The 144,179-nt window shown below is 37.7% G+C and overlaps 1 protein-coding gene and 1 pseudogene across 4 annotated transcripts; both read left to right on the top strand.

The window, feature by feature from the left end:
* Window positions 1–11,396: 11,396 nt before the first annotated feature.
* On the top strand, window positions 11,397–12,780 carry LOC109271162 (dnaJ homolog subfamily A member 1-like; annotated as a pseudogene).
* Window positions 12,781–66,221: 53,441 nt separating this feature from the next.
* Window positions 66,222–143,922, top strand: FAR1 (fatty acyl-CoA reductase 1). Of its 4 annotated transcripts, none has more exons than XM_053899962.1 (13): window positions 66,224–66,459; window positions 79,387–79,582; window positions 106,324–106,519; window positions 110,353–110,528; window positions 117,243–117,422; window positions 119,625–119,802; window positions 120,835–120,879; window positions 120,994–121,112; window positions 122,230–122,297; window positions 123,788–123,959; window positions 131,650–131,779; window positions 137,880–138,007; window positions 140,777–143,922. In XM_053899962.1, exons 3-13 carry the CDS (start codon window positions 106,331–106,333, stop codon window positions 140,937–140,939), a joined length of 1,548 nt encoding a protein of 515 aa, XP_053755937.1. In that variant the 5' UTR covers window positions 66,224–66,459; window positions 79,387–79,582; window positions 106,324–106,330; the 3' UTR covers window positions 140,940–143,922. The 4 variants fall into 4 exon arrangements, with proteins under 4 accessions (XP_019311930.1, XP_053755937.1, XP_019311928.1 ...); XM_019456383.2 differs by lacking the exon at window positions 79,387–79,582 and adding an exon at window positions 68,240–68,337; XM_019456385.2 differs by lacking the exons at window positions 79,387–79,582; window positions 123,788–123,959 and adding an exon at window positions 124,269–124,440 and having other exon boundaries at window positions 66,222–66,459.
* The last annotated feature ends 257 nt before the right edge of the window (window positions 143,923–144,179 follow it).

Below are 144,179 nucleotides of genomic sequence, written 5' to 3'. Positions count from 1 at the left end.
GCTGTAGGAATCCAAAAGAAGTTTCTATTTTCTCAATTCTAAGATGTACTTCTTTCCCCACAGCTTGACAGGTCTGAAGTTTGGGAATCTTCTTAAAACCAGTGTCAAAAGTTACTTGCCAAGGTGCCAAGAAAATCCAGTGTAGAACGGGAAGGTTGTTGTTTTTGTTTTCAACAAATAATGTCAGAATAACTGGATATCCAACTGAAAAATATGAACCTTGACCTGTACCTCATACCACACATTAAAACTAGTTTGAGGTGTATCATAGACTTAAATGTAGAAGCCAAAAAAAAGTTTTTTAATTTATTTTTAATTTTTTAATTTTATTAATTTTATTTTTTTTAAAGTTCTTTATTGGCTTTTTTTTTAACGTTTTTATTTTTATTTTTGAGACACAGAGAGACAGAGCATGAACAGGGAGGGTCAGAGAGAGAGGTCAGAGGGAGACACAGAATCTGAAACAGGCTCCAGGCTCCGAGCTGTCAGCACAGAGCCTGACATGGAGCTCGAACTCATGGACCGCGAGATCATGACTTGAGCCGGTCAGACACTTAACAGACTGAGCCACCCAGGCGCCCCATTTAATTTTATTTTTAAATTTACATCCAAATTAGTTAGCGGATAGTGCAAGAATGATTTCAGGAGTAGATTCCTTAATGCTTCTTACCCGTTTAGTCCATCCCCATCCCCAACCCCTCCAGTAACCCTCTGTTTGTTCTCCATATCTAAGAGTCTCTTATGTTTTGTCCTCCTCCCTGTTTTTATATTATTTTTGCTTCCCTTCCCTTATGTTCATCTGTTCTGTGTCTTAAAGTCCTCGTATGAGTGAAGTCATATGATATTTGTCTTTCTTTGACCGAGTAATTTCATTTAGCATAATACCCTCTAGTTCTATCCACATAGTGCAAATGGCAAGATTTCATTCTTTTTCATTGCCAAGTAATACTCCATTGTATATATATACCACATCTTCTTTATCTATTCACCCATCGATGGACATTTGGGCTTTCCATACTTTGGCTATTGTTGATAGTGTTGCTTGCTATAAAAATTGGGGTGCATGTGTCCCTTCGAAACAGCATAGCTGTATCCCTTGGATAAATACCTTGTAGTGCAATCCCTGGGTCGTAGGGTAGTTCTATTTTTTATTTTTGGAGAAACCTCCATGCTTTTTTCCAGAGTGGCTGCACTAGCTTGCATTCCCACCAGCATTGCAGAAGAGATCCTCTTTCTCTGCATCCTCATCAACATCTGTTGTTGCCTGAGTTGTTAATGTTAGCCATTCTGACAGGTGTGAGGTGGTATCTCATTGTGGTTTTGATTTGTAGTTCCCTAATGAAAAGTTATGTTGAGCATTTTTTCATGTGTCGGTTGGCCATCTGGATGTCTTTGGAGAAGTGTCTATTCATGTCTTTTGCCCATTTCTTCACTGGATTATTTGTTTTCTGGGTGTTGAGTTTGTAAGTTCTTTATAGATTTTGGATACTAACCCTTTATCTGATATGTTGTTTGCAAATATCTTCTCCCATTCTGTCAGTTGCCTTATAGTTTTGCTGATTGTTTCCTTTGCTGTGCAAAAGCTTTTTATTTTGATGAGGTCCCAATAGTTCACTTTTGCTTTTGTTTCCCTTGCCTCTGGAGACGTGTTGAGTAAGAAGTTGCTGCAGCCAAGATCAAAGAGGTTTTAAGCCAAAAAAATTTTTAATGTTTATTTATTTGTGACAGAGTGTGAGAGAGAGAAGGGCAGACAAAGAGGGAAACACAGAATCCAAAGCAGGTTCCAGGCTCTGAGCTGTCAACACAGAGCCCAAAGAGGGGTTTAAACCCACGGACTGTGAGATCACGACCTGAGCCGAAGTCAGACGCTTAACTGACTGAGCCACCCAGGTGCCCCTAAAAGTCAAAATTTTAAACATGGAAGAATATATCTGCAACCTTGGGATAGGTAAATATTTCTTAAAGAAGACATGAAAAGCACTAAATAATCTCATACCCATTAGGGTGGTTGCTATAAAAAAATAACAGAAAATAACATGAGAGGGAGAGGATATGGAAAAACTGGAACCTTTACACACCATTGGTGGGACTGTAAAATAGTTCAACCACTGTGGAAAACAATATGGAGTTTCCTCAAGAAATTTAAAACAGAACTACCATATGATCCAGCACTCCCACTTCTGGTTATATATATCCATAAAAATGGAAAGCAGAGTCTCGAAGAAATATTACACACTCATGTTCATAGCAGCACTAGTCACAATAGACAAGAAGTGAAACAATCTAAATGTCCACTGACAGATGAATGGATAAAGTGTGGTATATACACACAATGGAATATTACTCAGCCTTAAACAGGAAGGAAATCTTATCACAGGCTAAAACATGGATGGACTTGAGGGCATTATACTGGGATAACCAAGTCATCAAAAGACAAATGTTGTATGATGCCATTTATACACGCTATATAAAGTAGTCAATATCACAGAGACAGAAAGTAAAATTGAGGTTGCCAGGGACTGGGGAGGAGGAATAGGGAGATATTGTTTGGGTAGAGGGCTTTAGATGTACAAGATGAAAAAGTTCTGGAGATATGTTTCATAACAGTGTGAATTAATTAGCACTATTGAAATGTACACTTTAAAGTGGTTAAGATGGTAAATTAAAAAAAAATTTTGGTAATCTTTATTTTTGAGGGAGAGACAGTGCGGATGGGGGAGGAACAGAGAGAGGGGGAGATACAGAATCCGAAGCGGGCTCCAGGCTCTGAGCTGTCAGCACAAAGCCGGATGTGAGGCTTGAACTCACGAACGGTAAGATCATGACTTGAGCTGAAGTCGGATGCTTAACCGACTGAGCCATCCAGGCACCCAAGATGGTAAATTTTATATCATATGCTTAAAAATTTTTTTTTTAATGTTTTGTTTATTTTTGAGAGAGAGAGAGAGAGAGAGTGAGCATGAGTGAGGGGCAGAGAGAGAGAGGGAGACACAGAACCTGAAGCAGGCTACAGGCTCTGAGCTGATGTGGGGCTCGAACTCACAAACCGTGAAATCATGATCTGAGCCAAAGTCAGTCACTTAAGCGACTGAGCCACCCGAGTGCCCCTATATCATATGCTTTTTACCACAGTAAAAAACTTAAAGTCTCTATGGAAAAAAAGAATTTAACATAAAAGAAAAAAAATTATGCTTCATAAAATTAAAAAAAAAATTAATCTTTATTTTTGAGAGAGAGAGACAGACAGAGTGTGAGCAGGGGAGGGGCAGAGAGAGAGGGAGACACAGAATCAGAAGCAGGGTCCAGGTTCTGAGCTGTCAGCACAGAGCCTGTCTCAGGGCTTGAATTCTCAAGCCGTGAGTGAGATCAAGACATGAGCTGAAGCTGGACACTTAACTGACTGAGCCACCCAGAAACCCCAATACTTTGTAAAAATTTAAACTAGCCATTCCTTAAGACAATGAAAAGAAAATGAAAAGGCAAATCACATACTGGTAGAAAATATTCATAGTACATCTATCTGCATTAAATGCTATGGTGCTCCCTCCAAATTTCCCTTCCACAACTGCTGGAAGTTTTAGCAGCTAGAGCAACAGGTAATTCTGCCTCTAGACATTTCCATTGGCCAGAGTGAGCTGCCAATAACAGAATGTCCCAGTCCTGAAAGAGTTTGGAGATATGAATGTGGAGGTCACTGTTATCAACTCAATTTATAGTTCTGAGTGAAATCCCTTAGTAATAGAGAAGATATTTACAACAGAGTTTTGAAGAAATACAATGTTTAATGTTTGGGTAAAGGAGGGAGAAGAGAAGGGAAAAAAAGAAGAAGGTGAGGGAGAAAGGGAGAAGAGAGGTAAGGGTATCCAGAGAGATGGGAGGAAAACTAGAATTGCGTGGAGACGTTAAAGTCAAGAGAAGAGGATGTGTCTGAAGGGAGGTAGTTTATCAAATGCTGCCAGAAGATTATGTGAGAGAAAGACTAAACAATGTTTATGAGATTTAGCAATATGGAGGTCACTGGAGACAAGAGGTCAGAGCAATTTATTTGCATAATGGGGCAGAAACCAGATTGATGAGTGAGAGGTAAGGAAATAAACACAGCAATGAAACAACTCTGAAATATTTTTGAATGAGAAGAAAAGAGAGAACTAGGTTAGCATTGGGAGCAACTACCTGAATCAGATGGCAAAATGTTTAAAAACTCAATTTAATTATTTTTAAGTAAGTGCTACATTCACTTGGTTCAGAGGTTTTTAAAAATTATACATTGAGGGGGGCCTGGGTGACTCAGTTGGTTAAGCGTCCAACTTCGGCTCAGGTCATGATCTCATGGTTTGTGAGTTCAAGCCCCACATCAGGCTCTGTGCTGACAGCTCAGAGCCTGGAGCCTGCGTTAGATTCTGTGTCTCCCTCTCTCTCTGCCCCTTCCTTGCTCACATTCTCTCTCTCTCTCTCAAAAATAAACATTAAAAAAATTTTTTTAATTATACATTGAGAAGTTTTACTTTCATATTCTTTATAATCCACATCCCCTACCTCATCCTCTACATGTAACCACTGGCCATTAGTTTTAGGAAAACTAGTGAAAAAAATTTTTTTTCAACTTTTTAAATTCCAGCTCATCAACATACAGTGTAATATTAGTTTCAAGTGTAGAATTTAGTGATTCAACACTTCCATACATCACAACAGGTGCACTACTTAATCCCCATCACCTATTTAGTCCACCCCTAACCCACCTCCCTTCTAGTAACCATCAGTTTGTTCTCTATCGTTAGGACTCTTTCTTGGTTTGCCTCTCTTTTTTTCTCCCACGTTTATTTGTTTTGTTTCTTAAATTCCACATGTGAGTGAAATCATATGGTATTTATCTTTTTTGATTGGTTTATTTTGCTTAGCATTATAGTCTCTAGTTCTATCCACATTGTTGCAAATGGCAAGACTTCATTCCTTTTTATGGCTGAGTAATATTCCACTGTGTGTGTGTATATATGTGTGTGTGTGTGTGTGTGTGTGTGTGTGTGTGTGTATAATCTTTACCCATTCACCAGTAGATGGAAACTTGGGCTCTTTCCATAGTTTGGCTACCTTAGATCATGCTGCTATAAACATTGTAGGTGCACGTATCCCTCTGAATTAGTATTTTTGTATTCTTTGGGTAAATACCTAGGAGTGCAATTGCTGAATCATAGGGTAGTCCTATTTTTAACTTTTTGAGGAAACTTCATACTGTTTTTCAGAGTGGCTACACCAGTTTTCATTCCCAAAAAGTGTAGGAGGTTTCCCCTTTCCCCACATCCTTGCCAACACCTGTTTCTGTGTTGTTGATTTTAGCCGTTCTACAGGTGTGAGGTGATATCTTATTGTAGTTTTGATTTGTATTTCCCTGATGATGAGTGATGTTGAGCATTTTTTCATGTGTCTGTTGGCTATCTGTAGGTCTTCTTTGGAGAAATGTCTCTTGATATCCTCTGCCCATTTTTAAATTGGATTATTTGTTTTTTGGGTGTTGAGTTGCACACATTCTTTGTATGTTTTGGATACTAACCCTTTATCAGATATGTCATTTGCAAATATCTTCTCCCATTCTGTAGGTTGCCTTTCAGTTTTGTCGATTGTTCCCTTCACTGTGCAGAAGCTTTTTATTTTGATGAAGTCCCCATAGTTTCTTCTTGGTTTTGTTTCCCTTGCCTCAGGAGACATATCTAGAAAAATGTTGTTATGGCTGATGTCAGGCAAATTACTGCCTGTGCTCCCCTCTAGGTCTTTAATAGTTTCCTGTCCCACATTTAGGTCTTTCATCAATTTTGAATTTATTTTTGTGTATGGTGTAAGAAAGTGGTCCAGTTTCATTCTTTTGCCTGCTGCTGTCCACTTTTCCAATACCATTTGTTGAAGAGACTGCCTTTTTCCCATTAGATATTCTTTCCTACTTTGTTGAAGATTAGTTGACCATACAGTTGTGGCTTCATTTTTTTTATATTCTGTTGTGTTGATTTCTATGTCTTTGTTTTGTGACAGTACCATATTGGTTTTTTTTTTAAGTTTATTTATTTATTTTGAGAGAGAAAGACAGAGAAGGGGAGGGGCAGAGAGAGAGGGAGAGAGAGAATCCCCAGCAGGCTCCACACTCAGGGTAGGGCCCGCAGCAGGGTTTGATCTCATGACCACAAGATCAGGACCTGAACCAGTATCAAGAGTCGGACATTTAACCAACTGAGCCACCCAGGCGCCCCAGTACCATTCTGTATTGATGACTACAACTTTGTACTATAGCTTGAAGTCTGGGATTGTGATGCCTCCAGCTTTGCTTTTGTTTTTCAAGATTGCTTTGGCTATTTGGCTATTTTGTGTTCCATACAAATTTTAGCATTGTTTCTCCTAGCTCTGTGAAAAATGCTATTGGTATTTTGGCAGGGATTGCATTAAATGTATAGATATTTTTGGATATTATAGACATTTTAACAATATTTGTTCTTCCAATCCATGAGCATGGAAGGTCTTTCCATTTCTTTGTGTCCTCTTCAGTTTCTTTCATTAGTGTTTTATAGTTTTCAGAGTACAGGTTTTTCACCTCTTTGGTTAGGTTTATTCCTAAATATCTTAAAAAATTTTTTTTTACATTTATTTATTTTTGAAAGACAGAGAAAGACAGAATACAAGTGGGGGAGGGGCAGAGAGAGAATCTGAAGCAGGTTCCGGGCTCTGAGCTGTCAGCACAGAGCCCAACACGGGGCTCGAACCCACAAACCGTAAGATCATGACCTGAGCTGAAGTCGGACGCTCAGTCCACTGAGCCACTCAGGTGCCCCTTATTTCTAGATATCTTAAGGTTTGGGGTTGGCAGATAAGAGCAAATACTAATGTAAATTAATGTTCCTCCCCTCTTTCTTACACAAAGACAGCATACTAGCTTTGATTTTTTTCACTTAACAATAGATCTTGTACATCTTCCCAGATCAGTACCTACAGAGGGACACAAGTTGTTTCCTTTTGCTGTCCCTGCTGAGTGGATAGAGCATTTTCTCACTGATTCCCATCCTCCACTGATGCTTGCTCCCAGAAATGTTTCCAGACTACCGGTGTGAAGGGATGGTAGACCTCCCTTGGCTTCAGGGAAAGCATTAGGCTGAGAAAACTTGTGTAGGGGAATTGCGCACCAGAGCTGCTCCAGAAATGCAAGCTGAACCGAGGGGATGTGGCTTAGGGCACAAAAAACACTACATAAACCCATACCAGGAAAGTGAATGGAAGATGTTTAATCTTTTAGAGAAGAACCTTTCCCCCAAGCCCCTCCCCATCCCACGTTGTTGGGGAGGAAAGTGGTTATTAGGTGACCTGTTGCCTTTGCACATGTGTTTAAGCCTCAAATGAATTTCCTGTCCTTAGCAGAATTCTCATTCCTGCCCTCAGTCATAGGACGCAGGCTCTAAAGCCTTTCTGGGGTTGCCGGGCAGATCTGCCTCTGTGCTATATAGCAGCCCCCTTGGAACTTATTCTGGGCTGTGGATTCCTTTGTTATGTCACCTAGTAACACTTTCTTGTTCCCTTTCCATCTTCTAGAATTTTGCTGAAATTTTCATCTCCCAATGGAGAAATGTCTATTCAGATTCTTTGCCCATATTTTAGTTGGGTTATTTGTCTCTTTATGTTTGGGTTGAAAATGTTCTTTATATATTCTGGATTCTAGTCTCTTATCCAACATATGATTTACAAATATTGTCTCCTATTAGGTGAATTGTCTTTTCACTTTCTTAGTGGTGTCCTTTGAAGCACATTTTTTAATTTTGGTAAAATCTTACTTTTTCTTTGGCTGCTTCTGCTTTTGGTTTCATATTTCAGAAACAATTGCCCAATCCAAGGTTATGATTTACACCTATGCTTTCTTCAAAGACTTTTATAGTTTTAGTGCTTAGATTTAGGCCTTTGACTAGTTTTTAGTTAATTTTTGTATATGATGTGAGAAAGGGTGCAAAATCACTCTTTTGCATATGGATATCCAGTTGTCCCAGAACTATTTGTTGAAAAACTATTATTTCCAATTGAATGGTCTTGGCATCTTTGTTGAAAATCAACTGACCATAAAGTGAGAGAGTTTATTTCTAGATCTCAATTCTATTCCATTGATGTGTATTCAATTCTATTCCATTGTGTCTCTCCTTACCCCACTACCACACTGTCTTGATTAGTGTAACTTTGTAGTAAGTTTTGAAAGTCAGAAGCTTGAGTGCTCCAAATTTATTCTTCTTTTTCAAGATTGTTTTGAATTATTTGGCTATTCTGAGATCTTTGAATTTCTCTATTAATTTTAGGGTCAGCTTGTCAATGTCTGTGAAGAAGTCAGCTATGATTAAAAATTGGCACTTTAACTTTTCTTAATATCAAAGTACTTGTAATATACCTCAGCAATGTTCATAAACAACATCTCAACATGAATATTGAGAATTATACACATATTTATTATTTATGTTTATTTGCTCAATAAAATTCCTTGAAGCTTCTGTTCAGAGGGTGGCAGTTGAAAATCATAGCAGAGGGGAGCCTGGGTGGTTCAGTTGGTTGAGCATCTGACTCTTGATTTTGGCTCAGGTCATGATCCCAAAGTCATGGGATGGAACCCTGCATCAGGCTCTGCACTGATGCTCCATCAAGCATGCAGCCTGCCTGAGACTCTCTCTCTCCCTCTGCCCTTCTCCCCTACTTGTGCTCTCTCTCTAAAATAAAAAAAAAGAAAGAAAATCATAGTAGAACTTTCTAACTTTGTGAAAGTCTATATATTTTTATGTTATCCCCGTGAAGCATAATAATATACACACCAGACTAACACAACATAGGATTCTTTTTATCTTTCCTATGTGATATTTTTGTTGCAGAGGATAAATGTTCACAAGATAGCAGACAGATTCCTCTTTTTTTGCTTAAACACAGAGTTCCAAATAAGACTGTTCAATAAAAATATTCTCTAAAGTCACTGTATTTCTCAACTACTTTGACATGAACCTTAAAATTCAATTCAAGAACTCTCACATTAGTACAGACTTTCTCTTTCCCAAAAGAGAATATCTGTGAATCACATCAAATCAAATGTAACACTTTTAAATTTATTATTATTATTTTATTTTATTTTATTTTAAATTTACATCCAAGTTAGTTAGCATTAGTGCAACAATGATTTCAGGGGTAGATTCCTTAATGCTCCTTACCCATTTAGCCCATCCCCCATCCCACAAACCCTCCAGTAACCCTCTGTTCTCCATATTTAAGAGTCTCTTCTGTTTTGTCCCCCTCCCTGTTTTTATATTATTTTTGCTTCCCTTCCCTTGTGTTCATCTGTTCTGTGTCTTAAAGTCCTCATATGAGTGAAGTCATATGATATTTGTTTTTCTCTAATTTTGCTTAGCATAATACCCTCTAGTTCCATCCATGTAGTTGCAAATGGCAAGATTTCATTCTTTTTGATTGCTAAGTAATACTCCATTGTATATATACACCACATCTTCGTTATCCATTTGTCTGTCGATGGACATTTGGGCTCTTTCCATACTTTGGCTATTGTTGATAGTGCTGCTATAAACATTGGGGTGCATATGCCCCTTCAAAACAGCATACCTGTATCCCTTGGGTAAATACCTAGTAGTGCAATTGCTGGCTCATAGAGTAGTTCTATTTTTAATTTTTTGAGGAACCTCCATACTGTTTTCCAGAGTGGCTGTACCAGCTTGCATTCCCACCAGCAATGAAAGAGATCCTCTTTCTCCGTATCCTCGCCAACATCTGTCGTTGCCTGAGTTGTTAACATTAGCCATTCTGACAGGTGTAAGGTGGTATCTCATGGTGGTTTTGATTTGTATTTCCCTGAGGATGAGGGATGTTGAGCATTTTTTCATGTGTTGGTTGGCCATCTGGATGTCTTCTTTGGAGAAGTGTCTATTCATGTCTTTTGCCCATTTCTTCACTGGATTATTTGTTTTTTGGGTGTTGAGTTTGATAAGTTCTTTATAGATTTTGGACACTCACCCTTTATCTGATATGTCATTTGCAAATATCTTCTCCCATCTATTGGTTGCCTTTTAGTTTTGCTGATTGTTTCCTTTGTGTGCAAAAGCTTTTTATTTTGATGAGGTCCCAATAGTTCACTTTTGCTTTTGTTTTCCTTGCCTCTGGAGATGTGTTGAGTAAAAAGTTGCCGTGGCCAACTTCTGATGGAGAATGGCACTACTGAGTAACTTCTGTGGGTTCAGCCCATCTCTTCCTTGTGAAACTTCTTCAGTGATTTATACTAATCACTTTGATCTGACCCAGATAAAGTGCTTAATTGTTGACCCATGGCATTCTTCCCTCACTACTCACCCTGTTATTGCCCAAGACTCCTGTGTTGCCACATCCAATGATTCACTTTCCTCTCACGTAACCTTTAGACACTGTTGCCTGCTCTCTGCCTTATGAACTTTGTTCTGTGAATTCTTTCAAGATATTATACCACCCTGGATCTCCCACTTCTAAACATATGGTCTCTCTTTTCTCCAGAATTCTCTCCTGTCTTCCCACCGCACCCAAAAGATATGTCTCAGCCACCCTTGTCTTGCTCATGGTTTTCATAATCATTCCTATCCTGATATCTTCTTCTCATCTAGTCTTGTTCCCCCTCTTGCCTACTGGGCCTATCTAGTTGGATATCATATCATTTCAAATAAAGTATATCTGGATACGGACTTACTTTATTCTCCAAGTCAACTTCCTTTCAACTTCATTTCTTAGTGGTAACAACCATTTCCCAAGGTCAGTTCCCTGCCCTTTCATTCCTTATATCTAATCAGTTGCCGTGAAGTTCTGTAGGTATTTTCTGGAAGAATTCTCAAACCAATTGATTCATCTCCATTTCTCTTCTTTCTACAACTTGTTCAATTACTTTTGTAACATCTTCATGAAGTCAAGAGAAATCTAGTAAGAGCTTTAATCTGCAAGGCAAGTACACACCTGGAGAGCAAGTTAGGCCCTAAAGCCTGGGCCAGATAAAAATAAGCCATTGATCAAGATTGAGGGCTATTTTCAGATGGTATCAGGAAGGACTGATATAGCCATTACCTCAATATTGTATTGCCATAACTCCCTAACATGTCTCCTGGATACTGTATGAGACTAATGTATTTTGCTCTTAGGCACTTCTGTACTTTTATTTATTTGGTTAGTCCGGGTTGGTGGTAATAGCTTAGTATTATCTCACTTAAAATTACTGATTTTTTGTCAGAAAGGCTTCAGTACCATGGTTAAACCAAGAATGGTCAAGTACAGGGAACTTTCCAGAACACTCGCTGAAAAGCGGAGGAGCGGCGGCTGCCCGAGCTGCGCCCAGAAATGCGCTCCTTCCCGCTCCCCCACACCGGCCTTGGCCCCCTCGCCGGCTGTAGAAAATGGTGAAAGAAACTAGTTACTATGATGTTTTGGGGGTCAAACCCAATGCCACCCAGGAAGAATTGAAAAAGGCTTACAGGAAATTGGCTTTGAAGTACCACCTGCCAAGAATCCAAATGAGGGAGAGAAGTTTAAACAGATTTCTCAAGCTTATGAAGTGCTCTCTGATGCGAAGAAAAGGGAATTATACGACAAAGGAGGAGAACAGGCAATTAAAGAAGGTGGAGCAGGTGGTGGTTTTGGCTCCCCCATGGACATCTTTGATATGTTTTTTGGAGGAGGAGGAAGGATGCAGAGAGAGAGGAGAGGTAAAAATGTTGTGCATCAGCTCTCTGTAACCTTAGAAGATTTATATAATGGTGCAACAAGAAAACTAGCTCTGCAAAAGAATGTGATTTGTGACAAATGTGAAGGCTGAGGTGGTAAGAAAGGAGCGGTAGAATGTTGTCCCAATTGCCGAGGTACTGGAATGCAAATAAGAATTCATCAGATAGGACCTGGGGTGGTTCAACAAATTCAGTCTGTGTGCATGGAGTGCCAGGGCCATGGGGAACGGATCAGTCCTAAAGATAGATGTACAAGCTGCAATGGAAGGAAGATAGTTCGAGAAAAGAAGATTCTAGAAGTTCATATTGACAAAGGCATGAAAGATGGCCAGAAGATAACGTTCCATGGTGAAGGAGACCTAGAACCTGGACTGGAACCAGGAGATATTATCATTGTTTTAGATCAGAAGGACCATGCTGTTTTTACTAGGCGAGGAGGGGATCTTTTCATGTGTATGGACATACAGCTGGTTGAAGCACTGTGCGGCTTTCAAAAGCCAATATCTACTCTAGACAACAGAACCATTGTCTTTACCTCTCGTCCAGGTCAGATTGTCAAGCATGCAGATATCAAGTGTGTGCTGAATGAAGGCATGCCAATTTATCGTAGACCATATGAAAAGGGTCGCCTAATCATTGAATTTAAGGTAAACTTCCCTGAGAATCGCTTTCTCTCTCCTGATAAACTGTCTTTGCTGGAAAAACTCCTACCTGAGAGGAAGGAAGTAGAAGAGACTGATGAAATGGACCAGGTAGAACTGGTGGACTTTGATCCAAATCAGGAAAGAAGGCGCCATTACAATGGAGAAGTGTATGAGGATGATGAACATCACCCTAGGGGAGGTGTTCAGTGTCAGACCTCTTAATGGGGTCAGTGAAGAACACTGATGGCATTTTATATGCAGTAGTGAACGAATGAAGGACTATAATCATAGCTCACTACTTGCTGTTATTGTTTTTGTTTTAATATTCAACTATAGTAGTGTTTTAAAAGTTAAATGAAGAATAAAAAATATAAAAGCTCAAAAAAAAAAAAAAAGAATGGTCAAGTACATACCTAAGTTGGTTTCCATGAAAACCAAAAGATGAGCAAAGAGGTATAATCCTTAACTTAAGATATTGTTCACTAGGTCAATAGAATAGTGTCAGGAACTGGAATTGAAGTAGAGCTTTCCAGAACCAGGGGAGACACAAACCAAAAAAATTATGGGCAAAAGTTTTTCTAAGCTTCCTGAGCTTCTCTGCTACCTGGAGAACAAAAATAATTTAAACCTTCACAATGAGCCTTATCTGAACTCTAGTCTTTGACTGCCAACAAGGCTGAGTGTCTCTTTCAGAAGAGTAGCTAACACTTATACAATACTTTCTTATATATATATATATATATGTGTGTGTGTGTGTGTGTGTGTGTGTGTGTGTATACACATATATATATACATATATTTATATTTTTAATTTTTATTTATTTTTGAGAGAGAGAGAGAGAGAGAGCAGGGGAGGGGCAGAGAGAGGGAGACACAGAATCCAAAGCAGGTGCCAGGCTCTGAGTTGTTAGCACAGAGCCTGATGTGGGGCTCAGACCCATGAACTGTGAGATCATGAATGACCTGAGCTGAAGTCAGATGTTTAACCAACTGAGCCACCCAAGTGCCCCTATATAATACTTTCCATGGGCTAGTGTATTAACCATATTTTTAATATTTTATGGTGTTTGACAAGTTGTGGGGATTGACTCGCTGAGGAGAGACTGCCCCTCCCAGGGTTAGCTAATTCCCAGAGATAATAAACAATTTGCCTGAAATATTACTCAGCCATAAAAATAAAAATCTTGCCATTTGTGACAACATGTATGAACTTAGAGGGTATTATGCTGAGTGAAATAAATAAGACAGAGAAAGACAAATACTGTATGACTTCACTAACATGTACAATCCAAAAACAAAACAAATGAGCAACAACAAAAAAAGTCAGAAACAGACTCATATAGAAAATAAACTGATGGTTGCTACATAGAGGGATGGTCAAAATAAGTTAGGAGGTTAAGAAGTACAGTCTTCCATTTATAAAATTAAGACACAGGATGCAATGTACAACATAGGGAATATAGGCAATAATACTGTAGTAATCTTGTATGGTGACAGATGATGACTACTTATTGTGGTGACCATTTTGTAATGTATACAAATATCAAATCTGTGTATATATTTCATAATGTATGTAAATATCAACTATGTTGTACACCTGAAACTAAAACAATATTGTATGTCAATGATTCTTCAGTAAAAATTTAAATTAAAAAATGAGCAACAAATCTGAAAGCATGTTTTGCATATATAAACCAACTAATCCCAAGTCCATACCCCCAGTCACCTCCTTTATTTAACGCCCCCCCCCCAACTGCAAACCAATAAACCCCCTGCCCTAAATCATCCAGGACTAAGTACCAGACAACTGAGACAGCTCATCAAAATTATTCAGACTAGCCAGCCCTAAGCAGTTTCCCTTGCCCTGCCTTGCCTTTCCTATGGAAAACCATAAAGGCTCTGGGCCAGGCTTCCCCTTCACTACTTTCTGCCTCCTAATCAACACTGATGCTTCCCCAGGTGGCCCTGCATGGTATGTTGTGCCTTCTCCTCTGGGAAAACATAAGTAATAAAAGCCCTTCAGTGGCACTAGTCTTCCCGTGTTTTTACTTAGTCATCTCCATAAATTAAAATCCCATGAGTATAACAGAAATCGGAGCCATTCTAAGTATTTTGCATAAGTAAACTCACTTAGTCTTCACAAAAATTCTATAAGGTATATACCACTATTATCCCCATTCTAACAAGGAGAGCATGAGGGTAAGTAACTTGTTTACAATTCTATGAGTGAGTGACAGAGCTGAGACACCAACCCAGGCAGCTTGGTGTCAGCATTATATCGTGGAAGTCCGGGTGTTCCACGTACTCAAGACACAAATCTCTGGCTTTCTCCTCACCAGCATAGACCTCCTACAAGGCCTGCCCTCTTTGTTTGACAACTTGCCTTGAATTAGTTATCAGAATGAGGAGCAGACACATCTGGGGCCTGAAAAGCATCACTGTTCTGATCCGAGGTGATTGGCTTGGGGTGAATAGAGAAAAAAACAACTAGTTAAAGTTGTGTAAAACTCAGATGCTACAAGAATGACAATCCGTGCTCTTTGTCTCTTGGATCTATTTTTTGTGGTAAGAATACAACACAGTCCCTTCAGCAATTCTAGCAATGAACCAAATGTTTATGTGCAGCAAACTACAAGTCTTCCAGTGTTTTCAGGGCATAAAGTACAAAATGGCACCAGTAGATGAGACTAGAGAGATCCACAGGAACCAGGCCTGGAATGTCTCACGTGATTTACAAAAATGCAGGTAGGTGATGGGAAGCCAATATTTCTCCTTCCCTCATGCTTGAGAAATGGGACCCTCTGACAGATCCTCCAGAGGCTACTACATAAATGGTCTCTTAGGTTATGTGAAATATAGAGTAAAGCTTCTATTAATGGCACTATTAAAACCTAACATGAACATTTGACTTTCTTTTCAATTACTGTGTTGGGCCAATTCCCCGAAATAAAATTGAGTCAAAAAAATACCGTTGTTGGGACACCTGGGTGGCTCAGCTGGTTGAGCATCCAACTTTGGCTCAGGTCATTATCTCGTGGTTTGTGAGTTCAAGCTCCACATGGAGTTTACTGCTGTTACCCTGTCAGCACAAAGCCTGCTTTGGATCCTCTGTCCCCTTCTCTCTGCCCCTCCCCTACTCATCCTTGCTCTCTCTCTCTTTCAAAAAACAAACAAAAACATTAAAAAAAAACCCAACACGTTGTTCTTTCAAACTCCAGATTGCTTTCACTAACTTACATAGCCTCAAGCATTGTATATATTATACAAAGACTTGCCAGCATTCAGTTTTATCCTGTAAATTTATGCTACGTCATCCTACACTCTTCAGAAATCATTATTTCATTCTCTTTTCTCTTCATATTTCCATCATTCTTTTCCCTTTTCTTGCCCTCAACCAATAATCTTATTTCTTTTAAAGGAAATCAGGTATGTGCCCACCACTAATCTACCAGCCCTCCAGCATCTGTACCTGTTTATTCTGTTGACCCTCAGATTATAATGGGTGGAATTGACATGCTCTTAACTAAGGACAAACCTTCACTTGTTTATTGATCTTCTCCTTTTTACTCAGGACTTGGCTCTTCCTCTCTCTTCTGAATGCCCCATAAGTTCAGTGACTGGCAGCTCTCCTGAGCTTCAGGCTTATATTCATATATCTGATTTCTCAATTTCTCTACTTGGATGTGTATCAGGTGATCTTAAATGTAGTATATCCAGAACAGAACTCTTGATTTCCTTCATCCCCTAAATCAGTTCCTCCAGTCTTCCTTCTCTTAGTTAACGTCACGATCATTCCCTCAGTTGTTTAGACCCCAACCAGGAGTCATTTTTGATTCTTTTCTTTCTCCCACACCCTCCATCCAATCTATCTGCAAGTTCTGCTGCCTCTAACATCAAAATATATCCCAAGTCCGGTAATTTCACCTCTTCCAACACCATCATCTTTATATAATCCAGTAGTTTTAATATATTCATAAGATGTGTTCAACTATCACCACTCTCTTTTCCAGAATATTTTAATCACTCCTAAGAGAAACTCTAAATCCATTAGTAGCCATTGCGTATTCACCTCTCTCCCTCATACTCTGGCAACTACTTATCTACTTTCTGTCTCTATAGATTTGCCTACTCTGCACATTTCATATAAATGAAATCATATAATGTGTGGCCTTTTGTGACTGGCTTATTTCACTTAGCATAACATTTTCAAGGGTCAACCATGTGGTAGCAAGTATTGGTACCACCATTTATTTTTCATGGCTGAATAATATTCCATTGTGCAGCTATATACCACACTTTACTTATCTATGCATCAGTTATGGTGTTTGAGTTGTTCCTACTTTATAGCTATTACTAAGAATGCTTTGAGAAAAATTCTTTCCTAGCTGGGTCATATTGTAACTCTGTGTTTAACCTTTGAAGAACTGCCAAACTCTTTTCCAGAACGGCTGTGCCATTTTACATTCTGACCAGCAATGCATGAGTGTTCCAATTTCTCCACCTCCTTGCCAACACTTGTTAATGTTTGATTTTTAAAATTATAGCCATCCTATAATGAGTGTGAGTGGGTACCAATTTGGTTTTGGTTTGAATTTCCTTAATGGTTGATGATGTTAAGCACGTTTTCATGTGCCCATTGACAATGTATATGTCGTCTTTTGAAAAATGTCTATTAAAATTCTTTGTCCATTTAAAAAATCAAGTTGTCTGTTGATTGCTGAGTTGTAAGAGTTTTTATATATTCTAGATACTAGGTCCTTATCAAATATATGAAGTGAAAATATTTTCTTCCATTATCTGGGTTGTCTTTTCACTTTTTTGATAGTGTCCTTTGAAGTCCAAAACTTGTACACATTAATCAAGTCCAATTTATTTTTTCTTGGGTTTGTATGCTTTTGGTGTTATAGCTGAGAAACTGTTGCCTAGTCCAAGGTCATGAAGATTTATACCTATGTTTTCTTCTAAGAGTTTTATACTTCCAGTAATTAGATTTAGGTTTTCAATCCATTTACAGTTAATTTTGTATATGGTATGAGGTAGAGGTCCAAATTTATCCTTTTGTATGTGGATATCCAGTTGTCCAAATAATTCTTTATTGCAGAGGCTGTCCTGTGCATTGTAGGATGTTTAGCACATTCCTGGTTTCTACCCCTTAGATGCCAGTAGCACCCCCTCAAACTTATGACAGCCAAAAATGTCTCCAGAAATTGTCATGTCTCCTAGTAGGCAAAAACAACCCTGATTGAGAACCACTGATGTATGTAATTGGAATTATCTTGAAATGAAGTGTGCAACCTCTGGGCTTGACTGTTTTGCTTAAAAAAAAATTTTTTTTTTAAGTTTATTTACTTATTTAGAGAGAGAGAGAGAGCATACAAATGGGCGAGGACAGAGAGACAGAGAGAGAGAGAGAGGGAGAGAGAATTCCAAGCAGCCTCCACGCTGTCAGCACAGAGCCCAGTGCAGGGCTGCAACTCATGAACTGTGAGATCATGTCCTAAGCTGAAATCAAGAGTCAGACGCTTAACCGACTGAGACACACAGGCACCCTGTGGAATATTTTCTTTTTTAAAGTAAAGTTATTGTAAAAAATATTCAGGTATACATAAAGAAGTAAAGAAGAGTATAAAAGACCCCCATATACTCATCACCCAGTTTCAACAACCTCTATTATAGATCCTGCTTTTCCAGTGGCCTGATTGTTTGACTTTCCCTGGCCTCCCAAAGCACATGGAGACTTCGCACAAAGCACATCATGACTTTGTCAGTCATGATGCAACTGGAGTTTAATACAAGAATTAATTAGACAGGTGATGGAAGCACTGAGAAGCCAGGTAAGGTATGAGTTAACCCAGAGATTGCCAATGACAGGCATCTGCTACCATGTTTAGGGACCACATGACAAAGGAAGGAAGTGGTGTTACAAGAGCCTAGAACACTGCTCAGAGGGATCTGAAACCATAGAAAGAGAACCTGTCCATTAAGAACTAGACCCAGAGACATTGAACACGGTAAGACATGGAGAATTACCCAAGAGTCTTTCTACTCACCTTCTCAATTCCTATTTTCTCTTAATTCTTCCCTTTTGCTGAACCTACCTGGAAGCCAGTTGGTAAAAGAAAATAGGTCATGTAGCTCCCTACAATACAAGAGAGAATAAAAGAATGAATCTCAGAGCAAAAAGCAAAATTATGCATCATTTGAAGTAAATTGGGATAAACTGAGCCCATTTCTTAGCCCGAAAGAGTGTAACTTACAAATTTATTATCCTGGTGTTCTCTTATCACAGATAGTAAATATTTTGTTGGCTATTGTGCGCATCAACTGGAGGCAAAAGATTTGACCACACTTTAGAAAATATAAACTGACCTGGGGTGACTCAGCAGTAGATAGCCCAGGAACATAAGTATCAGTTGCTCTTTTGAGGCTAGGTGCAGGGAGCAAATCAAGATGTCATTTAGTGATTTAATTACTAACCTCCATTCTATATCCCTTCTTATCTCCACCTTAGAAGATTATTATCAGAATTGTTAAAAACTTCCGGGGTTTGGCATAGACTGAAGGATCTAAATGTGTCTGGAAAGTCATCTTCTATCGGTGGCCTCTCAGACTTGGATATTGCTTTTGAACCTGAAAGTCCCATCTTTGTGAAAACCTGAACCCCTGGAGTCAGTTTGCTAAATTAGGGATATGTGAGAGTGGCTCATTGGGTCATTTTATCACCACACTCAGGACCGATAGTCTTGGAAAAACTGTTGCTTACAGTGTTTCATTTCAAAGAGCACAGGGCTTTCCTAGTTGGGTTGCTTATAAATCTTATAAACTCCTACAAAAATTCCTATCTATACTGTTCCAAAAGGAAAGAGTCTCTGACTTTAGGTAGAGATGTTATCTTTCATGTCTTCATACATTAACCAACATTTTGTGAGTACCTACTTCATGCTAGGCCTTGAGAAGAATACAGTAAACAAGACCAACACAGTGTTATGTTTTGTTTTGTTTTACTTTGTGCTGCTTATAGGAATTTAGACCCTGAGATTACAGCCATAATCCCAGGGGAAGAGACTCCTTCATGACCAACTCTCAGGATTCTGTGAACTTTTTGCTGAATATAACCAAACATAAATAGGAAACATGCTCAGTGGGGTAGGATCAGCTGCCTGGAATGGAGTCCATGACAATTTCTCCCTGGGCTTTCTAATAGTATCTACCCTTCTTCAACATACTTAATAGATATCTGGAGGAAATATGGACAAGTGCTCAAGTGATTTTTCTGAGTGGTTTTTCATGAGAAATGTCAATAGATACAACCTTCATTGACAAAAGTTCTTTGGGGTCCTTAACAATTTTTAAGAGTATAATAGGATCCTAAGACCAAAAAATTTGAGAACTGCTACTCTAAGGATCATATCTAGAAATAACATGGAATGGTTGGGTCATAGATTATGCATTATATTCAACTTTTGTAGATAATAACAGGTTGTTTTCCTAGTAGTTATACCAATTTATAATCTCATCAGTAATGGAGTGCTCTAGTTAAAGGTCTTGGCACTTTCTGTGATTCCTGATTTTTATTTGATTTGTAAAGGACTCCACACTATTGTAAAGGTAACTTAGATTTTTGGAAGGGAGTGAGGATGAAGTAGTCCAGGCTCTACCATTTAATAGCAGGGCGGTGTTCAACAAATGATTTAACCTCACTTTCTCCATAAGATTGTTTTTATGATCACATGAAATAAGGCACTTTAAGTAATAGAAGTGGGCTTAGTACATAGTAGATACTGTGCGTGTTTGTGCTTAATAAATGTTGGGTATCATCGTAGTCGTCATTATTTTTATGGCAATATGTAGGTACATTCTGAAAATGTGTGATCAGAACTGATATTGTAGGTATGCTGATGAAATCGGTATTCCATTTAGGCTTCAACTTACTTTTGGTGAGGCTGGGGGTGCAAAGGGAGTCTAAGAACATGGAATATATGAATGTATAGAAATTGAAAAATCAGGCCTCCTGGGGTGGAGAAATGGGAGTTTGGGTTTTCTTTTTTTATTTAAGAAAATGAAAGCCCGTATGGTGTTTTCATCCAGTTGAGTAATTTCCTTAGTCTAGATCCAGAAAGGACTCATTTAGGTTCCACATGACTCAGGAAGAAAAAGAGACTGATAAATTAGTAAAGAGCTGTCATATACTGAGTGCTTAACATGTGCTAGACACTATTCTAAGAGTCTTTTACCTTTTTTCCATTTCACTGTAAAACAATTTTATATATTAGGTATCTTTCTTTCTTCCTTCATTTTTATTTTTTGAAAGAGAGAGCACAAGCAGGGAGGGGCAAAGGGAGAGGGAGAGATAATCTTAAGCAGTCTCCATGCTCTGTGTGGAGCCCCACACAGGGTTTGATCTCACAACTCTGAGATCATGACCTGAGCTGAAACCAAGAGTTGGATGCTTAACCAACAGAGCCACCCAGGCACCCCATTATGTATTATTCGTAACCCATTTCACTGAGACATAGATAAATTGAGTAACTTTTCCAAGCCCACATATTTGTTAAGGTGTGGGGCTCGGCTTTAAGCCAAGGCAATCTGACCCCAGAGCCCTCATCTTAATTACTCCAATGCTCATTTGAATACGTGATTCTCAAAAACACATAGGTTGAGTGGATAGGAGAGACTAGTATGTATTTTAGTTAAGTCAATGAGCCTGTGAGATAAAAATGATAGAAATTATTTAGCTGGTGACTCAAGAGTAGCTTTCCTGAGATGATGATAGGAAAACGCGGACATAAACGAAGGCAGGTGTATGTTACTAGGCACAGGATAAAGAGTAAAGACGTACTTGGGAAAAATGAATCTCTCTGGAGATTATGTTCCAAGTCTTTTGGCAACTCTTCATCCCCCTGAGGATTTCACATTATAGAGTTGAACTCTCACTCCTTCCTCTTTTGATCTCATTAGTAGTTTTCCTTTTACAATGCCTTTCTTGGCAACCCAGTGAGGTAAGTATGTATTCTTATTCTCTTTCTTCAAATTAGTTAAGTGGTTTGCCTATGGTCACACTAGAAAGTGGACAGAGTCAAATTAGCCACGGTTATTGTCTCCAATTCAGTACTCTTTACATTCACAACTGGCATTCTAGAATACCTCCCTCTTTTTTATGCCACTGCTCCTTTTGCTTTTTAAAAAAAAATTTTTTTTTTTAACGTTTATATACTTTTGAGACAGAGAGAGACAGAGCATGAATGGGGGAGGGTCAGAGAGAGAGAAGGAGACACAGAATCTGAAACAGGCTCCAGGCTCTGAGCTGTCAGCACAGAGCCCTACGCGGGGCTCGAACTCACGAACTGTGAGATCATGACCTGAGCTGAAGTTGGAGGCTTAACCGACTGAGCCACCCAGGCGCCCCTCCTTTTGCTTTTTAACTTGTCTTTTTCTTTCCCCCCATAGTCTATTGCATTGAATTATTACATGCAGCAACAACAGGCCGTGTTCCGTATCCATGTCTGTCTTTTTAAGAGATCTTGATGATCTAATTCAAGTGTTTCTTGAAAGATTATTTGGATGTATGTTTCCTTACAGATGAATTCTCAGGTTTTAGACGTCTGAAAAAGCTTTTTTAATGGTTTCTTTGTATGGTTAAAGAATTGATTCAAGGCATTGAAAAAACTATATCATTTAAGACTCACGTGACTTTCATTTTGGCAGAAGAAAATCAAAAAGTAGTCGAACATGTTTTCCCTGCCTTCTCCTGTTCTCCCCTAAACTTAGGAAGACAAGGATACAAATCAAAGCTTTCTTTCAACCAAGTTGATGAAATTTGAAGTGTGGTTCGTGAGCAAACGGCTAAGAAAGAATTCTTGAGACGTCTTTGGTACAAAAAGGTGATTTTATTAAAGCACGGGGACAGGACCCGTGGGCAGAAAGAGCTGCACTGACGTTGTAAGGAGCAATTGATTATACACTTTTAGGGGTAGAGATAAAGTTAGTTTTTAAGGAGTTTCTGGATGCTGAAAGCACGGTCTTACAGGACCCTGAAGATTTAGCTATTGTCAAGATAAGGTTGCTTCTAGTTTTTAAAGAAGTGTAAACATTAAGGCATTAAGGCAGCCACAAATGTCTTGGGGAGTGTTACACGCCAGGTCTCTGACATCTATCAATGGGCTGCAGTCTGTAAAGGAGTTTAAACTACATTTTTCTTGCCTTTGTTTCCCTCATCAAAGTCACATTAATGAGTTCAAAATATATTTATTCACAGGTAAAATATATTCACTATTGGAACCTTGGATTTTGAATCTACTTTTTTTCTTGTTTTGTTATTTATATCATCCCTCCATGGGAAAAAATATTTTAGAAAAGGTTAAAATCCTTTTTTATTGCCTTCAACAATCTGTCCCCTTCTACCATAGGTAACCACTGATATTACTTTTGTTTTTGTCTTTCCAAACTTTTTTCTCTGCATTTATCTACATACATACATTTCCATGGAAAACAAAGTTATTCTGTAGTTAGTTTGGTAAGATTTTGTAGATTTTACATAAATGAGGCATGTTCTGAAATTTGCTTTTTTTTCATTCAACATTCTGTCTTAGGGACCTTTCCATATTAACATTATTTGTTTTAATGATTATATGGTATTTTGTGGGATGACTTTACCACATTTTATTTCTCCCTACTCATTGGCTTCTTATTTTTTCATTTAAAACAATGCTGCAACAAATATCTTTGTACATGCTTCCTCATGCACCTGTACAGCTATTTCTTTGAGGTAAATATAGAGAGGTAGAATCGCTAAGTCACAGAGTGGGTATGTTTTAAAATTCCAACACTTTATTGTCAAATTGCCTTCCAAAAGGACTGCAATTTAAACTATTAGCAGTGCATGAGGTCTCTTTTTCCAATCCTTAACCACCCTTGATATTTTCAAGCTCTTTCAATTTTGCAAATCTATTGAGTGAAAAAGCTATCTCATTGTTGCATTGTTTTGTTTGTTTTCTAGTGAGGCTCAGTGTCTTCTCCTATCTTTATGGCTGTTTTTCTTTTGTGAGTTGTCTGTTTATATCATTTATGCTTTTACTATACCAGTGGTCTTTTTCTCACTACCAATGTCACTTTTGGTGAAAATAAGTTTTGCATGTTGATGAAGTCAATTTGTGACTTTTGATTTAAAAAAATGTTTTTTAAGTTTATTTATTTATTTTGAGGGGGGTGAGGAACAGAGAAAGAGGGAGAGAGAGAATCCCAAGCAGGCTCCGTGCTGTCAGTGCAGAGCCTGACGCAGGTCTTGGACCTACAAACCTGGAGATCATGACCTGAACCGAAATCAAGAGTCAGACGCTTAACTGACTGAGCCACCCAGCACCCTAATACATGGCCTTTTTTGTCTGTCTTCTTTCACTTAACAGAATGTTTTCATGGGTTGTAGTATGTGTCAGTACTTCATTTCTTTTTCTTGCCAAACAATATTTCATTATATGAATATATCACATTTCATTTATTCATTCATAAGTCATGGGCATTTGGGTTGTTTTCATTTTTTGGCTACTATGAATAATGCTGCTATGAACATTTCTGTACAATTTTTTGTGTCATCAACTGTTTTCAATTTTCTTGTGTATATACTGAAAGTAGCTGAGTCTTTATGGTAAGTCTATCTTTAGCATTTCAAGGAACTGCTAAACTGTTTTCCAAAACAGCTCTACCATTTTACATTCCCACCAGCAACTTGTGAGCATTCCAAATGTTCCACCCCTTGTCAACACTCGTTATTTTCCTATTTTAAAATTATAACCCCCCTAGTGGATATGAAGTGGTATCTCATTGTGGTTCTGAATTCCATTTCCCTCCTGATTAATGTTGAACAACTTTTTGTGCACTCATTCACCATGTGTGTCTTCTTTGGAGATATATCAATTCAAATCTTTTGCCCACTTTTATTTTTATTTTTATCAACAATTAAGATTTTATTTTAATAAATTATAGGTCATCTCATTTATCAGAATAACAGTGAAACTATAGATAAATACTTCATGGTATGGCAAGACGTTCACTGGTTAGAGAAAAATTGGGTTACAGAGTAATATATAATGTATTATCCTATACATAATGTTATGGACTGAACCGTATCTCTTCCACCCCCAAATTTATATATTGAAGCCCTAATCTCCAATGTGACTAAATTTTTTATTTTTAAAATTTACATCCAAATTAGTTAGCATATAGTGCAACAATGACTTCAGGGGTAGATTCCTTAATGCTCCTTACCCATTTAGCCCATCCCCCTTCCCACAACCCCTCCAGTAACCCTCAGTTTGTTCTCCATATTTATGAGTCTCTTCTGTTTTGTCCCCCTCCCTGTTTTTATATTATTTTTGCTTCCCTTCCCTTGTATTCATCTGTTCTGTGTCTTAAAGTCCTCATATGAGTGAAGTCATATGATATTTGTCTTTCTCTGACTAATTTTGCTTAGCATAATACCCTCCAGTTCCATCCACGTAGTTGCAAATGGCAAGATTTCATTCTTTTGATTGCCAAGTAATACTCCATTGTATATATATATACCACATCTTCTTTTTTTTTTAAAATGTTTATTTATTTATTTATTTAATATATGAAATTTACTGTCAAATTGGTTTCCATACAACACCCAGTGCTCATCCCAAAAGGTGCCCTCCTCAATACCCATCACCCACCCTACCCTCCCTCCCACCCCCCATCAACCCTCAGTTTGTTCTCAGTTTTTAACAGTCTCTTATGCTTTGGCTCTCTCCCACTCTAACCTCTTTGCCACATCTTCTTTATACATTCATCCATCGATGGATAGTTGGGCTCTTTCCATACTTTGGCTATTGTTGATAGTGTTGCTATAAACACCGAGGTGCACGTGTCTCTTCAATACAGCATACCTGTATCCCTTGGATAAATACCCAGTAGTGCAATTGCTGGGTCATAGGGTAGTTCTATTTTTAATTTTTTGAGGAACCTCCATACTGTTTTCCAGAGTGGCTGTACCAGCTTGCATTCCCACCAGCAATGAAAGAGATCCTCTTTCTCCGTATCCTTGCCAACATCTGTCATTGGCTGAGTTGTTAATGTTAGCCATTCTGACAGGTGTAAGGTGGTATCTCATGGTGGTTTTGATTTGTATTTCCCTGAGGATGAGGGATGTTGAGCATTTTTTCATGTGTTGGTTGGCCATCTGGATGTCTTCTTTGGAGAAGTGTCTATTCATGTCTTTTGCCCATTTCTTCACTGGACTATTTATTTTTTGGGTGTTGAGTTTGATAAGTTCTTTATAGATTTTGGACACTCACCCTTTATCTGATATGTCGTTTGCAAATATCTTCTCCCATCTATTGGTTGCCTTTTAGTTTTGCTGATTGTTTCCTTTGCTGTGCAGAAGTTTTTATTTTTATATAGTTTTACATAGTTATATATATTTTATTTTATTTTTATATAGTTTTCCCAGCACCACTTGCTGAAGAGACTGTCTTTATTCCATTGGATATTCTTTCCTGCTTTGTCAAAGATTAGTTGGCCATTTGCCCACTTTTAAATTAGGTTGTTTGTCTTTTGGTTGTTGAGTTGTAAGCTTTTTTTTTTTTTTTTTTTAAATTCTGGATACAGTATCCTTATCAGATATATGAGTTGCAAATATTTTCTCCCATTCTGTGGATTGTCTTTAAATTTCATGATAGTGTCCTTCAATGCACAAGAGTTCTTTATTTTAATGAAGTCTAACATTTATTTTTCTTTTCTATTTCTTACATACTTTTTGCTTGTGTTTTGATATAATATCTAAGACTCCATTGCCAAATCCAAGAAATGGAATTTTCTTTTATGTTTTCCTCTAATAGTTATATATTTTAGCTCTTACATTTGAATATTGATTTTTTAAAATTTTTGTATGATAGGTCCAACTTTATTCTTTTGCAAATATATAACCAGTTGCCCTAGAACCATTTGTTTAGAATACCATTCTTGTCCTATTGAATGGTGTTGGCACTTTTGTTAAAAATCAATTGACCATAAATGTGTGGGTTTCCTTCTGGACCCTCAATTCTGTTCCATAGATCTGTATGTCTATCCTTTTGTCAGTTCCAGGCTGCTTTGATTCCTGTGGCTTTGTAGTAAGTTTTGAAGTTTAGAACTATAAATCTTCCAACTTTGTTCTTTTCTGGGATTGTATTGTCTCTTCTGGGGTCCCTTGCTATTCCATATGAATTTTAGAATCATCTTTTCCATTTCTGCAAAATAGGCAGTTGAAATCTTGATATGAATGGCATTGATCTGTAAATTTGGGGTATATTGCCATCTTAACAATATTAAGTTTTCAATCCATGAACACAGGATGCTATCCATTTATTCAGGTTTCCTTTAATTTCTTTCAGTAGCTTTTTATCATTTTCAGCGTATGAGTCTTGCACTTTCTCAGTTAAGTTTATTCCTAAGTATTTTATTATTTTTAATATTATGAATAGAATTGTTTTATTAATTTCATTTTCAGATTGTTCATTGCTGGAGCATAGAAATACAACAGATTTTTCTGTGTGATCTTGCATTTTACAACTTTGCTGAATTCATTAGCTTTAATAGTTTTTTAATAGATTCTTTAGTGTTTTCTATACGTAAAATTATGTCACTTGTGAATAGAAATAGATTTACTTCTTCCTTTCCATTTTGGATAATTTTTATATATTTTTTTCTGTCAAACTTTCCTGCCTAGAATGTCTTATACAATGTCGAATAGAAGTGATAAAAGCAGATATCCTTGTCTTGACCTAATTATAGGGAGAAGCCTTAAGTATAATACTAGCTGTGGTTTTTAAAATTTGTTTGTTTTTTAATTAAAGGGTGTTGGGGGTGCCTGGGTGGCTCAGTTGGTTAAGTATCCTATTTCAGCTCAGGTCATGATCTCATAGTCCGTGAATTGGAGCCCCATGTTGGGCTCTGTGCTGACAGCTCAGAGCCTGGAGCTGGTTTCAGACTCTGTGTCTCCCTGTCTCTTTGTCTCTTCCCCACTCACACTCTATTTTTCTCTCAAAATTAAAAACATAAAAAAATATTAAAGGGTGTTGGAATTTGTCAAATGATTTTTCTGCATTTATTGAGATAATCATGTGATCTTTCCCCCCTTTCATTCTCATAATATTGTGTGTTACACTCACCAATTTTCATAAATTGAAACACCCTTACATTGCTGAAATAAATCTCACTTAGTTATGGTGAATGATCCTTTTAATGTGTTGCTGGATTTGGTTTGCTAGTATTTTGTTGAGGAATTTTACGTCTGTATTCATAAGAGACACTGGTCTGTGTTTTCTTTTATTGTGATTTCTTTGTGTGGCTTTGCTATCAAGGTAATACCAGCCTTGTGGAATGAGTTAGAAAGTTTTATCTCCTCTTCCATTTTGAGGGGAGAGTTTGAGAAGGACTGGTGTTAATTCTTCTTTAAATATTTAATAAAATTAGCCAGTGAAGCCATCTGGTTCTGGACTTTTCTTTGCTGGAAGTTTTTAGGTAATTGATTCAATTTCTTTCCTTCCTATAGGTCTATTCAATTTCTCTCTTTATTCAGTTTTAGTAGTTTGTGTATTTCTAGAAATTTGTCCATTTCATCTAGGTTATCTAATTTATTGGTGAACAATTGCTCACAATATTCTGTCACAAGCCCTTTTGTTTATGTAAGATTGAAAGTAAAGTCCCCATTTCATCTTGATTTTATTAATTTCAGTCTTCTCTCTTTTTTGCTTGGTCATTCTAATTACCAATTTTCTTGATATTCTCAAAGGACCAGCTTTTGGTGTCACTGATTCTATTTCTTTCTATTCTCTATCTTATTTATGTCTATTCTAATCTTATTTGTCTCCTTCCTTCTTTGCTTCCTCCTTTCCTCCTTGCTTTAAGTTTAGTTTGCTTCCCTCCCCTGCCCAGTTCCTTAAGGCAGAATGTTGTTGATTTGAGATCTTCCTTGTTTTTTAACATAAATATTTACAACTATAAGTTTCCCTCAGAACATGCTTTTGTGCATCTCATAAGTTTTAGCATGCTGTTTTTGTTTTAATTCATCTCAAAATATTTTCTAATTTCCCTTGTGACTTTTCTTTGACCCATTAGTTGTTTAAGAGTGTGCTGTTTAATTTCTACATATTTGTGAATATCCCAGGTTTTCTTCTTTTATTGATTTCTACTTCCACTCCATCATTGTCAGTGAAGATATTTTGTATGAGTTCAATACTTTTAACCTTATCAAGCTTTGTTTAATGGTCTAACATATGTCCTACACCAAAGAATGTTCCATACACACTTGAAAATAGCGTGTGTTCTAGTGGTTACTAGAAGGGAGGTGAGTGGGGGATGGGTTAAATAGGTGATGGAGATTAAGCAGTGCACTTGTGAGGAGCACCAGGAGTTTTATGGAAGTGTGAAATGACTATATTGCGTATCTGAAAATAATATTTCACTGTATGTTAATTAACTGGAATTTAAATAAAAAAGAAAGGGGGTGCCTGGGTGGCTCAGTTGGTTAAAGCATTGGACTTCGGCTCAGGTCATGGTTCGTGAGGTCAAGTCCCACATTGCCCTGGGTAAGCTCAAGCCCTGCTTTGGGTGAGCCCCCTTTTTTTCCCCTCTCTCCCCCTCTCTTTTTCCTCTCTCTCTCTGTCCTTTGCTTACCTGCACCCTCTCTCTCTCAAAAAAAAAAAAAAAAAAAAAAGGAAAGAAAAGAGAAAAGAATGTGTGTTTTGCCATTGTTGGCTGAAGTGTTCTATATATGTCTGTTAGGTGTAGCTGTTTTATAGTTTTATTCATGTCTTATTTCCTTGTTTATCTTATGTCTAGTTGTTCTAATTAATTATAGAAAGGGAGGTTTGGGGGCACCTGGGTGGGTTAGTTGGTTAAGTGTGGGACTCTTGATTCTGGCTCAGGTCATGATCTCATGTTTGTGAGAGGGAACCCTGTGTTTGGTTTTGCACTGACAGTGCAGAGCCTGCTTGGGATTCTGTGTCTCATCTCCCTCTGCCCCTCTCCTGCTCACTTTCTCTCCCTCTTTCTCAAAATAAATAAATAAACTTAAAAAAGAAGAAAGTGAGGGTTTGAAGTCTCTGATTATTATTATTATAATTATTATTATTATCATTATTTCTCCCTTCAATTCTGTTTTTGCTTCATACATTTTAGGGCTCTGTTAGTTGTGCACATATTTGTAATTGTTGTATCTTGATAAATTAACTATTTTATCATTATGTGATGTTCCTCTTTGTCTTATGTAACGACTTTTGTCTTAAAGTCTATTTTATCTGATATTAGAATATCCATTCCAGTTCTCTTTTGGTTATTGTTTGTTCTCTTTAGGTTCCTGAAATATCTTTTTCCATTCTTTCATTCTCAATCTATTTGTGACTTAGATCTAAGGTGTGTCTTGTAGACAGCACATGGTTAGATTAAGTTTTTTTATCCATTCTGCAATCTCTGCCTTAAAGGAGTTTAATCCATTTATATTTAATGTAATAACTGATAGTCTTTTGTGATTTGTCTATTTGTTACCTATATGTCTTTTTTTTAACAGTTTATTATGAACCATGAGATCATGATTTGAGCCAAAATTAAGAGTTGGACACTTAATTTTTTTAAGTTAGTTTCTTTAAGTTATTTTCTTAGTCGTTGCCCTGGAGATTACAATTAGCATCTTAATTTATAACAAAATAGTTCAAGGTAATAACACTTAGTTTCAATATTATGTGAAAGCTGTTTCTATATAGCTACTCCTCCACCTCTCATAGTACTATCTCAAATTACATGTTTATACATTTGTACCCATCAACATAGATTTATAATCACTGTTTTATGTAGTTGCCTTTTAAATCAAATAGATTAAAAAGAGAAGTTATAATAAAAAATACATTAAGATGGACTTTTATATTTAGCTATGTAGTTACCTTTATCAGTGTTCTTTATGTCTTTGTATGGATTTGAGTTACTGTCTAGTGTCCTTTTATTTCAGCAGGAAGGACTCCTTTTATCATTTCTTGTGAGGGATGTTCTACTTGAAATGATCTCTTAGTTTTTATCTGGGAAAGTCTTAATTTCTTCTTCTTCTTTTTTTCTTTTTGGTAGGTTTTTGTGTGTGTGTGGTTAAAAAACATATAACATAAATTTACCAACTTAACAACTTTTAAGTGAACATTATGATATTGTTAACTATATGCATATTGTTGCACGACACTCTAGAACTGTTTCATCTTGCATGACTAAAACTCTGTACTCACTGAACACCAACTCCTCATTTTCTGCTTCCCCCAGCCCCTGGCAACCACTACTCCACGTTGTTTCAATTAGTTTGATTAAATATTATGTATAAGTCGAATCATGCAGTATTTGTCCTTTTGTGCTTAGCTTATTGTAGTTTACATAATGTCTTCAAGTTCCATCCATATTGTAGTATGTAACAGAATCTCCTTCTTTTTAAAGACTGAATAATATTCCATTGTATGTATGTAATGTATTTATCTTATCCATTCATCTGTTAATGGATATTTAGGTTTCTTCCACATCTTGACTATTTTAAATAATGCTTCAATAAACATCTCTCCTTCATTTATAAAGGATTATTTTGCCAGATGTAGAATTCTTAGTTGCTAATTTGTTTTCTTTTAACATTTTTAATATGTAATCCTACACTCTGGCCTCTATGCATAGTTTCTGATAAGAAATTAGCTGTTAATCTTATTAACATAATTTATAATTTATAAACTTATAATTATAAATTATAAATCTTCCAACTTTGTTCTTTTCCAGGATTGTATTGTCTCTTCTAGGTCCCTTGCTATTCCATATGAATTTTAGAATCATCTTTTCTGTTTCTGAAAATAGGCAGTTGAAATCTTGATACGAATGGCATTGAATCTGTAAATTTGGCATTGAATCTGTAAATCTTGATACGAATGGCATTGAATCTGTAAATTTGGGCATTAAATCTTAACAATATTAAGTTTTAATCCGTGAACACAGAATGCTTTACATTTATTCAGGTTTTCTTTAATTTCTTTCAGTAGTATTTTATCATTTTCAGTATATGAGTCTTGCACTTTTTCAGTTAAGTTTATTCCTAAGTATTTGATTATTTTTAATATTATGAATAGAATTGTTTTATTAATTTCATTTTCAGATTGTTCATTGCTGGAGCATGATCTCTTGTTCATGACAAGTCACTTTTTTTGCTGTTTTCATGATTCCCGCTGTCTTTGGTTTTTGACAATTTGATGATAATGTGTCTTAATGCATATCTCTTTGAGTTTATCCTACTTGAAGTTCATTGAGCTTCTTGGATATGAAGACTCATATCTTCTATAAAATCTGGGAGGTTATATCCATTATTTCTTCAAACATTCTTTCTGTTTCTTTCTCTTCTTTTCTTTTGAGATTCCCGTTAGATGTATGTTGGTATACTCACAAGTCTCTGAGACTAATCATTTTTCTTCATTCTTTCTTTGTGCTCCTCAGAGTGGGTAATCTCAAATGACCTCAAGTTCACAGCTTCTTTCTTCTGGCTGTTTAAATATACTGTTGAACCCCTTAAGTATATATTTTTAATTTCAATTATTGCATTTTTCAAATCTAGACTTTCTATTTGGTTTCTTTTTTAAATTTTGTATCTCTTCATTGATATTATCTATTTGATGAAACTTTATTCTCCTGGTTTCCTTTACTTCCTTGTACAAAGAACATTTTGAACATTACAATGCAGGAACTCCAGAAATTACATTCTTCCCTCCCTAGGATTTGTTGTAGTTGTTTGTTTATTGAGTTTTCTCAACTAGTTTTGTAAACTCTTGTTGTTGTTTAGGGGCACTGTAGTATCTTTTCCATTAGTTTAGTGGTCAGCTAATGATTTGACAGAGATTTCTTTAATGCCTGGAACAATGATAACAGAAAACCTTCCAATTTGCCAAGAGCTCTCTGTACATGTTGTGACACATCTTCAATACTCTGTCAACAACTCTTCTTGAGCCTTCCTTACTGCTTGAGCAGAACCTGAAGGCCAGCTAGAGGTGGAAGTTCAGTGTCTTCTCAGGTCTTTTCTGAGAATACACTAGCCTTGGATATGCACCCAGCCTTTTAGAGCCTTAGGAATATGTGGAAGCTTTCCAAAGGTCTTATTCTCCAAAACATCTCATTTCTCATACTTTCATTGCAAGCTTTTATATTTTTTCTATTGCTTGCCCCAGTTGTTATCTTTTACCCCAGGCATTAGCAACAAATACATTTGCCTTTCAATATGTTTGATAAGCACTCCCCCAGGTAGCTGCTTCAGACTTTGGAGAGAGCTAAATTAAGTGAAACTAAGGCAAGTCCTTTGGTTTGGTCTTTCAGGGAACCATCAGACAAATCAAAATAAACCACCACAGTTCTTTGAGAATGAAGTTTGTTTTGCTCCCTCTAGTACTAGAAACCTATATCCAAAATGGAAGCTGTTGTCTTGAAGGGTGTTGCTAAACCAGGCAGTAGGGAATGAAGGATGGGGAGGAAGTAAGTTAAAATGCCACAGAGCTCTCTTACTAAGATTTGGCTGTTTTATTTATTTATTTATTTAGCCTTAATTAATCATTTTCCTGGTTGCTGTAAACTTTTAATTAGTTTCTGGAGTTCTGAAAAAGTTGGTTTTGATAGTTTTTGCTACTTTACTTACTGCTTTTGTGGAGGGACAGAATTTTGGATTTTTGTACTTTGCTCTTTTCACTGATTCCCTCTGATTTTGGAAACTCATTTAAAGACTTTCTATTTAAAGGGTTATAAATATATTCCCTTAAATTTTCTTTTACTATTTGAACGATAATGTGTGTTGTTTTTTTTTAAACACATGGGTCTGTAATCCATAAAAAATTATTTCTGTGAACAATGTGAGGAAAAGATTGTAGTCAGCTGAATAGTAGTCCCCCAGGAGCCAGTGAATGTTACCTTATATTGCAAAAGGAACTCAGCAGATGTGATTGGAGAGTTTGAAATGGGGAGATTACTTTGTATGATCTGAGTGGGTCTGATAGAATCATGAGATCCTTATAAAGAGGAGGCAGGAGATCAGAAAGTAGGAGGAGGAGTAGGAGGAAATATGACAGTGGAAGCAAGGTGTTAGTGTGTTGCAAGAAATGGACCAGGAGGCAAGAAATGTAGGCTGCTTCTAGAGGCTAACAAATACAAGAATACAAGAAACCTCCAGAAGGAGCACACTGATTTTAGAATTTTGACTTCCAGAACTATAAGAGAATAAATTGTTGTTTTAAGCCACTAAGTTTGTGGTAATTTGTTAAGCAGCAATAGGAAACTAATACAGGTTATTTTGGTCTGAGCAACTGACAGAATGGAGTTTCCATTTATAAGATACATGGGAAGCAGGTTTGGGAAAGAAAGACAGTATTCAAAACTAAAGTTTATACTCTCCAAGTGGAGTTACAAAGAAAGGGTTGGAAAAGTTATTGACTTGTGAGTGGGGTAGAGGTGAGGACTAGAGATAAGAATTTGGGGGGTCATCGACATATAAATGCCATTTAAAATAATGAGACTGGCTGAGATAATCTGGGGAAAGAAGGTAGATAGAAAAGAGGGCTGAGCATTAAGCCTTGGTGGACTCCAATAAATGGTGAAAAAGAAGAATCGACAAGGGAACCCCAACTCTATATGTGTTACCCTGGAAGATAACCAGATAGCAATTTTTGTAGTAGGATGTTTAACCAAAGGCATTGTAGTGCTGGAGAAATTGAGTTAAATCTCCCACTTAAATTTTTAACATGTCAAAAAATGGCATAGTGGTATCATCAAAGAAAGTCATTAAAATTTTTTTTTTAAATGTATTTATTTTTTAATTTACATCCAAGTTAGCATTTAGTGCTATAATGATTTCAGGAGTAGATTCCAGTGATTCATCCCCTATGTATAACACTCAGTGTTCATCCCAACAAGTGTCCTCCCAACGTCCCTTACCCATTTAGCCCATACCCCCACCCACAACCCCTCCAGCAACCCTCAGTTTGTTCTCCGTATTTAAGAGTCTCTTATGCTTTGTCCCTCTCCTTGTTTCTATATTGTTTTTGCTTCCCTTCCCTTATGTTCATCTGTTTTGTATCTTAAATTCCTCATATGAGTGAAGTCATATGATATTTGTCTTTCTCTGACTGGTTAATTTCACTTAGAATAATACCCTCTAGCTCCATCCACATAGTTGCAAATGGAAATATTTCATTCTTTTTGATTGCTGAGTAATACTACATTGTATATATATAGACTACATCCCAAGAAAGTAATTTCTTAAGGAAAGAAAGGCACAAATATTTGTGAAATGGCAGAAATACAAAGAGGCTTTAACATATAACTGGAGTTCTTCAAGCATTTAACAAAAAGAGTATGAACATAAGGGCAAAAAAATTTTTATAAGCAATGTACAACTATATTCTAGTCATCATCTGAAGGGATGCAAAAGAAAAATACAGTTAAGAGCAAAATGGATCAGAATTTGAATTTTACTTTGCCTCCTACCCATTGGGTGACCTCAGGTTTAGGAAATAAGTTACTCAACTTCTCTGAATTTCATTTTTTTTCTCATCTATAGAAACAATCGTATTTACTACAATGAGCTTTGTGTGGATTGGGTAACACGTGTTAGTGCCTAGAACACAGTTTATATTCAATGAATGGTGGGTTTTCTCATTCCATGCTCCCATCAGAATCCAAGTCTTAAATATAAGCAATATGATAAAATTTGACTTGTGGATCTGGTTTTCAACTTATGTTTTGAGCAGAAGTATCAGGTTTACCAAGTTCTATACTATGAAGTAAAGTGAGTTGGAGAGGAGATCCCCAGATTTTAGTAAAATCCCCAGATTTAGTAGTCTTCACAAGTCCTCACAATATCTATGGCAATATAAGGCACAAGCTCCCTCCACCCTACTCTCAAGATAAAATTAGAAAGTTTCTAAAGGTCTTTCTAAAAAGTGAAATTTGTTTCTCAAAAACGGAGTTGAAGCCAGATTAGGAAGCCACTATTTCAGAGAAGGGTACTTCAGACATATAATAATTAGACAAGGATTGAAATAGAGAAAACAAACCCCACAAACGAAAAATCTTCCTGGAGGTGGAGGTAAAAGGAAAGAATTGCAAAGTCCATCCTCTGGCTCTTGTCCGTTGTCATCTGTTCAAGCTTAAAAACAAAACAAAGTAAAATAAATTGTAAAATAAAGTCCTGCTAAACCTGGTTCTAAGCCAGATGCGTCCATAGAACAGCTTGTCCCCCTTTCTTCTTTGCAGGCACAAAGGAAACTCAAAGGACCAGATGAAGGGCTATATTGCTAGCGCTGGAGAACCAGTCACCTCACTCCTGCCAAATGACCAAACACCTCTACACTCCCTCACGATTTAGTGAACTCCCTGTTTCACCTGCTCTGTTCTGCTCTTTGGACACTCACTCCTCCTGCAGTACAGCCTATGGCACACACACGGTGCTACCCTGGAGAAGGAGAAACCCCAGTGAGGAACTTGGGTTGCTGCCTGTACTACTGTTTATGGAGGGACAGGGAGAGGTTTTACAACAACTCAGCACACTGTGTCATTCTCTGTGTCTGTTCCACCAAGCTCCTTGTTGTGGCTGTGACTTACATGTAACGATGTTGGATACGAGAGAGAGCATTTAACATATGTGCCATGTTCCCAGCCCTATCAATGGTCCATATGGATCGAGTAACCCTGTTTTGTATCATGTGACCACTTCTCCCCATATTCTCTGCTAACTGAGGCCAGTCGTGCCCCTAATTGAAAAACCACCAACACATAGGCTGGCTCATGTCCTGTGCAGTGAAATGGCATGAAATGCTTTACCTTACCTGAAGTAAGGGTTTGCTTACTGAAGATTGAATCTTATAAAAAAATGAGTGCAGTTAAATTTTTACTTTATATATTGCAAGCACTTCCTGCCATCCAGGATGGAAACACAGCTTGCTTTTGGAAGCGGACGAATGGAAATTGACGAATGGAAGCCTAGGGAGGAGAAATTTGTTCAAGCATACTCTAACAAAGAATTGGGCTGCCCTTACCTGGGGGGTAGGATAACTCACAGCTTCTAAACACTGTACCAAGGAAGTGCAGAGCCAGCACTAGGGTAAAGCAAGCAAGGCACCCAGGATGCAACATTTCAGGAGGTGCTCCCTCTCAGGGTTATGCAAGTGCATGGTTGGTACATAGAGTTGAAAATCTTCTGAAATTTTACACCCTGGGCACTTTGCTTGCTTCACCCTAGTCCTGGGTCCATGTGGCACTCTAGATTATTAGGTAATGAGCTGTGGCAAACAGATTCATAGTCACAGGAGTTTAATGGCAGAATATTTGAAAGATTCAGCAAGTTGAGGCACCTGTGTGGCTCAGTCGGTTGAGTGTCCTACTTTGGTTCAGGTCATGATCTCACAGTTTGTGAGTTTGAGCCCCATGTCGGGCTCTGTGCTGACAGCTCAGATCCTGGAGCCTGCTTCGGAATCTGTGTCTCCCTCTCTGTCTCTCTGTGCCCCTCCCCTGCACACCCCTCTCTCTCAAACTAACTAACTAACTAACTAAATAAATAAACATTTTAAAAAGAGAGAGAGAGAGATTCAGCAAGTTAAAGATGAGAGCAGATGCTCAAAATTCTGATCTCTGAGAGGATAAGAACATGCCAACCCAAAATAGGCCACTTTTGTGTACTGATGATTTTGAGCTGAAGGCAGCTGAGAAACAACAGATTAAGGAAAGGCTCTCTGATCTCCCCTTTCCTACCTAAAAGCAGATCAGAAATTTTCTCTTTAGAAAGGTACTCTACTAGGAAGAGAAGAAGAGTGTCACCATCAGACACTAGGAGTCAATGCCAAGATGGATATGTACAAACAAACCTACTGAAATAACCCTTAGCTTCTATTAGTTTCCCTGTATATCCTAGTCACTTCCTTGCAAACTACCACTCCTGAAAGAGTAAACTTTTCTTTGTCTTGTCACTTCACAAATTTATAATTCTTTGTTTGTTTTTTAAAGTATATAAGCTGTTGGTACTAAACCGCTACTTCGGTCTTTGGTTTTCCTATAAAGGCTCCAAGTGCATGTAAAAATATTAAATGAAAACTTTTTACTTCTCTCCTGTTTGATCTTATGCCAGTTAATTAATTAATTAATTAATTTTTGAGGTGTTCTAGAAAATTTTTATTTTTTATTTTTTTATACAATTTATTGTCAAATTGGCTTACATGAAACTTACCCAGTACTCATCCCTCCTCAATGCCCATCACTCATTTTCACCTCTTCCCCACCCTCTGATCCCCCCTCAGTTTGTTCTCTGTATTTAAGAGTCTCCTGTGGTTCCCTCCCTCTTATGTCAGTTTAACTCTCAGGTCCAGCTACAGAACATAAGAGGGTAGAGGAAAGATTTTCTTCTGCTATGTGGGCCAAGAATATGTTGAAGAGAACAAATGAAATTTTGAGTAATCTGAAAATGCAAGCTGGAAAAAAGATAAAGAGTGAGGAGATCAATGGATAGTAGACAGAGAAAGAGATCCACAGAGTAGCCGATAGGCAGAGAGTAGTCAGTCATGTCACATTAGACAGATAATTGTTGAATTTCTACTCCTGAAGGCCCTAGAGCTATTTTGGACCATCTGGCCCTATGGAATCCAGCCCTACCATGGCTTCTGCCACTCATGAGTGAATCTTTCTGTGGCAAGCTGCAGAAAACAGCTCCAACCTTAGCAGAAGAGAATTTATTCAAAAGGCATTGGGATTAGAATCCAACTGACTAGAGGTGGGTGAGTCATGCCTGAGAACCAAGACATCCCTGGAGACAACAGTGGTCTCAGTAGCAAGAAAGGTCTGGTCAGAATGTGTAGTACAGACAGAGTAAAACTTGATCATTGATAGCTTTAGTGTGCTTTCCCCTGTGTTAGAGATTCACATTCCAGGGTGGAGGGGAATATACAATGCCCTAGTTTAGCTTGGGTCAAAGGCCTGCCCTCCTAGCTTGTGTCACAAGCCAAGTCCCACATAATGGTTCTATCAAATTAAGTGGAAGAGGTGATAGGGGCAAAAGGTAATTGGGCCACAAAGAAGGTTGAAACGATGAATATCGGGAAGCCCAAACAAGAACTGTCCGCTGCCCAACAACATGGCTTTTTGTCCTTCCAGGGGTTCCCACAGACCTTCCCACATGTCCTAGATCCCTATCTTTTATTCCTGTGAGTACCATTACCCCAGCTACCCCATAAATGTTATTTTTGAATGATTCTCTGTTCCTTGCAACCAACACAGCTGAGGCATATTGCTGAGAAAGACAGTGCTTTTCCGTATTTTCCTTTGTCTGTATCCTACAGAAATTATCAAAACTTCTGGAAATACTCCAAACTTCCTTCTTCAGGGGGTATTTTCTTCTGGATACTTTGGTCTTTTCTGTCAGCTTTCTCTTGGAACTTTTTCCACATGGGAAGGTGTGATGAGAAAAATAAATTTTGTTTTTCTAAGTTGCTACCTAGGCATTTTACGGTACGATGACCTTACTCACACTGAGTCTGAACATTTAGATAAGGACTTGAGTTTAGGATTCCCACCATAAATTCCCATTTTGCCGTCCCCAGAGCACCTTTTAAAATAACCACCTAGTGGGGTGCCTGGGTGGCTCATTTGGTTGAGCGTCCAACTCTTGGTTTCAGCTCAGGTCATGATCCCAGGGTCGTGGGATCAAGCCCTGTGTTGGGCTCCACACTGAGTGTGAAGCCTGCTTGGGATTCTCTCTTTCCCTTTCTCTCTGCCACTCTCTCTCACTCATGCTCACTATAAATAAATAAATCATCACTTAGAAATAAACAAATAAAATAACCACAGTTATTAAGGCTGTGAAAAGTTGGTGACCTCTGCCCCAGCCACATTAGTGAGTAATAGGTGCATGCTACCCTATTCTATTTCCTGCTCGTTCATGACCTGACACAGAGGACTGCCCTTCCCCTAGCTCATTGCACACCCACTCCCATTTCTGGGATTTATAAGTAACAAATCTTAGCGCTTTACTTCTTTTGTGAGTGTACTAAACCTGCTTCTTCAGTGAAAACAACCCTGGGGTATTTTACTTGCCCAAAATTGGAACTCCAATGCTTGAGGAGCTATGTGCTGACTCCTGTGGGTGGATTGTGCCCCCTCATGCAGCAGGTCATTTTCTGAATGTTCTTAATTCAATACACCAGCTCCAGTTTTCCAAAACAAAAGGGAAAGGGTCATAATATTATAGCTATTTCCTTTCTCAGTTAATGTCTTAGCCTGGTATTGCTCAGAGATCAGCCCAAGCAGGGGCAATATACATGGGCCCTCCTGCTCCACTGCAAAGGAAACAATCAACAAAACTAAAAGGCAACTGATGGAATGGGAAAAGATATTTGCAAATGACATTCCGGATAAAGGGCTAGTATCCAAAATCTATAAAGAACTCACCAAACTCCACACCTGAAAAACAAATAATCCAGTGAAGAAATGGGCAGAAGACATGAATAGACACTTTTCCAAAGAAGACATCCAGATGGCCAACAGACAGATGAAAAGATGCTCAACATCACTCTTCATCGGGTAAATACAAATCAAAACCACAACGAGATAACACCTCACACTGGTCAGAGTGGCTAAAGTTAACAACTCAGGAAACAACAGATGCTGGAGAGGATGTGGAGATACAGGAACCCTCTTGCACTGTTGGTGGGAATGCAAACTAGTGCAGTCACTCTGGAAAACAGTGTGGTGGTTCCTCAAAAAATTAAAAATAGAAATACCCTATGACCCAGCAATAGCACTGCTAGGAATTTACCCAAGGGATATAGGAGTGCTGATGCACAGGGGCACTTGTACCCCAATGTTTATAGCAGCACTTTCAACAATAGCTAAATTATGGAAAGAGCCTAAATGTCCACCAACTGACAAATGGATAAAGAAGATGTGGTTTATATATACAATGGAATTCTACTTGGCAATGAGAAAGAATGAAATCTGGCCATTTGCAGCAACATGGATGGAACTGGAGGGTATTATGCTAAGTGAGATGAGTCAGTCACAGAAAGACAGATACCATATGTTTTCACTCATATGTGGATCTTGAGAAAATTAACAAAAGACCATGGGGGGAGGGGAGGGGGAGGAAAGTTACAGAGAGAGAGAGAGAGAGAGAGAGAGAGAGAGAGAGGCAAACCATAAGAGACTTATATACTGAGAACAAACTGAGGGTTAATGGGGGGTGGGGGAGAGGGGAAAGTGGGTGATGGGCATTGAGGAGTGCACTTGTTGGGATGAGCACTGGGTGTTGTATGGAAACCGATTTGACAATAAATTATATTTTTAAAAAAAGATATAATTCACATGCCATAAAAGTCATCCTTTTAAGGAATACAATTCAATGGTCGTTGTATAGTCACAAAATTGTACAACTATCATTACTATGAAATACAGAATATTTTCATCAGTTACTTCCCATTCTCCCCTTCTCTCAACTCTTGAAAATTACTAATTTAACTTTCAATCTCTGTGAATTTGCTTATTCTAGACATTTCACACAAATGGAATCATATAGTATGTGACATTGTGTGTCTAGCTTCTTTTACCTAGCATAATCTTTTTGAGGTCCATCCACACTGTAACATGTATCAGTACTTACTTCCTTTTATGGCTAAATAATATGCCATTGTATGGATACATCACAATTTATCTTCTCATAATTGATAGATATTTGGGTTGTTTCCACTTTTTGGCAATTATGAATATTGCTGCTATAAAAATCATGTACAAATTTTTGTATCAGCATATTTTCAATTCTATTTGGTATCTATGGTATACAATTACTGTGTCAAATGGTACTTCTATGGATAATATTTTGAGAAACTGACACACTGTTTTTCAGAGTGGCTGCACCATCTACAAAATATGAGGGTTCCATTCTACATCCTCAACAACACTTGTCCATTATTATTTATATTTCAATCATTCTAGTGAGTGTGAAATGGTATCTCATTGTGGTTTAAAATTTTTTCTTTTAACGCTTATTTTATTTTTGAGAGAGAGAGAGAGACAGACTGTGAGCAGGAGAGGAGCAGAGAGAGAGGGAAACATGGAATCTGAAGCAGGCTCCATGCTCTGAGCTGTCAGCATAGAGCCCCATGCAGGGCTTGAACCCATGAACTGTGAGATCATGACCCAAGCCGAAGTCAGACGCTTAACTGACTGAGCCACCCAGGCACCCTTCATTGTGGTTTAGATTTACATTTCCCTAATGGCTGATGATGCTGGGCATCTTTTCATGTGCTTACTGGCCATTTGTGTAACTTCTCTGGAGAAATGTCTATATGCTCATATTTTAATTGGATTATCTTTTTTTAACATTTATTTTTATTTTGAGAGAGCTCAAGAAGAGGAGGGGCAGAGAGGGAGGGAGAGGGAATCCCAACCAGTGGCAGTGCAGAGCCTGATGCGGGGCTTGAACCCACAAACCGCGAAGTCATGACCTGAGCAGAAAACCACCTGTATTCTGTATTTATGTATTCTGAATACTGGTGTCTTATCTATGAGTTGCAAATATTTCTTCCATTTGGCTTGTTATTTCACTTTCTTGACAATGAAGCACAGATGTTTTTAATTTTGATGAAGTTCAATATATCTATTTTTTATTTGTTTGCTTGTGCTTTGGGTGGTGTATCTAAGAAATCATTGGCTAATCCAAAATAATAAAACCTTACACTCATGTTGTCTTCTAAGAGTTTAATAGTTTCAGCTTTTACATTTACGTCTTTGATTCATTTTGAATTAACTTTTGTATGTGGTGTGAGGTGGGGGTCCAAATTCACTCTTTTGTGTAAGGATGTGTACACTCTTTTGCGTATATCTAGTTGTCCCAGCATCATCTGTAAAAACAGATTATTTTTTCCCCATTGACTTGTTTTGGTAGCCTTGTTGAAAATCAAATGACTGTATATATAAGGGTTTATTTCTGGACTCTCAATTCAGTTTCATTAACCCATATTGCTATCTTTATGCCAGTATCACACTGTCTTGATTACTGAAGCTTTGTAGTGTTTGTCCTCCAACTGTGACCTTTTTCAAAGTTATTTTTGCTATTCTTGGTCCCTTGCTATTCCATGTAGAATTGTAGGATTAACTTGTCAATTTCTGCAAAAGAAAAACTCCTAGGATTTTGATAGGGATTGCACTGAATCTGTAGGTCAATTTGAAGAGTATTGCCATCCTAACAATGTTAAATTTTCCAATCTGTGAACACATCTCTGCATTTATTCGGTCTTCTTTAAGTTCTTTCAAAAATTTAATAATTAAAAAAATTATTTCTAAGTATTTTTGATGCTATCACAAACAGATTTTTTTTTCTTATTTTTCTGACTGTACTCAACTGATATTTGTACATTGATTTGGCATGATGAAACTTCAGTAAATTAATTCATTTCTAGTTTTAATGGATTCCTTAGGTTTTTCTATATACAGGATTATGTTCCCTGAAAGTATAAGTAGTATTACTTCTTCCTTTCCAATTTGGATGCCATTTATTTATATTTTTTGCTTAATTGCCCTGATTAGACTCTCTAGCACTATGTTGAATAGAAGTGGCAAGAGCAAACATCTTATTATTCCTGATCTCAGGAGAAAGCTTTAAATCTTTCACCATTAAGTATGATGTTAGCTGTGGTCTTATCAAATTGAGGCAATTTCCTTTCTATCTTAGTTTGTTGTGAGTGGCTCAGTCGGTTAAGCATCTGAGTTCAGCTCAGTCATGATCTCACGGTTCGTGAGTTCAAGCCCTGAGTCGGTCTCTGTGCTGACAGCTCGGAGTCTGGAGCCTGTTTCTGATTCTGTGTCTCCCTCTCTCTCTATGCCCCTCCCCTGCTCACACTCTGTCTCTCTGTCTCTCTGTCTCTTGAAAATAAACATTAAAAAAATTTAAAAAAAAGAAATATTGAGATGATCATGTGGGTTTTTTCTTTTTAACTTTATTGTATTAATTTGGTATATTACATTGATTTGTAGATGTTAAACCAACCTTGCATTCTTGGGATAGGTCCCACTTGCTCATGGAATATAATCTTATATGCTACTGGATGTGCTTGCAAATTCACAAACATGCAGCTAGTATTTTACTGAGGATTTTTTTTTGGACTATATTCATGAGGGATATTAGTCTGTTCTTTCATTTTTTCCTTGTGATGTCTTTGGTTTTGAGATTAGGCTGATACTGGCCTCACAGAATGAGTTGGGAAGCATTCCTTCCTCTTCTCTTTCTTTAGAGAGTTTTGTAAAACCCTTAGCAATAGAACTAAGGCCAAGAAAATGAAAGACTGCTTTGTGCTAAATAATTCTACCCTTCTGGGTTATAATACAAAATACTATATACAAAGATGGATTCTAATGAATAAGGTAATAAATATTTAAGAGATAAATATCAAGCCAACACATTTTGTCCTAGATAACATTTACCCATACCTGAATTTTCTAGAGGTAATCTACTTAAGCCATATCATAAATTTATTTTTAGACTAATTTAGTGTTTGTGAAATGGAAATATAGCATATTCCTTGAAAAGCATTCAAGCAACAGAGCAACATATCAATAAATTAAAAAAATAAAATCCTATCACCTAGAAATAAACATCAAACTATTTGGTGAACACCATTTTAGATTATGTTTGATATCGCAGCTATTTATGTATTTAAATGTACTCATTGTTTATCTCCAGTCCTTTTATCTTACCTTCACTATACTTAAATTTCATGGATATATGGATTTTATTGAAAGTAATTTTTTTCTAGGACTCCTGGATACAGTGATTTCTAAGTTTCTTTATGCTTAGGAGTATAAATATGCTTCCTTATATGCAAACAACTTGCCTGTGTAGTATTCTTGTCTTCTATTTCAACTTTCTAGGCGTTGCTCTATCTTCTGGCACTGAATATTGCTGTGAAAGAATCAAAGCATAATCCAAATTTCCCATTACAGATCACCTTCTTTTTCTGTGTGGATGCCTGAAGAACACTGTTTAATCCTTGAAATTTAACTGAATTTGACATGTTTCATCTCAGTTCAATCACTCATTTCACTTTTTTTCAGAAACAAGATCGCCTTTTAGTTTGCAGATCTAGTTTCTTTTAATACTTTTTTTTCCCTCCTGCTGCACATTTTAGGCTCACTCTTTTAGGGATATTAATTGGACAAGGTTCTCTACAATGCTTTAACATTTGTTTTCTTTTCCTCTTCCATTGTAGTGATTAATTAGGCCTTCTCTTGCGTTAGAAATCTCATTTCAGTTGCGCCTGTTGTTTCTTCATATTTTATATTAATTTGTTAGGTGAAAGTTGGTGTTATTTTGGTCCTTATATTGTCTTCTTAACTCTGAAATCTCCTTTTTCTGTCTCCTATGGTCATTTTATATCGTGTTCAAGCTTTTGCTTTATTAAATTAATATTCTTAGTAAATTTTCTTTAGGTGTAAAGTATCGTGAAATTTTTATTCTGTTCCTTAGTACCTAACTTGCATAGTATTTTAAACAGTTATAGATGTTTCTTCTTAAACATTCCCCCATCCCTCTAAACTTTCACCATTCCAGTATGTCACTAGGAAGGGGAGAATGTTTAATGTGTTTTTCTATTTCTACCATATTTTAATTCTATCAGTTAGGATGCTTTTGGCCACAAATAACAAAATCTCTAAAAATGTTTCAAACAAAAACTGTAGTGAAGCCCCCTGATATCCCCCCCTTTTTTGTAATACAAGTGCCTGACTTAAGCTTTGACTGCTGAGACAACCATTACAAAGAGACACCCACTTCAAAGAGGGCTATCTCAAACACAGGTCAGACACACAAATACAGAAACCACCAGGCTCCTTCCCTGTACCAAGGCGCCTTTGTTTCAAAAATCTTGGTAGATTCCCATAACTGACCTTTTGGGCCACTTGTTTTTCCTCTTCCCGTGCTTTAAATCCCTGCTCTTATGTTTTAAATTCACCATTTAATAGTGAGCCCATGAAAGCCTAGGCCCCGGCCCTCAACTCCAATAAAGCAGAGCCCCAGGCCAGTGTGCACTCAGTCTATCTGCCTACAACCTTGCTGTGTGGTGCCATGTGTGCTATGTAATTTACAGGTCCTGTAGGTGCTCAGCCTTCATTTTTACAAAGTTTCTTGATGATTATTGCTGAAAGCCATCTTGCAATCATAAAAAGCACAAGGGCCCATTCAGCCACAACACTGATTACGGACAGTCTGGGACTGGCACAAAACAAAGACATTCTATCTAGTATCTAGAGGTAGTCAGTTCCAAGGCTGGCTCCACAGTTTATGTCATCAAGGATGCAGGCTCTTCCCATCCTTCTCTTCTGCTGTACTCAAAATCACAAGATGGCTGCCACAGCTCCAAAGTTCAAATCCATACATACCAGCATCCCAGGCTGCAAGGTGGGGGAAAGGACTCTGAGGACCTTGTTATTTTTTTAGCTCTCTCTTTTTTTTCAGAAAGGAAAATCTTCCTCAGAACTTTTCTTCTTTATGCCACAACACTTAAACAGACTTCTTCCATTTTGCCAGAAATAGATCGTGTGCCTTCCCTAAATAAGTCCCTGATAAAGAACTGGATTGTCACGATTGGTCTTAAGACATCGATTCTCAACTGAAGGTGATTTTTGCTTTCTGGCAATCTCTAGAAATAGTTTTGGCTGTTGAAACTTGTGAGAGATGTTACTGGCGTCTAGTGGGTAGAGATCAGGGATGTTGCTAACCATTCTACGAGGCACAGAACAACCCCCCACAACAAACAGGTACCTGGCCCCAAACATCAATAATGCTGAAGTTGAAAAATCCTGGTATGATTATGGTAAGTCATAATTCATCTCATTCTCTGGGGCTTGGCACATTGCCATCCAAACCAAAATCAGGGTTCTATGGGTATAGATGAAGGGGAGAATATCAGTTGAGTATACATACTACCTATCCACACACCATTATCTAGTGAGAGGAAACTGATTTTCAGTTAGAATACTAATCAATAATTTATTTTTCTTACCAAAAGAATTGTTAGACTGTCCTTCCTCTGCCATACAAAGGACAAAATAAAACTCAGAGAGAAGTAAAAGGTCTCAGCTGTATACAGAGAAATGCTTCGGAGTTATGCAGTCAGAAAAAGAGAGAACAATTGGGGTTTAACAAGTGAAAAATACTTTTACAGAGAATTAGAAGAATAAACTTATGAAAAATAAACTAATCAAAGTAGTCCTTAAAGTGAACTTTGTCAATAACTTTATGAATAAAAATAAGGAGTACATAAAATACAAAATAAATTAGGAATAAAAAAGACATTTATGGTAGAGTATCTCAAAAATATCCATTTCCTAATCCTTGGAACCTGTGAATGTTACTTATATACAAAAAGGTTTTTTTGTTTGTTTGTTTTGTTTTGCTTTTGGATATGATTAAGTTAGATTGTCATTATATGGGGAGATTATTTTGGATTATCCTGGAAAGCCCAATGTAATCACAAAGGTTCTTATAAAACGGAGGTAGGAAGGGTCAGAGTCAAAGTAAGAAATGTGATGACAGAAGCAGAAGGTGAAGTGATGTGATGGGACCATTAACCAACGAAAGCTAGTGGCCTCTCAAAACCAGAAAAGGCAAGGAAATGGATCCTCTCCCTTAAGCCTCCAAAAGCAACATATCCCTGCTGACACCCAATCTGACTCAATCTCCAGAACTGTAAAATAATAAATTTGTGTTTATTTATCATTAAAGCCACAAAGTTTGTCATTAATTGTTATAGCAGCAATGGGACATCCAAGTGCAAAATGACATAGAATAAGAACAGCATGAGACATAGCATAGAAAATCTCCAGGACTTGCAAAGACAAGAGGAACTGGAACTGGATCAAAAGAGAAGCAATATGTAAACACTAAGTAAGAGTTTTTACCATTTCTCATAGTGAGAAGGGAACTGGATATTTCTGTGGAAATTCACTGTGTATTTGTTATACTTTGATGTATATATTAACCACAGTTCTCCAGAGAACAGAACCCATTGGAGTTTTATGTCTGTCTGTTGTGTATGTGTTTGTAAGGAACTGTCTCATAAAATTGCGAGTGAGGGTAGGCTGGCAAGTCTGAAATCTGTAAGGTAGGCTGGCAGACTGGAAATTCAGGTAAGAGTTTGAGTTGCAGTTTTGAGAATTCTGTAGGGCAGCAAGCTAGAAACTCAGGCAGGGTTCCTATGTTACAGTTTTGAGGACAATTTCTTCTTCATTAGGAAACCTTAGTCTTTGCTCTTAAGACCTTGAACTGATTAGATGAGGCACACTCACATTTTAGAGGGTAATCTGTTTTGTTTTGTTTTTTTAGTTTATTCATTTATTTTGAGAGAGAGAGAGAGAAAGCTCAAGCTGGGGAGGGGCAGAGAGAGAGAGAGACAGAGAGAGAGAGAGAGAGAGAGAGAGATTGAGCCTGATGCATGATGGGCTCGATCCCATGAACTGTGTGATCATGACCTGAGCCGAAACCAAAAGTTGGATGCTTAACCTACTGAACCACCTAGGCTCCCCAATGGTAAGCTGGTTTATCCAAAGTCTACTAAGTTAAATATTAATCATATCTAAAAAATACCCTTACAGAACATCTAGACTAGTGTTTTGACCAAACAATTATGTACTACAGCCTAGCCAAGGTGACACATAAAATTAACCATCACAATGTATATGTGTACATTTAATTCTATAGTAGAATACACTCATTTATTATCAGCAAATCCTTTGTTATGTTCAACAACTTGCCTTATAGTGTTCAGATCTAGATTCTTAATCTGGAATCCATGGACCCCTGTCGGGTCCCCTATCTTCAGGTTAGGGGAGAGGGTTCATGAATTTTTCTGGGGGAGAGATCCATAGCTTCACATACTCTCAGAAGTCTAAAAGGGTCTGATGCTGGCCCAGAAAGGTACAGAGTCCTTACAGACAGATAACTAAACTGAGTGAAACATTTTTGAAATTTGAAGGCAGGATTCTCGTGTCGAACAAGCAGCACCCTTACAGACTGCTCTGGGAGTTGCTCATTACATAAATACAAAGTCCTCACCAACTGTAAGTAATAGATTAGATACATATCGTTGCTTTCCAATAAGGTTTTTCATATCTTACTCATATTACAAGAGAGATGGAACAGTCCAAAATGAGTCTCTTGGAAGCAAGTTTTTGGTCACTACAGTTTTATGAGCTATTTAGTTAATACATGGCCAGAGTGAGCAGCAGTGAGGAGCTTTCCAAATTCTTAGAGATCAGAAAGAATGCTGACCTCTGAATCCTAAACTTATCAACTCAGCACATATGAGAAGCTAGCAAAATGTCTCCAGCACTCTAAGGACAGCTGTGTCCTTTAAATGAATGAATCAATAGAAGAAACTTAGTATTTTAAAGTAGTTCAGACTGCAAAGGGGCTGCACAAGGGAGTTTCTAGGATGATGGAACTATTCTATATGATACTATGGTTGTAGACCTATGACTTAATGCATTTGTCAAAACCCACAAAATTATACATCACAAATAGTGAACTTTTTTACATGCAAATAAAAAAAAAGTCAACAGGATATCCAAGGATCTCAGGATGGAATGCAGTGACAAATGAATCTGATTGTATTACAAATATATGATATAACCTCACTGAAGGAAGTGGGGAAAACAGAAGCTGACCTAAGGAACTTTGGAAAACCATATTTGGACTGGATACTTTAAGGCTAAAGACAAAAAGGACAGATATAAACACTATAGTTGGTAAGGGTCAGCATTTCTGAAACTGCTTTATTTATCTACTAGGATAAAATAAATAAATTAAAGACAACGGGAGCCAGATTTCTCACTTTAAAGAAAGAAATTAAGAAACAATCAAGGAGAGAAGGCTAGAATGAATTCTGTAGTGCTATATTAGAATTGGAGATGTCTATATGAACTCATGTTCATTTTAATATATATTCATATAGATACAGAAACAAATATAGATATGTGTTTATATGGGTTAATATCTGTGTGTATGTAAACAAACACACACTTATTTGCTAGCTCTGTTCATTGAGTAGACCTGGAAGCAGTGGCAACTCAGTAGCAATGAGCACGTCCAGCACCCAAATCTTGGTTCCTAAATAACATTCTCCAACAAAAGGACACAGGAAGTAACCTGAAAGAGCTCTCAAATCTGGAAGAATTTGGCCAAAGTTGGAACAATTTGAACCACAAAGTAATAATAGTATTCTATTATAATCCAAAGAATAAATATCCATGAGTCCATACTAATATAAACAATTGAATAAATAAGTAGGTAGGTAAGTGCCAGAGAAGAATCAAATTTTCTTTACAGAAGAATTCAAGACAATATTTGTAGCTACTCCCCTCTCCAGGAAGTTGAGCTGATTCTCCCTTTCCTTGGGGGTGGGCTAGACTTGGTGACTTGCTTCCAAAGCACGGAATAGAGGAAAGAAAAACAGTAATTCCAAGTGGAGAAAACTGGCAAGTACCATCTTAAACAAGTGGGTAAGGTTAACATTATCAGTGATAAGTTACATTGATATCATATATCTCCTGATATGATGGGAAGAAAAAGCACTTCACCTTTGTTGTAAGCTTCCTCCAAACTTAATAATCTAGTGTGATCATAAGAGAAACCCAAACTGAAGGACATTCTACACAATATCTGACCTGTACTCCTCAAAAATGTCAATGTCACAAAGGACAAGGAAAGACTGAGAAACTGTGCAAGATTGGAGAGGATTAAGCAAAATATGGTAACTAAATGCAGTGTGGGATCCTGGATTGGATCCTTGAATAGAAAAATGACATTAATGGAAAAACTGGTAGGATTGGAATAAAGTCCATGGTTAATAGCATTATACTAATGTGAGTTTCTTAGTTTTGACAAATGTACCACGATTATGTAAGATGTTAACATTAGGGGGCACTAGATGAATGAAGGTAACCCTCAGTACTAACCTTGCAACTTTTTAGTATATCTAAAATTATTCCAAAAATATAATTAGATTCAGAAAAGCAAAATCTGACAGAGTGTCTAATATAAGGAAAATGTTCTTCCGTTGGTCAGGAATATTTCTCCAGGCCTGAGTGGGCTGAAACTCGCCTCAGGTCTGGGTAAGAATTCTCTGTTTACCCAACAACTTTTGGATTGCTGACTCAGCCTAGAGGGGACCGTGGTCCTGTGAAAAGGAAAGCTCTGAAGAGGTCAAATGAGCATACTGTGACAAGAAATATATATCCCCTAATTATAAATCAATCAACTGGCATCCAGGCCAATTGCATCAACCTCAGAAAATTTAGTTATAAATCTCTCACTGAGAACGTGCTCCTCCCAAGGTCCAAACTATACTTTCTGGACTAGCAAATCTCAAATTCGGAGCCTACGATCTGATGGGTTCCCCCTCTAACTCCTACACACCTCCGTCCTTTTATCCACATTGTTGTTCCAGTCCATTAGGCCTCCTGGCAGCCAGCTCTCCTAGCAGACCTCCAGTAACATCATGCTTGCTTTATACAATAAAACCTATTTCTGATACCTTAGCATCCCTGTTACTTTCTTGAATATTATGAATACCAGTTGCAAAAGTAAAATTCCCGGGGTGCCTGGGTGGTGCAGTAGGTTGAGTGTCTAACTCTTGATCTCAGCTCAGGAGCTCACAGTTCATGAGCTGAGCCCCGCATTGGGCTCTGGACTGATATGGAGCCTGCTTGGGATTCTGTGTCTCCTTTTCTCTGCCCCTCCCTCACTTGCGTGGGCGCTCTCACTGCTCTCTCTCGCTTTCAAAATAAATAAACTTAAAAAAAAAATCAAAAGTGAGATTCCCTCAGGCCCTTTGATGTTTTTATTAAGTAAGAGCTGTGCCTGTATTCTGGAAACATTAGGGTACAATACCATTAAACAATTACTCTAAAATCTAGCTTCCACCAGGTTTTTACTGAAACCTGAAAGAAAGAACATGATTCTCTCCCTGATAATACAACATAATACAACTAACTTCTAAGACTTCGCCTTGAACTTCAAGTTCTTCTGGCCAACATTACTCTAACCTGGTTGTCAATAAATTTTAGTAACTATTGCAATGGAGAGCTTTTTACCACTCAAAGCTCACCAAACCCTGTGTATTGAAAACTATAATGTGTTAATGAGTCAACCAAAAGAATGCAGAGCATTTTATTATGTAATAAGCCAGAATGAAAACTAAGGTTTACAAATATTTGTTTCCTCTTTGTTGTCCAAACTTTATCACCCATAGTTTTTTGTGTGATTATTACAGTCTAAACACGTGACTGTAAAGAAACGGGATGAGTAATTTTTGACTGGCAGAATTTTTGTTTTATTACTACAGACACGCCTGTATTTAGACTGTGTGCCTGACTTGTGTGTATTCTCCCCAGGACTAGGTAGAGGGTGGGATATTTCCTTCCCTTTACACTGGGGATGAGCAGTTAATCCCTCCTTACATTCCTCTTCTCTAGGGTCTGATCCTAGTCAGGGTCTCAATGCCTCGACTCAGTTTCCCTTCCATTCTGGTCCCCATTTCTGTGCTGTGCCCATGGTAGTGAGAGAACAGTCACTTGAATTTTGTCATTTACCTTAATAAACCTAAATAAAGTGCATATAATGCAATCTCTTTTTAAAAAAAGTTTTTAAAGTTTGAGAGAGAGAGCACAAGCGCGCACGCAAGAGAGTGGGGGAGAGGAAGAGAGAGAGGGAGAGAGAATCCTAAACAGGCTTCTGTACTGTCAGCACAGAGCCTGACACAGGGCTCGATTCTATGAACCGTGAGATCATGACCTGAGCCGAAATCAAGAGTTGGATGCTCAATCGACTGAGCCACCCAGGCGCCCCTTGATACATCTATTTTATTTACAAATTTATTAACTTCCTACTCTTCCCATCTTTTTCATGTAATCATATACTTTCAAGTAAAGATACATAGTAGGCAGAGTTCAGGGGAGAAGATAAGCCTGGATGTTACATTTGGGAATTGTCAGCATCCATAATCCATATGACTTCTGAAATTCACCCTGAATGAAGGCACCAGCTTCAATCCTTACACTAAATTTTAGTAAAGCTCAATTTCTTTTTCATTTTTAAATAAATACATTAAAAATATATATGCAATAAGAAGCTCTTCTATTTTCCTCCTGTACATGCCTGGGGTGCTTGAGTTTGGCTTTGCAAAGCACTGTTCGGGGACAGAGAAATCCAAAGGCTGAGTTCTATGAAATCTCCATTTTCAATTTTATTACAAACTGCCAATTGCTTTTCAAAATGCAATGTACTAATTTATAAGCAATTAATGAAAGAGTTCTTATTTCTTCACATCCTTCCCTAAACTTTATATTATCAGACTTCATACCTGTCAGTCTGTGCACTGACCTCTCCCCTCAGGGACCAGATTTCTGCTCTAACTGGCTAGATGAAGATTCTTCACTCTCACCTTAGCACAAGACTTTTTATCCTTCAAGGTTTGTGAGAGTAAGATATAGTTCTAGAAAAATAAAATTCATTAGTGGACCAATAATTAAATATGAATTTAATAATTTATTCTTTTCTCATCCCTAGCAAATATTTTAAACATAGTCACATAAATAAGTAATAAATATGTAAAAAAAAAAAAAAGCGTTACAGAGAGGACGCCTGGGTGGCCCAGTTAAAGCCTCCGACTTCAGTTCAGGTCACAATCTCGCAGTCCATGAGTTCCAGCCCCACGTCAGGCTCTGTGCTGACAGCTCAGAGCCTGGAACCTACTTATTTTTCTATTTATTTATTTATTTACATCCAAGTTAGTTAGCATATAGTGCAACAATGATTTCAGGAGTAGATTCCTTAATGCCCCTTACCCATTTAGCCCATCCCCTGCTCCCACAACCCCTCCAGCAACCCTGCTTGCCTTTCTTTTAAAAAAAAAAAATTTTTTTTTTACGTTTATTTATTTTTGAGACAGAGAGAGACAGAGCATGAATGGGGGAGGGTCAGAGAGAAGGAGACACAGAATCTGAAACAGGATCCAGGCTCCGAGCTGTCAGTACAGAGCCCGATGCGGGGCTCAAACTCACGGACTGCGAGATCATGACCTGAGCCGAAGTTGGCCGCTCAACCGACTGAGCCACCCAGGTGCCCCCCTGCTTGCCTTTCTTAAGTCACCAAGGCAGTTGCTCCTCTGAGTTCCCATTGAATATCCTTTTAGGTTTTAAAAACTTCATTTTGAGGGAGAGAGTAGGGGAGGGGCAGAGACAGAGAGAGAGAGAGAGAGAGAGAGAGAGTGTGTGAGTGCAGGGGAAGGGCAGAGAGGGAGAGAGAGAATCTCAAGGAGCCTCTGTGCTGACAGCATGGAGCCCAACACAGGGATCAATCTCACAAACTGTGAGATCATGACCTGAGTCGAAATACATGCTTAACCAACTGAACCACCCAGACACCCCCCCCATAGAATATTCTATTGACTGTTCTCATAGCACTTATATTTTATTGTGTTTATCTCTTTTTGCCATCTTGACTGATGCTGTTCAATAGAAACCTACCACAACCCACATGTAGTTTTAACTTTTCTACTAGCCACATTAAAAACAGATGAAAAGATTTTCATATTTTTATTTAACCCATTATATCCCACATATTGTCATTTCAACATGTACCTGATATAAAATTTATTAATGAAGTAGTTTAGCTTACTTTCTGGTACTATGCCTTCAGATTCCTATGTGTTTTTTGAACTAGCATATTGCATATTAGCAGATTGCAATCTGGACTGGCCACATTTCAAGTGCTCAATAGTCACATATATCTAAGTGGCTCCCAGATGGGACAGTTAGTGTGAGCTTCAAAAGGAATCCTATCTTGTTCATTGTTTTATTCCCAGGTACCTGATTTGTAAGAAATGCCTAATAAAAGCTTGTTAAATGAATGAATGAACAAATGAACAATGATAAAAATAGCTAGGGTTGATTGCTTGCAATGTGAAAAGTCACTCTGATAAGCAATGTACATAACTTTCCTTATCAGCAAATGCTTGGTTGGCATTCAATGGCTATTTAACAGTTATTAGATAATTATGTAGTCTTGGGAAAGCCACTTAACTTCTTATAATCTCAATTTACCTATTTGTGATAGGACAGAGGGTATGGCCAAAGTGACTCTGAAGACCAGTTCTAAAATAGGGTGGATATAAAAAAAAAAAACTTAAAAAAATTTTTTTTATATTTATTTTTGAGAAAGAGTGAGCCTGGAGGGGCCGAGAGAGAGGGAGACACGGAATGTGAGCTGTCAGCACAGAGCCAGACAGGGCTCGAACTCGTGAACTGTGAGATCATGACTTGAGCCAAAGTGGGATGCTTAACCAAATGAGCCAACCAGGCGCCCCCCCCAAAACAACTTTTTTTTTTTTTTTATGTTTATTTTTGAGAGAGACAGAGCGTGAGCAGGGGAGGGACAGAGAGAAAGGGAGACACAGAATCTGAGGCAGACTCTAGGTTCGGAGCTGTCTGCACAGAGCCTGACTGGGACTCTAACTCACAAAGAGCGAGATCATGACCTGAGCTGAAGTCAGACACCTAACTGACTGAGCCACCCAGGCGTCCTTAAAATAGAGTGGATTATAAATAAATGCAGGAGATGGGTAAGAAGTTTAAGGAAACAATGCTGCACAACAGAAAGGTGCATGCTTTGGAATTAGACACATGATATTAGAATTCCCAACTCTGCTACCTCGTATATGCTCTTAGGCAATTTAATTAGATCCCCTAATCTTCTATTTCCTTATCTGTTAAATGGAGACAGTAAGACCTACCTTGTTGTGAGGTTTGTAAATAATATCTTCAAAGTGTTTGGCACTTAGTAAATCTTCAAAAACTAGACGATAGGCATTATTATTGGCTCTAGGAAGTCTTTTGCACTTTTTTCAAAGATTTAACAATTTTAAAGGTAAGTGTTTAGATAGGGCTTATCATGTGTTAAGTGCTTTAAAATATTAACTCACTTAGCTTCACAACACCCCCATGAGATAGGTGCTATTATTGTCATTTCCATTTTACCCCTGGGAAACTGAGGTATAGAGGATTAACTTGCCCAAGGTCACTAGGTAAGTGGTGTTGCTAGGATTCTACACCCAGGAGTTCAGTTCTGGTGTCAGGGCTCTTAATCACTATGCCTTCTTATTCTCAAGCCAACCATTGCCTAATTCATGGGAAAAAACCCTGCAACTGGCTGCTGTAATAAATATAACATTAATGAACTGGTTTTGTTTATGGAAAACTAATCTGTGCACTCTGCTCTGGAGAATAAGAGATTAGAGACTGCAACAAAGGTAAATCTTAGTTCCTTGAAGAGTCACACCTTTGTATTTAATGACAAATTCTTATACATAGGTGTGGTTTTCTGCCTGAGGTTCTCCCAGTTTGGGGCCTTTGTTTGCAAATATTTCTGGAAGCAGACCTCTCCTTAGAAGCTCAAGGATGTGACAGCACTTATCTTTAGAGACTTAATGCAGAGTTCTCAAAAAGCACCACCCAAATCCAGGAAGTAGGTGAGTCAGAGTGTATGGCTGACACTTTGGACACATGTGATGCTGGAATACAGATGATCATCTAGTCATCCCCATTTTTGGGCATCTACAGGAGCTCTGTCCTGATTTATGTACAAAGAGAGTTAATCTCCAAGAAAGAAAGAAAGAAAAAGAAAAAAAGGAGACAGGAAAAAGAAAAGAATAGTCTCCAGGTCTCAGGGAGACCCTCATTGCCCCCAAACGAGGTCTGAACAATGACAATGCCACCCACAAAAAAGGGGAAAAACGAGGAAAGAAACTGACCAGCAAGATGGCTTTTTTTCACAATTATTCTTGCAAAAGATAACAGACAGTGTATCAAGAATATTACAAATACTGTTCCTCTTCTTTCCAACATCTGTGAGCTACCAGGACACTTTAATCAATAGAGGAGATAGTTGAGAATGTAGGGGAGGCAAAATTTTACCTCTACTTTAGCCAGGCCTGAGATTAAACTGATATAAGACAGATTAACAGGAGAAAAGTATATAAACTTAGATGTTTTATATGACATGGGACCTCTCATAAGAAAGACCCACAGAAATGGCAAACCCACACGCTTTTACATTAGCTTGAAAAAAACAAGGCAATTGTGGAAAAGTAACTACACCATACGGGGAGGCTAAAGGAAGATAAGTGTTATTTTAACATGGTCTATTTATACAGGATTCTCTTGGCTTTGATTCCCCCCATTGAAGAATGTTCCTTTTTTCCTGGTATAGGGAGCACACTTTCACACAGGAGTGTTTATCTCCTGATTTCAGGAAGAACAGGGGAGATTAGACTACCCTTCTTTGCATCTGCTGTTTTTGAAGTGCCTTCAGTTCAAAATAGTCCTTATGCCAAAGTGGCATATTCTGCCTTCTTTCCTTCTCCCCCTTTGACAATTCCCCCAAAAGATTCATGGTCCAGAATCTGAGTTTCTATTCTATTTCTCAGTGATTTAGTCTCTTAGTCTTGAGGATAGGTCCGTTCATTTAAAGAGCTGTCCATTCAGGACGCAATGGTGCAGATGAGGGTAGCTGTTCATCTCCAGCAATCTCCATACGATATGAGCAATCAGGCATTTACTGAGGGGTATTTTTCACAGAAACTAAAGAAAAACAAATATTAATGGTTAAAAACTTAGTTTCTGAGTCCAGAGGACAGCTTAAGATTTAAGCAAGAAGTTTCTTTATATGGTAGAATGAAGATGTCAGTTGTAATTTGACAAATTTCCTGGTTTGTAGTTTGAATGTCCCTTGTTACATTTACTGGGTGTTCCAGTGAATTTTCTGAGTGGCCCACATGAGTAGACATGAAGGTTGTTTATCTGTGATCTGTTGTGGTGATTTTCTGAAGTTTATATCAGGTCATCCAGCTTTAGCTTGTAGGACTAAGGGAAAAGGGAAAATCATTCTTTGTGATATCAAGTCAGAAGGGTGGGAAAAATGGTAAATGTTAGTTTGGAGAGTTGTGGCCACATACTGGAGGAAACTAGAATTTCAGGATCCAGACCAATTTGTAGTCAGATAACTAAACCTCGAAGACAATAAACAGGGCTAGAGTCTTTTTATTTATTTATTTTTTTGAGAGAGAGAGGGAATGAGTGAGTGAGGGTGAGAGAGAGAAAGACTCCCAAGAGGGGCAGAGAGAGAGAGAGGGAGAGACAGAAGCAGTGCTCACCCGAAGCAGGGCATGAGCTCACCGGATGCAGGGCTCAAACTCACCAACCGTGAGGTCATGATGGCCTGAGCCGAAGTCAGATGCTTAACGACTGAGATACCCAGGCACTCAGGGCTAGAATCTTCATTGTAAGAGTGGATAGCTTTTCACGGAAATGTAGTTTTCTCTCTAGAGTCAATCCCATTTTTATTAAATATAATTACAGTGAAACTATTTTGTTTGTAAAATAAGTTTAGTCTCATTAAACTTGGCCTGATTATTTACATAAGTGTGGCGAGAATAGTGATTTATCACATAGGTTCTTTTCAAGTCTGTTCTGTTGGAACTTTTAATAAGGAATCTTAGATTGAGCCTTTAAAAGCCATTTAAGGCTAAGATATGAAGCCAAGAATCTGCTATCACACTTTGCCTGTAGCATACATAGATTTGGGTGAATTCCTCTCTTCTCAAGCACCCAATACATGTTAAGGTTTTTGGGCCTGCCAAGAAGTAACCTTCCTTATTCACCTGTAGGGCTGGGAATCCTGTAAACAAGATATGGGGCTGGTATTTCAAGAGGCTTTATAACCATTAGCTCCCTAAAGTCAACCTTAGTTCCTTAAATCCATCTGGTCACATTTGAGTCTATGTACATCATTGTCAAATATGACATTACAGTCCAAGCCTTGATAGTGTAATCAATGTTTCCAATCATGTTCTATTATAAAGAGAACAGATTCTCATTGAACCTATGAAAACAACTATATCATCATGAATAAGAATATTTATGAAGAGCCTCTAAATTTTGGAGGGATCAGAGAGAAAAAGATAAATATTTTAAGTTTTGTTCACAAAGGCATAGACTATCAAATTGAGATAAGTTACAGATAGCTTCAGAAAAAGAGAGAAAAAGGTTTTCTTAAATCTGGAAGACAAAATATTAAAGGTCCAACAATGCTTTAAATAAGAAGTCATAAAACTGTAATCATCATCATCAGTTCATTCATGTACTTTCTTTTTTTTTTTTCAAATAAGCTCTATGCCCAAAGTGGGGCTTGAACTCCTATCCCTGAGATCAAGACCTGCATGGTTTACCAACTGAGCCTGCCAGGAGCCCCCATCTATTTACTTTCTGTTTGCTTGATCTTGGGTTAGCAGTTTTATGAACCAATCAGTTTCTCCATTAGAATTCTAGAAATTCTGGAGCCCAGATGGCTCATTGGTTTAAGTGTCTGTCTCCTGATTTCAGCTCAGGTCATGATCCCAGGGCTGTGGGATCAAGCCCTGCATTAGGCTCTGTGCCAAACATTGAGCCTGCTGAAGATTCTCCCTCTCTCTCTTCCTCTCTCCCCTTCTCTGCCCCTCTCACTTGCCCTCTCTCTCTCTCTCTCTAAAATAAAAAATAATTAAAAAAATTTTTAAAAAGAATTCTAGAAATTCATATCCCCTTTAGTGATATAATCTTAGAGTTATCAGAAACCTGTATTTTAGAGTACTTGTCAGCGTCCTTTCCATGATCTCTTTAGAGATGAAGCAGTTTTGCTTGTAGTTGACTATAAGTGTTCTCAGAGAACAATCAAGAGTAAAGCAATAATGATTTATGAATGACAAAAGACTTAAAAATAGCCATGGTTAAAGATCTGCTGAGAGTTCACTATTAAAAAACGATACAATTAACAAAGAACATTTGTTTATTTCTGTGACATGCAATGTTTTCAAGTAATAATTAGAATTATGACTGATTATACAGACAGTAAGGACACTCACAGATTCCTAGGAATTTTGTACAATTTTTGAAATATTGGTAACATACACAAATAAGATCTAAAGAAAGTTAATTATCACTTGTATTTGACAATGTTTCTCATACAATTAACATCTCAAAAAAGCTGATTAGTTTAATCTCATTTCATAAGGGTAGACAACAAATCTTTGAGATCACCTAGGGACCCTTATAGAAATTCCAAAGTTGGTTCCAGGTCAAAAGACTTCATTTTGAATTTGATTTGGGGAAATTTGTCAAAAACACTTAAACGTTTAAAATACTCCATTAAGGGGGCGCCTAGGTGGCTTGGTCGGTTAAGCATTGGACTTCAGCTCAGGTCATGATCTCACGGTCCATGAGTTCGAGCCCCGCGTCGGGCTCTGTGCTGACAGCTCAGAGCCTGGATCCTGTTTCAGATTCTGTGTCTCCTTCTCTCTCTGCCCCTCCCCTGTTCATGCTCTGTCTCTCTCTGTTTCAAAAACAAATAAAAGTTAAAAAAAAGTACTTAAAAAAAAAAATACTCCATTAAGTAGTATCCCAGGGACAAAATGCTTAGCTATTGATCTAATTAAAGTGGCAATTAAAAGATTTTAAAGGTAAATATAGAAAGTCATATAATTGTTAAAAAAACAAACAAACCCTCAGCTCCTTTCGTATCGAAGACTCAGTTTTCCTAAGTAATCAGATCTGACAAAGACAACGTGAAGTACAGGAAATTATTCCGATAAGTCATAAAATCTTTATTTCCTTGGCAGATAACACAAAAGAAAAACCTTTTATAATCTCTTATTAAAAGCAGACCAATAATCTAAGAAACTGTCATTTTAATGGGGAGAAAATTAAATTCATTTTCTATATTATTGAGGTCATTTTACAAAACTCTTATATTTGATCCATTTAATTTTGGCTAGCTTTGACCTTGTAACATAAAATTTGTTTTCCACAAAACTGCAATTTTCTACATCCATTTAGATTTTGTCTTATTCCTTTTCTCTTTCTTATTCTGGAACACTTAGTCATTTTACTTTAGACAAACTACTCCTTTTTTTTTCCAAAAACACATCCTACATTCATCATACACTCTTTATTTAAAAACACATCCCATTCTCCTCCTATACTTTGTACACAAAGGTTTTTTTCCCTTTGTTATTATTTTTAGTAGTTTTATTTTCATATATAGATTATAAATTTTAACCATTAGTAACCTTTATTTTCCAGTGAAAATCAGGAAGCAAGTAATTGTGAACTATTATATATTAACATCCTGCAATAGGTTAGTAAACTTGTGACTACATAATTATAATTATAAATTATAATTATAAAAATTTATAATTTTTAGAGACTTATGCTTTTTCATAGTACAATTTTTTAAGGTGGTAAAAGATATGTTTACTATCTTAAATATCTTTTTTCTCTCTATAAAAATTAAGAAGCCAAAAGTGTAAAAACTTTTGTTCAGCAGTTAATGTTTTAGTATATTTCCTTATTTGAAAATGATCTAGATATTCAATGAATATCCACAATTTAACTTAATATAACTTCAAGGTTTCAAGTTTCCAAAAAGATTTTGGAAACTACTTTTAAGTAGACACAATACTTTGCTTACTGAAACAAAGGTAGCATAATCTTAAGTTATTCTTCTGTAGATAAATCAGCCAAATTAAAAAAAAAAAATCATAGAAGGAAAGAACTTAAAAGTGAAAACATATGGCTCTCTCCAAGTTTTATTTTGTACTGCTGTGTTTGACATAAAGAATTTATTTTTATTGTACATCTTATTTTTAAACTGAATTTATAATTTTACAATCTTAAACATCTAGTAGAGATAAACTCATTGGATTAGTAAACCCAAGTAGAAAAAGTTGTATGTCTTCATTTATGTTTAATGTTTACAACTCTGAAGACATGATTGTTTTTATTAAACCAACTAGCTTTTATTTACCAAAAATTGTTCTAGATATTGTGAACTTGAAAAACACTTGGGTTAGTTTCTGTATTTCTGAGTTTTGGGTATACTTAATTTATACAAGTGCTTTTTTTTTTTACCTGACTAAATAGAGCTCTTTTACAGAGTAATTTTGGCAATATCATATGAAGGTAGAAAAATATCATATTACATAACATATACACCTAGACACAGACCTGCAAAAAGAGATCTTAGAGTTTTCATTTTAAATCTCAGCCATAAGTTAGGTATAAACTCAGAAACATAAAACTTACTAACTTATATGAGAGTTATCTTTGCCTTGTTAATTTTTTAATTTGCTCTTCCTATCAGTATCAAGAGAGCGTTTATTTAGGGATGAGAGCTCTGTGAAAAACCTTTTTAAAAAAGATAAAAGTCTAAATATTCAAGAGTATACTGTCTTTTTATTTAAAAAAATTTTTTTTTTAACGTTTTATTTATTTTTGAGACAGGGAGAGACAGAGCATTAACAGGGGAGGGTCAGAGAGAGGGAGACACAGAATCTGAAACAGGCTCCAGGCTCTGAGCTGTCAGCACAGAGCCCGACGCGGGGCTCGAACTCACGGACCGAGAGATCATGACCTGAGCCGAAGCCGGCCGCTTAACCGACTGAGCCACCCAGGCGCCCCTATACTGTCTTTTTAAAATGAAGTATAATTGACATACAATGTTGTGTTATATTAGTTTCAGAGGTATTTTGATTTAACAATTCTATACATTACTCAGTGCTCACCAACAGTGTAGATACCATCTATCACTATACACTATTACAATATTCCCTATGCTGTATTTTTCATCTCCATGCCTTATTATATAACTGGAAGTTTCTACCTCTTAATCCCTTTTGCCACTCCTACCCCTATCTCCCCTCTGGTAACCACCAGTTTGTTCTCTGTATTGAAGGGTCTGTTCATTTGTTTTGTTTTCTAGATTCTACATATAAGTGAAATCACATGGTACTGTCTTTCTCTGACTTAATTCAGAAAATATACCTATTTGAATCAAAAAACAGTATTCCTCTTTATGGTTTAAAATCAGTAGGCCTGGAGTGCCTGAGTGGCTCAATAGCTTAAGCATCTGACTTCAGCTCAGGTCATGATCTCATGGTGCATGAGTTCAGGCCCAGTATCAGGCTCTGTGCTGACAGCTCAGAGCCTGGAGCCTGCTTTGGATTCTACGTCTCCCTCTCTCTCTGCCCCTCCCCCACTTGCGTTGTCTCTCTCAAAAATAAACATTAAAAAAATTTTTTTTAAATCAATAAGCCTTTTATCCCTTAACCATAGACATAAGAGGAGTCCCCAAGGAGTGCAAAAGATGCAGCCCTCCCCAAATCCAGTAAGTTCATTCCCAGAGTCAGCTTAAGAACGCAGACTTTCATTGTCACAGGCTTAAGGTAAGAACAGTGTTTATGAACCTGATGTCCCTTGTTATCTGTGGGAAGATGAGATGCTTCCAACTATAGACCAGCTAATTTGTGTATTGGGTGGATGACATTAGGATGAGAGTTTCCTAACACTAATGAAGGTGAGGCAACAAGCCCCCTCATGGACAGGGACCTCTCATTAAAGACAACCTTCCTTAGGAGCTGGTAATGTTGGACAAAGAGAATGCTGCTTGTCATGTTGTATCTTGGGTTGCCAGCCTGTTTGTCTGGTTACCTGACTCAAGCCAACACTTGTACCTTCCGGCTGGTGGAGAACTAAAGCCAAATTCTGAAGACAGAACAAGATGAAAGGAATATCCCATCTTACGATTTTTCCCCCTTATGATAAATACCCCAAAAGACAGACAAGGAAAACAAAGACTAGCAACCTATGGATAATACCAATGGGTGGGGCGCCTGGGTGGCTCGGTCGGTTAAGTGTCCGACTTCGGCTCAGGTCATGATCTTGCGGTCCGTGAGTTTGAGCCCCGCATCGGGCTCTGTGCTGACAGCTCAGAGCCTGGAGCCTGTTTCAGATTCTGTGTGTCTCCCTCTCTCTCTGACCCTCCCCCATTCATGCTCTGTCTCTCTCTGTCTCAAAAATAAATAAACGTTAAAAAAAAAATTAAAAAAACAATACCAATGGGTAACCAGGACCAAACTTACAAGAGTCACAATTCAAAGAACTAATTTTTATAAATGTCTTTATCCTGTCAATCTTCCTTCCTTCCTTCCTTTCTCTTTCTTTTTTTTCTTTCTTTCTTTCTTTTTAAGTAATCTCCATATCCAACATGGGGCTTGAACTCACAACCCTGGGATTAAGAGTTGGATGTGCTACTGACTGAGCCAGCCAGGCACCCCTGCCAATCTATATTTAGAGAGAAAAAAAGATGCTTTTATTATTCTTGTTTTGGCTGGGCCTATAGGCAGAGATCTGAGATACTGGTATGTGTAGCATGTGTGTTTCTGGGTTTATTCCTACATGTTTTCTCAGTAATACATGGTATTTCTCTTTAGGTTGTAAACTATTTTTTAATAGGTTTAAATTATTTTTGTTTGGTGTAATTTACCTTTGTTTACAGAATGGTGTTTCTATAGCAAGGATCAAAAGCACATACAGTATTTTATATTTGAATAAAATTACAAGGCAGTTGATTCCAATATATATGGCAGCCCAATTCTCAGGCCTCTTGTTGAAAGATGGGGAAAGCATTTGAATGAATGATTACTTTCTTTGGTATTACTACATTTTATAGGTTAGACTCTAGGCAAAATCCTTCATCACCTTTTGTGGAGACTATTACTCACTCTTTGTAGATATATGAATTCTTTGGATCCATTTAAGAATGATGGTGCACTGAGGGACACTGGCCAATCCAACAACATGCCCTCCCCGTGAGTTTGTACCATGTTGGAGAGTGAACCATTGTTTTAATTTTAAGTCCTCCTTCAGAAAGCCCATCTTGGGGGGCCTGTGGTGGGGAGTGTCTCTGCTGGAGATGCATGTTACATACACAATGACTTTAATCAAATGAGATGCCTTGATGCTCTCAAACCTAGTTATTTTTGAATTTCATAATGTACTCATTCAGCAATTACTTAATTTCTTCATGTGTTTTCCTCAGAACTAAGTAATAGTTTGTATCTATCTATCTATTGAAAAAAATCAAGATGTTTGCACAGAAACTAAAAAATCTGCAATGAAAGTATTCTCCAGAAATAGTGTCTGAATTGCACATGCCGATAAATCTCAGCAGTGGTGGACTTAGTTCTTCTGAGAATATGCCCCTCAATTCCCTAGGCTGGGCTCGATCCTCTTTATATATATTCCCTCACCCTGAATTATATAGGAATGATCCATTTGAGGTCTTCCTCTTATACCCTATGCTCTATGGAAAAATACTGTCTTACCTGACTTTACACGCCTAGTTCGGGGGCAGGTACTTTAAACCAAGGCATTTATCTGAATTGAACCGCTTAATGACTCAAGTAGTAAATATGAATCATGTAATCTGTTTTGCTGCGGGCGCGTGCTCTTTCACAAGCTAGAATTTGGCCCACAGGTCTTATGTTTGTTCTGGAAAGGTGGTTATTGACCCATTTGTAACAAGTGTTTCACCTTGGCCCGGCGATTTCACAATTCTGCTTCTGGACTGGGTTCTAGGCACACACTATCTGGCGTCACCTATGGGAATGCCTCATCCCTGAGGGCAAGCGGCTTTGTTGGCTTTGTGGTCCTGGGCCCTCCTGCAGGAATGACTGTACCTGGCCCGCTGGGCTGGTCGGTGAGCTCCTCCAGGGCAGAAGCCATGGTATGTCAATGAAAATTTCCTGGGTTCGGAGCTCTGGTCGGCCACAAAGTAGGCAGCTCGGTAAATTATTGCAGTTTCCAACTAGGTGAGGCAGAATGGGTGCTTTGGGGCCACTAACGGGGCCAGGCACTGAAACAAGCCCTACACCCTCAAAGAAAAATCACTCGGAACCATCTTCGCGCATCCTGAAGTATCAACCCGTGCGCGCTAAGTCTCTGTGCCCAGAGCTTTCACTCATTTAAAATTCTCAACAATCCTTTTCTTTTTCCTCCTCTGATTTGCAGTTTTTGAACGATGGCTGGCTAAATCCTAGTGAGACTGTTGATACCGCGGGAGTCTCACCGTCATGGGAATGTTATTACAGTTATTCTCACAATCCTTTTATTTTTTTTTTTTATAAAAGAGGGATTATACAATATTCTATATTAAAGTGTCGTGAGTGCACTAACCTGAACTGTACGGCTGGGTACATTTTTACATACGGATACCACCCAGATCGAGAGACAGAACGTTTCCAGCTCCCCGTAGGTTCCCTTGTGGCCCTCCCATCCCCCTGAGGTAACCGTTATTCAACTTCTCTCACCAGCGGGAAGTTTTGCACTGCGGCCTGATTTGGTCCACGGGGCTGGACGAGGCGCACGCTCTGCTCGCTCCCTACAAAGCATCGCGCCGAGGTTCCGGGAGTCCACCACCGAGCGACAACTCCCCGCTCACAGACCCCGCGTAGGCGGTGCGGGAGCACGCCACAATGGCCGCCCGCGCTCTCCCGCACGGGCCTCGCCGCATTCTCCCACCCTTCCAGCGGGTACCTCTCCCGCGCCACCGCCAGCCGGGTGTGGCCCTGGGCGCGACCCGCCGGAACGCTAGCGGCCAGAGAGGCGCTCCTGAGCCCGGGATGTGGGGCGCGCGCCCATTGGCTGAACTTTCCTGCTTGGGCCGGCCGGCGGCAGAGCCCGCCTCCCGGCCCTCTTTCGGCGCTCCCATTGGCCGTTCGCGTCCCACCCGCGCCCGCTCCCGCCCCCAGCCCGCCCAGATGGAAACGGGGTTGAGGGGGTGGGAGGGCGAGGCGAGGAGGGGGGGTCGAGGTATCCTCCCGGTAAGGGGGCGCGAGAGACAAGACAGGCCAATCCGGACAAGACGTGGAAAAGAGGCTCCGCGCCAGCCAGTCACATCGCGAGGTCCGGGTCGGGGAGGCTGACGCGAGTGCGGGCCGCAGCCAATGGGCGTGCCACTACCCGTCCGCTCTTCAGCAGCCGGTCGGGGGTGGTGGAGGAGCGAGTGAGGAGAGCGCGACGGCGGCGGAGACATCGCTGGACGGCCAGGGGGAAAGCGAGGCCCGAGCCTCTGAGTCTAGGTGAGAGACAGCGACGCCGGGCGGGAGAGGCGGGCTGCGGGCCCCTCCTCGCCTGGCCCGGGCCGCGGCTGCGGGAGCCGGGGCGGCAGGCCGCCGGAGGCGACACCCGCCGCCCCGCCCCGCCCCCGCCCCCACCCTGGGCCGCCCGCAGCCGGGGGCGCCCGCCTGTCTCTGCCCGGATGGTCTGAGCGCTGCTGGGACGGGGCCGCCGCCTTCCAGACTGCCGGGCTGGCGAGCGGGGACGCAGGGAGGGGCCTGGTTTGCAGCCGCCGAGCCTTGGGGGCTCAGTCTGGTGTGGGGAGGCCGCATAGAAGTGGCGAGGGTGGGGGGGGGCGGGTAGTTAACGGAGGAGCGGGCTCTTGTGCTCCAGGGGGGCAAAAGAGGCCTGTGATTGAAGGATTTTCTGGTCCGACGAGGAAGAAAGTGATGGGGAAAGGGTGATGCTCAGAAAAGGGTGCCCGGGGAGAAGGTGCGGAACCGGGGAAAGTGACTGGCCTTTTGGAAGTAGGCATTGATAGAGGATGGGGGGAAATCAGCTGGGAGTGAAGGGAGGTAGGGTTTGTTTGTTTCTGTTTTTGTTTTTTGGAAGGTTAAGATCTCTGGACAGACCGGGACACGTGGGTTTGGAGTAAGAGGCACCTACTCCAACCGGAAGGTCCCTGAGAAAAAGGTTTTAGGTGAGGTGTGGATGGAGGCTGTTTGACTAGAAGGCGTTAGGTGGCCAGTTAGGAGAAAGTATACAAGGAGCAGATGAGGTAGGCTTATGATAGCTAAAAGGTGTGGATCTTTTATGACTAAGTGAGCAAGAATAACTGCTTTTTGGGAGAGACTGGAGAGTGTCTCAGGTAGGAGTTAGTCAAGCCAGGTTTATAGGTTCATTCACTACTCATCGTGGGCCAAGCACTCAGACTTAACTCTCACTACTGACGCTGATTGTGCCCCCCACCCCCACCATCCCGGGACAGTTCATCTGATTGTTTTGCCACAGCAGCACACAAACTCACCCTCTCAAAAGTAAAGGCACAAATATTGTTTGCTTTCGATTGGATGGCAGTGCGGAATCGTTTAATTTCATGTTTAAAAAAAATTAGACCATGTTGGTTTAAAGCATGAAGATACTTTCAGAAAATCTGCCCTGTAGGGGAATTTAACTATCTTGTTGAGCGCATGTAATACAGCATAAAAATGATGCAAGATCTCTTACAGTAACACAGTGACAATTAACACATAAGTACAATTCTGTTACTGTAGGATCAACCAGTTCCACGCAGTAGAATTTGATTACGCATCATGCTTGTTGGGGAGGTTTTTAGCCTTGGGAAGAGTTTTGTACCTAAGTAGGTTCAACGTTTTTTTTCACTTAGAGGAAAGAAACACATGGTATGTGTGTGTCACCTCTGCTGCCTTTCTGTTTGATGCCTTTGGGAATTTTTATTTGTGGGATGTGGGCAGAGGTTGGGGGCAGAGAAGAGGTAGAAGAAAAGAATGCGGCCCACTGCCACATTTCCAGAAAATTTAAACGGCCTCGAGGAGGTGATAAGCACTGAGATGTAGTTTCTGCTTGAGGATAGGTCAGAGGTTTGTGAACAGTTTAGCACTTCTTGACAGACGAGAAGTCCCGAGGACGGAAGCCAAAGAGGGCATATGTTCTATACGATAGTTCCTTCTTAGCCAGCTCAACAAAGCATCATAGCTAATGGACCGTTCTTTAGGAAGTAGAAATAATTTTGTGGAAGAAATTTCTTGGTATTGCTATTCACTGATCACATTTTACCCTTAGGATGACAGAATACCTAAGTGCTGAGGTGCTGAGGTGACTCGGGGCAAAGAAGTAATCTGAGTGGTATGGAGTTAATCAGGGAAGGTTTCCAGGAAGGGGTGAGTTTTGAGACACCTTTTGAAGAGTTTGGATATGGGTTATTGGAAGACTTGAGGATGACATTCAAGAAGTTTGGACAAGCTGTAAGCAACTGTGGATGAGAATGACACATAAAAAATGGATTTTAAGGAGGATGGAACATTTGAATGAAGATTTAAGTGTGGAGATCAATTAAGTCTGTGGTTGTAGCTTAGTTTTATAAATAATGGTTCTGTATGGTGGTTAGGAGAGAAGAATTAGAATAGTTGACGATGGGGGTGCCTGGGTGGCTGAGTCCGTTAAGCTCCTGACTCTCGATTTCGGCTCAGGTCATGATCCCAGGGCAGTGGGATCTAGCCCCGCATCAGGCTCCATGCTGAGTGTGGAGCCTGCTTGGGATTCTCTCTCTCTCTCTCTCTCTCTCTCTCTCTCTCTCTCACTATCACTCACTCCTTCCCTCCCCCGCCTCCCTCTGTCCCCCTCCCCTGCTCGCTCACTCTCTCCAAAAAAACTAAAAAAAAAAAAAGAAAAAAAAAAAAGAAAACCAATAGTTGATGATGGATTGGAGACGGGTAGTAAGGGAAAGAGCATGAAAATATTTTTTGATTTTTGTGGTAAGAGAATATGTTGAAAATAAGTTGGGTTATTGAGAAGTAGATTTGGTGTTCAACCAAAAAATAATCAGGAACATTTTTGAGTCCTATACTAGATTATGTTGATAATAATAGCAAAATTTAGTGGGTGCTACTTTGTGCCAGACGCTGTTTTGAGCTTTCCGAGTATCATCTTCCTTTGATTATCCCTGTTCTTTAGATGAGGGAACTGAGATTCAGAGAGATTTAATTTGCCTGATGCCACACAGCTAATAAGTGGCAGGTCAGTATTGACAAAGTTAATCAGTAAATTTTAACTGAGCGTATGTTTCATGCCAGGCACTGTGTTAACTGTTGGAGGTTCACAGTTGACAAGCAAATCTAAAGGTCAGGCCTGGGCCATTTTATTTTATTAAAAACAATTTTTTTTTTTTTAACATTTATTTAGTTTTGAAAGACAGAGAGAGACAGAGTGTGATTGGGGAAGGGGCAGAGAGAGGGAGACACAGAATTTGAAGCAGGCTCTAGGCTCCAAGCTGTCAGCACAGAGCCTGATGCGGGGCTCGAACTCACTGACGGCAAGATCATGACCTGTGCTGAAGTCAGCTGCTTAACCGACTGAGCCACCCAGGCACCCCTGGCCTGAGCCATTTTAAAATAAATTGTTAGGAATTAATAGAAGAGAGACAGTGAAGGGAGAGAAGAAGAGGAGTTGGAGAGACTTTTGTAGATACTGAAGAATATACTGTTTTGGAAAACTTCGGATAGAAATAGAGAAAGTAGTCAACAACAACATGTGTAGCTGAGAGACTCTGACGAACCATTGAGTTAAGTCAGGAAAACAGTTATGTGAATTTAGTCTCAAAAACCAGAATGGAGATACTAAGGTATAAGCTGGTAGTTACTCATATTTAGTGGCAAGTTACTCATATTTAGTGGCTCTGTACAAACTTAAAATATGGTGTACAGATTCATAGGAAAGATGTTGGTATGTTCCTTTCTAATATTTTAATCTTTGGCTGGTAAGATCATGGGTGGCTTAAAAATGCTCATATTCTTTGTATTTTCCCAGTTTAAGTAAATGGGCATTACTTAATATATGGGGGAAAAGTCATTCTACTGAAATGAGCTAATAGGAAATATGTGGGTGAGCTAGTCTGAACTATGTTTCGGATAGAGGAAAAGATGGCCTTATTTCAGTGTATACTGCTGCATGTGAGATACTTTGGTAGATACTTTCCTGTCTTGGAAGTGACTAGACACATCCTGAAACTGTACGTACTGAAAGATGGCATTTGTTTAATTTGAGGGATCAGGTTACTAAATCACCTTGAGGCTTGGAGATACGGTCTTGGCTCTTCTGAACTCTGAATGTTGTTCTTTTAGGGTTTAATACATGAATTTAAGGTTAAACAAAGCAAACCACTCACTTGAGTGAATCATTTCAACTGTGTCTTTTGGACTTTACACCCTTTCCTCTTCGCACACATTGGTTCTGTAGTTCCTCTCTTCTAGTGGGGTTGTAATGGGCTTAGAGTTTCAGTTCAGTAAGACAATATGAAAGTGCTGAATTTACATGTAACCAATTTAACTTAAAATTTGCCATTGTTTTCTGTTCCCAATTTAAAGAAGAAAAGAGATGAATTTCAAGACAATAAAATAAGCTTTTCTTATCAAATAATTATTCAAAAGCAAACTAGTAGGATTTGCCCCAGGATCAGTACAGGTTTATTCCGATCTCTGCAATGGAGATGGAAGAATCTTATAAGTCAAGAAGAACAGGGTCTAGTTTTTAGTTTAATTTGGCCCATAGGGATCATGGGAGGAAATATAATATTTCATTTGGGTATTGTACTGTTCCTTTACATAAATTATTACCTTTAGCTCTCATACAGTTCTCCAAAGTGGATAGCCTGTTACAGATGAGACAATGAGGCTCAGAGAAGTTAGTAAGTAACTTTCCAAAGGTTGGAGAGCTAGGAAGAGAGCTGAGATTCAAACCTTGCTTTGTGAAACTCCAAATCTCATGCATGTAAGATCAAGGGCAAGAAATACTTATTTATATTAACTACAATTGAAAAAAATGCCACATAGCCTTAGGTGTTCAGTAACTGTTATGTTAGAAGATGGGACTGTTGCTCTGTGTGTTTGTCCTGTGACACTGGCTCTTAAATGATGGTGATTATTGTGTGTCTTTTAAGGGTGCATTATATTACCTTGAGAGGTGTATGTTTTCATATTTTAGTAGTTTTTTGAAATGAAGGTGTAATTTACAGAGTTTATTTTAAAATGTTTATATGGGGCGCCTGGGTGGCTCAGTCGGTTCAGTGTCCAACTTTGGCTCAGGTCATGATCTCAACAGTTTGTGAGTTTGATATTTTTGATATCCATGTCAGGCTGTGTGCTCAGAGCCTGGATCCTGCTCCGGATTCTGTGGCTCCCTCTCTCTCTGCCTCTCCGCCACTTGTGCTCTGTCTCTCTCTGTCTCAAAAACAAATAAACGTTAAAAAAAATTAAAAAATAAAATGTTTTGGGGCGCCTGGGTGGCTCAGTCGGTTAAGCGTCTGACTTCAGCTCAGGTCACGATCTCGCGGTCCGTGAGTTCGAGCCCCGCGTCGGGCTCTGGGCTGATGGCTCAGAGCCTGGAGCCTGCTTCCGATTCTGTGTCTCCCTCTCTCTCTGCCCCTCCCCCGTTCATGCTGTGTCTCTCTCTGTCTCAAAAATAAATAAACGTTAAAAAAAAATTAAAAAAAAATAAATAAAATGTTTATGCAATGGATACTATCTTTTTTTTTTTTTTTTTAATTTGACGATCTAATTGTCTCTGTTAAATGGTTCATGGGACGCCTGGGTGGCTCAGTTGGTTAAGCATCTGACACTTGATTTTGGCTCAGGTCATGATCTCATGGTTTGTTAGTTTGAGCCCCACATAGGGCTCTGCACTGACAGCACGGAGCCTGTTTGGGATTCTCTGTCTTCTTCTCTCTGCCCCTCCTTCTCTCTCTCTCTCTCTCTCTCTCTCTCTCTCTCTCTCTCTCAAAGATTAATAAGCATTTAAAAACAAAACAAACCAAAAAAACAGAAAAATGATTCATGAATTGGACAGCACTCCATCTAATAAGTAGAGAGGGACTCCCAATGGCTACTGTGTCTTAAAGTCAAATGTGTGTCTCAGAATTAAGGAAGAGTGGTATATGCATGTAGTCTGCATGTATATTGCCTTAGCAGTTTGCTGTGTACAATTTCTTCTCATTTCCTTCCTCTACTTAGCTTATAACCTTTTTTCTTTTTAGTATGATGTAATATGTAGAACTGAAGTATATATTAATAATAAAATAGTCATTCTTTTTAGCTAATGAATATTATAGAAGAAAGTTCTTTGATGTGGAAAATTAAAATTGTACTGTGAATCAGCAGATCTGAGTTTTAATTTTGGTTTTGCTAGCAACTTGATGTGTAACTTGAGGCAAGTCATTTCCCCTCTCTGAGCTTTAATTTCCTCATCTGTAAAATGGAGTGGGGAAGGGAACCTTTAGACTTGTCCAGCCTGAACAAACTGTATGCCCTCTGTTTAATTAAAAATGTGGGTGCCTTAGATCTCTTTTTAAAAACTATAGTAGCTTTTTACTATTTTTTCTTTCACTTCATCCCTTTGCATTCTCTCCTTGCCCTTTTTTCCCATGGATCCTTGAGAGTACTATTAGCTTCTCAATGTATTAGAGAGGATGTGTTATTTTTGATATCCTACATTTACTAAGACAGGATATTTGAGAAAGTAGTAGGTACTTAGTAAATAGTTAAAAGTGAATATATGTTTTGTCTGAGTTTAATCAAAGAATTATTTAAATAAAGTATCGCACAAAAGCTGTTAAAGTTTCATTGAAAGTTCTGTGTAAATAATGAAATGTGTTTTGAAGTAAGTTTATCTACTCTCCACTGGGCAGATGTACAAAGATGAAAACTATTGGACCTGTCTTTGTCAAGTGCTGTGTTCTAGTAGAAGAAGGAATCTCCTTTAAACTTTGTATTACGGAAAGTTGCCAACATAAAATGCACATCACCAATTTTAAAAATTATAAACCGATTTTTATTTTGAAGCAAATCCCTACACAACATTTTTACCAGTTATTACTAAACAGCATGATGAGTGTAAAAATAGACATGCTAATCTAAGTGAAGTGGAAATTGTTTGTATAAATTGTTCATATTTTGAGACTTGTATATTATACTGTGCTAAGCAGGGGAAATTATATAAAATAATCTGTAATTCAGGAGTAATGACTGAGTATATGTATATAAAACAGAATGTGGCAACATGATATCATATACCAAAATTGGTGATAGAGGTTCTAAATGAGAGATGACATTATTTCTGAATGAAAGTAGGATTTAGACAAGGAGAAAGAATGTTAGGGGGTGAGATGAGGGTGATCACCTGGAGAAAGCATGTAGTTAGAAAAATCTAACTTTAGCTTCATAGAAAAAGTCCCATCTTTTAAAAAAAATGTTTATTTATTTTGAGAGAGAACGAGAGTGCACGCGTGTGCACGTGTGAGGGGGAGGGGCAGAGAGAGGGAGAGAGAGAGAATCCCAAGCAGGCCCTTCACTCTCAGTGCAGAGCCCAATGTGGGGCTCGATCTCACGACTGAGATCATGACCTAAGCTGAAATCAAGAGTTGGTTGCTTAATTGACTGAACCACCCAGGCGCCCCTAAATCTGTATCTCTTTATATCTTTTAGAACCCTACGGCATGTTATTGACATACTTAGATCTTAAATCAATATTTGAAAAAAGCCAATTTCTGTATTACAAACATGGACACACTTCTTTATGACTGTATCACTGTCTGTCTGGTGAATTATTTGACATGTTCCATTAAAAAGCCTTCTGAGTATCTTAGTACCTCATGTGTTAATGGATCCATTTTATCTAGAATGTTTGTGTGTGTGTGGCATCAGCTTTCAAATATAAATCACTTTGAGATTGTAAATGGTGGCTTGTATGTGTGTGTTTAAATGTTAATCGTTTGACAGGTTTTAGATTACTTTGAAATACCTAGTTTATATCATTCTTGTCTTTTATGGAATTTTTGCCAGAAATGTTGGCATGACAGTCATATGAGAAATCCTTGCATTTAAGGAATTTTTACCATTATATATTATTATTTTGGAGTATTGACTTAAATACTTTGAAGTATTAACTGAGAATAAAATCTTAAACTATGTTCCATAATGCGGAGATTTTTAGCCAAAGGTCATGAACCTCTTTGAGCATCTCCTCAAATCTTTGTGCTTTAGCCTCAGAAAAATAAACAGTAATCCCCCCTTGTCCATAGTTTCGCTTTACATGGTTTCAGTTACCCATGGCCAACCTCTGTCTGGAAGCAGATGATCCTCCTTCTGACATATCAGAAAGTCAGTAGCAGCCTAATACTAAGTCACGGTGCCTACACCGTTTACCTCACTGCATCTCATCATGTAGGCATTTTATCATCTCACATCATTAGAAGTATGATAAAATATTTTGAGAGAGACCACGTTCACATAACTTTTGTTACAGTATATTGTTATAATCGTTCTATTTTATCATTATTGTCAGTCTCTTATGTGTCGAATTTATAAATGAAATTTATCATAGGAATATATGTATATATAGGAAAAACCAGTATGTGTAGGGTTTGGTGCCATCTGTAGTTTCAGGCATCCACTGGGGGTCTTGGATGTATCCCCTGCAGGTAAGGGGGGATTACTATGCTATACATGCATACTTAGTTTTTCATATAATTCTAATAAGACTCTCAGAACTCATTCAAATACCCTTACAGGTTTATGGATTCAGTTTAATAAACCATTCTCTAATGTATAGGCAAAAGCATACTGCTAAAATTCAACTCAAATTTGTTTCTGTGTGTATTGCTCACCTTTTACAAGCAAATATTTTTCATATTTGAGTGATAAAAATTGTGAAACTCATTATATATATGCCTAATTAAAAAAAAATAGATCAGTCCCCTTTTTTTTTTTTTAAAGATTTTATTTTTAAGTAATCTCTTCACCCATTGTGGGGCTCAAACTCACAGCTTCGAGATCAAGGGTTGGATGCTCTACCAACTGAGCCAGCCAGGTACCCCCAAAATATACCAATTCTTAGCTGGATTCTTGGGGAAAAATAAACTATCGCCAGCATAATACATATGTTGAATGATTTTACCAAAGATTTTGGAATATGTGTTTGGTACTTCCTATAATAGCTCCTGATGAGGGAAACAAAGGCAGAGAAATGTAGCTTAAATTAAATCCCCTTACAGCTTGCAGTCCACCGATAAACACCTGAAACATGCAGAGCATGATCTTCCTCAAACAACTCATGGCTGCCTTACTTCCTTTATGTTTTTCTTTTATTAAACACTAAAAGTAACCTTGTCTTAATAGTAATTAGCCTCTTAAGATCCTGAAAGCCTTGCTTTCAAATTCCTTAGACACTTGAGCTATCCCTAAACCCCACTAACTTAAAAGTATATAATCAGTTACTCCTCACAACCCCAGTGCATATCTTTCTGCCCACGGGTCCTGTCCCTGTGCTTTCATAAAATCACCTTTTTACACCAAACACATCTCAAGAATTCTTTCTTAGCCATTTGCTCGTGAACTTCAAATTTCATCATCTGGCGCCCAGGGTGGGGCATTGAGTCTTCCCTTCTGGACTCTGAGCCTTGTTGCAAAGTTGGTGAATACTTTCTCTTTTCTTCCTTTACTCCTATTTCAGGGGCTTTTCAAGGAGTATGGTCTTATTGGAACACTTTCATGTTGATTGCTCAGGCTGTAATCCTCTAGCCTGTGGAGGAGAAATTCTGCCTTTTGGCTGGAAGTTGGTACTCTGGCCGGGATGGTAATAAGACCCAGATACTTGATGCCTTCTCTTTATTTCTGTCCTTACAAAGTTGTCTGTGCTGGGAACGAGACAGCCACCTAAGTGACTAGCACGACTGCTGATCTTAAAGACTCCTGTGTGAGGTTTCCTCTTTATTGGTCTAATGTGATCCCCTCCACATCCCTGGTCTAGCTGCTTCTGGCTGAGAAACTTCTACTGGGAGCCAGCTGAAACCCAATCGGGAACTGTTTCCTAGGGAAGTTGTCTGTAAAGACTATATGTGTTGGAATGTCACTTACATCATGATGGATTTCTGTCTTTACTATTTTCTGTCACTGTCCTCTACTAACTACAGAATGGTGAAACTTTTCTAGTGTTTTCCGTTGGTTAAAAGTGGCACAGCCTTCAAGGAAACTAAGGCATGACCTTCATGGCATGCTCCTCAAGACAAGGTAAACTAAGGCACAGCCTTTTACAGCACGGCTTTCAAGGCATGGCATGGGCACAGTATTTTGGTCCATATACCAGGCACCCATTTGTAGTATAGGATGCAGTGGGGAAGCTAAGGGACGCTAGCATCCCTTTTCTAGGGCCCCTTAGTGACTGGTTGGTGATCATAACAGTTTTGTTTGAGGGACGCCACTGGTCGCTTTGACGCCAAGAACCTGTGATGTATCCTTCGTGGTATACCCCCTGGAAGTTGAGGGCGGGGATTTTTGGTAATGGACCCTCTCTACTTTTCTAGAAACATGGGATCTTCAGTCCCCAGGGACTGTCCCTTGGGATGCCTTTTAACCCACTAGAATCAATTCAAATTGGAAAATTTAGGAAAGGACTGATCTTCCGTAACACTGACTAGCCTTAATGCAATCTATCGGTTAGATCTCTTCTGCAAGAAACAGGGCAAAATGGACTGAGGTATCCTATGTCCAGACTTTCATGGCCCTAAATCAGGATCCGGACCTGAGGGCCACTTGCAGAATGTGTTTGCCCAAATGTGTTTGGCCACTAACCAGGCCGATAAACTTCCTCCTGATAATTGGATGATTGTCTAAACAGGTCTCCTCTGAATGAACCCAGGTTGCTGGAGGAAACACAGGCCATCCCTAATGAAGGGGACACTGACACTCTCTCTTTCACTGTTCCTCCTTTGTCATAGACTCAGGTTACTCTAGCTGTATGTGGGGGCTCTTACTATTCATTTCTTGAGTTAATGACTATGATAATTGGAACCAATTGTCTCTTGTTAGTCTACCTCAGGAAGGAGACTTTTAAGGTATATTCCCAAGCAGCTGCCGTTGTTTCGGGGAAGTTCCCTGTCTCTGGCCTGACATGGACTGCCCATTTCCACTTGTTGGTGGGGAAAAAAAAAATAATCTGCATATGCTCATTTGTCCAAGCTGACGGCTTTAGGATTGGGAGACCTCTTTCTCTCTCCACTGGCTTTTATCCATCTCCAGCATTCCTGGAGGCATCTCACCTCTTCTGCATTCCACTCCCCCTTTTCCTGTTTCTGCACAACTTTGGGTGCAACCTGCATCTTCCATGCTTCTGGCACCATTAGCCCCTCCTCCTTTCCTCGCTATCAAGGAGTGAAGAGCACTCCCTTGGACTTAACGCTGCCCACTTCAGATTTCTTCACTGGGACCCCAGGTAAAAATTGACAATGGTGAACAAAGTGATAGACTTCATGAGGGGACCCAAGTGGAACATATTTGGTATTTGAACTAATTTATTAAGCTTGTTGGTTTAATTAAGATGCACATGTCTTTAGAATTATCAGCACTAAATACAAGACTTTTTCTACCTAGGTTTACTGAAGGTCAGATAAGCTCTTGAATATCTCTGTTGCAATTTGTCAGCAAAAAGATGGCTAAAAATGATGGTTAATTTTATCTGTCTCAGGGTTTTCATGGAAAATTGTTAAGTTAGCTTTCAAGGTCTTTGGTAACCCGAAACTTTTGTTTGGATGATAAACTGGATTGAATTCATTGAACATCCAGGTCTTTAACAAATATGATAAAATGCTTAAGCATTATTAAACATAGGTTTATGTTTTTGACTTATTGCAGAGAAACTAAGGATATTTGGGTCTGTTGGAAAAGCTGCTTTGTGCTTAGTTGATTTATAAATTTGCCATCTAAAAAATTCTGGTGTCACAGTTCCCAATTAGTTACCACTTAGTTTTCACTGGAGACTAAAGTTTCTAAGACTTAAAATTCTGCTAGATGTAACTAAGACTGATGGAAATAGGAAAAGGCAACTCTGTATGTAGAAAAGTAGGAGATATGTAAGAAAAATATAAGGAATGAAAATACATTTTTGTTGAAAGTAAAATAAAGTAATTTTGTCCTAAATGAGACTGGTTGTTTGCAGAGAAAGGGCTTGGGACAAAATCTGAATGCAAAGGAAAGTTGTAGAAGGTTCGTGAAGGTAAATCTTGGGAAAGGAATTTTATGTGTGGTTAGGACAGACTAAGGTTGAAATGAATGGATTTTAAAAATACACTGGTATAAGATTAAAATTCTGCTTTTCTCTCTGTTTAAAAGACAAAGTTTTCTTGGATTGTTGATCTGCTCTTGATAAAAATAAATTTGTAAACAAAGGTCTTTTCTCTTTTGTCTGCTGGGAGAACCAAAGCTTATGTTTTGTCTTTATCAGGTCTTTGATTACTTAAAACTTCAATGTTAAAGGAGCTAGGTTTTGCTAACAACTGTATAACCCTACGTATTTGCCTTTAGAATCTCTTATTGCCACCGTGGTTAAATAAGTAAGATTTGTGATGATCTGTAATCCTATTTAGGATGTGCTTTATAACTTTCTAAGGTTTTAACAAACTTTCCAGGGTTTTAAATTGTAAATGAAATCTTTTTGACCAATTGGATGTTTTTATTTGGTACGTTACTTTGGAAAGCCCTGTCAAACATGATGGTAAGCCTTTGGTTGTATTGCTTGGTAAATGCTATAACTGCTCAAATATATCCATAAAATTCTCAAAGTTTTAATATGTTTCGGCATAGGGTCATCACTTGATATTCCAGTTGTGGAAGTGTTATGTGTCACAGAAATAACGGAGTTTCCTTGTCAGTTGCATCATACTGAACTCTCCTATCAGATTGTTAACCATGTCCATTTTTGAGTCTTTTGTCATTTATAGTTATTGTTCTGATGCTCTTACAAAACGTGTTTCATCTTCAAGAATGTTTATAAAAAGGAATTTTAGGACAAATACATGTATTTGACATCTTTAAGATCATAAAACAAATGGGTAAAAATTTACAGAGCTAATAAGTTGCATTCAAATTGAGCAAGAATTGGTAACATGGGACTAAATAAATGGAGGGAGATTATAGTTTTGTGACTCTTGTTGGAAATATTGTTGGTTCTCTAATGTTTGCCCTTCCAGATTAAGTAAACTTTCTCTTAAGATATCTATGATATACAGAAAACTGATAAAGTATTCATTTGTAAACAAACTAAAGCATTTAACTTTTCTCCCTACCTCAACCCTCTGAAATTCAAAAACTCTCAGTAAGTATTCTTTCTTTCATGGCAATTACAGTTGTTTGCGTAAGTTCAATAAGAATCTGTTCTCCTTGTAACAGGTCACCATTGGAAATACTGGTTATTTTACCAAGTCTTTGACTGGAATGTCATATTTGAGAGCAACATACATACACTCAGATATGACCAAACAGTTTTAAGGAACTAAGGTTGACTTTATGAAGCACGAAGCCAGTAAAGCCCCTTGGAAATGTTGGCCTGATACCTTGCTTACAGAGTTCCCAGCAGCCTTGTTAGGTGAGTAAAGATGTCACTTCCTGGCAGGTGCAGCCACCTCAGGATACTTTGGGACCTCTTAGAAGGAATTTGCCCAAATGCAGGCATGTCTGATGGCAAGTACTTGGCATGGCTTCTGGCCTAGAGAGGCTACTGAAAGTTCAATCTAGAGAGAGATTCCTTATAAAAAGTTCCAGCAAAGCTAAATTTGAAAGATCTATATGACCAATCTCTGTTCTTGCTGAGCTTATGTAAATAATTAGGCCTAGTTTGTTAAAACTGGACTTGTTCTACAAATGAATTAGTCTTGATTTGGCTATCACTAGGAATGAAGGTTGTTAGAAAAAATTATGTTTCATGGCAATGCTCCTTAAGACAAGGTAAACTTTATGGATGTTAAATTCGAGTTCTGATTGTCTTTAAATGTTTGCTGTTTTCCTGGACTAGGCAACTTGAGGTAAACTTCAAAGGAATTGTCACAAAACTCAAGTATAGACAATCTTTTTGCCTGTTGCTCTATGGGCCATTCAGAGGGATCACCACAAACATTTGAGTTACAAACCAGCAAAACCCATCTGATTCCCACCGCCTATTCTCACTCCATCTGAGGATGCTTCAGGCCTGACATCTAAGAATCTTTTCCCTGGCAGCCCTCGAGACTCAGACACTCGGTTTTATAATTTTGCTCTAACCATTAACCTGTATTTTTTTTCTTGTTTCTCTTAGAGTGCCTCCAATTGTTTACTAAACAAAACAGAGTCTGTATGTTGGTTCATACCACCTATTACACAATCAAAGCCTTAAATGGCTCAAAATAACATTATTAAACACTAAAATAACTCAAATGCATTAAACAGTTCTACAAAATAAAAAATGGCATTAGCTGTTTTAACTGCTGCACAAAGTGGAACTTGCACTCTCATAAAAACAGAATGCTGTGTATACTTTCCAGATACCACAAAAATATTTCTGAATATCCAACTGACAGATACTCAAATTGGCTCTTTAAATGATCCCTCTCTTTCCTTTAATAATTGTTTAAACTCCTGGACTGAAGAAAGATTTTTGTCAACTATCAAAGGACTCTTATTTGGGCCTCTTTTCCTTCTTGTTATTTTAATCATGTTTTGTTGTTTTCTCCCATGTCTCTCCACCTGGTGCCAAGACGCCTTCACTGCCACAACTTCAAGCCAGCAGATGATCCTTTCTGTTCAAGGACACTCCCATATGTTATCAACTCTAGATATAGCCACCTTAGCCTTTCCTAACTCCTATTAAATTTTCAACTGACCAACCTTGACCCATAGATAGGTACATCTCTACGACTCTATTCAGCAGGAAGAAGCTATGGAAGATGAGACCTTCTACCTTCAGCAACCTTAAAGATTTAAAAGGGTCACAGTTGTTCAGGGAGGAAAATGATGAGGGAAACAAAGGCAAGAGAAACGTAGCTTAAATTAAATCTTACAGCTTGCAGCCCACTGATACACCCCTGAAAACATGCAGAGAGTGACCTTCCTCAAGCAACTCATGGCTGCCTTACTTCCTTAATGTTTTTCTTTTATTAAACACTAAAAGTAACCTTATCTTATAGCCCCTCAAGGTCCTGAAAGCCTTGCTTTCAAATTCCTTAGAGACTTACGCTATTCCTAACCCCCATTAACTTAAAAGTATATAATCAGGGGCGCCTGGCTGGCTCAGTTGGTTAAGTGTCTGACTTCAGTTCAGGTCACGATCTCATGGTTTGTGAGTTCGAGCCCTGCATCTGGCTCTGTGCTGACAGCTCAGAGCCTAGAGCCTGCTTCGGATTCTGTGTCTCCTTCTCTCTCTGCCCCCTCCCCCACTTGTGCTGTCTCTCTTGATCTTTCAAAAATAAATGTGTAAAAAAAAAAAAAAAAAAGGTATATAATCAGTCACTCTTCACAATCCCAGTGCAGCTTTTTCTGCCCACGGGTCCTATCCCTGTGTTTTAATAAAATCACCTTTTTGCACCAAAGACGTCTCAAGAATTCTTTCTTAACTGTTTCCTCAAGAACTCCACCAAGTACTGTCCATCCTGAATTAATAGGAGGTAGAATATATGACTTTTAAGTCATATATTGAGTCATATTTATTTATAAATATATAAATACCATTTTTTCAAGGTAAAAGGAGAAACTACTTTGGCCTAACTTGCCCTTATATAGTTGAGATCTGTGGAGGAAAGGGTTTGTTAAAGTATTTTGAGTTGTACATTTTTTAAAAAGTTTATATATTTTTGAGAGATGGGGGAGAGAATTCCAAGCAGGCTCCGTGCTGTCAGCGTGCATCCCGTCATGGGGTTTGATCCCACGACTTGTGAGATCATGACCTGAGCCAAAATCAAGAGTTGGACAGTTAATCAACTGAGCCATCCAGGTGCCCCTTTATGTATATGTTTGTGTTAAAATTAGTCCTACATGTGATAATGGGGTTTAGAATTGTGTTTTGGTCTGAAGGGATTGATTCTCTATTAAGTCCTGAGATTGTGTTTATCATCTATCTAGTTTGAATGATGATCCTAAATAAAGTTCTTAGAAATACATGGTTTTAAAAACTTGTAGGTTGCACCTAAAATAAAATCATAATAATGGTTTTTACATTAGGCAGAAGCCTCAGGAGATAGGAACAGTTGAATTAGCTGCTAATGAGACATTGGACTGTTTGAGGATCTAGTGAATTTTAGGCGTATTGCTTTAAAGTGATAACCTTTGTGACCTGTTAGAGTTAATAATTCTCTGAGGATCTAATGTACTACTGGGAAACAAGTTAACTCTAATACATAGACTTTGAGAGCTAGAAGAGGAAGCATTTAATCATTTGTGATTTGGCCTCCTTTTCAATGAATTTTATGAAGGATGAGAGCAGTTAATTGACTGGCACAAGGTCAGGTGGTTAGTGGCATTCCCAACAGAGTAGTTACTCATTACTGAGTTTTGGTAGGTCTGTTGTGCTTATTTTGGCTGTTTTCATTCTGGATCTCAGTTTCTAGAAAAGAAAGTATCTTTACAGTAGGGTTTTTAGCATTGTGGCTTTAAGTCTCAGTTGATAAATTGACTAAGAATTACCTGAGTTTTTATACTCTTGGTGTTTTTACTTTGCTGTACATGTTCTCACCCCATCTTTAGCACAATAACCCACGGTTGTTACAGGCTTATTGGGTAGGGTTTTTAGGAGCTTAAATCAGTTTCACAGCTGGAAACAAATACTAAGAATCCACAAAGTCATCAAACACTTCCCTCATGTTTTCTTTTTTCTTTTTCTTTTTTTCACTTGAGAGAGAGTGTGCACATGGGCGAAGAGACAGAGAGAAAGAATCTTAAGCAATCTCCACATTCAGCACAGAGCTGATGTGGGGCTTGATTCTACAGCCCTGGGATCATGACCTGAGCCGAAATGAAGAGTCAGACACTCACCCAACTGAGTCACCCAGGCGCCCCTCTCTCATATTTTTTGTACCTTTCTGGGCTGATTCCTGCCTGACATTTAGTTGCAAGCTATATCTATGAACCTGGCAAAATTTTAAAGGTAAACCAGGAAAGGATTTTTGAGAAGAGGGTTTGTTATGGGATTTAGTCCTTTTGAAGATATTTTTTGATGATTCCCAGAACTAGAGACTGGAGGGATCACTCACATCCAAGTTCAGAGAAGTTGTTCTGTAAAGGGCCTGATTCCAAGTTCTAATATTACATTTGGTTGGTGTAGATTTGATAGGCAGGGAGAGCACCTGCCCCTACATTAGTAGCCCTGTAGTCAGGGTAGGACCCTTAAAACAGTGCTTCTCAAGTTGTTTTAATCCCAGCCATTTAGCTGGGTCATTTTTTAGCTCAATAATTCCCACTTTTGGTGGAAAAAAAAATAATTGTCAATGTCCAGGCATTTTGGAGGGAGAGAGGTTTTCTTCAGCATTTAGGGATATGGATAGTTCCTAGTTGAATTATGAAAAATATATTTGTCTTAAAGTCTAGACTAGTTAGAACGCTGTAGGTCTCAAATCCTCATGATGCAATTGTTTAATACATTCTGCAGGTATAATAAAACAAATAAAATGTATGAAGCTTAACTAATGCAAATTTTTAATTAAAAAGTAAAAATAATGACTCAGACAATACAACTTCACCAACAGTGAGTGCCTCTCTTGAAATTACAGAATTTCACCTTTTGAGTGTGTGTATGTGGTAGGAGCTTTGTAGCATTGGGAGTTGCACCAGCCAGAGTTATTAACTGTATACAGATTGAAGTCTTTGGTACTTTTGAACAACCTGGTCATTTTTGCACCTCTTAATAACTGACTTGATAGTTTATTCAGAAGTAGTCTTTTAAAAAACATTAAAAAAAAATTTTTTTTAATGTTTATTTATTTTTGAGACAGAGAGAGACAGAGCATGAATGGGGGAGGGCCAGAGAGAGAGGGAGACACAGAATCTGAAGCAGGCTCCAGGCTCTGAGCTGTCAGCACAGAGCCCGACACGGGGCTCGAACTCACGGACCGTGAGATCATGACCTGAGCCAGAGTCAGACGCTTAACCGACTGAGCCACCCAGGCGCCCCTTAAAAAACTTTTTAAGTTTATTTATTTTTGGGGGGGGTTGGGGTAGAGAGAGAGGGAGAGAGAATCCCAAGCAGGCTCTGTGCTGATGTCCGCACAGAGCCTGATGTGGAGCTCAGTGTCACGAAGTGCTTGACCTGAGCCTAATCAAGAGTCAATGCTTAACGGACCGATCGTTAACTGACTGAGCCACCCAGCCACCCCAATTCATAAATAATCTTATGCATCAAAGGAATATCATGCTTAAAAAATTTTTTTTCATGTTTATTTATGAGAGAGTGAGAGAGCTTGTGGGGAAAGGGCAGGGGAGGGAGACACAGAATCCGAAACAGCCCCAGGCTCTGTCAGCACAAAGCCCAAAAACTGAGATCAAGACCTGAGCTGAAGGGATGCTCAACTGACTGAGCCACTCAGGCGCCCCGGAAGATCATGCTTTTTAAATCATTGGGATTTAAATCCATGGGACATTTGGCCTATTTTTGGATAAACATTACCTTAGAAGGTAATTTGTGAGCTTTTCAGGAGCGTTGTTTCCCTAGCTGTATTGGGAAATTTATCAAGGCTTCGGGGTCTGTGGCCTGCTTTACCTGGGGACATTTGGTAGTCTTCGATATGCTAATACACTTTATTGATTTCTAGTTGGGATAAAGTATACAGTTTCCCAGCCCCATTTACCATGGTTTGGAAAATGCTGCCTTGGAGGATGTATGTACCTGTTTTTAGGTTCAGCCTTGAGAACAGATTCAAAAGGTGCATAAGAAGGTGACACAAGAGAAACAGGAAATACAGCATAAAGCAGAAGCTTCAAAGCACTTTTCTGCTGTTCAGGTTTGCAAGGCGTTTGCTGTAATAATCAGACGGAGTCTGAACTGCTTCTAAACTGAATCTAAACTACTTTTATAACCAGTGAAATACCTGATTCTGCCAGCTTGTTCTCAAAGATCTTAATCTTCATGAACAGATTTTGGTAGTTTTAAATTACACCACACAAGATCTGCTTGAGTCCATTTTTGGGAAAATCTATAGGTGGTCAAATGTAATGTTTGTGGTAAATATGATATATTTTCCTCTTAACATTAGGAATTTGAAATATTTTTGTGTTAGTCTTTCGATATATTATGGAGTCAAATGCACAACTTCCATGAATTGCTAAGCACAATTTTAGTTGTGTTGGAAAAGTTCAAGAAGCCCGGTGTTTGGTGGTACACTTAAAGTATTAGTACGCCTATGTATATTTGAATCCTATATTTTCACTTTTCCTTTTAAAAAAAATTTTAGTATTTATTAATTTTGAGAGGGAGAGAGAGAGCACGTGCAAGTCGGGTAGGAGCAGAGAGAGGGAGAGAGAGAGAATCCCAAGCAGGCTCTGTGCAGTCAGTACAGAGCCTGATGCAGGGCTTGAACTCAGGAACCGTGAGTTCATGACCTGAGCCAGAATCAAGAGTCAGACACTTAACCATCTGACCCACTCAGGTGCCCCTGTATTTCACTTTTCTGAGTAAGTATCAGGATAAAAATTTCATGTCTTTAAATGAAAACATTTTCATTAAGGTAAGGAGAAAGCATTGCACAATAGTTTAAGAAAGAATCACGTGGCTTGTGACAACTACTTTGTAAAAATTATTTTCTCCCAGAATAGAATTGAAGATATGGATTTACTACAAGCAATTAGCAAACTGTTAATCGGAGCTCAACCCTTCTTCGTAGGCTTTACAGTAGAGAAGTTACCCCACTGGTACAGGCCTTGAGGACAGAAACAAAAACAAAGGGAAATGGATATTGCTGAAAACTTTAAATTTTCTTGTCAGCAGATAATCTTAATTCTGTAGAATTGACATTTACTTTCTAACGGAGGAGAACTTGACTTTTTAAGATGTCTTTTGTTTTTTTACATCACTCCAAGGAATTTGGAGTCTGAATTTTGTTAATGGCTAAGACTTTCCAGGATAATGAAGCCTTAGAGCACATGCTTATTGGAGTATGTGTACAAAATAGTTATGTAGTGCCCCTAAAAGAACTAATGAACCTATTGAGATTCCTTACCACCAAGAAGTATCTCAGACACTGAGGAAGATAGGATTCAGAGAGTTAAGTATTCGTATGCCAATGTCTGTGTAGGCAAACAGAGTGCCCATTATATCTCCTTCAATGGGTGCTCACAACAGGGTTGGACACTAGCATCTTTTATTGAAAAAAGAAATGTTAACCAAGATGCTACAGCCATTCTTTTGTTTGTGGAAAAATGCCTCATAAGCCTTAATTTTTGAAAAAGGAGAAAGGAACCCACTATTCTTACCAGCTTGAGTACAGTAAATAGTGTACATTTTGAGTTTGCATTTTGGCCCCTTGTTTGTTGCTTACAGCTTACTTGCAGAGGCAGTTGGTTTTTTTTTATGTTGAGTTTTGAAACAGCAAATAATGATTGCAGAGTTATTAAAATATAGCAGAAAGACACAAGACCAGTGGTTCCCAGTATGCCTCCAGATGGAAGACAATCAGAAATCTTAAAGTATATATACTCTTCATAGTCAAACTGAAATGAGTTGGCTTGCTTTTGGCCAGAAGTGTGTCAACTCCAAGTGGTAACTTACTTATTAGAAGTTGACAAGTAAACAAGCAAAAATGAAATTTTTATTCAGTAAATGAGGTTGTTTGGTAAAAGGCAAAATATTTCAAAGTATGAGGCCCATGCAGCCATTTTTTTTAGTTTTGGGTGGCTGAAAATATGTAATAAGAAACAACTCTTTGTTGTTCCCTAGGGCCATGAAATAGGTCCAACACGGATTAAATAGTTGGCAGTCTCAAAAGTAATAAATTTGTCATTATTTCACCATGTTCTTCGTGGCAGGTGGTGTTGTCTGAAGATGGTCTTACCAGTATCTCCCATTGCACATGCTCTTTCATTGTGACCTTGACTCTTCTCTCATCCTGAGGTGGGGTTTATGGCCCCTCCCCTTGAATTTGAGTGGTCTTGTGACTCACTTGTAACCAGTAGAATGCAGGAGTAGTTATACTTGTGTGACTTTCAAGGCAAAGTCAGAAGAGGTTAGAGAGCTTCTGGCCTAGCTCACCAGAATACTGGTTGTGAAGCCTGTAGCAGCTTTGTAAGCAAGCTAGCCTGAGACTGCCATGCTGCAAAGAAGCCCAAACTACTTCATGTGGAGAGATGCAAAGGATCTAAGATCCTGAGCTAGAACTTTTCAGCTAGAACTGTTTAGTTAATCCTTCCCAAATTCTTAACTCAAAAATATCGTGAGAGAGATTAAAATGGTTATTGCTGTTTTAAGGTACTGAGTTTTTTAGTGATTTTGTTACATAGCAGTAGATAATCAGAGTCCTGCTTTTCCTGAATCTGCTACTATATCTTGAGATTTGACAATGTGCCAATGCACAGTAAGGAATACACCCCAATGATTGGTTCTGGGATCTCAGCATTAACTTTATTTTGATCTTTGACTTTTGGAATATAAAACTTTTTTTTTCCTGTTTTATCCTGCGCCCATTTGGAAAAGCCATTCCATTTTTACGTATTTAGTAGAGTGTATTTTGGTAACTGAAGCTGTATCATGTGTGTTGGAAAGTGTCCATGATATTATTGCATGAGAGCACATGCATCATCTTTAGAAGATCTTTCCACTGTACCCTAATTTTAGTTGCTATGATATTTGGCTTTCTATTAGTTTCTTAGGGCTGCTGTAACAAAGTACCACAAACTGGGTGGCTTTAACCAACAGAAATTTATTGTTTCATAGTTCTGGAGGCTAGAAGTCTGAAATTGAAATCCATGCTCCCTCTGAAACCTGCAAAGGAATCCTTCCTTTCCTCTTCCTAGGTTTTTGGTAGCAATTTTGATGTTCTCTGGCTTGTAGCTGTATAACTTTAATCGCTAGTTTTGTTGTCACATGGGAGTTCTCTGGAGTTCTCCCTGTGTATCTCTGTGTCTTCACATGGCCCTCTTCTTATAAGAACACCGGTGATAATTGGATTAGTGACCCACTCTGCTTTAGTGTGACATCATTTACCTTAATTACATCTTCAAAGATCCTGTTTCCAAATAAGGTCACATGCTGAGGTACTGGGAGTTAGGAATTCAAAAGATCTCTTTTGGGGAACACAGCTCAATCCGTAACAGGCCTCAAGGGAGATTGGTTTTAACCATTTACGCATTTTTACTCCAGATTAGATGTGAAGGGGGTTTTTCACCAGTACCTATGAAGTCTGTTCTCTGCGCATTAAGTCCATCTTTTCGGCATGCACACATAATACACATAAAATTTGATTGTAGTTTTTAATGGTTTACGCTCATTGACCCTTTGAGAATCTGATAAAAGCACTGGATTCTTTCCCTAGAAAGATGTATAGATGTATGCTTGGGAGTGCGTACTTGTGCACATACACAACAACATTTTGTTTTAACGTGTTCTTGGACCTCTACCCCTATCCCTGCTCCCCAAAGCCTGTTCATGAACTTCTGGATTAGAGAGTTAACTAATTTAGGTTACTTAGAGATACCTAATCCCCATCTCTTTTAGTGGAAAAACAAAAGGAAAAACAAGAAGCTGAGGCGATCCCTCATGGTTATTGTAGCTACATGCAGTTTTCTGGAGGATTTTCATTTTTATGTGATATTTATCATGTGCTTAGTCTCTTCCTTCCCTTCCTGCTCTCCACCCCCATATAAAACCTTTAGCTAAGGAAAATTGTAAACAATGTTATACTTTTCTGTAGAGAAGAATAGTCTAGGTTCTTTTAGACGTGGATCAATATATAAACAGACTTTTATATCTTGCTACAGTGTTGGCTTAGCTCATGACCTCTTTAAATTCTCTGTTATTTTTTGATTATTACATCAAAATTATTTTATAAAGGATAGTAATCTAGGGTTTCTGAGTCTGCAACAAGAGTGTATCCTGTGCTCTTCTTCACTTGTAGCCTTTTCTCCAACATAATATTGCCCAAACCTCAGCCCTGAACATTTTAATAGGCTTTCCTTTTAAAAGTAACAGATTTTTTGGGGCGCCTGGGTGGCGCAGTCGGTTGAGCGTCCGACTTCAGCCAGGTCACGATCTCGCGGTCTGTGAGTTCGAGCCCCGCGTCAGGCTCTGGGCTGATGGCTCGGAGCCTGGAGCCTGTTTCCGATTCTGTGTCTCCCTCTCTCTCTGCCCCTCCCCCATTCATGCTCTGTCTCTCTCTGTCCCAAAAATAAAAATTAAAAAAAAAAAAAAAAAAAAAAAAAGTAACAGATTTTTTTACACACTTTGAAACAGACTATAGGTTATGTCTTCAGTTTGCATTTAGCCTCTGGCGTATTTCTGTTTCTGAAGCCTGGCATTCATGTATTGGCTTGTTTTTGACGATATTACATCAAACAAATATTTACTGTCTGTTTTACATGACACATATGGTAAGTATAGTAGTTGTGAAATCACAGGAGATGAATTTTCAGACCATACTGGTTTCCCTTTGATGCCTTTCTCCTTTGTATTCATTTTTCTGAATATGAAATATTGGAAATCATTGTTTAGAATAGGGGTTGGCAAACTGACTTTCACACTACCTTCCTCTTTGTGAATGAAGTTTTACTGGAACATGTCCATACTCATTCATTTACTTAATTATTCATGGTTGATTTTGTGCCCCAAATGGCAGAATTGAGTAGTTGATATTAAGATTGTATGAATGGCCCACAGAATTGAAAATATTTATTATCTAACCCTTTACAGAAATCTTTGCTAACGGTTTGTTTAGAATATTTTGTAATTCTACCTTCTAAGGATACTTAAAATTTTTTTTTCCTACTTTTTAGTTATGAAATCTAAAGGATATTAAAAGACCATTTAGCTCAACTTTTTATCTAGTGTTTGAATTTCCTTTGGTGTTGCTACCACGTGGTCATCCAGATTAAAGGTCTAGGACAGTGAGACAAAACGGGATTGGATGTGCTATGTTAAACGCAGAATAATAACCCCTGGTTGGAAGTCAGTGACTCCCATTGAAAAGATAAATGGACTATCTTATTCTTTGTCCATTGGGTCTCCCTGCTGTCTCCATTGGTAGGTTTTTATTTTGGGTTTGTTTATGTGGTGAGGGCACAGAGGAGCCAGATTTTAATAGGAGGACCGCTAAATGGACCCTTATTTCAAGATAATAGCTATTAAGTGGTAGAAATTTATAGGAAGATTGATTGAATGGTGAGACATTAACTTGAGACTTTCATATTCAGTGCTTAGTTTTCCTAAACAAATTGATAACTGCTAAAACATAGAACTAAGTCCTTACAAATATACTTTGTCAGATTTTACTGTTTGTGTTAAAAAATGCTGGTGCAGAAAGAAACATATACAGGTAGAACAAGTCCAGACTTCACTGCAGAACCGTATTTGGTAGTTCTGTGTACTTGAGAACTTAGTGAATGTGGTGAACATAGATGAGCTCTCGGGAGATGGAAGAGAGGTACATCTGATCCCAAGGTCAAGATTATCCTAAAGAGGAATGAATTTCTCACATTGCATTCAGGAAATCCAGTCTGTTAGAGTCTAGTTCTTCAACAGTTTCTTAGTTAACATCTGGTTTTTAATCTAATCTAATAATTTTCCATCTAATAAAGAGAAGGAATAAAAATGTAAGTTATAAAGATTAGCAGAAGATAATATCCCCCCCCCCCCCCGCCTTTTTTCTTTTTTTTTAACACTACCCTTTTTACTTTTACGACGATTTGTCAAGTGCAGCTCAGTCTCTCTGTCTCTGTCCCTGTTTCTTGGTCTGTCTCTCTCTTGCCCACTGTCATATCTCGAGAGTGTTCTTTTTGTTGTAATAAACTTTCCTGCTTCTGTCGCACAAGAAAAAAAGATTTGTCAAACTTTTTTCCTAACAGTGAAAATGAGTTTGTAAATAGAAGACAGAATATAGTGGAGACTGGCTAACTGAGAAGAAAATTTGTGCTTTCGTATATTTTTTGGTACCCTCTGATTTTTCTATTTTATAAAAAGTGCTTTAAAAAATATATAACACAATGCACCTAGTACATAATTTAACAATGTACAAAAGGATATGTAGTACAAAGTAAATGCTTTTCATCTCTGTTCCCCACTTACCAAGTTATCCCTCCCAGAGATAACCATTATTACCAATTTTTTGGCTTTTTTTTTTTTTTTTTTTTTGCCAGAAATAATCTATGTATTTATAAGCATGTGCATACTTTTTTTCATTCCTTTTCTGTGTCATAAAGGGTGGTGTATCATACAGGATATTACTTCTTGGCTTTTAAAATTTATCTTGAGTGCTATTTCTTATCAGTATACGTATGTTGAACCGCCTCATTACTTTTTGAGATGCAGAATATGCCATTATAGGGATATGCCACTTTGCTCATTCACCTGTTGGTGGACATTTAGGTTTTCAGTCTTTTGCTATCTATGTTGCATTAAATACATCATTGCACACACTTGTAAGAATAGCTGCAGGATGAACTTTTAGAAATAGAACTGCAAAGGTAATGAACATGTAAAATTTGATAGATATTGTCAGATTCCCTCCCATGGTTTGCACTAGTTTATATTCCTACCAGCACATAAGAGAGGCTGTTACTTGTGGGGGCACCTGGCTGGCTCAGTTGGTAGAGCATGTGACTCTTGATCTTGGGGTCATGAGTTCAAGCCCCACGTTGGACGCGGAGCATACTTAAAAAAAAAAAAGAGAAGAAAAGAGTGTTTTACTTGTGTAAAAACTCTATCAATTTTTTGGTCTTTGTGAGTCTCATAAGTAAGTGAAAAAATAAATCTTGTAGTATTCATTTGCATTTTTCAGAATGAGTAAGATTGAGCATTGGTTATAGATGGAACGTCACATTTTATGTTAAAGACCATGGATATGTAATGTAAAGGTGTGTGTGCATGTGAAAGTGGGGGAATAGTCTTGATATTTTCTTTGTTCCTTTTTGTCTTGTTAAGTAAAACAGATTATTACAGATTGTTAAATAGTCTTGGCACTCAGGATCACTGGGTCTAGTACAGTCTTATCACTCAGTGTGGTTCCTGGCATCACTTAGGAACTATTAGCAATGAGGAATCTCCGGCTCATCCTAGACCTGTTGAATCAGAATCTGTGTGTTAACAAGGTCTCCAGGTCATTTGTGTGCCCATTAAAGTTAGGGAAGCACTAATAGAGAGATTCACCTGGCCTAAAAATAAGGCTGGAGCCTCCCAAAGAGGGTATACAAATTAACCTTTTGGCTGGGCAGGGGGTGGTGGGGGGCGGGGGGGCAGTGGCTCATGAACTTGGTTCTAAATTGGACTGGTAAAAATATTTAAGGTGTGAAATTTTGTGCCTTGAGAAACGGGAGCAGGGGTCTTTGGATACAACTTTGTCACTAGAATGTTTCATTTCCACAGGGTCCAGAGGGTCCAGAATTTATTAGGATTGAAATAAAATTTTGAAATAGGGGCTCTAGGTTTAGGGCCAGGTTCTGGGGAGAGGTAACTGGTAAGAAAGAGCTAGGTCGGCTAAGAAGTTCTAAGCGTCTGACTAGATTTCAGCTCCGGTCATGTTCTTATTTATGGTTTGTGAGTTCGAGCCCCAGGTCGGGCTTTGTACTGATGGTGTGGAGAGCCTGCTTGGATTCTCTCTCTCTCTGCCCCTTCCCCATTTGCACTCTTTCCCTCTCTCAAAAATAAATAAACTTAAAAAAAAAACAACAACAACTGGGAATCGGGGGAGATTTGGCTTGGGGCAGAAGTTGCCACCCTCTGGTCTAGACTCATTCTGTGAGTGCAGCTTTTTGAGCAGGTGGATGTGTCGTCTCAGAGGCTCTTGTGGAATTATTTAAACTGATAGTGAGATCTGGGAAAAAGGCATGAAAAAATAAAGCACCTTTTAATGATGTAGGAAAAAAGCATCTGGAAAATAAACTTTTTTTGAAGTCTAATACAGAGAAATTCACAAGTACAGTTTAATCAGTGGCTAATCATAAAATGAATTCACTTATGTAATCATACTCAGGGCAAGAAATAGAATATTAGAGCCCCAGAAGACCACTGTGCCTCCTCCCTTCTCCCTAGCAGTGACCACAATAGCTTGACTTCTGACCCCTAGATTAATTTGCTTTTATTTGAATTTTGTATGAGCGGAATCACACTAGCTGTATTATTTTGGCTCTGGGTTCTTTGACTAGTATTGAGAACTCTTTCGGTTTCATTGCTATATAGAATTTTTCTGTTAGAGCATGCCAGTATTTATCTATTTTGTTAATGAGTATTTGAGTTTTTCCCACTTTTAGGATGTTGCAAGTAATACTTCTTTAATCTTCTTGTTCTTCACATCTTTTGGTGTTCGTTAGTAAATGTCACCAGTTTTCCAAAGTAATTGTATCCACTCTTGCTGTACTACTAGTGTTGGGAGTGCTCTAGTTGTTCTGTACCACCGTCTGCAAGTTTGAGACCCTCCAATGTAGAGGGATTACCTGGGTTGCTCCTAATAAAGCTGCCTTAGGACTATAGCCTGATTTCCTACCTTAGGAAGCATTTGATGGTTTGTTAACCCTGTTAGCCAGTAAGTAGGCATGTCTTGTCAGTTGTTGTCAGGCCCTCAGAGGTTTGGTTTAAGCCTGCTTCTGCTAAAATCATTCATTTCCTTCCCCAATTAAAAAAAAAAAAAATGGGTATATGTACATGTGAATATACCAGTGTCCTGTCCAGAGATAAAATAGCTGTTAGTCTTACTTTGGTAATAAAATTTTTTTCTACTCTAAAAATTAAACTCATAATTAAGTGATTTTTTTTTTTTTTTCCGGAAAAGACCCCTAACACATTTCTAGACTAAAATATTGTAGTTTGGACTGACTGCCAAGGGATCATACTGAGAATCACTGCCAAAGAATATGGGGAAGATGAATAAGAAAATGTAATTACGTTTCTCATCATTTGTGTATTACATTTAATCCTTACACAGATGCTGTGAAGTAAAGGGAGGGTTGGGTATGCTATCTGTATCTTAGAAATGAGAAAACCAAAGAACCAAATAGGTTAAGTAAGTTCACCCCCAAGATAAATGGGTGAAACTGGATTCCAACCCAGCTCTGTTAAGACTCAAAGCCCAGGGGTTCCCACCATATCAGGGTCATCTGAAAGGCGTTTCCACAAAGGGCCTACATTATTTAGCAGGAAGCAGTTGATAGCAGAGCCTGATTTCATACAGTACTGAAAATGGGTTCACTAGAGATTAGTTTCCTACTCATTGTAGGGGAGGAAAAACTTTCCTTCTCCCCTCTTGAATTCTATGGCTGGTGCCTGTTAATTAAACTGACAAGAGCCAGATTAACAGGAGGAGAGGGTGTGTGTGTGTGTGTGTGTGTGTGTGTGTGTGTGTGTGTATTTATATATTATAAATAAACACTTTTTTTTTTTAATGTGGGCTAGGGCTTCACAGAAAAGACATGAAAAACCAAAAAGAGGTGGTTAGACTTGAGAGCTTATATACCATATTAACAAAGGGTGATAAATTATGAAGTGATGGTGGGAGAATGGGTGAAATAGGTAATGGGAATTAAAGAGTACACTTATTGTGATGAGCACTGAGCAATGTATATAATTGTTGAATCACTGTGTTGTACACTTGAAACTAATATGACACTGTATGTTAACTGCGCTGGAATTAAAATAAAAAAGCAAATGAAGTTAATTAAAAGTGCAAAAACATTATGAAGAAGTGACTAGACAAAGGAAAAGGAGTTTGGGCTTCTAAAAGCAGTAAATTGTAGGAAGGTAAGTATATAAGAAAAGTAATAGAAGATAAGGGTTATTTTAGTAACGTTTGTTGGTGCTGACTCATCTCAGTGCTAACTTTACATCTTCTTCATGACCATAAAACTCCCTCAGAGTCTTCATGACAGTCCTCATTTCTCAGAAGTTTCTGCTTTTAATCAGATAGGGGAAGTTCAGGGAAGACTTGTTTCTGTATCTGTTAAATCTCGATTGCTCACAGTAATCCATATGGCAAAGTGACATATTTAAGTGTATATTCTGATCCACCATGCTCCCTCACACAACACTACTATTATTCATAGGCAGTTAAGTACAATACATGTTTTCAAAGTTCACTGATCCATAGGATTACTTTGGTATAGATACCTGCAGAAACATGCTTGAATTTGTTGCTTATCTTAAGACAGACCCCAGAGCATCTTGTCTTCTACCCTGTCTTACCACCTCTACTGACCTGGGTTTTTTGTTTCTAACATTCCAATGAACGATTTTATCTAGTAAGGTCTTGGCAGTGGGCTGGGTGCAGTGGAGTTGGAAATAAATCCACTAACCTTTGATAAGGGCATATTTCTATTTTTTAAAAATACTTATTTATTTTTGAGGGGCAAAAGAGAGGGGGGACAGAGGATTCGAAGTGGGCTCAGCACTGACAGCAGTGAGCCCGATGCGGGGCTCGAATTTATGAACTGCAAGATCGTGACCTGAGCCAAAGTCAGGTGCTCAACATACTGAACCACACAGGCGCCTGATAAACGAGTATTTCCGAGGATAATGTCTTTTTATTCAGACTGATAGTGAAAATAATTAAGCCCATCTAGATGGTCTTTGAGTCAAGTTCTGTTTGATGGACCAACTTCTTATGTTCTCTTTGTTGGCTGCCCTCAGGGAAATCCTGGTAAATCTAATTGCCTTTAAATTTTAATTAAGAGTCTACCTGACCAGTTAATAGTTACATTTCTATTTGTGTTGCTGGTTTGGCCCATCAACTTTTTAATGTATGTGTGAGTTTATGAATGAATTAATGAGAGTACGAGCAGAGGAAGAGGGAGACAGAATCCTAAGCAGGATCCCATGACTCTGGGATCATGACCTGAGTGGAAATCAAGAGTGGACTGATCCACCCAAGTGGATGGGTGCTTTTATTGTCTATTCTGCTTTTATTGTCAAATGATTTGGAATTTTAAGAATTCTTCTATCAGAATTTGCCTTTTTTCATGTTAACATTTTCTGTGAAGCAGATTTGTGTCTATCATATGTCTGAAGGCCCTGTAGGGGAAAATGCAGTTCTGTTTACTCCTGTAGTGAATTGTGCAAAATGAAACAGACCTTCAAGACCATCTTTTCCAACTTTATACTTTTTCTGAACCTCTTTTCCAGTGCTGTGCACTCAGTCTTTATCAGTGAGCTGATGCCTTTACCTCACCACTAAGGGCAAGTAGAAACTTTATTCCCCCTGCAAAATGTGGGATTTAGTGTGAAGATATTGCTTCAAATTTGGCTCTGCCCATGGGTGTGCTGAGTGACCTAAGGCAAGAAAATTATTAAGGAGGCTTGTGGAAAATTATATCTGAAAACATGAGAGATACAACTTTTTGTGCTTAATAGATTTTCCTTTTCCTTTATTTTTATTATGTATTTTTGTCATCACTGGTGAGTCTTCTGTCAAACTTTGGCTTCAAGCCCTTGGAATTGCCTCTCATTCCTTCTTCCTACCTTGCCCTGCTCTCCACATAATTGTTCACATTTGTCTTTCTTCTTAGCAAGTGTCTGAAACAACTAGTTGACAGAATATTAAGACTTTTAATTACAGTTTTCAGCTCTAATTCAAGGAAAGGAATTCCTATTTCTTGGTACTGAAGAGCTGCTTTTTTTTTTTTTCTTTGCTAGATTTTTGTGGCTTTCTGAATATTCTAATACCCTAATCTCTCACTTTAATAGCTTTATCTATTGAAAGAACTCCTTTAAAAAAAAAAAAAAAGTTGAAATCGGAGGTGTAGGATCTGCTCTTTACTTGTTTATCTTAACCAAGTTTCTAAAACTAATGAGACAGCATGATTAGCTTTCCACTAATATTAAGACATTTATTATGAGAGTACTGTTATGTTGCAAGGGTGCAGTTTATATTGACTGAGTGAGTGCTATCTTGAAAGTTCTCTATGGTTTCTCCATTTGTGGCCATTTCAGGCTCTTTTTGCCTATAAGACCTATTTCACGTTCCCTTTTTACAGATAAGGAAACAGGTTCAGAGTAGTAATTTTATCTTAGGATCTCATGGCTTCAAAGTGGTACCATCTGGACTTCAAGTGAGTGAACGTAGGAAGTGAGTGAATGTATCTTCATTTAAGTACATTTGTAATATGTTTTCTTAATGTAAATATAAATACATAATATAAAAGCACCAGGAAAACCCACTTTGGCAAGAATACCTTGAAAGATTAGAAACATTTGGTACCCAGCATTTTTACTGGTCTTTTGAAAGATTTCTGCCTCTTTAACTTTTGAACCATAAGAGAAGGTTTGTTTGTTTTTTAATTTTAGTTGACACACAATGTTAAATTAGTTTCAGGTGTACAGCATAGTGATTCGGTAACTTTATACATTATCTTCTGCTTACCCCAAATGTAGCTACCAACTGTCACCATACAACTCTATTACAGTACCATTGATTAAATCCCTTATTCTGTACTTTTCATCCCTGTGACTTATTCATTCCATGACTGGAAGCCTGTACCTCTCACTCTTGCTTCACCTGTTTTTGCCTATCACCCCACCCCTTCTCTGGCAACCACTAGTTTGTTTTCTGTGTGTATGGGCCTGTTTCTACTTTTTGTTTGTTTGTTTTGTTTTTTAGATTCTACATATGAGTGAAATCATATGGTATTTGTCTTTTTCTGTCTGGCTTATTTCACTTAGCATAATACTCTCTAGCCAAGATATGCTGAGTAATGTTCCATTGTATACGTATATCACATCTTCTTTACCCATTCATCTATGGAGACTTAGGTTGTTTCCATATCTTGGTTATTGTAAATAATGCTGCAAAGAACATAGGAGTGCATTATCTTTTTGAATTAGCGTTTTTGTTTTCTTTGGGTAAATATCCAGTAGTGGAATTACTGAATCATAGGATAATTTTGTTTTAATTTTTTGAGGAGCCTCCGTACTGTTTTCCATAGTGGTTGCACCAATTTACATTCCCATCAGCTGTGCAGGAGGATTCCTTTTCTTCCATATCCTCACAAACGTTGTTTGTGTTTTTTGTCTTTTTGCTGCTAACCATTCTGACAGGTATGGGGTGATATTTCACTGTGGCTTTGATTTGCATCTCTGACAATTAGTGATGTTGAGCATCTTCTCACATGCCTGTTGGCCATTTCTGTATCTTTGGAGAAATATCTATTCAGGTGCTCTGCCCATTTTGGAACGGATTGTTTTGTTTGTTTGTTTGTTTGTTTGTTTCATTGTATAAGTTCTTTATGTATTTTGGATATTAGCCCCTTACTGGATATATCATTTGCAAGTACCTTCTCCCATTCAGTAGGTTGCCTTTTCATTTCGTTGATGGTTTCCTTTGCTGTGCAAAAGCTTTTTATTTTGGTGTAATCCCAGTAGTTTATTTTTGCTTTTGTTTCCCTTGCCTGAGGAGACATGTAGAAAAATATGGCTAAGGTTGAAGTCAACGAGATTACTGCTCATGTTTTCTTCTTCTAGGAGTTTTATGGTTTCAGGTCTCATATTTAGATCTTTAATCCGTTTTGAGTTGAGTTTTGTATATGATATAAGAAAGTGGCCCAGTTTCATTCTTTTGTCCAGTTTTTTCAACACCATTTGTTCAAGAGACTGTCTTTTGCCATTGTATGTTCTTGCTTCCTTTGTCATAGATTAATTGGCCATATGAGCATGGGTTTATTCCTGGGCTCTCTATCCTGTTCCACTGACCTGTGTGTCTGTTTTTGTGCCAGTACCATACTGTTTGGATTACTGCAGCTTTGTGGTGTGTCCTAAAATCTGTTGATTGTGCTAGCTCCAACTTTTTCTTCTTTCTCAAGATTGCTTTGGCTATTTGGGGTCTTAAGTGATTCCATACAGATTTTAGTACTATTTGTTGTAGTTCTGTGAGGATAAGGTATTTTTTAAAGAAAATACTCAGCTGCCACTGTTAAGTGATGTTTTCTTGAAGGCAGCTCAAGAACAGTAAAAGTAAATATGAGTCACATTTTATAGCCCCTCCGCCCCAGCACGCAGGAATGATAATGTTGCGGTTTTTCCTCAGCATTGCAGTGCTGCAGCTGTTTTTCAGCAGATGATAGCTTTTGATGTCTTGCTATGTAGAACTCACACAGTCGAAATTGAAACAGCATGCTGTAGGATTGGCAGCATTTTCTTTCCTGGCATTTTCTAGTAGCTTCTGGCTACATTGGCAGGGCTATGTGGAAGATGTTACAAGTCTGGACTTGCCTTAAAAGAATTCTCATTTGTGCTGGCTTTGTCAATAAGTTAGCAGTAGGGTGAAATAAATGTATTGGTGGATGGGGGGAATCAAGGATACTTAGAGTTTGAAAATGCCTAGTGCTTGTAAAGTTTTTGGTGACATTGTGATAAAGTGGGAGATTTATGGGAATTCTGTTCTTTCTTTCGTGAAGAAAACCGTGTAACTCACATGTAAACAGTACCTGAAACTGGTAAGAAGCAGTTTCATCCTGAAACTGTCTTAGCAAGCAGCCTTTCTACTGCTACGCTTGAGGAGAAAGAATTAAGTTTGGTAAAAATTTTCTATTTACAGATTTGCTTTTGAGGCTTTAGAGGAAAGACGTCATTGTAGATGAGGGAAAAAACATGTAGTTGTGTTAGTTTAGGGTTGAGCCAATCGCATATTCAGGCTATAAACCCTCAATTATTAAAGGAAAAACTGCCTGATATTTTTTCTGTTTTAAATGCATATGTACACCTGTGGAAAACTTTCTTGTGCCTGGTATCTAATAGGTACTTAAGAAATGTTTATTGAATACATTTTTGCATATGAAGAAAATGAAGCTCAGAGAGGGAATTAGATGACTTGTTCTAGGTCATATTCTCAGCACACTGTGGTTAACATTTGTAATCAGCATATAGTTGTTATCAATACCTACTGGATTTATTAGGTATATTGATGCAGTTTTTTTCATATCCTTCTTCAGTGGGCTATAGTTTTAATTAGGCTTTTGGTCACTGAAATCTTGAAATAGTCTTGCTTAGACCTGAAGCAGGTTATAACTAGAGTAACCATATAATTTACCGTGCAAACTAAAACACTTCAGAGGACTATACTCAAAATTCAGGTGGGATAGCATGTACAAACCAGCTTTGTTCCAGGCAAACTAAGACCTATGGTCACACGAGGTTTTTATTTTTTAAAGTAAACTTTTTATTGGCATGTAGCATACATTCAGAAAGTCCATAAATCCTGAGTATACAGCTTAATGAATTTTTAAAAACTGAGCCAACCTGCATCAAGAAATAGAACATTACTAGTCTCCCAGAAGCCCCCTCCCACCCTCTTCTGGTCACTGCCTCTTCTTTGCAAGATAACCATTCTTTTAACTGATGAGTTTTTGTCTGTTTTTGAACTTTATGTAAGTGGCATTATGTAGTATGCACTGTTTGTGTCTGGCCTCTTTGGCTCAGCATTCTTGTGGGCCTCATCCATGTTGTATGTAGTGATTGTTCCTTCATTTCATTGTTTTTTTAATATTCCATTGTGTGAATATGCTATAATTTATACAACATACTATTGACAAACATTGGGGTTGTTTTAATTTGGGGCTAACAGGAATAGTGCTCCCATGAACATACTTGTTGATGAGTCTTTTGGTGAATGTATATACTCATTTCTCTTGGGTATATAATTAGAAGTGGAATTGTGAAGTATGATATATGAATGTTCAGCCTTAGTAGGAATGCCACTTTTGCTAAGTGTTAAACCTGTCTGTACTTCCTCTAGCAGTAGGTGAGCGCTCCAGTTTCTCTGCATCCTTACCGATACTGTGTATTGTCTGTCTTTTTCATTTTAGCCATATTGGGGACAGTGTAGTGGGATCACATTGTGATTTTAACTCGATAACTACAGATGGTGAGTTCCTTTTCATGTGCTGATTGACCATTTGGATCTTCTTTGGTAATGCCAATTGGATTCTCCTTTATGTTTGCCTCAAGCCTTTCCCATTTTTCTATCAGTTTATCTCTTCTCCTTGTTGAGTTGTAGTTGTTTATATATTCTGGGTGGTAATCAGTTGTTATTATACATACCACAAATATCTTTTCCTCTAATTTGTCTTTTCTGCTTATTACAGTGTTATGGGATGAACTTAATTTTAGTGTCCTCCAGTTTATCGATATTTTTCTTTTGTGGTTAGCACTTCTTGTGTCCTATTTAAGAAATGTTTGCCTACCCCAATATCATGGAGATGTTCTTTGTCATTTTCTAGGCCTGTAATTATCTTGCCTTTCACATTTAAGTGTATAGTCAATCTAGAGTTCATTTTTTGTGTGTAGTGTGAGGTAGAAGTCAAGATTCATTTTCTTTTAAGTTTCTATTTATTTATTTTTTTAGTGATCTCTACACCCAACATGGGGCTTGAACTCATGACCCTGAGATCAAGCATCACACACTCTTCTGACTGAGCCAGTAAGGGACCCCCAAAATTCATTTTCTATATGGATAGCAAATTGACTGCATTATTCTTTGTCCTAGTACCACATTCCTGCAGCTTTATAATACATCTTGATATACGGTAATGAAGTTCCCCAGCTTTGTTGTTCTTAGTACTTGTCTTGGCTATTATTGGCCCATCGTATTTCCGTAACATTTTAGGATCTTAGTTTCCATCCACAAAAACAGCTTAGGTTTTGATTGGGATTGTATGGACCCTAAGGATGGTGAGTTGACATTTCATTTATTTAGAAGTTGTCTTCTAATCCAGGCATGTAGTAAATCTCTTCATTTATTTAGGTATTGTTTAATTTCTCTCAGTGTTTTGTAGTTTTCAGAATAGAGGTCTCAAATATCTTTCAGATTTACTTCTACCTTCTGGTAGTTTAAAAACATATAATTCACCGAGGTAAAATTTACACAATATAATGAACCATTTTAAAGTGAACAATTTAGGGGTGCCTGGGTGGCTCAGTAAGTTAAGCGTCCGACTTCGGCTCAGGTCATGATCTCGCAGTTCGAGCCCTGCATCGGGCTCTGTGCTGACAGTTCAGAGCCTGGAGCCTGTTTCAGATTCTTTGTCTCCTTCTCTCTCTGACCCTCCCCTGTTCATGCTCTGTCTCTCTCTGTCTCAAAAATAAATAAACGTTAAAAAAAAAAATTTAAAGTGAACAATTTAGTACAGTTCAGTGTTTTGTAGTCACCACCTCCGTCTAGTTCCAAAACATTTCCATCACTGCAGAGTAAAGCTCCTTAAGCATTTTGTCTCCACTGCCCACTCTCCCACCCCTCAGCCCCTGCCAACCACCTGTATGCATTCTGTCTCTATGGATTTATTTATTCTGGATATTTCATATAAATGAAATCCTGTAGTATTGATGTTTTGTATCTGACTTATTTCACTTAGTATGTTAAAAAAAATTTTTTTTTTTACATTTTTATTTATTTTTGAGAGAGAGAGAGAGAGAGAGAGAGCAAGCGCATACTTGGGGGAGGGGCAGAGAGAAAATGAGACAGAATCCGAAGCAGGATCCAGGCTTTGAGCTGTCAGCACCAGAGCCTGATGTGGGGCTCAAACTCACAAACTGTGAGATCATGACCTGAGTCGAAGTTGAATGCTTAACCAACTGAGCCACCTAGGCGCCCCTCACCTAGTATGTTTTTGAGGCTCATTCCTCGATTGTAGTGTGTGTCAGGTCTTCATTCCTTTTTATGGCCGAATAGTATTCTGCTGTAGGTATATACCATAATTTGTTTATCCATTCATCTGTTAATGGACATTTTGAGCTGTTTGTACTATTTGGCTGTTGTGAACAGTGTACTATAAACACGCATGTACTTGTTCGAGTACCTGTTGGCAGTTTTTGGGGTGTATGCCTCAGAATGGAACTGCAAGGTTGTATAATTCTGTTTAACTTTTTAAGGTGCCACTACCTTTCCCATAGCAGCTGAACCATTTCACGTTCCCACAAGTGATGTGCACGGGTTTTAGTTTCTCTGTGTCTTCCTTAATACTTGCTGTTTTCCATAGTGTTTTGGTGTTTGGGATGGTATCTTAAGGGGTTCCAGTTTTTTGTTACTTCATTTTCCGTGTCGCTGATGTATAGAAATACATTTGCTTTTTTCCATATAAACTTCGTATTTAGCGACCTTCTTAACTTCATTTAATTCTAATAGTTTATTTATGTGTTTATTGGATTTTCTCTATACATCTGGATTTTGGATTTTCAAGTGCTTTCTTATTCTTCTGTTCCTTTTTCATGTACTTTGCTATTTTATGGATGCAATATTTTTGTGAATGGCTTGGAGAATTTCTTTAGAATTTAAATTCTGTTTAAAATTTTATTGCCCTTGTTTCCTTAGCGGTTGATTCTGTTGCTTTTCATTTTGGTTCTTCTTATTTTGTTAGGTATTTCTTAAATATCTGGTGATCTTTGGTTATCTAGTCATGTTTATGAAGGATCAGGGTGGTTGGTTTTGGGGGCTGATACTGGCTGGCTTCCTCTCAGTTTTTTGCGGTCTGTTTTTCCAGAAGAGCTTTTCTCTGAATGAGATTACTGATGCAGAATTCTGTGTGAGTTTATTTGTTTTTTTAAATTTTTTAATGTTACTCATTTTTGAGAGACAGAGACAGAGCATGAGTGGGGGAGGGGCAGAGAGAAAGGGAGATACAGAATCCGAAGCAGGCTCCAGGCTCTGAGCTGTTAGCACAGCGCCCGAAGTGGGGCTCAAACTCACAGACTGCGAGATGTTGACCTGAGCCAAAGTTGGATACCTAACCGACTGAGCTACCCAGTCGCCTGAAGTTTTATAGTAACTTTATTTTTTATTTTTTTAAATGTTTATTTATTTTTGAGAGAGAAAGAGACAGAGCACCAGCAGGGGAGGGGCATAGAGAGAGGGAGACACAGACAGGCTCCAGGCTCTGAGCTGTCAGCACAGAGCCTGATGTGAGGCTCGAACCCATGGACTGTGAGATCATGACCTGAGCTGTAGTCGGATGCTTACTTGACTGAGTCACTTAGGCGCCCCTTTGTGAATTTGTTTTAAGGGCCAACAGCAGCCAGATAGATAGGCTTAGGACCTAAAATTTATTCTAGGGCTCAAGTACTTTGAGACTTTTTTCTTTCGTTGGTTTAGTTTCCTCTCTCTTGATTCTCCACCTCCCCCGTCATTTGTGGATGTCTGGAGCAATGTCAGGCTCAGCCCTACTTTTCTTTTGTCCCTAGCACCCATGCTGGATGTTCTTCTCAGCAGATCTGGATACTAAGCCTTGGGAGCTCAAGTTTATACCGGAAGTAAGGCTGTCTTGAGTGGCTCTGCTGTTCTGTGAGCAATCCTTTAATTCCCTTGATTTCCCTATGACTTTTTTTTAATTTTATTTTTTTATTTTAGAAACAGAGTGTGCACAAGCGGGGGAGAGGGAGAGGGAGAGAGAGAGAATCTTAAGCAGGCTCTACACTCAGCACAGAACCCCAACGCGGTGCTCAATCCCAGGACCCTGGGACCATGAGCTGAGCCAAAACCAAGAGTTGGACACTCAACCGACTGAGCCACCCAGGTGCCCCTGATTTCCCTATGCTTTAATTCAGTTTATTTATCTTTTTATTATTTAAAACTTTATTATTATGTTTATTTATTTTGAGAGAGAGAGAGAGACAGAGTGTGAGTGGGGGAGGGGAAGAGAGAGAGGGAGACAGAATACAAAGCAGACTCCAGGCTCTTGAGCTATCAGCGCAGAGCCCCACATGGGGATCAAACCCACGAGTGTGAGATCATGACCTGAACCGAAGTTGATGCTCAACTGACTGAGCCCCCCAGGCACCCTTTTAATTCAGTTTCTTGATTCTGGGCTTGGTGTTCTCTGTTCAGGGAACTGGGACATTTCTTGCCTCCTTATAAGTCCTTTCCTATGCTTGCTTTGCTTGGGTTGCTATTTCTTCTGCTATGGCTTTTCTGTCAACTTAGTCTTATCTTTTTCTTCTAGAAACTCTTTCCTTCTCTCCATTCTGCTTTTTATTTTATTTTATTATTTTTTTTATTAAAAAAAATTTTTTTTTACATTTATTTTTGAGAGACAAAGACAGAGCACAAGTTGGAGAGGGGCAGAGAGAGAATGAGACACAGAATTCGAAGCAGGCTCCAGGCTCTGAGCTGTCAGCACAGAGCCCCACACGGGGCTCGAGAACCATGAGATCATGACCTGGGCCAAAGTCGGATGCCCAACTGGCTGAGCCACCTAGGCACCTCCCTTCTGCTCTTTAATGGGTCTTTTTCTTATCTTTAGATGTTATGAATTTATTATTTTTTTAATTATGAAAGTTAGAACATAAAACACGTGTATCTACTCACTAACTTAAAGAAAACATAAATTGAAGTTCCTATTCTCTGATTGTATTGCACTCCCTCTCATGCATCTGTTAATATCATCTTGTGTGTGCATTTCTGATAAATGCACGCATCCCCCCCGCGAGGGGGGTCAGCGCTAGTGTGTGCATTTCTGAACAACAAAGAGCATTGTTTTGAAAGGGTTTGAGCTTTGAATAGTGACAGACTGCATGAATCCTTCTGCATCTTGTTTTTTTTTCCATTCATCATGGTTCTTTTGTTTGTTCAGTCTCTTAGTATACTATCTTTTCTGCTGTTTTAGTGGAATTTGGACAAAGGGGATAATTCAGCTCACGTATTTCTTACTATGACTTTTTTAAAAGGGAGATTTAAGCACCTTTTGGATATATTGTCACTACAGACATGGAAGAGAAAGGACTTGATGTTACCTCTTTTTGTTTCAACTGGTGATGATAGGCGAATATGATACCCCGCCATGTTATACAAGCTAGACAGTTGAGTCTTGCTGCTGACCTCTATTTGGTGTTATAAATCCTTTTGGAGACAGTGAAATAGAATTCATTTGTGTGTAGGGTTTAACTGAGGTTTAAGTGAAGATTTGAGTTCTTATTGCTGGAAGGAATTTTTAGAAGTCATTTAGTACATACTGGACTAAAGAAACCTAGGCCCAGAGAAGGTGAGTGACTTGTCTGAGGTGATCCAGGTGGAAAACACAGGGGCCAGAAATCACTTTTGCAGTTCGTTATTCTTTCCACTTTACTACAGTTAACCAGAGGTTAAAGTCCCCTTTTGCTAATATTCAACTTTGACTTTTGCCTGTTTATTTGAATAGCAAGAGATTTTTAGTGCATAAGAAGTAACAAATCTTTGAACTGATCTTTATTTGCTGTGTTTTCCTTAGGATCAGAATGGTTTCAATCCCAGAGTACTATGAAGGCAAGAATGTCCTCCTCACTGGAGCTACCGGTTTCCTAGGGAAGGTACTTCTGGAAAAGTTGCTGAGGTCTTGTCCTAAGGTGAATTCAGTATATGTTTTGGTGAGGCAGAAAGCGGGACAGACACCCCAAGAGCGAGTAGAAGAAGTTATTAGTGGCAAGGTAAGTGTAGAAAATGATCACTTGGAAGAAAGAAAAGAACGTGTGTATGTATAATTACTGTAATCATCAACAGTTCAGTTTATTTCTTCAGTGTCCTGAAAAAATTAGTACCAAAAAAACAGTCGTGCAGGATGGTAATAAATGGGATATGACTTGTGATCAGTAGGAGAAAGGAAGGTTTCCTCTGTGATGGGCAAAATTGTATAACAAGTTCTAAAATAGCTATATGGTACATACTTAATGTGTTTTCAGAATATTTGGAACATATTGTTTGTAATTACTAGATATTTTAAATAGTATTCAGAATAATAATAACGAAGACGTAGTTTCTAACTACCTAATGTGCTGTGAAACACTGTGCTGTGATAACACTTAAAAATTTGTAAGCACTGATTGCTTCCCATAACAGTATTAGGAAGTAGAAAAGTCACATATTATTATTGGACAAATAACATGATGACAGAGGGGTAATATAGGATATGAGAATATGTCATGTATTTTGAACCTTTAGAAAAATACTGCTAAGAAAAAAATGGAAATGAGCTGGAGTAAAATTATTTCATAATCCTAAGCTTTGAATTCTCTCAGAATGAATGAATTAGATTATCTGACATTCATTCATAGTAAGTTTAGTACAGTAGCTATGTAAGTTTTTAGTTATTAGGTATTATCTAGTACCTTTTAATCACTTGTAATTAGTATGCTTTAATTCCCTTCTTGATTACTCCCTCCCCTAGTGGGAGGTGATTCATTGTTACTCATTTTTTATATTTCAGAAAACATTTACTATGCATATTCAGTGCTGGGAACTTGATTGATGTAGGGGGTTGAATGGAGGGATAAATAAGATAGAATCCTTGCCATAATGAAGATTGCCTACAAGTTAGAGAGTTTTTAAGAGAGAAGAGAGGGTATAGAAGTGTCAAGAGAGACCAAATAGGAACAGTTATTGAAGTTAATGTCTTGGTTGGAATTGGGGCTCGGGTAAAATGTCAAAGATTTGGGCATCTCCTCTGGGACCTCCAGGGCAGTGGATCTAAAGACTTTTCTCCACAATAAGTCTAATTTGTAAAGAGAAAGCATACCTTACACTTATTAAAGCCTGCAATTTATTGAACTTATGTGACTTAACCAAAACATATGACCATTATTTTCAATATAAAGATACTTTGTCCTCATATATTTGTCTAAATTTTGACTAAAGTAATCCATAAAATTGTGTCATTTTATCTATGCCTTTAATTCCTTCCTGATCCGTCCTGCCACTTAATCCTAGGCTACTCATTCCCCATTATGTGTATAGCATTGCTAGTAAATCAATAAGATGAGTTTTTTTTTATGTCAAGTATCAATGAATGCGCACTTGAAGTTAGTAAGAAACTTAAAGGTAAAGCCTGCTATGATTTTGAAACAGGAGTAAAGAGCATAGGCTAGGAGCATATGCTGTAGTGGGACATTGTCTTATAGTACAGTTTCTCAAACTATTGACATTTTGGACAGGATAATTTTTCATTATCAGGAGTTGTCCTGTGCATTGTAGGGTGATCAGCAGCATTCTTGACTCCACCTGCTAGATGCCAGAAGCCCCTTCCCCCCACACTCCCAGTCGTGACAATCAAAAATGTCTCCAGATGTCACCAGATGTTCCCTGGGGGGTACAATTTCCCCAAGGTGAGAACCACTGATGAATGTCTCTGGGAAAGGAAACTCCATTAAGATGGTGATGATTAACTAAAATAATTAACCACAAAATAAATTCTAGAAAGGGAATAAAGTATATCAAAGAGGGCATTAGTGAACATAGTAAAGGAGGAACTAATTAGGGTACCGGTGAATTAAAAGCACCGGAAGACATAGTATTGAATAAATAGCTAGAAAGGGAAGAGTATCAGGTTTGAGATGTAACTTGTGAAACAGCATGAGCCTGTCTTGGTGGTGGAGATATCTGATACGATGGGGAGTTAAAAGGCCCTTGGCAATCTGGGAGAATGAAAAATGTAAATTCAAGGTGTTAAAAGTACTTTTCTGATCATTCCTCAGGTTGATTTTTTTCTGCTTGCCCCTTAAATATTGATATTCTCCAGAGTTCTGTCCTAGGCCTTGATCTCGTCTAGATCCAGTTAGGTGATTACTCAGCACCTTCTGTTTTATGTGAGACAAATGGTTGTATTTTAAATTAGATTTGGAAAAAGCTTCATCTAGTCTGGACCTTGGGTGCTCATCACTGCTGCTACCTGGGTGGTCTTCTATTCCCAGGGCTACCTGTGTGGGGGTAGTAAAGTCTATTTGGGTGGCCTGGCTCTTCTCTCCCCTAAACTCCCAGACCCACGGAGCCAGTTGTTTCTACTAGACCTGTCTTCTGGATGCCACATGGGCACTTCACACCCATCCTTCAGAAAACTGAACTTGTATCTCCATAACTGTACTTCTTGCTCTTCCAGTATTTTCCACCTAATGAATTTATTCACTTAACAAGTGTTCATCATGTCCGCATCTTGCCAGGCGCTCGGCTATTTACGACCTGTGTGCTGAGCAAAGTAGATGTGGTCCCTGTCCTTGTGGAGTTCACATTTCCTTATCCCTCATGTTGAGTCATTGGCCAAGTCATACTGACTTCTTTTTAACTCCCCAAACATAAATGCTGTCTCACTTTCAGGTGGTTATACATGCTGCTTTCTGTGCCTGGAACACTGTTCTTCAACTTTATAATCTCTGGTCCTTCCCCAGCTCGGTTAGTTGTTTCTCCCATACAGTCCCATAGCACTGTAATATTACCCTATTTTATTACCTTTAACACTGTATATTAATTGTTCGTTTGTCTGATTTTTCCAATCAGACTCTAAAGAGCTTGAGGCAAAGATTATTGCTTTGTTTTCTCAGTGTCTAGAAGGTGCCTGGCTCATATGAAGTACTTGGTAGATATGTAATAATATAAGAACACATTAATATTGAAGTCACTAGCTAACAGTAGTAGAAGGGAAGTGAAAGTGAAAATTATATGTGCTGTCTATAGACTTTCTTTCCAGATCGAGAATCTCTGCTTAAACTGCAAGTATGGACTTGAAATGAAATGGAGAGTCAAAGTGTAATAGAGGAGGGATCTGGAGATAGCATCAGTGCTCTTCTGTGAAATCTGGGATGAAAAATTAAATTTGACTCACAACTGAATGTGCCTTTACACTGTAATCATTTTGGGATCTAACTGAATCTTTAGTTAATTCATTCCTTCTGGAATACTTAAATAATATTGAATTTTTGGGTTAGAATCCTGTATATATGCTATTTCTCAAGTTTGTCCCAGAGTCTAATCTGCATATTTGCTTACCAGTATTTTTTTTCCTTCAACGTACTTTTTTTTCCCCTTAAACTTTGGTCTCAGATTTTATGTAGACTACGAATAATGGTATTGTACTGTAATCAACTGAAATGGAATAAAACCAAAAATAAAATGAAGTGATATATTAAGATCTGGATTTTAGAAATTTGAATGGTCATTTTAAACATTGTCCTAATGTCTGTACTGTTTAAGTCTGAGGGACAGTATAATCTAGTCAGCAAAGGCGTGAACAGTTCAGATTTAACTCTGCACACTACCAGCTCTGTGTCCTTGGCAAGTTACTTAACCTCTGTATATCTCAGATTCCTCATCTGTAAAATGGGGATAATAATGTGGGCTTCATAGGGTGTTTTATATACAGAATGATGGCAATTAAGAATAGAAATTTTAGGATGAACTTAGTTGGCATTTTAAGAATAGCGATCCTTGGTGGGGTGCTAATGGGTTTTAGAAAGTTGAAAAATACTGCCTTAAAATACTTTTTCCCCTTGGATAGCTCTTTGACAGATTGAGAGATGAAAATCCAGATTTTAGAGAGAAAGTTATAGCGATCAACAGTGAACTCACCCAACCTAAACTGGCTCTTAGTGAAGAAGATAAAGAGATCATCATAGATTCTATCAATATTATATTCCACTGTGCAGCTACAGTAAGGTTTAATGAAAATTTAAGGTAAGTAAAGATATTATATGATATGTGAACTTCAACATAGTTAAAAGATCTATTTGAATTCTTTTTAGTCAAATTGTTTTGAAAGTGATTTGAAACTGTTTGCCCTGTGTCAATTGTAGCTTTTGGTGACCGAAAGAGTGTTAAAGGAGTTTTTCTCCTTGTTATCAATTTAAAAACATTGGATAGCTAGTGTCTGTGTATTAGAAGAAGTTGCCATGAATTTAAGTGTAGGGCAGGGAAACACAGAGTAGAAGAAAGAGAAATTTACCTTCAGTAGGAGTGTTAGTTTTAACAACTAATAGTGTTTGTTTCCTCTTCCTCCACTTTTTCAGAAACCTATACCCCAGCAGATTTATTTTTCCACTCCACACATACCCATCTGAAAATTAGAAAAAAATTAGGCTCAGGTTTTGTAGCATAAGATAAAATGGCTTATAAACTTAAGTCATACCTTGTGTTTTTTTAAAAAACTTGGTAGCAGTGTTAGGGATAGGCTACATTGGACATGAGTTTAATTAGAAAAATAACCTGGACTTCTGTCCAGATGCCTTTTCTTTTTTTAAAAAAAAAAAATTTTTTTTTAACATTTATTCATTTGTGAGAGACAGAGAGAGACGGAGCATGAGCAGGGAAGGGGCAGAGAGAGGGAGACACAGAATCTGAAACAGGCTCCAGGCTCTGAGCTGTCAGCACAGAGCCCGATGAGGGGCTCAAACTCACGGACTGCGAGATCATGACCTGAGCCGAATTCGGGTGCTCAACCGACTGAGCCACCCAGGCGCCCCTGTCCAGATGCCTTTTCAAGAAAAAAGCTTTTTAAATGTTTACTTTTTTTAAAAAAAGTCTAACAAATATGTACTTCGAAAAATGGTGCTTATTCAAAGGATTCTTTTTGATGGTATGTTCAAAAATAATATTTTATAATGTTAATCTAATTGTATGGTCGATTGTATGCCAGTTAAAGTGGTGCAGATTATTTTAGGTTTCACAATTACTTGAAGGCCTTCCTAGAATGTTTTTAAGTTAAATTTTGATTATAAAGGGTTTTGAGATTATTTCTCATCAAGTCTTCTATATAGAAGTATAAACCTTAATTGATACTATATATATATAATGTGACAGTTCAGTGCCAAAGCATTAAAATATGTTTTGCCTATGTTCCAGGTGAGGGCACTGTAGTAGTCACTTACATTTCTTTAATTGTACTTTATAGTTTTCAGGGTATTTTCTCATGCATTATTTTATTCTGTGCTAATGTTACCACTGTGATATCGTGGGCAAGTCCATTTTATACTTGAGTGTACCAGAAAGGACATGAGCTTTGGAATTACATACCTTAGTTTTAACTTTGACTTTATCTTTTATTATCTGGTGATAATAATTTATTTATTTTTAGTTGTTTCTCTGCAGCCGTTATGTGTTCATGATTCAAAAGTGACAAAAGAATCTTAGTAGAGGTATGGTAGAATCTCACTTTCATAAAAGATGTGTGTACATATATGTGTATTTAGATAACATCTTTCGATACTTGCCACTTATCTTTGGATAGTGTGATTACAGGTAGGTTTTTAGTATTAAATAGTCAACCTAACAGATATTTCCCCCCATAGTTCTAGCTTTCATTATTTTTCATAACCAACAGAAAATTCACACAGCCTTATGAAACTGTTTTCAAGAAAAACAGGTATATGTTTATTGGATAATTGTGCTGTAGGTGCTTTTAAATGGGAAATTGATTTGCAGACTGGCAACATTAATTAGGATGAAACTCCTCAAAGTGACTTACGAACCAAATTTTCAAGGAACCTTCTCCCTCTGTCTATCCTCCTCAGGGTACACGGGGCTACCATTAACAAAAGGGAAATCTTTACATTATTCTCTCTTTTACTAGCGATCTCATAGTGGAATGGGCATTACAGATGAATTATAAACTCTGTTGCCTTGTCAAGGCATCTATATTTACTGACCTAACCTTAGTCATTACATTGAAATTATTGTTTTCTGGTAAGCAGTTTTAATGGATATTAACATGTAAGTGGGAATATTGCAACATTAGATTTGGGCCATACATTCTAAAATACCATAGTTTAGGGGGGCGCTTAGGTGACTCAGTTGGTTGAGCATCCGACTTTGGCTCAGGTCATGATCTCACAGTTCGTGAGCTTGAGCCCCGTGTCAGGCTCTGTGCTGATGGCTCGGAGCCTGGAGCCTGCTTCGCATCCTGTGTCTCCCTCTCTCTCTGCTCCTTCTCTGCCTCACATGTTGTCTCTCTCTCAAAAATAAATAAAGATTAATTTTTTTTTTTTTTAAATACCGTAGGTTGGTATATAATAACTGTTTAAAAAACAGTTACTCTTTATAATCATTTTTTAAGTTAACCCACAAATAAAAAATGGCACAAAGCCTTTATTGCCAGGGCAAAAAATAACCCAGATTATACTTCCAATATTATACCCAGTATTTTGGGAGAAACCAAGATAAATTGCACAGAGATCCTGTTTGCAAAGTCCATATAGTCTAATAAGGGAGATAGATTGCTTAAATAACCATAATAAAGCGTAGAAAATAAGGAGTTACTGAAGAGCATACATTAAGTGCTGTGAGAATTGAGAGGCAGTAGAGCTCATTTAGTTTTAGATATGGTGGTTTATAAACCTTGAGGTGGGAAAAAGTGGGTATCAAGATTATGCATTATAAAGAAATACTGACCTGAGAAAGATGAGGAGAGAGTGATTTTGAGGATAATGAAGGGAGTTTCTTAAATAGTTGATCCTGGGTTTTGGTGCCCCTAAGGTAATAAGGAAAGTGAAGGTCGGACAGGGCCTGTGGAGTTGAGAGTAGGAGAGTATCAAGAAACTAGTGTGAGATGTCAGAGATGTAGCAATTGGAACATGAGAATATGTGACTATGAACTTTATGAATAGGAGAGTAGGTGTCAAGAAAGGAGTAGAAGTGAAGATGGATGATGAGAAGAGATCAAGAAGCTAAGTTGAGTCTAAGGGCATCAACTCTCCACTTAAGAATGCATTATGAATCTTAGGAATTCCTGGAAAATGTGTTAAAAATGCAGAATCTTAGACTATACTTGCAAAATTCAGACCCTCTGGTTTGGGATAGTACCCGGGAATCTTAATTTGTAGCAAGACCTCTGGGTATGATTTTAAATTATAGACGTCTGGGTCTCTTACCTTAAGATTGATTAATTGGTCCCTAGACATCTGTGTCTGCATCTTCATTAAATTAAGAAAAAAAAATCAGCAGTAGTAGTGGTGAGATCTCACTTAGGAAGCATTTTCTCAGAAGTGGGGAAGGAGGAAAGAGATATCAGAATGGCCTGGGGAGCTTATTTAAAATATAGTTTTCTAGGCTTCAATTCAGACATTACAAGGTGTCTGAGGGTGAGGTCCAACAATCTACATTTTTTCTTTTCTTTTTTAAATGTTCATTTATTTTGAGAGAGAGTGTGAGTGAGCATGAGCAGGGAAGGGGCAGAGAGAGAGGGAGAATCCCAAGCAGGCTCTGTGCTATCGGCACAGAACCCAATGTGGGGCGTGATCTCATGGAACTGTGAGGTCATGGACCTGAGCCAATCAAGACTCTTAACCGACTTAACTACCCAGGTGCCCCAGTCTACATTTTTAATAAGCTCTCAGGTGTCTGTCATGGCAAGCATGAGATCTCTGGTATAAGGTCTTAGTATTATCAACACATATTTTGTATAATTTTTTTTAATGTTTAGTTTTGAGAGAGAGACAGACAGAATGCCGCGGGGAAGGGGCAGAGAGAGACACACTCACAGATCCAAAGCAGGCTTCAGGCTCTGAGCTGTCAGTACAGAGCCTGACTTGGGACTCAAACTCATGAACCATGATATCATGACCTGAGCTGAAGTCGGACGCTTAACAGACGAGCCACTCAGGCGCCCCTATCAATGCAAATTTTGAACAGTCCAGAATGTCTGTACAAGATAGATGAACAAGAAAATTTATTGGCAGTTAAAGTTGAATTCTTCCTTTTTTTTTGGAACGGCTTCTATGTCCGTGTTAATGACAGGGATCATAATTATAAAGATTTGTTCATTTTGCCCCATCTTCCAAAAGCTAATGTTATTTAAGATGCATTTATGACTCCATATAATCAAACCGTGAGAATATTTTATACACACACACACACACACACACACACACACACACACACACACACATATATTTTTAGTATTAAATGCTTTCTGATCTAACATGTCAGGGTCTCAGCCTGAAGTTCAATGGAGTAGAAATTGAATGGTGGTAAAATAGAGCGAGATTATTAGCGTTGCAGAGATACTAAAAGTTATTTATGGGGGCATAATATGCCTTCAGGTTTGGGCTCTCAGGTACAGGAGTAGTAGACAGGTACACAAGTGTTCTCTCTGAAGTTATTCCTTATTTTCAGTGACCCAGAAATTCTGTCACCGTCCTCAGAAACCTGTAACAGAATATCCTTTGTGTACTGCTCCCAAAACACTATTCTCCCCAGCTTCATTGTTTTGCAAATGCAAAAGAAAATAGCTTATTGCCTTACAGTCCAGTGGACTGTATCTTCTCTGTGAAATGTCTTTTTTGCTGGAATTCCATTTGAACAGATTCCCTCCCACCTCACTTGAGGTAAGGAAGAAAAAAGCTATACTCCTGATTGTAAATCTCAAACCAATTATTTCATAAAAAAAAAAAAAAAATCCTTCTAGTATGTTTTCATGAACCCTCGGATTCTATTAAATTTAAAGAAAAAATAATGCACAGGAGTTTTTCTCTCATGAATTATTTCTTGTTCTTGGTGACCCAGAACTTGTTGTCCCGTCCTCAGGAACCCGTAACAGAATATTCTCTGTACACCTCTTCCAAATCAGTACCCTCCCCATCCCCACTGTTGTGCAAAGGTGATAGACATCAAAGCCCTGCTTTAGAGTCAAGTGGACCAGATTCTATCAGTGACCTATCCTGGCCTTTTAAAAGAATAATTGGATTTTTTTTTCTTCTTAAGTACTGAAAATGTAAGAATTCTGGAAAGTACTTAAAACCACCGATTGTTATTTTAAAACAAATTCTTTTGTTGTCTCTCTTTGAACATAAAACGTAAACGTAGGATTTCTGATTTAGGGAAACAATTTCCACATTTCTAATTTCTTTCATTGTTAAAATTTTTGTGATGTGCTGGTATTCCACCATGTTGATATGCCATAATTTATGTATTGTTCCCTAGATATAGAAAATTTAGGGAATTTTTATTTCTTTCTTTGAAAAATTAGTGTTAGGTCAAGATTTTCCTCCAAGATAATTTCAGTAGGTTAACTAGATGAGTAATTATATCCTTTTTATACTTCCTGCTACTACTTTGTCTTAATCTCTTTTGGATCAGTTTTATCAGTGTAGTTATCGACAATGTATTACTTTGCCAGTTTTAGCACAGTATTACTGGTATTATATCAACTTTTTCCCCCCTTTCAAGTAACAAGCTATAAATCTTAATAGAAAAGGTTAATAGAAAGCAAAACTATCCACCATCTCATTACCTTTAGTAATATTTACTGAATGCCTGTTTCAGTGCCTATTGAGGAATAATGCTAATTACTTGCAAGCTTTTCATTTCATTTAATTTTATGCAAATCTTAGTAGGTAGACTCTGTTATAGTTCCCATTTACTGGTGAGGAAACTGAGGCCTGAGTGCTTGACTGATGATGCAAGGTCACCCAGTGCTAGCTGATAGGTAGGCCAAGTCAGAATTTGAAGCCAGGTCTTACTCTAGAGTCTTGTTCTTAATCCTGCTTTACTTTTTATAATGTGTATATTTAAAAAATATTCATGCAGATATCCCATGTTTTTATAGTTGTCATATAATTATTTTAAATGACTCTTTTCTTTGATTGTGATAAAATACTACCTTGTTGAAGTTTATTCATTTCATTCATAGTGAATATCCGGGCTCTCTAGGCTTTCACTATTACTAGATGATGCTTCATTGATTAGTTTTCTACATATTTACTTTTGCATTTGTGAAATTATTTATTTTGAATAAATTTCAAGAATAGAATAATACATGGATCATTTTTGAATCTTGTGACAAAATGTACCCATTTTATTATAATACCCCTTTGAATTTTATAAGCTAGTCTTTAAAGTGTTTGGATTAATTACTACACAGGGAAACAAACGTATTCTGGATTATGTGTTATAATATAACTTCATGTGTCTGAGTTTTCTTTGACTGTTTTAGCCTTACTGGTGACTCTGCCTTAGAATTTTAAAATTACTTAACCATTCTGCTTTCTTCTCTTTTGTAATTCCACATCCTGAAACAGTATACTTCTAAAAATCAAAGTGCAAGAGAAGTCTAACATGGCTTCAAAATGTATGTATAAAAGCCAAAGACTGAAGTTTTCTGTTTTTATTTCTGGGTTATTTAAAAATTTTAATTTGTACTTTTATTTTTTAAATACTACTATAAGATTTATTTTATAATCAGAAAATCTTTCTTTTTAAACACAGCGGATAGAATGGATGCTCTTTATATTGAAATAAAATACACAAAATCAGACCTAAGGGATCAGTTGTAAAGAAACAAAAATCTCTGTCTTCCTAATGGAAATTAATTTTTTTTTTAGCAGGTGAAATCAGTTCCTTTCGAATTTTTCACTGGGAAAGCTTCCCAATTTTTCATTGTTACTTTTTCTTTTACAGAGATGCTGTTCAGTTAAATGTGATTGCTACACGTCAGCTTATTCTCCTTGCACAACAAATGAAGAATCTGGAAGTATTCATGCATGTATCAACAGCATATGCCTACTGCAATCGAAAGCATATTGATGAAGTAGTCTATCCACCTCCTGTGGATCCCAAGAAACTGATTGATTCTTTAGAGTATGTTTGTTTTAAATTTATACACACTTGCTTTGATCCCCAAACTTTGGAGCCAAAGTTTTATCTATTTATATGTGTCTCTTGGTCTATTTCAGTTTCTCTCTCTTTCTTTCCACTTCTCTTCTCTCTCTCCACCTACGCGTATGTGTACATTTATCTCTTTCTTATTCAACAAATTATTACATACCTACTCTGTGCTGCTTATTGTATGGATTTATATCTGCATGACTGATGGTGAGGTCAGTGTTGAGCTTGAACTTTTGACCAGGTGTGATGGTTGGAGGAAGGTCTCTGAACAGCTCATCCACGATAAAGTCTGCATGGCCAGGATTTCATTTGTTTCAGGCTGCGCTTTCTCATAAAGTGAAACAAACAAACAGAATCAGAGCAAAAACAAAAAGTAGGGTCTTTTCTTCTTTAATGGACTAGAATTATAGAAAATTCCCGTGTACATCATATCTAAACATAATTGTTAATCCTCATATAATAACCCTGTGGGCTTCTTTTTTTTTCTTGTCTGTTTCCCTTAGGCCTTCTTTCGTTCCCCAAATCCTATCCACTTTCAGTTATTGTCCCCTGCTTTCTCATATTATCTTCTTCCAAAGGGCACTATAGAGTATTCATTGCTTCTCCAGGTTTTCTCCTAAAATAAGCACATAATAAGTCTTTTTCTTTAAGGCTTTCCTGCTGATCAGTGTGAGGAAACAGACAGATTGTAAGAAAATAAGTAAAATAAGAATGAGAGCTTACCAAGACGTTCTTGTAATTCCCTGGTTTCTGTTTTCTAACTCCATTTCTTAGATGGTCCCAGATGTTTACCTCATGGTCTCAACAGGTCAGTAGTCAGAAGTGTTTAATATCTCTGGGAGAAGTTGAATGTAGAAGTTAATGAAGCTTTTTACTTTTTCTCTTTTTAGCAATTGGTGTATCCAAACATCTAAGTTTCTGAGAAAGAGCTTGTAACCTTCTAATTCTGCACCTCCTTTCTTTGTTTACAAAGAAATGTAGCTAACGGATAATTTTAGAGTAACTCATGGATTGGCTTTATGAACTCAACTCCCAGTGATAAGTCTTCCTGCCTAATGTCTCCTTGGTTTAGCCAGTTTGTTGTTGTTATTGTTGTTGTTGTAATGTAGCAACTGTTCCATTTTTCAAGGCTCCTCTCCACTGTGGAATTGTTCCTAAGTTGAGTAGCAGCCTCCCTTCAATTTTGTTAGGTTCTTTTTCTTCCACACACAAAAAGTACTTCCACATACAGAAGAAAGCTTACCTTAATAATTTCTGTTTTGTGCTTCCTCATCAGTTAGTAGGGTATCTTTTGAGTGTGATAATACACTAAGTGTACAAGTCTGTGTAACATTATAAACAGTAAGGAAGAGTATTTGCAGACAGGTACATACATAATGGAATTGGAAATGGAGAATTGGAAAGACCATGGGTATCACCTAGTGTATCACCCTCCTTTTATATAGGATCAGAGTGGACCTTTTCTTCAGAGATATTGAGAGAATTGGAGGAATTTTGTGACTTCATAGTAGGTTGCTAGTTGAATTTTTATAGCATGGTTCAGTTTATTTTGATCATTTACTTTAGTATTTGTTAGTCTCGCTGGTGAGAACATAATAGTTTTTAGTGCTTTACATGAACTACTTAGACCACTAGGTCTTTTATATTAATTGTAAATGTATGTTCATTGCAACTGTTTATTGCAACATATTATGTATGCTGTTTTGGTCATTATATACAGGTCTATAATTCTTAATATGAAATCTAAATTTTGGAATTTATTTGGACTTCAGAAAGGAAATATAATCTCTGTGTATTATGCAATATGAAATAATGAGATCTGGGATAGTACCCCTGATTAAACATATTTGAAGTGTATGAATATTTACCCTAAGTGGTATTTTTTACAAGGCCACAGATCAGTTGAGATCAGTTATTGCTACCTACCATATTATTTATGAAAGAACTCGTGGCTTTCAGACCTTTTTGGATATAGAAATTGTATATAGGAGATGTGGACTTGTAGTTGATGTTTAATGAAAGTAAGATTAACTTCCATTTATTTTTTTTTAGTAAAAGTTGTCAAATCAATTGAGTCAGAGCAACAGATACGTTTGAATATGCAAACTTAAGTGGTTTTGATTTTATAGTAAAACATCTGAAAATATTTTTGCATGCAATTTCCTTGTTAACCAGGTGGATGGATGATGGCCTGGTAAATGATATCACACCAAAATTGATAGGAGACAGACCTAATACATACATATACACGAAAGCATTGGCAGAATATGTTGTACAACAAGAAGGAGCAAAGCTAAATGTGGCGATTGTAAGGCCATCGATTGTTGGTGCCAGTTGGAAAGAACCTTTTCCAGTAAGTTGTTAGAAATCTTTGTAAATAATGGAATTGAGAATTATAAGTTTTGTCTCTGTTTAAAAAGAGTTGGCAGTTGTTTGATATAAGAGCAGGTGTTATTTACTGTGCGTGGCTTACTGTGGCAAAATTGTTCTCATAGAGACACTTCTCTTGGTACTTTTATTTGTAATGTAATGCCACGGATATAGAAATGCAGGTAAACATTTTAAAAATCTTAACTAAAAATTAAATCAAAGGCTGTGATATTGTCTGGAGTCAAAGCATACCTTGCCTTACGCGTTTTCTTTGTGACTGACAAGATACTGGCCTCTGACACATCAACATTTGTTGGCTTTTAAAATTATTTACTGATTAGTTTCCCTTGTGGAGGTGAAGGCAATAGAACTGAAAATATTCAGGACCTTATTTTATTTCATTTGCTTTTTAGTACCAAAAAGAGGAAAGCCTTCCAACGTGTAGGCTTCTCCCTGTATAGATCACAAGCTAAGAAAGGTATAAGACATTTCTATGATAATTTGCTGTGGAAAAGCAGGACATTACGGTATTTATGAATCCCTGGAGTAAGATGATATAAACTAACAGATGAATTGATTTAGGAAAAATCTGGGTCTCTATAATTATAGGAAGTATAGTCTCTTTTGTTGCTTTGACAAGTGTTCTCTTTTCCTCTGTTTTATTCTGAGGAGGATTTCCCTTTTCCCCCTAATCTCGCGATGCTGCCTCAGTAAATAGCACAGAATCAAACTTGTGCAAGTTTAATTTAGCTAAAATGTTTGACAAGTATAAACTCCTTTTTATAAAATTCTCTTTGTAGAGAGTTAATTAATGGAAGAGGAGGTAACTCTCTGAAAATGACTTCAGGGCAGACTGCTTTTGTTTAGGAAGGAGAGAGAGATTCTGGCCTGAATCTAGTCTTTTAGTTTTTAGAAGAAAACTGCTAAGTATACATATGGGGTTGTAGATTTCAAATAATAAATCTCTAGTTTTATAATATTTCTAAGCTCACTCTATTTTTAACTTTTGTATTAGGGATGGATTGATAACTTTAATGGACCAAGTGGTCTCTTTATTGCGGTAAGTAAATCTTTTGATTGATTTAATATTCTACATATTTTTCTGTTTTCTGTATGTCTTATATATGCATTCTGGCTTATATATCTTAAGGTGTTTTTTTTAATTTCAACAAAGGCAGGGAAAGGAATTCTTCGAACAATGCGTGCCTCCAACAATGCCCTTGCAGATCTTGTTCCTGTAGATGTAGTTGTCAACACGAGTCTTGCGGCAGCCTGGTATTCCGGAGTTAATAGGTATATGAGGTGACAATGTCACTTGTTAAATATGTAGTAATTGTACAGGGAAAATGGAGCTAATGACTAATGTTAATTAATCCTTACTGATATGTATAGGTATTACCACTTCCAATTGCAAGAACTGGTTTAATCACAGGTAATATAGCAAGTAGTTCCATTAGCTATAATTAAGAATTAATGTTAATTTTCATATACTACCTACAGGATGGGACAAGTTCATTCGGGATTAAAAATGAGAAAACCCCCAAACCCTACCATCCCCTGTTGCTTTTTAAATCCAAACTAAAACTTGGTGTAAACTCAATGTATAAAAAATCTGAAACTCTCGGAGATGGCACACTAGAGCAGCTTGAATCAACTCAGGCCTCTTTTTAAAAGGGAGTAGTAGCATTTACAGGTAACTCTTAATATATTTTTTCCCTAATCAATAAACTGCCTTGGGGCGCCTGGGTGGCTCAGTCAGTTAAGCGTCCGACTTCAGCTCAGGTCACGATCTCACGGTCCGGGAGTTCGAGCCCCGCGTCGGGCTCTGGGCTGATGGCTCAGAGCCTGGAGTCTGCTTCCGATTCTGTGTCTCCCTCTCTCTCTGCCCCTCCCCCGTTCATGCTCAGTCTCTGTCTCAAAAATAAACAAACATTAAAAAAATTTAAAAAAATAAAAAAATAAAATAAAATAAACTGCCTTATTTTTTTTAAGCCCGTATTTTATATTCCAGAAAAAGAGAGATATAATTATATGTGTATATTGTTTCTGGTAAAAGAGAACTCAGCCCATAAGTTTTTTAAACTAGAGCCTCTGAGATAGGACGAGCTGTAGTTGTTTGTCATTTTTGTTACATTTAAAAACAGATAGTCCTGCTAGTATAAGCAAGAAAAACATGAAAAGAAAAACAATTTTTTTTAATAATTTTTTTTGGTAGGGGAGGGAAAAAAGGGTAGTTTTATATAGTCCTTCAGACATAAAAATTAATCCTTTAAGGTTAATTTTTAAAATAATCAATGTAGAAAAGGTACCCAGCATCCTTATTTCTTCCTACTTGAATATTGTATAAGATTTCGATTGGATAAGTCCAGCCTCTTTTTATGTTTCATTACTTTGATCTTTGTCTTTGCAGACCAAGAAACATCATGGTGTATAACTGCACAACAGGCAGCACTAATCCTTTCCACTGGGGTGAAGTTGGTATGATTTTACCTGTGTTTTTGAATGTTAGAATAAATCTTAAAGAACTTCAAATGTTCACTGAGTTGTTATGTTAGAATACACCCGTGAGGCATTAAAGCCACTGAGTTAGCAATTTATTCTTATTTTAGTTGCCACATTAGCCAGTACTGCTTTGTGATCCTTAGCAGTACTTCACAAATTAAAAAATATCCTGCAGTATATTCCCTCCTTGGCCCACCCTTGTCTGTTTTTCTGCTGCTGTCTGTGGCAACCCTGACAGATGCCCATGGCAATGAAACAGGGCTTCTTTTCCTCCCTTGTGGGTGCTCTCAATCCTGATGTTGTTGATCCAAAGGCAATATCCCTTCCAACTACAAGAGTTGTTATATCACAGGAGCTAGCTGGCTGCCCCAAGAGTAATGAATTAAGGAGTTAGCAAGAAGGATACGTTTTGTCAGAATATTTTCTATGACATTTATTAATCTGTTTAAATTCACAAATCCATGGAGTATGTATGCTGTGTTGCTTGTTCTAAATTAGGAATAATATAACTTAAAGCCTATTGAAATTGAATAATGTTTTAGTTGTTTATGTTTTCAAATTTAAAGTAAAATATATTTTTGGCATTGATTTAGTAATAGGTCTTATTTTACCTCTCATTGAACGATTTTTGTTACCCTTGCAGAACAATTTTGATTTTAAAGTAAGTCTTTATGTCATTTGTCCTAGGGTTTTTCCGTGGCATTTTTATTTCAATGTAAAGATTGACCATTAGGGCATATGAGGAAAAAAAAAAAAAAACTAGGGTGATTTTAACTTTTGGATAATTATTTAAATAGTATTCTTTTAAGAATTTTAAAACACTGAAATGAGTTAGGTTTTTTTGGTAATCTCTCATTGTGTTGTAAAAGTTTAGTAAAAATCAAGTTGAACGTTATTTTTAAGTGGATATCTCAATATACACTTCTATTAAAGTATTAACATAGATCATAGATTTGATTGTGTTGATAATGTATTAACTAAATAAATTACAGCAGAAGTTAATTTTGGGTTGTTTTAAGCTTGTTGATGTATGTTAATTTGAGCAACTTAATTATTCATAAGCAAAGGATGATGATTTTCCTTTTCTTTTTTAAGTAAGTACAGTAATAAGAATCTGGAAAGAGGAACAGAAAGAAAGAAGCTATCGTGAGAGGTGAAATATAGAAAGTGACATTGTAAACTGACATAGGTAAAACATTAAAAGGATTTTTAAGAGTGAATTTTAGCAAAAATTCATTCATCTAATTAAAATTCATAAATAGCGGCAGTCCTAAAACCACCCGAGCTCAGCAGTCTGATACCCATATTCTCTTAGTTATTATCGAGAGTAGAAAAGTTTGTTTTTTAATTGAGCGAACTCTGACATCTTTGGTAAAATATTTTGCTTTGTAAAAACATGATTTTTGTTTTTCAAAACTTCATTACATGGTTATTATCAAAGCTGTTACACAACTTTTCTTCCTCAGAATACCATGTAATTTCCACTTTCAAGAGGAATCCTCTCGAACAGGCCTTCAGACGGCCCAATGTAAATCTAACCTCCAATCACCTTTTATATCATTACTGGATTGCTGTAAGCCATAAGGCCCCAGCATTCCTGTATGATATCTACCTCAGGATGACTGGAAGAAGCCCAAGGTAATGGTGACTGGCTCTGTCTTATCTGTTCCTCTGACTGTTAAACAACCCATGCTTACACTAAAATGCATATGAATTAACTCTGTATTTGTTTATGCTTATGATAAGGCTTAATGGCCTTTTGTGAATGAGAAGACTCTTGAATTTAAGACTTTGTCAGAAAAGCGAAGGTAGTGTTGTCACTCTAATTTATTCTAAAGTTTGGATAATAAATTATTGTCGTGTGCTGAATTTTAGGTCTAACTTTAGGTCTTTTTTTCTGAATAGCAAATAACATTCAAAATGCTCTGACGCTTATTTTTCCTACAGGATATTATCTAAATCATTCCTTCAAGATGAATCCTTTAAACCAAGCATTCAGGCGCCCCAATATTAAGTTGTATTCCAACAACTTATTGCTTCATTATTGGAAGGGTGTCAGACATACAGTACCTGCATTATTGCTCGATCTTGCACTCAGGTTGACAGGTCAGAAACCGTGGTAAGAGGAGTAGCAGTGAATACACCTATGTATTGGTAAGGTGGTGGAAGCTTGCTGGAGAGACGAAAAGTCTGCTAGCATGAGCTTTACCTTTAGAATTACTAACCTGAATAATCACAATCACAATCAGGACGCTAGGACATTTCTTAGAAATTGAGGATATTTGGGGAGACTGTGGATCTCATTTTATTGGGCCATTGATCCTCCAAAATCCCATAATAGAGGAAATGTCCAGCATCAAGGTTGTCATTGTTATTATAAGCTGAAATTGAGCCCGTCTCTCCCCCTTAAAAACTTAGAGGTGAGTCTATAGGGGATTAAGGGTGAAATATTTTGCTCTGAGTGGATTGTGGAGTTTTATATGAAAAAAACGTAGAATGCTTCTAAAAATTTAATTGCTCGAAATATCTCAGCTGCCCATTCAGCTTATAATATGGTAATTACAGTTTTTGACTAATTTTCCAGATTGAGAATGTCATAGTTTAAAACAAAAGTTAACAAATGAAAAACTTTCTATGTTCTTATGGTTGTTATATAGCCTTTCTTTCTTCTTTTCTTTCTTATTGAAACCCCACAGACTTAAAGTCCTCCCCTCCCACTGTCTTTACCAGAATTATAGTGAAATGTACCACAAATATATTTATTTTTTTTAACTACATTGGCATTACAGTGGAGCCTTTGATTGGAGAGTTCAGGATTTGAGTATTTATGTATAAAGAAGATGCTGATTCCAGATCTTCCATCAACTGTCAAAAAATAAAAGTGAGGTATCTGCCAGTTATAGTGTATCAGGATCTGAGTTACTTGTAGGGCTTTTCTGTGGATTCAGTTGTCCGTTACGTTCCTAACCCAGTATGTTAAGTATTGAAATATGTGAGAGGTGTTGAACAACTTTAGACTAGATAAAGAAATACTTCATGGAAAAAAGATCCAAAGTGTATCAAAATTATTTTCACGTTTTTCTAGAATGATCTGCGAAATGCAATATTTATGATTGGCATCATTCTTTCCTGGCTAAAAAGCAAATGTAAAATTTATGAGAGATGGCATTGCATGCTTGCTTGATATTAATAAGGTTATTGCACGTTAGAGCAGAAAAGTCAAAACTACGTCCACAAAAGTACAACAGGGTAAAAACAAAGCCTGCCTGATACAGTAAAAGGGGCTTAGTAAACTTGAAAAATGAATGAATAGCCAAAATTTATTAAATCCTTTATAGTAGGTGTTGCTACATAACATATCATCTCAAACTTAGTGGCTCAGAACAGCAGAAGTTATTTTTTATTTTTAAATTTTTTTTTTGACGTTTATTTATTTTTGAGACAGAGAGACAGAGTATGAATGGGGGAGGGTCCGAGAGAGAGGGAGACACAGAATCTGAAACAGGCTCCAGGCTCTGAGCTGTCAGCACAGAGCCCCACACGGGGCTCGAACTCACGGTCTGCAAGATCATGACCTGAGCCGAAGTCGGACACTCAACCGACTGGGCCACCCAGGCGCCCAGAACAACAGAAGTTATTTTATCATTTCTTTCAGTTCATTGTTTCTCTCAGGATCAGGAATTCAGGAGGGAATCCGCAGGACAGTTTTGGCTTGGGAGACTTTCACAGGATTGTCAGATTCAGATGGGGCTGAAAGGGGGCAGGCAGCAGAGCACCTTGTATCACTGTCTCTTCTTAAAGTGGCGGCAGGATCTCTTCCTATAGTGTCTTTTCAAGGACTGGTGGTAGCCTTAGGGGAAATGAACTGCTTATCTGGTGACCGAAGGCTTCAAGGAGAAGCATTTCAGCAGGCTGGCGAAGCCGTGTGCTTCTGACCTACCTACGGAAATGATACAGCACCACTACCTACCAACTTATTCTTGAAGTCACAAGCCAGTCACATGTCCTCTGAGAGTCAAGGAAAGGGAATGTAGAGAATGTTCAAGATCATGTAAAATTGAGCAAGTGAGTTGAAAGGTATTGTTGAAGCCATTTTGGAAAGTGCAATTGGCTGTGGTCAGCCTCCTGGCCACGACAGTTCATGTTCCTCCCTTGTGGAGGATACGCTTATTTCTTCCCCCCCTACCAAGACCTTCCTTGCATCAGCTTGAAGCCACTGTTGGGTCTGCTGAATCTGGCACAGTTGCAGATGAGGCTGTTTAGGAGTGGTTTTGCAGGTACAGTTCCTCAAGTGTTGGTCTGAAAACCTATGAATGAAAGTGATAAGTTACCTGCTGCCTGCACACCCAACATGGATAAGCATAGGAAAATGACTGGACGATTTTGCGCAATCACTGGTCTGTAACAGTTTTGAATTCCAGCTAGGCATGTTTGATGGTTTCTTAATTAGGGTTCAGTCCTACTCTGGTTGTTCTCTGAGGCTCTTGGCTCTGCCCTCTGAGTCATCCTTCTTTTTTCATTAAAAAAAAAAAAAAAAAAAAAAAAAAGGCCTGTGTTTGCAACTGAATCATCTTCTTACCCTACTTCGTTGCCCATAAAAGGTTGTGAGTCCCTAGGGCTGGGATCAGCAAACTTTTTCTGTAAAGGGCCATGTAGTTTCTGTTGCTGTTACTCGCTTCTGCTGTTAAATGTAGCTTCCAGCTTGCAACTACTCAACTCTGCAGCCATAAACAATATGTAAATGAATAAGCATGACTATATTCCAATAAAACTTTATTTATAAAAACAGATGGCTTTGGCCCCTAAGCTCTGGTTTGCTGAGTCTTGATCCAGAGGCCTCTATTCACTTAGTACAGTCTCTGTCCCTTTAAGTGTAAACTGATAGGATTCTTTTTCAAACTGTACACATTTCCTGTATATCTAATTTTAAAGCAGTCTACTCCATTACATCAAAGCCATACCCACAGAACTCTTTAGGACATGCCTTTTTCTATCTTGAGTTCCTTATGAGGTTGCTATGGAACAATACTCTTAGATTCTGCCTCCTCAACAGTAGAGTTTCTATGAGACATGTCTTTAAGATTTGGAGTGAGTTTTTGTTTATCTGAAAGGTTCTGTGAGGTACTATTTTAGATCTTTCTGAGATCTTAAAGAGTCTTACATCTACTTTCTGGATTTGATCTATGCTCAGAAGCCTTTTTCTTTTTCTTTTTTTTTTTTTTTTGAGAGTGAGTGCAAGCAGGGGAGGGGCAGAGAGAGAATCCCAAGCACGCTCTGCACTGACAGTGCAGGGCCTGATGCAGGGCTCAAACTCATAAACAGTGAAATCGTGACCTGAGCCGAAATCAAGAGTCGGAGGCTTAACTGACTGACCTACCCAGGCGCCCCTCGGAAGCTCTTTCTTAACTGATTCCTGGCTGACATTTTACATTCCTTCCCAGATTCTACTCAGTTCATTTTTTTAAATGATCATCTTTGTTCTTTTTGAGGAAACCTTCTCAGCTAGATCAGGTTTATTAGGTACGGTTTTTATTTTTCATGTTACCACAAGTGACACTTTCGTTCTTCTAACTTACAACAATATTTTCCTCACTTTCCTTTAAGCCCTCACCAGCATCTTCCTTTAAGCTCTTTGAAGTTCCCACCAACATTCTTTTCTTGGTCCTTCCAGGTTTCATTAGTGGTCTCCTCAAGGGCCTTCAGATTCTGTTACGACTTGATCCTAAAGCCAATACTACATGTTTTAGATGTTTATTTTAGTAGCCCCTCATTCCCAGTACTGATTGTATTGATACTTTCCTGGTACTCATATCTATTCTGTTACCTGTGCTGCATGACAAATCACCTCAAACTTCTAATCTTTTTTTTTTTTTTTCATTTGAAGTATAATTGACATCAGACTTAGTGTCTTAAAACAACAATCATTTTATTTATCTCATGATTTCTGTGGGTCAGAAATTCTAGAAGGCTTTATGTAGGTGGTTCTAGCTCAGGGTCTTTCAAGAGATAGAGGCTGGCTCAGGTACACTGTGGGAGTAGTAAAGAAAAGGGATTGTTCAGAGCAGCTAGAGTGGCTGGGCATCTTTCTCACATCATGTGGTTTCAGAGCCTTTCTGTGCGGTCTTTACACATGCACTAATTTGGACTTCCTACAACACAGCACCCTTAGAGGGAGTTGAATGGTATATATGGCAACTGAAGTCCTCAAGCATGAGTATTCCAGTGAACAAGGCAGAAAGCTCTCTCACTTTTTCTTACCCACCCTTGGAGGTTACATAGTGTCATTCTTACCTCATTCTGTTGGTTATACGTTACCTTTACCTCTTGATGGAGCGATAGTCAAGGTGATACTGTAGGTGAGCGTGTAGGATAGGAGGTAATATAATCACCTTTGGAAGTTAAAGTCTGCTCCAAATAGAAAACATCAAGTGAAGAATCTTCTTAACTGAGGTTTGTCCCGTGCAAGACTAAGTATCAAAGCAGGAATGATCCTTGACCTCTAGGAGCTTATAGTCTAAAAGTAACAAGAGCCAGAAAGGTTTTTTATTTAGGCAATTTTATAAATGTTAAGTACAAAGTCTTATAATTCATATTATGTAATTTGTTCAGATATTTACTGAGCAAGGCAGTGGGCTTTATATCTTATATTGGGGCCTTAATATAGTGCCTCCTTCTTTATTACAGTAATGTTAATCATGTCATTCGTGGTGTCTACTTGTTTACATTATTCTGCATGTCAGCTAGATAAAAATCTAACTTACATATATATCTTAACATAATTATAAAAAGTACAAATCAAACATGCATCTTAAGGCTTCCTGGTTAATAGTCATTGGGGAGTAGGATGCATGACATTATTGCAAATAGAAGCAGTATAAATTATTCACTGTAGCTCTTGAAATGCAGTAGATATTTCATCACTCTTAGAAATGATATTAAAAAAATGGTTCCATAGCCTTATTTTTTTGGTTATTTATTTTAACTCTCTCTAGCTTAACTTCATTGAGTCTGATATTTTTCATCTTTGTGATTCTTTTTTTAATTTTTTTAATGTTTATTTATTTTTGAGAGAGAGAGAGAGAGAGAGAGAGAGAGCATGAGTGGGGGAGGGGCAGAGAGAGAGGCAGACACAGAATCTGAAGCAGGCTCCAGGCTTAGAGCTGTCAGCACAGAGCCTGATGCGGGGCTCAAACTCGTGAACCATGAGATCATGACCTGAGCCAAAGTCAGATGCTCAACCGACTGAGGTACCCAGGCGCCCCACATCTTTGTGATTCTTAATAGAGGGCAGTATCTCCATCAAGGAACATTTGAAAATATTTGGAGACGTTTTTTGTTACTATACCTAGGGGAGGGATGCTACTGGTATCTAATGGGTAGAGGCCATTAGGTGCTGAACAGGACAGCCCCCCACAAAGAATTATTTGGCCCAAGATGTGTGTAATGGTGAAGGTGAGAAATCCTGGACTAGATGACCATGAAGAGCTAGCCCTACCCTAAAGGACTGTGACTATTTTTTGCAGGTTGCCATAATAAAGAATACATACTCAGAACATACATGGCGATGTAGTCCCAGGCATCTATCTGCTCATAGGGCATTTTAACCAAAGAGTGACTATGCAAGGTTTCAAGTTTCTTTTTATCCCCATAGTATTCAATCCAGTACTTTTATTGCTTGATAAATATTCTGTGAACTTTACACATATATGGCCTTTCAGATTTCCTTCTCCCTCTCCAAATTTTTTATCATAATTATGTTTTGAATGGCTGAATGGTTGCAGGGTAATTTGTCACTTGAGTGAAACTGAAGGTAAGACTAGGTGAGAATTGTCAGTGACAAAGAAATTAGGAAGAAAAACTTGTTAATAAGATGTATGTTGGAAAATGATGTTAAGTAAATATGTGTATGTGTGTTATTCAAGTATACTACACTGGTTGTAATGGTAGATATTGATTTAATTGCAGATCTGTTACATCTTTTTGTTTTGTTTTGTTTTTTAGGGAAAAAAGAAAAGGTCTAATCTTTTCTAAAAGCAGCATGTCTTGTTTTTTCCCCCGCCATGTGCTTTCTATCTGTCTGAGCTATCCCTGTCCAAATACAACCTTCAATGCCCAATAATTCTTTTTGTGTTTGATGGAGGTTTTATTTTGGAATTCTTTTCTTGCATGAACCAGTTTTTCTCTGCATAGTCCATGTTGTCTCAATTTCTCTTAGTATTCTGGATTCAGGGTTTCTTTCTAAATGTATTGAATATGTCATCAGAATTGCTTAGCTAATATTGCTGTTTTGACTTTCCCTCCATTTCTGGTGGTCTAATTTTCTCCCACTTTCTCCATTTCTAAAACCCCTAATTTTGGGACTTTCTAAACTATGTAAATGCTAATCCTTATTGTGGGAATATAAACAATTCTTTTATTTTTCCACAAACTATTTTTCTGTTTATCAGAGGTCAGGAATTTTTGGTGTGTGTTTTGTTTCAAAAAGTTCTTTCTTCCCTTTTCCTACTTACCATAGGTAATTATTACTGTATAAATGTTACTGCTCTGGGTAGTGTTGTGATATCAGTGACTTACAGTGAGCCACGATCTATAAAATGACAGATTTAAAGATTAAGGTCCCTCATCCTTTTTAAAAAGGAACAAGCAAGAAATACCAAACAAAAATATTTCTGTAAGGATGAATAATGGGGGATTTGGGGAGGTAAGTGAATATCTTGAATATCTATTTCAGAAAGTTTTCAGCATCAGTCATTGATTTCACAGCACATTCAGACAATCAAGAGTGATACCTGTCTGTGTTAAAGAGAAAATTACTCTAAAAATGTATGTAGAGAGAGATGATCAAATGGCAAACGAATATTTCTGTGTACTTTGCCTCCATGATGCTGAAGAGTGGAGATCACAATATAACTCCTTATGTTATAAATTCACAGGAAATCTTAGTAATTTTAGCCAAACTAAAATGTGATTTAAGGAACGAAGAACAAGGGAATACTAATTGAATCCATTTATTTGCTTAGGATTATAGAAGAAAATTTGACCTTAAAGTATTGTATTTCCTATGAAAATTTTATATATCAGTAGAACTCTGTTTAGGCAGTATTAAATTCATTTGCTGCTGCTTAAAATTTTTTTTTTCATTTTGGATTTATAAAATGTTCTTCCAAGATGCAGAAATATTCTCTGGTGGTTTGGTCACTTACTGAATGAATTACAGAATTATAATTTTATTGCTACTATCTCAATATAGAAACTGCATCTTGGGTGGTGATGAGATTTTTCCTAATCTATGCGAATTATGAATCTGTCAATTTTTCTCATAATACAGGATGATGAAAACAATAACTCGTCTTCACAAAGCTATGGTGTTTCTTGAATATTTCACAAGTAATTCTTGGGTTTGGAATACTGACAATGTCAATATGTTGATGAATCAACTAAACCCTGAAGATAAAAAGGCAAGTATTTTCTGTTTTATTTTAGAAAACATAGCATATTAATTGGACAGCCGTTAGCAACCTGAGAAATAATTGGATATTTTCCAGTCATTAATGCAAAAAGAAAGACATTTGACCTATTTATATGTGTTTCATTAAAGCTTCAATCATAATTGTTGGTGGTAAAATAAAATTGCTTTATCTTAGAATTTATAACGTAAGTACTTGAGAGTGGCAGAGATGTTTTCAAAGTATGATTGAAATGTTGGTTCTTTTTTTCCCTTTAGTGAGATTCAAAGAGAAACTAGAATTCTTTATGCATTTTTCCTTCAGTTTGTTTTCTTTGAATTTTGAGAAAAAAACCTTCCCTCTGAAATTGTTTTACCTCATATATTCTTTAATTTCTTATCATTCTACATTTCGCCCTCTGTTCGTTTGAAACTTAAACTCTTTGTGTGTGTTCTTTTTGAGGTTACCTTAGGTATTTTAACATACATATCTAACAAAGTCTAAATTAAGCAATTTCTATAGCCTCTTTTTAATGATATTTAGGACCTTAAAATGTTTAAACTGTGATTACCACCCCACTAATTTACATAGTTATACATTACTTTAGTTCTCTATTGAAACCCTGTAATTAGATATGACTTTGTTTAGTTGTATTTAGATTTAACTAAATATTTACCAGTAGCTTTGCTATTCGATCTTCTCTTTAGGACCCTTTTCTTTCAGTTTGAAATGTATCCAGAATCCCAGAATATGATTTAGTAGGCGGTCTGTTAGTAGTGAGCTCTCAGTTTGTGATTGCCTGGCATGTCTTTATTTCACTGTTTCTGTAACATGATTTCAGTACATGAAGGATAACTTTCTTTTTATATTCCTTTAATATTTCACTTATGTTGTTGCTGTTGAAAAATCAGTCTAATTTGCTGCTGCATTACAGGTGCTCTCTTATTCCTGTCTGTTTTTCAGAGTTTTTCTTTCGTGTCCTGCAGTTTCACTGTGAATGTGTCTAGGTATAATTTTTAAAAATGTATCCTGTTTCACAAGTGGGCTTCCCAGATCTGAAGTTTGAAGTGTGTTAGCAGTTCAGGACAATACTTAGCTATTGTTTCTTCAAATATGGCCTCTTTGGGATGCCTGGGTAGCTCAGCCAGTTAAACATCCAACTCTTGATTTCAGCTCAGGTGATCAACTCACGGTTCCTGAGTTTGAGCCCCGCATTGAGTTCTGCGCTGTCAGAGAAGAGTCCGCTTGGGTTCTCTCCTTCTCTCTCTGTTCCTCGCCTGCTCACGCATGCATGATCTCTTTCTCTCTCTCTCTCTCTCAAAAATAAATAAACTTAAAAAAAAAAAATATATATATATATATATATATGTATATATATACACCTCTTCACCATTCTCTTCTTGTGAAATTTTAATATATTTTACATCATTCTTTCCTCTTTTAAGTTTTATCTCATATTTTATCTCTTTGTTTCTGGCTGGAAAGCTAATGGTTAAAGGTCTGTGGCAGTCTTTCAGCCCTGTCTGCGCCACCCAGTTGAATAAGGGGGTTCAGTGATTTTCATGTTTAGAAATTCAATTTGTTTTTCAGATCTTACAGATGTTCCTTTATTTCTCTTTTTTATTTTTTGATTTTTATTTTAGAGCAAGCGGGGGAGAGGGGCAGAATCTTTTTTTTTTTAATTAAAAAAAAATGTTTATTTTAGAGCGAGAGCTCATGTAAGCCAGGGAGGGGTAGAAAGAGGGGGACAGACAGCAGATCTGAAGTGGGCTCCGTGCTGACAGCAGAAAGCCTGATGTAGGGCTCAAATTCGTGAACCATGAGATCATGACCAGAGCTGAAGTTGTATGCTTTACCAACTGAGCAACCTAGGTGCCATAGAGAGGGAGAGAGAGAGAGAGAGAGAGAGAGAGAGAGAGAGAGAATGAATCCTAAGCAGGCTCCACACTCAGTACAGAGCCTGATGCAGGGCTTGATCCCACAACCCTGGAATCATGACCTGAGCCAAAATCAAGAGTCGGGCACTCAACTGACTGAGCCACCCAGACACCCCTCTTACATTTCTTGAAACATGGTGAACATAATTGTTTTAAATTCTGTGTCTGATAATTCAAACTTCTAAAGGCTGTGCAATGGTAACACCTGATCATCTGTTGTTTATGCTGGGTCTCACTCATGGCACCTTGTTTTTTTTCTTATTGTTTGACTGTATATTCATATTCCTTGAGGATTTCTGTGGAAATATTTTGAAGCATATGTTGAAATTGCACTTTTCCAATAAGGATTCGCCTTTGCTTCTGCCAGTAGCCCAGTGAGTGATTATTAGCATTAACTAGCCAGGTGACATTAACAGGCCAGGACCACTTTCAGATATCTGATTTAGTTTTTAGCCTAACTCAAGTGAATGTGGGCCTTAAGTAGGCTGGTTCATGCTTATAGTTTCTCAAAGGAGATTTCTTTTTCATCTTCCCAGGGGCAGTTTCCTTTCTCTTTCCACGTCTTTCTTTAAAAATTTTAGTACTTTGGGGCGCCTGGCTGGCTTAGTCGGTTAAGTGTCTGACTTCAGCTCAGGTCATGATCTCTTATCTCATGAGTTCAGGCCCCACGTCGGGCTCTGGGCTGACAGCTCAGAGCTTGGAGCCTGCTTTGGATTCTGTGTTTCCGTCTGTCTCTGCTCTGTCTGTCTGTCTCTCTCTCTCTCTCAAAAATAAACATTAAAAAATTTTAATGTTTTATTTAATATATCCAAAATAATATATAATTTAAACAGAAATTTAAAAATCACTGAAAATTTAAACAACTGTTTATATGATATTATACTTTCAATTTTTTTATACTGAGCTTTTGAAACCCTGTGTGCATTTTATACTCCACGGCAAATCTCAGTTCAGACCAATCACTTTCAAAGTTCCCAGACATGCATGTGGCTTGTGGCTACCATATTAGATAGTGCAGATTTAGTACATGTTACTGGTCGTGCGTGATAAAGGCATTGAGTGTGCACTTTTTTTTTGCCCACTTCTGTGTGTGGTGGGTTTACTTCTTTTTTTCACCCTTGCTCTGAGGATACAGCTTTGGGAATTTTTATCTTTTTGCAGCAATATTCTGTAAGACACCTTAACTGATGGGGCCATAGGCTTTATAGCCAATCTTCATCCTTGCCTGCAGCATCAAAACAGAAGGTCCCAGTTACCAGGGTTCTGCAGAGAATCCCAGGTTAAAAGATTTGTGGCTTCTACTGATTGCTTATGTTCTCCCTTCCCATCTTCCTTGTCCCCATCCCAGTGCACAACGCATACTGCCTAGTGGATTATTAGAAAGTGACCATCCAGGTGAAGAAATAGAATATTTTTGTCCCCAGAAGTTTCCCTTGTGCCCCCTCCCAATAACTACCTTCCAAAAGTAACAACTATCTTGAATTCTGACATTAAATAGTATACTCATTTTTGACTTTATACAAATGGTATCATACAGTATTTTTTCATTTCTTTTGTTGATAACATATTTGGGTTATTTCCAGTTTTTGGCTGTTGGGAATAATTCTTCTTTGAGCCATGTGCACACATTTATATAGGATATATATCTAGAAATAGAATAGCTCAGTCAAAGGGTATTTGTATGTTCAACGTAGTTGATAATGCTAAACAGTTTTCCAAAGTAGTTGTACTGATTGACATTTTGTGTGGCAGTGTACAAGAGTTCCTGTTAATATGCATCCTCCCAACAGTTGACCTTTTCATTTTAATTTTTAATTTTAGACACTTTGGTGGGTATATGGTGGTATCTCAATGTGATGTTAACGTGCATTTCGTATTACATAAAAAGTTTGTGTAGAAATTGCAAAAAACATCAGTCCTACTGAAAATGGGCTAGAGATGAACAGTTTACAGAGAAGTAAATGCAAATGATTAACCATTGGAAAAGATACTCAACCTCACTCATAAAAATGGAGATGCCAACTGAAATTAGACTGAGATATTTACTCCTTGACAGTTTGCAAAAATGCAAAACTTGACAGCCTACCCTTCTGGTAAGGCGTTGGCCAGTGGGAGTTCCTATATACATTGTTGGTAGAAATATATCTTTCTCTGTCCTTGTATTTCCACCTTTCTGTATCCTTAGCTATCAGATATTCCTCTTATAAGCAGCATATAGTTTTGCTGTATTTTACTTTTTTCAGTTTGGCAATTTTGGACCCTTATTTGGAGGATTTAATCCATAATTTAATTTTTGATAACAGATTTAAATCTAACGCTTAGTGCATTCTATTTGTCTTACCTGTCTTAAGTTTTTGTTTGTTTTCTTTGAGGTTATTTTTTACAGTTTTGTATTTTCCCCATCTGTATCAGTTACATAAAATATACTCTTTTTCAGTTGTATTACTAGGTTTCTCTAAAGATTACAGCATCCTTCCTCACTTCATCAAAGACTAATATAATATTGATACTTCTTTTGTTTTGGAGAATGCAAGGCCTAATACTTTTCTGCTGTTGTTACGTATTTTAATTCTGTATGTGTGTTGTATGCCTCACCACCATTTTTCTTAATTGCACTCTACTAAGTATTCACATAGATTTACCAGCATAATTGGCCTTTTGTGGCTCTTCATTTCTTCTTCCGTCTCCAGACTTCCAATCCAGAATCCTATTCATTTGGCTTAAAGAATACCCTCTGGTGTGCTTCTTCCTCTAGTGTGAGTCATCTGCTGATATCACATTGTCTCAGTTTTTATTCTTCTGCAAACATCTTTATTTTTCAAAGATGTTTATACTGTATAGAACTGTGTGTTAGCAGTTTTCTCTGAGCACTGGAAGACATCTTCTCATAGTCTCTTGGCTTCTGTTGTTTCTTTTGGGAAGTCAAGTGTCAGTTTAATAGTTGTCCCTTCGGAGGTAACCCATAACATCTTTTTCTGATGTCTTCAAAATTTTCATCTTTGACTTTCAACAGTTTTATTCTTGATATGCTCAGGTACTTGCATGTGTATGGTGTATGTGTGTTTTGAATCTGTGGCTTAATGTATCATCATTTTGGAAATAAAAATTCCCAGCTGTTGTCTTCTCAGATGGTGTCTCTGTTCCATTCTTTTTCACTCTTCCTGAGGGAGTCCAGTTAACATAGTCTCATAATCTCTCCCATCTTAAATCGAGCCTCCATTTATTTTTTTTTTTAATTTTTTTTTTTTTTAACATTTATTTATTTTTGAGACAGAGACAGAGCATGAACAGGGGAGGGGCAGAGAGAGAGGGAGACACAGAATCTGAAACAGGCTCCAGGCTCTGAGCTGTGGGCACAGAGCCCGACGCGGGGCTCGAACTCATGGACCGTGAGACCATGACCTGAGCCGAAGTTGGAGGCTTAACCGACCAAGCCACCCAGGCGCCCCAAATCGAGCCTCCATTTAGTGCAGTGTTACTTTAGTGATTTATTTATGGTAGTTGTTTTTGGTCTGCAACTTGATATTTTCAGATAAGTGATGATAAATAGTGAATAATCTGTTTCTCACTCTGAAAAATAATCTGATCGTGTATGGAGAAGCACTGAGCAGTGCATAGCCTTCTTATTTTGTCACAAAATAACATTTTTGTAAAGCTTTATTTTCTAGATTCATCTATCCTTTTCATCAGATGGGCTCCTTACTGTTACCTAAACTCCTAAGCTAGCTTTCATAAAGTCTTTTTTTCTCTTGATGTCATTACTGTTCTATAGGAAAGGTAATACATGTGGTTTGCAGGATGTTCAGGAAGAAATACTGGAAATATATTAATATGTGTATAAAGTGGTGAGGAACACATAGATTATTTGGACAATGGGATTTAATTTTTTTTAGTGTAAAAAGAAGGTTGCTTTTTCCTTACACTTCATATATACTTCTCTTTGAATGTTGACATGAGCTTTCAGATTATCTCCTGAAATGTTTCTGTGTTTCATGGGAGGTATAAAATAGGGATTAAGAACTTCTTTGTGAACAGCAGTAAGATTTTAAAAGTTAATACTATAAACATTTTGTAATCTTGTCATGTGGAATTAGCCTTTAAAAAAAATATGAATTTTTGACCAGTTGTGAAAAAGTTATTCAAGAGAAAAACTGATAGTTGTTTTGTTTCTATAGACCTTTAATATTGATGTACGGCAGTTACATTGGGCAGAATATATAGAGAACTACTGCATGGGAACTAAGAAATATGTATTGAATGAAGAAATGTCTGGCCTCCCTGCAGCTAGAAAACATCTGAACAAGTAAGTTTTTTACATGGGCTTGATTGCATCGTGTCTTCCTTATGAATTATCACACAGTTTTTTATTTTATTTTATTTTATTTTATTTTATTTTATTTTATTTTATTTTATTTTTTGGTGAGCTGGTATATTGCTAGTGTAATATTTTATTTAGGAAAAGTGCTTACATTAGCACTGGAACTATGGTAGTATTTAGCCTAAGGTTGTTCAAACTTACTGTCTTTATCCTGTTCCTTAGCACTAAGTTCAGGTGGAATTTAGTTTTGAAAATCACTATTTTCCTTTGTATTTCCTTCCTTTGTATTGCTACTGAAGAAGTAAAGATATTAGGAGAAAATAAAAATGTATTTTAAACTAGAGGTAGTTTATTTGAAGTGTTGTGTTTTTTCTTTTGTTTTTTTTCCCTTTGTCAAATACATCTTTGGAAGAGGAAAAGCGATATAATAATACATCATTCAGCATAGAATTTTTTCTTTGTTTTTAAAACAAGAGTTATAATTATTCCTTTAGTCTCATTATAAAAGTAATATATACTGATTGTTTAAAAAAACTCAAAACACAGGAAAAATCACTGTTACCCATAATTCAGAGATGTAGTTAATTTCAATAGTAACCTCTTTTATTTGTAGTGTTTTTATAAAACAGCTTTCAAGACTTTCACATTATTCCTCTTGGTCTGCTGACTTTATGAGGCTTTGCAGGGCAGCTAGTTAAATAGTTGAGGAAATGGAGGTTTAGGGAAGTTGTGTTTGCAGGTCATATGCATTAGGCAGCAGAGCAAACTAGAATACTGATTTTTGACTCCTAATTCAAAGCTCTTTTATTTTTGAGAGAAAGAGACATGCAGAGTGTGATTGGGGGAGGGGCAGAGAGAGAGAGGGAGACATAGAATCCAAAGCAGGCTCCAGGTTCTGAGCTGTCAGCAGAGAACCCAATGCAGCGACTTGAACTCACAGACTGGCGAGATCATGACCTGAGCCCAGGTCAGACGCTTAACTGACTGAGTCACCCAGGTGCCCCATGAGCTCTTTTGTCTATACCATCATTTGTATATTATAGTCCTATCTTGGATTGTCTATTGAAGGTAATGGAATTTATCTAAATTGTTACGTACCTGAACATTTGTATTCCTTTCTAACACCATTGAAAATATAAAAAAGGTTTTGAAATATGAGTACAGTAACATTAATGTTACTCTTTGAGACTGGGAGGGCCCTTCTATATGGACCCATGCCATGCTTCTTTCATAGATGAGGATTTGTCCAGTTGGCCTTTGATAATGTGTCAGCTGTAAGTGAAGGAGTGAATTTGCATGTCTGACAGCTTAGAAGTACCTAAAGATGTTTAAAAATATTTTATTTTTTTGTCTGTAGGATGATGTATATAATGCCCAAACCTTTTAGATTAGATGGGAAGCTCCAGAAGGGGCATGTCTGTTTTACCTACAGTATACCTCGTCCTGGTCATACAGAAAGATGCTCAGTAATACTTGTTGAATGAATAAATTTGTGTCCCAAATTTTTTTGTTATAAAAAATCTTTGTTTTATTCATGGTTGATAGAGGTAAGGTGGTGTTTGATGGACTGCATGGTCAGGTTTGTTTGACTTTTGCAGACTTTCTAATTTAAGGGCTTCTAGTTAATTTTAAATAAGTTTCACATTAGTAATGGATTTGAACTCTTTTTTTCTTTGGTCTAAATATCAAAGTTTATTGAAATAAAATATAACCTATCATAAAAAATACTAATATCACTGGTTACAGTTTTAAGTATATTAACAATAAATCTGACATTTTAATCCTAGAATGACACTATCTATACTTGTGGTACAATAACAAACATGAAGTTAAATATGGAATAATGAAGAATTCTATCAGAATATTTTACACTTTCCCATCTATGTTCAGTATGCCTTTTTTAAGGAATATCCTCTGAAAGTGAAACTTTTGGAATATGTTTAAAGACATAGTTTTTAGGGGCGCTTGGGTGGCTCAGTCGGTTAAGCGTCCGACTTCAGCTCAGGCCACGATCTCGCGGTCTGTGAGTTCGAGCCCCGTGTCACGCTCTGGGCTGATGGCTCGGAGCCTGGAGCCTGTTTCCGATTCTGTGTCTCCCTCGCTCTCTGCCCCTCCCCTGTTCGTGCTCTGTCTCTCTCTGTCTCAAAAATAAATAAACGTTAAAAAAAATTTTTTTTTTAAAAAGACATAGTTTCTAGAATTAAATAGTTTTAACATAATTAGCATTTAAAATAATAACTTTCTTTCATAGAAATTCAGTTCAGTTCTAAGCTGGGTGGATGATTTTAGGTGTCATCATTTGAAAAAAGTATTTCAATGCTGTTTTGTATCAATCTCTAGGGTTGCTATTATTTTCAGACTGGAATTAAAGCTGGTCATAAAGCAAAATGGATGAATTGTTCCACAAGTAGAAAGGGCATTAAGGTAGTAAAGAAAAGGAGAAACGAATAGGTGCTCATACACAATCTGTATATTTAAACTCTTTGAGAACTCTTTTTCAATTGGCCAATCTTAGCCTAGCACAAGGAGATCTATATGTCATAGCAACTTCCCGAACCAAATAGTTGGACAGTAGAGTGGAGGAAGAAAACTTGTTTCTTCTTGCTACATTTCAAAATGACTTGCTCTGCAGTCATTATACCGTAATGGATTTGAGCTTTGATGAGATCAGCAACGGGGCATTGATTATCTGCCATCCAACAATATTTTATTCTAGAAAACATTGTCTGATATGTCTCTTGATTTGCTTTTCAGGTTGAGGAACATACGGTATGGTTTCAATACTATCCTTGTGATCCTGATTTGGCGCATTTTTATTGCAAGATCACAAATGGCAAGAAACATCTGGTACTTTGTGGTTAGTCTGTGTTACAAGTTTCTGTCATACTTCCGGGCATCCAGCACTATGAGATACTGAAGACGAGAATTTAGCATTAGAACATCTATGCATATGGTGGTCTAAATGCACAAAATGTAAAATGTACTTAAGTCATCTCACCTTTTGTCAAGACATTAAACCATCTTAGATCAGAGTGTGGAGTACAGTATGGTACATTTTATGTAACATTTTAATGTTTATGCTTACAAAAATCTAGTGAACACACTGTGGTTATGCCAGCTCAAATCTACAATAGCCACCAAAACCATGACTTAACATTTTGATCCCTGGGGACAAGGGGTGGGGTGAGGGTAGGAATGGGGAAATAGGAACACTGACCAGTATAACTGTGCAATTCTGGAACATATTGATTAAAATATGCCTTAACATATAGTGAGTTTCTAATTCTAATATATAGTGCAGTGGAAAGCATTTATTTGGACAGGAATACATAGCTAAGTTGGTAGATATTTAATTCTTCAGTGTTTGGTTTTTTTCATCAGTTGAAGTGGGTTTTAGTTTTGTTAAAATTATAGCCAAACTATTTTTACATCATTTCGTAAGTTACTAAGTGGTCTCCAACGTGAAAGACATGTTCTCATTTTCCTTTCTCTGATTAGTGGTCTGATGCACATCATTTTTTTGTAAGCAATCAGTTGCTTCCATTATCAGAAGGCTATATGTTATTCTAAAGGCCCTACTGGATCTAATGAGTTTGAGAATCCATATCACCATATGCTATGTATTTTTTGAAGGAAAATGAGAACGAATTCAATAAGACTATTAGTGTCAAAAAGAAGACGAATACAGTTTTCTTCTCCACATTATGACCAAATAAAAATCAGTCCTGTGAAATTGTGTTCATGTTTTGAAGCTGGAGGATTTCTTGAGACTGGCAAAGAAGGGTGCAGGTGGGGAGGGATTCACCATATTTGTGCTCTCTTCCCTGTGTACATTATATTAATAGGACTTTTAAGGCTTATACAGTCTTTCCAGTGAAAACTGATAATGCTTTATTATGGAAGAATATATTTGCAGATAGTCCTAACATTAAGAAAATGTTCTCACATGTGTGTAAACACATACTAACTTTTGACCTTGAGAGCTGAATTCCTTCAAGAAAAATAAAATAGTGCATAAAATAACGTGTATAAAATTAAATAAAGGACTTTATTTACATACCACCTAAAGTAGCAAACTGTTGAATGAGATATCATTTATTTTTTCTGCATGTAGTTTTAAAGAGATGCATTATAGAAACAAGTAATAGCAAGAAAATTAATGTGTATTTTAATGATACATTATTATTCCCTTTAAACCTTTAAACCTTAATAGTAGTAAACTGTCCTTACTGTTTTAACATACGTTTGGTTTAACAGATTGATCAGCATAACATGTTCGAATTTAGCTGATCAAGTTGTACTATATTTAAATCAACAGTATATCTTGAATGTGTTTAATGAGGTCAGTTCACAATACAAAAAGTTACATAGAACTTTACATCTTACTTTCTCTGTCAATTTAAATGCAAGAAGTTTATTTTGTTATTGTGAGAACCTAAATGTAAAGGAAACCACCTTCTTCCATGCAGGTGTGTAATCTTGAGAAGGAAAAATGCTTCCATGGTGAAGCCAGATTTTCTGTAGTAAAACTTTTAAACATTATTTTAAAAGAAATATGTATGTATGTGTATATATATATATATATATATATATATATATATATGTTCATATTCTTTGAAACGATACTAAGTCTCTGGTCTAGGACCATACCTTGTGTAAGGCGTGAGAGACCGTGACAGTGTCTAAAAATGGAATAAATGATGATGCCTTTAATTTAAAGTGGCCCATAATTAACTCTAGATGCTCTATACATTGAGTACTCCATCTCTCCAAATACATTTCCGTAATGGGTTGAAAACATGCTAACATTTGTATGATGTTTGTGCTCTGCCAGATATACTTAGAATCAGATGAAGTGTCTTTGTATCTTGCAAAAGAATCAGGTCCAACTTTGACAGGCATGTGAAGTACAGAGGGGGGTATGTCTTCTGAACCATGGCATTGTTCTTGTAATCCAGTGTAGGGAAATGCTAGCTAGGCGGGTGCTGAGGCCACTGCATTAATTTTGTGTGTTTAGAATTCTGTTGTCAGAAGAAACTCATGAATGAATTAATAAATCATTGTAGAACTTAGTTCTGAAATTAGTGTGAAGAATACATAGGTTGTTAATCCCCACCAGCTAGACTTAAGCTTAACTCAAAGATTTTGGAAATCATTTTTGTTGATGTCGTTTGTCAGACAGAGTTTTAGTTTTGTTTGATTATATTTTCACACGAGCTCCATTTTTAACATGATAGCCTAATAAATTTGACATTTCATGTAATTCATTTGATAAAAAGCTATATTGTAAAACATTTGGGCCTTTCCCCTCTCTTCACTCTTGATTCTTATAATTCTGTGCGTTTGTCAATTGTGACATCATTTGTGGCTATATTTAAATTTGACTTGGCAACATTAATATGTTTTAAAAGTCAACAAAGAAGCATGGCAATGTGTTCTTTGACTTAAGAATGGTATAAACATGGTATAAAAATGGTAATAAAGATTGGAAGTAGGGAGGAAAATAATCTTATTTCTCCCCTTTTTTTGTGTGTGTCTATAGGAACTCGTTCAGGGTTTTTTTGCTTTTTGTTTTAAATGTAAATTGATAATCTTTTATAAGAAGTAAATAGAAGCATTATTGGGTGCCTTTGTTTGTAAACCAAAAAGTAATAAATGAATCCCTATATTTCCATTATAGTATTTATTGTATTTTTACGATAATTATCCTGAAAATTACCCGTGAGATGACGTGGTTAGAACTCCAGGAAGCAGGCCTCACGTATGCTACTTACCTTTTTTTAGGTGCACTTATTACCTCTTGTATCTTAATGTTATTTAATTCTGAGTTTTTTACAAGCATTTTAGGGGAAGCATATGGACAGGATGAATGCCTTTCATTAAAGTATTATTTTCATGTATTTGTCTGGAATGAGGTAGTTTTTACCAGGAGACTGTCAGTGTCTCATTGCGCTCCAGCCACTCTCCTCCACGTTGAATGATACCGTTTTAATTTATGGGTACATTTGTAGTAATTTATCTGTTGAGGGAGGATGAGGGATCACTCACTGGTAATAGAGACTAACTGTAAAAAAGGTGTTGGGCTGGGTTCGGGTGAGTGTAAATGGCCTTTTTCCAGGCCACCTCCAAGCCCTGACTCGAAACCATTAGCACTGAT

The sequence above is a fragment of the Panthera pardus genome, unplaced genomic scaffold (genome assembly GCF_024362965.1).
Source record: "Panthera pardus isolate Hobbes unplaced genomic scaffold, ASM2436296v1 HiC_scaffold_12, whole genome shotgun sequence".
NCBI classification, from domain to species: domain Eukaryota; kingdom Metazoa; phylum Chordata; class Mammalia; order Carnivora; family Felidae; genus Panthera; species Panthera pardus.
The sequence above is the reverse complement of the archived record's forward strand: the minus strand, read 5'-3'. Positions and strand labels throughout refer to the sequence as shown.

Bases quoted from the DNA above. Each gene is read 5' to 3' on its own strand.
- FAR1 (XM_019456385.2), top strand. From the start codon at position 106,331: ATGGTTTCAATCCCAGAGTACTATGAAGGCAAGAATGTCCTCCTCACT. The intron at 131,780-137,879 runs GCAAGTATTTTC...TTGTTTCTATAG, and splicing joins TAAACCCTGAAGATAAAAAG to ACCTTTAATATTGATGTACG. The intron at 138,008-140,776 runs GTAAGTTTTTTA...TTTGCTTTTCAG, and splicing joins GCTAGAAAACATCTGAACAA to GTTGAGGAACATACGGTATG.